We start from the raw sequence: 144,179 nt of genomic DNA on the forward strand, positions 1-144,179 counted from the left end.
GTAGTCACACCCCTCCAAACTTTAGATGGGAGTGCTTAGGGTCTGTTTTGGTAAAAGAGAAATCACCATGGCTCATCATGGATGAAACAAGATGATATCCTGTGACAACATTGACAGGCAGCCTGGGAGTGATGAACTACTGGGATTGAAGCTGAAAAATAAGGGGAGGGGACAGCTAAGAAGGAAAAAAAGATACAATCCAAAAATTTTGAACTGTTTTCCCATGAAATAATAATAACCTTGTGCTAAGTCAAGTCTGATTTATGGCAACCCTTTTTTTCAAGGGGTTTCCAAGTAGAGAATACACAGAAGTATTTACCATTCCTTTCTTCTAGGAACATCTTGGAGCTGGCTCTGCTTACAGGAGGCAGTGGGGAACTGAACTCCCAACTTCTGGTTCCGCAGCCAGATACCTAAACCACTGAGCTATCCAGCTGCTTTTTCATATAATGGAACTAAACTTGTCAAGTGTAAAAGTGACAAACGTTTGGACAGAATTAGAAGCATGAAACTGCAATGTGAAAAATCTGGATCATGGACACATTGTATAATGAGCAAGATCAATGAAATGTATTTAAAGAATCTGGATGAGCATTCAAAGAAGTAGCCATGCTAGTCTGTCCAAGCATATCAGACAAAACAAACATAAAATAAAAACAAAAAAACATTGTAGTACCTTAGGAGTGAGAACAGAGTCAACCTCCGTACAATGTAAAATTTCAGTGTTTTGCTGTAAATTGGATTTCCAATTCTCATTAAACACAACATACTCAATCTGTTTCTCTAATTGGGAACTGTTAGTTTAATTTGTCTAATATTGATTCAACATCTTCTAAAGTGCATCAACTTCACCTACGTGTCCTGCATGAGTCCTTGATTAGATTTCATTAGCATACATGCTGAAAGAAATATCCATATTATGCATATTTCTGGAATCAAGGGGAAATTGATTTTTATAAAAAGATGCTTGACCGTATTAAAAATGAATTAAAATGTACACTATTCCCTGTAGAATTTCTAGCCAATGTACTATTTTCTCCCATGTCTTTTTCCTTATGCTTGTTCAGTTTGGCATCCTAAAGTAGAGGCTCCTGTTTTCAACAGTTGAAACTAGCAACCTGCCTCCAAATTTGTCTTCAATTATATTTCAGGCTTATTAAGTCACCTATGTGGCCATGCAATACAGTGCCTTGTTTCCCACTAAAACAGGGACAGCAAAATCTCTGCTCTGTTTTCTTTCCTTGCCTTTCTGGCTTTAGCTGATTTCTCCTGATCTCCAACTGAGAGATGTTAGAAACAACAAAGGAAACCAGGCATAGCATGCAGGAAGTGCTTTATTCACACTGGCATAAATAGCAGTGAGGTACTGTACTATGAGGAAGGTGAGAGAGAAATAGCAGTCGGCAATGTTTGTGGGGCAAGGATTGGCCCTGGAGTGGGAATTCCTGAGAGTAAGACCTGCAGTGGATTAGAACGGGAGCACAACAAAACCGAGGTACATGATTATACACTGTTCCTTCCATACATGAAGTGGCAAGATAGTTTGAAAAAGTCAATTACCAGCATCTACTCAGTTTCAGTTCCTGTAAAAAGTGCACTCCTTTGATTCTGTGATGGCCAAGTGTTTCCTCCAAGGCTGGATGCAAATACACTGCAGATCAGGAATGAAGAAAGGGACTTCAACACCACAGAGGATCAAGACCGCTCCATCATCCATAGCAATCCTACTTACCATGTTTTCTTCAAAAGCTACTGTATGTGTACTTTGACTGAAGAACAGCTATGAATCCAAACTAGTGGACAGGACACAATAATTTAGCACAATCAAGCAATCTTGCAGCTGAACTTTTATCCAAATGATAATAAAGAGTCTGTTTGCAACATAGTCTTTGCAAAATCATAAGGAACTAGGGATGTAAAGAAAAACATTTATTTGAAGACTATCAAGATTTCACAGATCCAGTAGGAAATACATTTGCAATTAACAAAGTATTAAAAAAATAAACATCACTTTATTTGCCAACACATTTTGAATTTGGTTAGCAATTAATTGACTTTGATGTGTTTTTAAAGCGGAGTGTTAGCACACGGCACACCTCAGCATGATAACGTAGCAGTCCAACAGACCAGGATTTTTACATGACAGAAGCTGAACAAGCTTGGTTAAGTCAGAAATGAGCACCATTAGCAAGTTCCATTGAAAGCACAGATAAAAATCAGCTAGGAAAAAAAATCTTTTACTCAAGTTTACTTCATTTATACTAATTTTTTTTAATGAATGGGAAACTATTTCTGATTTACAGCCACACTTGGACACTGAAGTTGGTTCATCATGTACTGGAAAAGGAATATTCAACAATAAAAATGAAATAAAGAAAAACATTTAACTATAGTCAATTCCATCTTGAGCTACTATGAATATGGTAATTTGTAGCACTTTTAGTAGACAGGTGCCTTGGATTGACAGATGAGAAAATAGAAGCTAAAGTGCTCCTCTGCTAGGTCAAAAGTTAAGGGCACAAAAGGTTGATAAATCACATCCTAATCAACTACAGTATATGATGGTATCAGTCCAGATTAGAACCAAAAGATATGGTGTGTATGCATTCCTCTTACTTGCTCCCTATATCTGCTGTCAGATGCTCCACAGCTGTAGTTCCCTGCATACATACACAGTGTCAGACAGTGCCACATATAGTTTCAGTCAGGCAATTGGCATGGCCAGTCCCCACCACCTGTTCTGGAGTGTGGGAGAGCTGAACTGAGCTTCCTCCCAGCCTCCTGGTGAAAGCACTGACTGCTTACACATACACAACACATACAACAGACAAGAATGGATTCTGAGGTGCAATTCTATACATTCTCTAGGTGCCAGTGAAAAGGGCTTACTTTTGAGTGGTCATGTATATGATTGCAGTGCAATTTATTTTAAATACTGTACATTTTATGTGCATGGGGGCATGGTAAAAAGAAAACCTTTTAAAAAACTATTAAAATAATGTTTAAAATGTCAGCATTCGTTTTATACACAGAATCAAAAGCTTCTATGATTCTGGCACATACTCAGAATATATATATGTATATATAAAATCTGTTTGCGATGGGAAGAGTCTGCTTTAAGCATTGATCCTGAAAAGCAGAAAGACAGCCAATGTTTTTCAAAATATGAGTATAGTTGTGGGAGCTCAGTTGCAGAAGAAGTGCCAGGCAGATGAGAGAGAGAGATAGAAAAAATCAAAGGAAGATCAAACAAACAAATGGATAGTGCACAAGGTTAAAAAAACAAAGCTAAGAGAAGTGTTAGACAGTTACTGGGCCTCTGACATTTGTAAAGCTCATCAAGATACAAATAGGTATCTACAGTGATGTTCTTGGCAAATGTTATCTGTTTCAAACAAGTTTTTGGATATTACAAGGCACAAGAATCTTGTACATGCATTTATCAAAACTAATGAACGGAAAGTAGAACACAGTAATAACAATTCTAGAAGGCTAGTACATCTGTTCAGAAGGCTGCTAGGAAGCAAAAACTGTGCCATAGTTACATCAGCTTTAATTCTCCTGATTTTAATGAGATATCACTTGTACATTTGTGGTCTTAAGATGAATCAGACGGAAACACTTGTTAATATGCAAGTTACAGTATAGATAGACAAAATACAATAGATCGGTAATTAATACTATGAAGTTAAATAACTGATAAACGCTCAAATGAGAATTGAACAGAAATATGGAGCTGAAGGTGCAATCCCAATGTTTTACATCAGTATCAGTAGGAGAGCTGTCAAATTTCAGATACACTAAACTACCCGCTGTTCCCAGCTATGCATAATAGCATACCAGGGGTGCTTGTTTTTGCTTGAGGCTTCAACAATGTAGTCAACTGTATTCTGGACGTCATAGCTGACGTAGTTTAGCTTTCTGCAACAGAAGCTAAGATCCTGGCACACACTCAGGACTTGCTTAGTTTTCCTGAAACAGGAACTTAAAGTTTTAGAGTTTAATTCTAAAACAACACAACAGCTTCATCCTATTGGGTACAAAATTTATGAGTAGAGAGGAGATAATCACAACAAACATAGTTTTGCTGCAATATCCATTTTAGTTGGACTTAGAAAACGGCAATGCAGCTGTACACTGTTTTATCTGTGCTTGTGCCCAATCTGCATATCTCTATTTTTTTTTTTAAAAAGTGATTCCAAACCATTAAATAGGTATAGTTTGGAAAGCTTGAAAAGAATAACAACCTGTAAGTTAGTTAACAGTCTGATTTGAGTTTTACAGTATGGGCATTTCTGTGCCAGGAGGAAAATACTCACACAGAACTCTGATGCTGTTGGACTTTGGGTGCCCTATAAACTACTTTGCTTTGCAAACACTGCAGCTGGTTACAGACAAAATGTTGCGATAATAATTTAAATATGAAAGACAAATACTTCATTCTTCATTTAAATTCATAAGAACACTTGTAAACAAGCAGCAGAGTGTTTTATTCTTAATTATGAATAGGATTTTTTTTGCTGCATAGGTAGACTTTTTTGATGATTGCAATGCATCTTTGGCATACTGACACACACACTATAATCTATTTTACCTTACTTAGACATGTGCTTCTGCAATAAAATGAAGCTATTTTAGTACACAAAATTATGGTGTTTTAGGTAAACATATTTAGAAAGCAAAACAGAACCCAGGCAATTTTAGATGCTGAAAAAGGTTTCATTAAACAAAACAAATCTGAAAAATGTTACATTTATTAATCACTGTGGTCCAGAGCAGAAAATGTATACTGCATTCCGGATTTCATGCTCTATAACTCTATGTACTGTATTGTGTATGGATTTCCTAACTACAGCAGGTGGAAAGGGGACTAGGGAGGATGGGGCAGAAATGGAAGAAGCAACAAAATTACAATTACAAGATATCCTATCCTATAGCTCAAGACAGAGCTTATAAAAGCTCCCAAATATGCCTCTACATGGGATGGACTTGTTTGGCATCAAAAGGAATAAAACAGAGCTTGATATATCCCATACCTGAGGTGGAACTTTTTTCTCAAGAGAATACCTTCTCTCTGATGGTAACCTTGCCTCTAGGTATAGAATTAAGTTCACTTCATAGACAACTGGGCAACACACCTCAGACTATGCAGTAAATATCTTTGGGGGTCTGGATGCTCAACAGTCCTATACAATATAGCATCTGCACACATTTTTGATTGCTATGATATATATAATCCCCTCCCACTACAGGCAGACACTATATGTCATGGTGCCCAAGGATCTAAAGCTTGCCTCTCCACCCACAATATGAATACTATTTCTCTGACAAAAAATGTTGTTGGCTGGGATAGTTTACAGTAGTGTTTAAAAGGGGATAATTTGCTTTTATATCACAAAAGCTGTGACCTGAAATCTGAAAGCATATATAATGTGCTATTTGAATGACACAGCCTGGGAGTTTTGCTTTAATATTTAACAGCCGAGCACAATTTTCAATTGCAAGTATTTCAATAGCATGGAATATGATGTCCACTATGTTTTATTCTGAGTGAAAAAATTCAGCAAATGCCTTTATTCTTTCAGTTGGCATTCAGTGAATTTGCACTGAACAAGCCAACTCAGAAGGCTCAACACTCCTGACCTGCCCAGCCACTACTGTATGTGGCTGAGTAAGAAGGTTAATGCTTTCATGATACCTGTGGATTCACTTACAAGACACATTATGCTACATAACTTATAGAACCAGCATTTTCACACACCTTTTCCTCCTGATGTGCATATATAAGCAAGGCACTAAGCAGTGTTGGGTAGTCATGGCTATTAAAAATGTAATAAAATCTCAAAAATACTTGTAGATACTTGACATTACATAATAAAACAAAGATACTGCCAGTATAATGTTTTTGGCTAGATCTTGTACACAAAATGGATGCCATAAATGTGCATACCTAAGTCTTCAAAACTGCCTCACAATTTCACCCACTCCCATGTTCCTCTCTGGCAGTATTTTTTTAAAAAATCAGTAAGGTTGGGATTTGGCTTGTCATGCTATTTCATTCCCTAAATATTAAGACTATAGATTATTTATTGTTACAGATAGATCTATTATTAAGGCAGATCCTCAACAAATGTCTTTGTTTACAGCCCTATGGGTGGCTTGGCCAGGAATTTTGAAAACGTGAAACTATTTCAACAAGATTGCAGGCATAAGGACTCAATTATACAGAGGCCAAATGGCCAATGGCCTTTTACAAATATGATTCTGGCTCAAACACAGGAATAGCCTTGTCTTCTTTAAAATGCCTGCCTCATTCTAATAATGGTGGATATTTTAAAAAGAAAACATATGAATGCTAAGGCAAAATAGCAAAACAGCCCTGTGTTTGCTCTGGAGACTTGTGGTACTAAACACCTTCCTCACACATCCAGGTTAATGATATAGATTAATGTTTTAGTTATCAGTGGCCGCACCCCACCCACCCCCAGTTTGGAAAAAGGAAATATGAATGAGAAATAATGCCATTACTATACCTCCCACACACAAAAAAGAGAAATAAAAACAAAACAAAAACAAATAAAAAAGATACAAAATCCCTTTCAGCCCTTACGTCAAAAAGTGAGAAATGGGGGGGATTATCAGACCCTTGGTCTTACATGCATGTGCATATATATAAAATCCAGGCCAGGCTGACTCTGCCATGCCAACTGCCTGAACGTCTTCAGGGAGGCATTCTTCACAATAATACAGTGCCTTTAAGCCCCCACTGAAAGTATGGAACTTTGAGGGCTAATCACTATATTAATTCAGGGCTATTCACACTTAGTTCCAAAAGCACAGAAAGGCAAGGCAGTAGAAGGGACATTGCCAGACCTGAAGCTCCTTTTTCTAGGTTACATAGCAGCAAAGCTACAGGACTGAAACTCGACTTGCTGACACCCTCGTAGCCCATCCAGATTGTTTCTTTCCAATTATTCTGGTAATATGTTTATGTCCAGAAAGAAACTGAATAAAAATACTGGACAGCTTTCACAATATGCTGAGCGGCTGGTTCAGCATGTATTCTGAATGATCAAATTTCACAGGCTGAAGTTCCAGGTACACAGTCTCTTCTTATGTTACATAATTTCTGACAATTCCACTCTCCCTTCAGTGGCCAAGACTTCCTTTTCCATGCTGGCGTAGGTCCTGCCTTCACACAGCTTTTGCTTAAGTTTATAAAGTTCATACTCATGGAGTATTTTTTGTGTTAAGTATTTCTCACGCTTTACTTTAGCTTTCACTTCATCCGGGACATCAGGGATCATCCAAGCCACAAAGAATTTGACAATGAAAACAACATGCTGTAAGACAGGAAGATAAAATACAGTAAAACTGAAAATGAACAACTGTCATGAATGAAAAATTAGAGCAAGTGACCCTAAGAGAGTCAAGCTGAGTTAACGCAGTTAGAATGCATATGTTTGGCTTGCTTAAGAAGCCATGAGAGATGGGAAGTAGAAGTTTAGCTCTTTCTTCACCTGCCACAATCCTGTTAAAAATCTTCTCGGCAGGCAAGCTCCCAATACGGTTCATTCGAAAACGGCAGCTTCAGAGAAGGAATTTTGTCAAGATCATGGCAGGAAGAAAAAGTAGTATCTTCTCCATAACCTGTCAGCTTTACTCAATTTTCTTCATGACTGCTATATACATAGCTACAGGGCAGTCATATTCAATATAAATTAATTGTGTGCATATATATTGCATATAAATTGCACCCAATTAATATAAAATCTTGTTTAGGCATAACATAGTACTTAAATCATAGAAATGCTAGCATGTTGATATGCCTGCCAGGAACATAAACATGTACAGACCCAGCCTATTGCACACCTTATTTCTATTTCTTATTTTCAATAGATCATGGACATCAACTAAACTGATGACATGCCTTGATTTTAAAAACATAATAGATCATAAACTGGAATAGTGTAAAATGCCTCAGCCACCTATCAAAGGCATTCCAGGCTATATTTACATGATGGGTAGAATCCTACTTGTATTGGATAAAGTTTTCATAACTTGCCATCACTAACTGTGGTTGACTGATGATGTGCCAGGTTGTATCTTGGTTGCATTATTAGGCACATGGTTGCACAATCAGCCACTAGAGCAAAATGGCTTGTGTCACCCTGCAAATTAGCGGAAATTAACTATAACAAGTTATATAAATGTGATCACCAATAGAACAATTACTCTCTCTCTCTTTTTTTAATCAGCAAAGTACTTTTTACTACTATAACACACTTTTGGGAGGTAAAACAATGACAAAATGTGCAGTTAACTTAATATAATATCTGGCATAAGCAATGTGTGTTAAATGAGTGTTATCCCTACTTTCCAGTTACTTCTTGGTACTTTGCTTTCCCCCTCTTTCCCCCCCTTTTTTTCTTTTTGTAAAAAGCTACTTGTATTATGTGCTAAAAATCACTGTACGCCACCAAGAATGCCTTTTGCACTGATGCTCTATATTACTGATTTGAGGACATAAAGAGAGAACCTACCTCCATAATAATGATAAAAGCCATTTTGGCAGCCAGAATGTGCCAGAACTGCATTGTATGTGCATATTTTTTCTCATGGTCTGGTGGATAGCGATAGTCCCTGTACCTGTTGAATGCAAACATGTAAAGGTGAAGGGCCATATTTAAACACAGACAGATGACAAGCTCTGTGGCATTTACATTCAAGTACAGCTGTCACTTAAGAAGACTTTCAATCTTGATTCTAATGTTTTTATTTATTTATTTATGTTAAGGACAAGGAACTTGTAACTGGTTCATGTCTCTTGTTTGCTCATTCACAGACAAAACAGATTGTGAGGGCATGTTAGCAGACCTCTGTACGCAAAGCTTACAGCTGTCAGAAGGTGATGTTTGGATAGCTCTTGCACAGCAAGATTATCTGGGAGTAGCATAACTCAATGCACAGAACTGTAATGCAAGATGGGAAGTAGGATGGTTATTTAAAACAAACCAGCGTTGCAAATGGGAGCCTTGGAATTTATGCAGACAAACTGCGTATCTCCAGAATAGATTTCTAAGACAGGCAATGCTAGAAAACCATTAGAGACACATACTGGGGTGGGAATGAAATCCTGTTAACTGGTATCCCTATGATACAAGATGAATCCGATGGGTCACATATTTAATTGCCATACTGAAGAGCTAGGAAAGTTGAGGCTAATTTTTTTTTTCGAGAGTAGTTTACACATGGATTATCTTTACTGGAAAAATCCCCTTATGTGGCAGCATTTAATAAGATTTTGCCAGATCTAGATGGACTGCCACTGAAGTGTGCAAATCTATAAAATGGAAAGCGTGCTTTCCGCTCCCAATGATGTATAGCCAAAGGAACATGTGACATGACATCACTGAGTGCTTCTCTTCCCGATATGAGTGACTGCAATATAGGAGAAGACTATGCCATGACACAAGCTCTCTTCCCCCTGTACATTACTAGATGGTGTTGTAGAAGGGGTTTAATCTGAGGCTGCTGCTTTCATCAGTAACTCCATGATTGATGCTGCAGGTATTTCCAGCCTCCATTACTTTAGAACAGTGGTTCCAAACCTTGGGTAACCCAGGTGTTCTTGGACTGCAACTCCTAGAAAGCCTGACCAGCATAGCTGGTGGTAAAGGCTTTGAAGAACTGCAGTCCAAGAACACCTCAGTTACTCAAAGCTGGGAACCACTGATTTAGATGCATGTAAGAAAAAGGCAATGGAAGGATGTAATTAGACTTCTTTACTCCTATAGTTTCAGCTACCTTTGTGCTTTTCTGCTTTCATATTACTTGATATATATTTCTAAAAACGATACCAAATTCCTTTCCCTCACAGTTGGAAAAGAGAATATAATTTTTATTTGGATGCCTGAAACGGTGAATTTTATAGCACACATTAAAGGACTGAATTTGACAATTAAAATTAATACAATTGCAGATGGATGTATTACAGAAACATACATAGACAATGTAGATTACCACTAACCGGCAGTTGGTGAAGTTGTTTGGATTTGAATTAGGTCTATTTTGCTCTTGAAAATCTGATATTTGGAATACAGAGAGGCTATCATTAATGTATCCAGTCATGGGTGAATCAGGATCTTCGAAGTATGCATAGTAGTAAACTAGTCGAGGGATCATATCAGATGTAAAAGCTACAATGAATGCCTGTAGGAGAGAAAGCACACTAAATATTATATAAACCCTTTCTTTGCATTTCCTGCAAATGTCATTTCCAGTTACTTTTTGGATAACTAAAAACAAAGTTATAGAACTGGACATACTGCATTTTATATACAGGTAAATGCACACCAAAAAAATCCCCTTCACGGATTGCTGCCTTGTTGTGGTGAAGGGGCTTGAGTAATTCAGAGAAGCTATGGGCTATGCCGTGCAGGGACACCCAAGACGGACAGGTCATAGTGGAGAGTTCTGACTAAACGCGATCCACCTGGAGCAGGAACTGGCAAGCCACTCCAATATCTTTGCCAAGAAAACTCCATGAACAGAAACAGAAGGCTAAAAGATATGACACTGGAAGATGAGCCCCTCAGGTTGGAAGGTGCCCAACATGCTACTGAGGAAGAGCGGAGGAGAAGTACGAGTAGCTCCAGAGCTAATGAAGTGGTTGGACCAAAGCGGAAAGGATGCTTAGCTGCGGATGCACCTGCAAGTGAAAGGAAAGTCCGATGCTGCAAAGAAAAATACTGCATAGGAACCTGGAAAGTAAGACCTATGAACCTTGGTAAGCTGGATGTGGTCAAACAGGATATGGCAAGAATCAACATTGATATCCTGGGTGTCGGTGAACTAAAATGGATGGGAATGGACAGATTCAATTCAGATGATTACCATATCTACTACTGTGGGAAAGAAGCCCGTAGAAGAAATGGAGTAGCCCTCATAGTCAACAAAAGAGTGGGAAAAGTTGTAATGGGATACAATCTCAAAAATGATAGAATGATTTCAATACAAATCCAAGGCAGACCTTTCAACATCACAGTAATCCAGGTTTATGCACCAACCACCAATGCTGAAGAGGCTAAAATTGACCAATTCTATGAAGATTTACAACACCTTCTAGAACTGGCACTAAAGAAAGATGTTCTTCTCATTTTAGGGGACTGGAATGCTAAAGTAGGGAGTCAAGAGATAAAAGGAACAACAGGTCGGTTTGGTATGGAGTTCAAAATGAAGCAGGGCAAAGGATAATTGAGTTTTGTCAAGAGAAGAAGCCAGTCATCACAAACATTATTTTCCAACAACACAAGAGGCGATTCTACAGAGGGACATCACTAGATGGGCAATACCGAAATCAGATTGATTATGTTCTCTGTAGCCAAAGATGGAGAAGGTCTACAGTCAGCAAAAACAAGACCTGGAGCTGATTGTAGCTCTGATCATCAGCTTCTTATAAAAAAACTCAAGCTTAAATTGAAGAAAGTAGGAAAAACCACTGGGCTAGTCAGGTATAATCTAAACCATATTCCTTATGAATACACAGTGGAAGTGAAGACCAAATTTAAGGAACTAGATTTGGTGGACAGAGTGCCTGAAGAACTATGGAGGAAGCCTTGTAACATTGTACAGGAGGCAACAACAAAAACCACCCCAAAGAAAAGGAAATGCAAGAATGTGAAGTGGCTGTTCAACGAGACCTTACAAACAGCAGAGAAGAGAAGGAAAACAAAATGCAAGGGAGATAGGGAAAGATACAGAAAATGGAATACATACTTCCAATAAATAGCAAGGAGAGACAACAGGGCCTTTTTAAATGAACAGTGCAAAAAATAGAAAATAATAGAAAGGGAAAAACCAGAGATCTGTTCAAGAAAATATGAGATATTAAAGGAAGATTTTGTCCAAAGATGGATATTATAAAGGACAAAAATGGCATGGACCTCACAGAAGCAGAAGAGGTGGCAAAAATACACAGAGGAATTATACCAGAAAGATTTGGATATCCCGGACAACCCAGATAGTGTGGTTCCGACCTTGAGCCGGATATCTTGGAGAGTGAAGTCAAGTCGGTCTTAGAAAGCTTGGCTAACAACAAGGCCAGTGGAGGTGATGGCATTCCAGTTGAACTATTTAAAATGTTAAAAAACGACGCTGTTAAGGTGCTACACTCAATATGCCAGCAAGTTTGGAAAAAGCAGTGGCCAGATGACTGGAAAAGATCAGTCTACATCCCAGTCCCAAAGAAGGGCAGTGCCAAAGAATGCTCCAACTACTGTACAACTGCACTCTTTATGCTCAAAATCCTCCAAGATAGGCTTCAGCAGTATGTGGACCTAGAATTCACAGAAGTACAATTTGGATTTTGAAGGGGCAGTTGAACTAGAGACCAAATTGCTAACATGCACTGGATTATGGAGATAGCCAGAAAGTTCCAGAAAAACATCTACTTCTGCCTCACAAAAGCCTTTGACTGTGTGGACAAGTTCTTAAAGAAATGGGAGTGCCTGACCACCTTATCTGTCCCGAGAAATCTATATGTAGGACAGGAAGCAACATGTAGAACTGGATATGGAACAACTGATTGGTTCAAAATCGGGAAAGGAGTATGACAAGGCTGTCTCCCTGCTTATTTAACTTATATGCACAATACATCATATGAAAGGCAGGACTGGATGAATCCCAAACCGGAATTAAGATTGCCAGAAGAAATATCAACAATATCAGATATGTAGATGATACCACTCTGATGGGAGAAAGTGGGGAGGAATTAAAGAACCTCTTAATGAGGGTGAAAGAGGAGAGCACCAAAAAATGCTCTGAAGCTCAGCATCAAAAAACCTTGACTTTCTTGGGTTCCATGATCACTGCAGATGGTGACAACAGCCACAAAATTAAAAGGTGCCTGCTTCTTGGGAGGAAAGCAATGACAAACCTCGACAGCATCTAAAAAAGCAGAGACCTCACCTTGCCGACAAAGGTCCTCATAGCCAAAGCTATGGTTTTTCCAGTAGTGATGTGTGGAAGTGAGAGCTGGACCATAAAGAAGGCTGACCGCTGAAGAATTGATGCTTTTGAATTGTGATGCTGGAGGAGACTCTTGAGAGTCTCCTGAACTGCAAGGAGATCAAACCTATCCATTTGAGTGCTCACTGGAAGGACAGATCCTGAAGCTGAGGCTCCAATACTTTGGCCATCTCATGAGAAGAGAAGACTCCCTAGAAAAGGCCCTGATGTTAGGAAAGTGTGAGGGCAAGAGGAGAGAGGGACGAGAGAGGACAAGATGGTTGGACAGTGTCATCAAAGCTACCAACATGAATTTGACACAACTCCGGGAGGCGGTGGAAGATAGGAGGGCCTGGCGTGCTCTGGTCCATGGGGTTCCTAAGATTCGGACATGACTTAACTATTAAACAACAACAAAAATGCACAGAAGATGCTGGCCCACTAGCAATTCTACCATCTTGTTTCCTCAAAGACATCAATCACAGCCACGAATGGGATAAAATCGTTTTCTGTTTTCTTCTTTAAAAACAATGCTGAAGGATTTACACTAAATTCCTAGGGATTACACAATATTCTTTTAAAAACACACCAGAAATTCTCCAGATGCTGTACAAAACTCCCTAACAGAACAAAACAAGTAAAAAAACCACCCTTGAAAAATATCCCTCCCCTCAAATAAAATATCTACAGCATAGTAAGATCAAAAGGGATAGTAGGGGGGAAAAAAACACCACCAAGACGAACAGATCAAATACAATTAAAATGCTTGGAAAATTAGAAAATTTGTCAATGATGTAACAGCAGATACTAGTTGAGCCTCCTTTAGTGAAGCACCAACATGAGACGGCTTTGTCGCAGACACTCCTTGCTGGCAGAGGAACATAGTGAATGTTCAGCAGTGCTCACCTATATGCCCATGGTCTGAAATAAGCACCCCTGCAGTGATTAAGGGTGGAGGAAGGCTGACTGCAACCCTTACAGTGGAATCTAAAGTAACTAAAGCAGACACTAGGTGTGATCTGATTTAGATAAAAGTAATTTATTTTCCATTGTTCTTAGTAGAACTTCTAGGTCGAAGATGAGCTTTAACCTGATTGGGGTCCTACATTATACACGTGCCACTATTACTCTTAGAAAGACTGATCTAGTTGCTCAGTGGTCAGGGTTGATAGACACGGATGCCCTGCAGGATATGGAGAGCTACAGGCTGTCCACCCCCGGAATGAATGCTTCCTATAATAATCATATAATTTCCTGAGAACAAACATGATTTTATAGTTTAGGGGTCTTCTAAACTACCCTTTAAATATATATAAATATATATATACTTACATTTGTGACAACAGACAAGACTGCAATCCCATTTAGGATTTGTTGCCAAACCCCTATGCTGTGGGCTTTGGCTGCCACTGGCCTTCTAAACTGAGTTGTAAGCTTCCAAGAATCAACTCGAATTTCCAAGATATTGTTCATAAGAGCAAGTAATGGAGCCAAGGGAAAAGAGGCCACAAACAGAGTAATAAATCCAAACTGAATAACTACAGGGAGAAAAATAAAATATATAAATGAAAGGGAAATAACAGAATGAAACCTAACTGGTAGTTGTCCACTTACTGAATGCACCCCTGCACATATAAAGTTCATGGATAGAAAAAAGTTCCTGAAAAAGGTAAAACAGAAGCACCCATTGCAATCAGTATTTTTCCACCCATTACAACTATGAATATTAATCAACTATCATGTAGCTAAACTCTGGGTGTCATGATTAGAAGCTAGATTTTAAATTTGTAACACACTTGCTTGTACTGCTCTTATTTCTGTTGTTTCTGAGGTTCTGATTACTGCTTCTTAAAGAATCAGAAAGCAAGGCTCAATGCAGTAGCCATGTCAGCTTTACTGTAGAAACAGCATACTTTTCAGCTATTATGTGCCATCTGTTGGCCACTCTGTGCAATCAAAATAGAATCGGGTGTTAGGATATCTTCTATTTTGCCCACTGTGATCTCTGGCAGCATGTTTTTTAGCTCAGAATTCTGCTACATACAGGTGAGATCTGAGTGTACATGGAGTATTTGTTGAATCCTCATTAAAACTTTTACCTGAGATAGAAAAATTCTGGTAACTTTACTATCAAGATTGTAGGAAACATTTTTTTTTTCTACAGGGACTAGTAAGTAGACTACATGACATCAAGTCATTTCTGACTTACGAAACCTCACGAAGTTTTTCAGTGTTTGAGAGATGTACATAGAGTGGCTTACCATTGCCACCCCGTGAGATTTCATGGCTGAGCAGGGATTTGAACCCAGGTCTACCAAGTCTATTTCAACACTCCATCCGCTATAACTAGAGATAGGAACAAACTGCCAGTTCGGTGGTTTGTCAGTTCCTTTGGATGAACATGTGTTTGGCAGTTCTCACCCTACCCCCAAAGCAGGCACTCAGAGGCAGTCCACCAGCTTCCCTGCCCCACCTCCTCCGGACAATGCCTCTGAGTGGTCAAACACCTCCGGGAGGCGGGCCAGGGAAGTACCAGACACTTGTTCATCTAAAGGAGAAACTGGCAGTGCTTCATGCCCATATCTAACAAGCTCCCATGGACTCTCATTACTATGGATATAATGCCCTATAATTGCACATTGCTTTGCACTGAACAGATCTGACAAGTCCCCACTGTGAGGAGTGCAATACTGCAGTTGCTTGTAAAAGGCGGACTATTGACTGTTCACATGGTGCACGACCCAAAAGACATGAGCTTGCATAGGCGTTCCATGTTACTACACAGAGAAATGTGAATGCTTTCTATTTGATAGGCACCCTTTTGTGCTTACCCATTTCTAAGTATTCATAGAACAGGCCCAAAGGTCCAAAGTTCTGTAGATCATTATCCTGCTCCCATCGACTATACAAATTTTCTGGATGGTTCCTGGCTTTTCGTCTGCCCCACCAGTTCCAGACCCACCTGGATGTTGTAAATACAGAAATAACAGGATGGGGAAAATGGTACCAAAGACCTAATGCTGGAGAATAGAACTACAGTATATGTCTTACACTGTGACACCCTTAAGGAAGACCATGCAGGACCCCTTCTGAAGTGAAAAGCTTACAGATTACAGGGTCGCTCTAGTTCAGCATTCCAAATAACAAGATTAAAATCACATAAAGCAGAAGAACAGGGTGTTTCTCAGCTGACCCTGATTACATTATCAATGTATTGCTGGAGGCATGCCTAAATAGGAAAGATCACTCTCTTCAGACATAAAGACAGGCATCATGTCTCAATAGTACTCAGACACTTGCAGTGTATAAGCCTACAGTGTTTCCCTGAACCGCCTGGACATGAAGGAACTATTCTGTGAACATCCTATCCATTCTAGCTATCTTTTAGAAATTCAAGTAACTAAATATAAATGCATGACTTACGGTAAAAAGGCCTCTTGGATGTTACCCCAGATCTGTTTGCCAGCCATGATGATGGTAAGCTGGGTCGTGAGTTCTATCAAGCATCCTGCAGGATCACACTGATGAAAGAAACAGGAAGGAAGAGGACTGAAATTTGTCACTTAAAAGACACAGCCGCCTAGAGTGGTCCATCGGTCCAGATAGGCGGGGTATAAATAAAATAAAATAAAATAAAAAAATAAATAAAGACATTCTGTTAAAAATAAACACTGGGGCAAAAGAGCAGATTCTGTTTTTCATAAATCTTCCCTGATTGAAGATGCTAAGAAGAAGACAAAGAATGCCACATAGCATGGGCCAGAATGCCACATAGCATGGGCCCTAAATTTGCTTAACTAGATAGTGACTGTGTAACTGATGTCAGGCAGGTGCAGTATCAGTCCCAAATTCACCACCGACTTGAAAAGCCTGCCATCAGAGTTTCTGGTCCTATCCATGAGGTCAGGGAAAACACAGACGCAGGGCCTAATATTTCAAAGTGGGGGTGGGGGAGGGAAGGCATAATATTTTTTCTGGGAGCCAGGGATGAGGCTGAATTGTTTACCAGTCATATATACACAGCATCTGCTTCAAACATTAGATATTTGTGATCCAAAGTTAGATTGCTAATTTCAAATCAAGTAGTGATTTTCCATCTCTGCCTCACAGAACATGGATACTGCTCTTTTCTGCTCAATCTGTCTCCAAGTTGTCCAATCCACTTCAGGTGCCCTTCTGTGTGTTTCTCCACATCATCAGAGGCACTCCATGTCATCAGTACTACCAAATCCCTTACTGCATTCAAATTTTCTATCATAATGAAGGCAAGAAAAGGAGAGCAAATCCTTAGAACTCAAGTCAAAGATGTGCCTGCTTATGTCTTCAGAACATCAGAATATTTCTAATGCAGCAGATGAGTCCTTCTTCATGGCCACTAGATCACAGCCAATAAGCTACAAATTAAGATTCTATTATATATTTCCTTTTTTTTTTGGTTAATATCTTAAACATATGTGATCTTTCTCTCTCCAGAAAATAACAGGTGTTTTAACTTATTACATTATGGTTTTCCAGGCATTTCCTACTTAATTCCCCTTAAAAAAAGAAATAAAAGAAATAAAAGAAAATCACGCACCTCTTCATTCCTCCAACGATTAAACATGTATGTATAATTACCAGGGAACCCCACAAATTTCCCTTTGAAGAAAGCCACATAGAAACATGATGAATAGTAGTTGACAAACTGAAACAGGAACATCTTCATAGTGAGTCTGTTCTCATATTCAAGGTGAGTTCTTGGGATTTCTGCAAGATCATCAAAATAAAGGAGATGTCATTAACATTTTTTTCCTGTCCAGAACTCTCTAGGAAAGGCTGGAAAAACAGAATTTCATGTCAACATTGAATAATAGATTGTGTTGGCTAAGAGAACATGTATTCCATGTTTACCAGCAGAGAGCACATGCTAGAGAGCAGCTAAGACAGATCATTGCTTTTTTAAACAACAGAACTCCAGACTATGGAATGCTCTCCCAACTGAGATTTGTCTGGTACTGACGCTGATGACATTTCGGCACCAGGTCAAAACCTTCCTGTTCCAGAAGGCTTTTAACTGAAATAACATCAACTGTGGGTCCTGATGGCAATTTTTAGAGTATCTATTTTAATTGTATTTAAACTGTTTTATCTTTTATTGTATTTTAATTGTATTTTAATTGTTGTAAGCCGCCCAGAGATCTTTGGGTAGAGTGGGCAGCATATAAGTTAAATAAATAAATAAAATAAATGAATAAACTCCTACAGAATAATTCTTTCAGGTGAATGGTGTTTGCTACCAGGAAACTGGTTTACAAATGAAACACATACTTTATAATTGTTATTTTAACATTTATCCACTGTGGGAAAATGAATACAAATTACAATATTACCAGTTGATAATTTTAATTGGGGATCATTTCAGAAAATACTTATTTCAGAATTACTCTGATTGCTTTTGTTATGTAATTACTTCTTCATCAACAAACATGTATGAGAAATAAAAATCACTCTACTGGGAAAATGAGCAACATAAAAGGTTCCAACTTAGAAGCTAGTATAAATATAATCTGCAGAATTATCACATCATAATACAGTGTGGAACTGTAGTTTTTAAAGCGTAAATTCAACAAAAAGCAAAATGTGCAGCTTATTTAACACCCCATAGCGCTTAAAGCACTACCTGGGTGGTTTACTATTTAATTATGCAGGCTACACATCCCCCTCTCCTAGTGAGTTCGATACTCAAGTTACCAACCTTAAAAGGCTGGGGCAACCTTGAGCCAGCTACCTGAGCCCATTAGGATCAAACTCAGATCATGTGCAGAGTCTTCACTGCAGTACTGCAGTTTAACCACTGTGCCACAAAGCTCCTTACAAGATTACAATAAATATTGTACAAATCTCCTGATGTCAGCAATGCCAAATCAGGGGAAGAAACTTACCTCCTGCTTTTCTACACAGAGTAGAAAAAATGGAAAAGAGTAGATGGTCAACTTGTTGGATGTTAAATGTCTAGTATCACAACAGCAGTGCAACCAAGCCAGCTGCTATAACATATGTATAAGATTTTATTCCTAAAATCACAGAGCTGTAATAGCAGCCATGGATACTCTGGGACCAAAGCCAAATGATATGAAGGAAAACTTCCCCAAGTCTTTTCTGTGGGACAGTAGCCATGAACTATACACCAGATGGAAAACTGCATATGCATTCTGCTTCTCACCACCAGTATAGATTCCATGTGCACCACAAAGAGGAATGAGGAGATATACCTTGTCAGTTCAGACTTAATGCAATATACGTACCCATATCTGTGATCCAGATGGCTATCCTTTCATATAAGAAATTCAGTATCATAATGATGACAAAATTCAGGAATGACGCAGTGACTGACGTTGCTAGCTGAGGCGTCAACAAACCTTGGATGGGTTGCAGGGTTTGTGTGTTCTTCATGAGGCTGGCAAAAGCAGCATAAACTGCGAGGCGGTAAACGATCACAGCAATCATACTTGCTATGATCAAGGAGATCTGAATAAAACCAGAGAGATTTCAGGACATTGGCATTTTCTCACTTACCCAGTGGTCATTCAAAGGAACAGACCTAACTGTTTCTCACTATACACATCTCTAAAAGCCAAATCACTCACTGTGAATAACTGTGTAATATGTCCCTGCCAAAATGGCAGATTATAAGAAATGGGGACTGTATTTATTTATTTAACTTATATGCCGCCCACACTACCCAAAGGTTTCTGTATGTTTGAATCTACTTACGTGCACATGCCTATAACCTTCCTAACAGACCACCAGCATATCAGAAAGAGATAGCTAGGCTAACCAACCCCTAGAATTCTAGTTTTCCAAGTGAAAGAAGCTTATTACTTTATATTAGCACATGTAAACTTTTAAACATACAGTCCCCCACAATTCCACAGCCTGAAGAGATTAAAGAAAAAAGTGGTTCTAACTAAACTGTAACACTGCTTTATTCTAAATATTTACACTGAGTAAAAATACAACATGCAAATTCATGCAAAGTACAACAGAAGGATGTTAGCACAAAATGCACCAGTATTCTGCTAGATACAGGAGCAGTAAAGTTCATTTGTAGATCATACAGACCATGTTCTTTCTCATTTTCTAAACACTTCTTGAAATACAGAATGGACACCCACAGACCTGAAGGCTGCATTGTGTCAGATGCTGCATAGGTATGCAATCCAAAACCCAATTGTCCAGAGCATTAACCTGGATGAGACTTGTCTTCTGCTAAATGACTACTTCATGTGGTGGTAAATTTTATATTCAGTTTCTGGGCAGCTCAAAATATTGTGGCAAAATTAGCCTCAACAACCACATTTCTGAAGAGCTAAACACCACCTAGAAAATAGGCTAATTCATAAAGAAGGTCCAGAAGTGGTCTGTAGACTGCATATAAATACTATATATGTACTTTGCATGACAGCAGGAAAAGAGAAATAAAAACATACGTTCATAATCTTTGCAGCAAGCAGTATACAGTGGACCCTTGACTTACAGACGGCTTGACTTACAGACTTTTTGAGTTACAGACTTCTCTGGCCACAAAATTTAGGTTTGACTTGCAGCCTGAGAATTGACTTACAGACCAGAAAAAAACCAAAATGGAACAAAAACGGCCTGTTACGGGATTAATCGGTTTTCAATGCACTGTAGGTCAATGGAGACTTGACCTACAGACTTTTTGACTTGAGAACCGTCTTCCAATACGGATTAAGTTCTCAAGTCAAGACCCCACTGTACCAAGAAAAAAGGCCTGAAGCAGGAGCATTACTGTTATGTTAAAAGTCAAGCTTAAAAGGTGATCAGTTACTTGTTATGTGTGTTAAAGCAATGATTCAAAAGGACGCTCACCCAGAACAACACTGTCGTTCCTGAGACACAGAACCGCAGAGCCTGGCTAGTTAGAGGCATATAAGGCTCCAATTCCTGAAACAGTCAAGCAAGCATCAGCACATGTCACCACCCATCTTACAAGGAGCACTGCTGCAGAAAGCAAACTTGACCATGAGAAGAAAGCAAACACACCCCAAGGACATCGTTTTCATTCTTTCCAAAAGACTGCCTTATATGGCTCATTTCCTCTCATGGGAAAGAGACAGGAGTGGAAGACTCAATAAACAATACAAAGAGAGAGAGAGCCAAAAATTAAGAACTTTTTTAGATTCTGCCCAGGTGAAGAAAGGCCCATTTTGTTTTCCCTCTTTGTGAAGAGAGCTGCAGGTGTTGAACTCAGCTCCTCATCAGAAACACATTTGAGTTGATGGAACTAGAATTTTCCCATTCAACACTGTCCTCTGGAGTTCATATAACTTTTTTAAAAACTTTCCCACTCGAAGAAATGGCTTAATTCATTAGTTGTTACTCTAAGCTGCAGGAGTCATGCAGCCTGTCTTACCCAAAACAATATTCCAAAGTACAACAAGCTCAGTTTCCCATAGTCATGCATGCTCTTCCTCTTAATCAATTCTAATTCCTAAAATATCAAACCAAACAATTGAAAAAGGAATAATTAAAGCAACAGAAAACATTGTATTTGTCAACCACCACCTTTCCCTTTCAGTTTGTTTTAAAGACTAGCTTCAATGTGAAAATGGGTTAAGGTCCTCTCTAGTCATTCATGGTTTACCCCTACTCACTTTGCTCCACTCTGAATCACTAAACCATCTCTAGTGATAAAGCTAAAGAGTGAATAGTTTAAGATGGACTGCAGTGTTGATAAACCTGTGGCTGAAGGACACATCACTTTCCTGGTGATATCAGTGCATGCAATTGCACAGTTGGTTAACAAAGGTTTGAATTCACTGCAAGTAATGTACCCCACAATATAGGGAAGTATCTGTTTGGGGCATATAGTTTAATAAATTTGCTTTACCAATGCTTTAGTCTCCTGGTGATTTCTAAAGGACTGAGTCCTGCATATTTCCACTATCTAATGTCATGGAAAGAATTCTTGTATTTACAAGCAAATGCAACCATAAAACTTGGTTAAACAATAGCTTCTATTATTGTTGAATCAATAACTCTGGTATCAATTTCTAAAGCACAGAAACTTGACACTCTGTAAAGATAACAGGTGCTTTAAGATTTTTTAAAAGTGTTTTTGTCAGGATTAGAGAATAAGTACCTGATAGTCTATTAGATTAAACAGGTAGAGGTTGTTTCCGTTGGTTCATTTTACTTATGTCTCTTACCTGCTTTGCTTTATTTTATTTATTTCTGTTTTATTTACAGAACTGATTATGGCTTTAACTGATTATTTCTATATTTATTACTTTACATTGCATTTTACTGCTTTTGTCACCTTGAGCAATATATGATGAAAAAGCATGATACAAATGTAACAAATAAATGAGTATGTAACAGATCCCGGAACCCAATTTAATCACAAATCTTGAAAATCTAAATCACAATTGCAATAGAACTATAAATTACATTAAAATCATAATATCACAATGTAACCACAGCTCCTGGCAATTTAGTCATGTTAGCTCCCTGCCCTAGATTGTAACATAACCCCGTAAAGCACCAGGACAGGATTATAAAGATCAGACTTTACCAGGGAGACCTCTTTTCCACCTAAAGTACGTTCTTAGACATTCAAGTTTGCTATTTTCCCCTTTCAGATTTAGCAGCTTAGAGACCAGAGGCTTATAAACAAAATTTTAGAGACAATTCAGACATTCAGGAAAAAGTATGTAGCATACTGCTGTGAGAACAGTTTTATTGCAGAATATATGTGAGTGAGCCATATGCTTGAATGACTGCTGTTACATACAGCACTGATGGTACCTGTCTGTCATGGGTTTGGAGGGAAAGTTCCATCCTATGGGGAGTGGAAGGCGGGACATCAGGGGGAGGAGCTGTACTGTATATATATTTGGAGCTGATGTGAAGAGGGAGGAGTGGGAGTCTGTGTGTCAGACTGAGTACAACTGTGTGTCAGTTAGTACATACCTGATAGGTTCAGGTTTCTTTATAGGTAGCCAGAACTGATAGGTTCAGGGTCTGTGCTTTACTTTAAAGTGTTCTGTGTGAACCAAACTGTTGTATGTATGATTGAGACTAAGCCACGTTACAGTATCTTATTTACTTGATCTTTTTATTTACCCTGTTTGTTATGTAAATAAACCTTGTTCTTTTGTTTGTTAAAAATCCATTCCTGGTCTGTGTGACTCCTTATAGGGAATGGTTGGTGGCAGCTTAACTATAGTGTGGCATACTCCAGTAGGTCTGGGGTTGTCACAACTGCCTCCATTACACAAATCAGTCAATGAATGTGTGTGGGTGCACACATTCACACACATACTCCCCACAGTTGGAAAGCCAGCATGTTGGGGGAAAAGTCTAGATAGAAATCTACCATGTCAGGGCCAGGAAGTATTCTATGTAGACTTTTTTTCTGTGCATGGGTTTGAGGTGCACGCAGAGAAGCATTTCAGCATGGAACTCGCAATCTGCATCTGGGAGCAATAGGAAAATGTCCAGGAGAGCTATGACACATGCTTCTTTCTGAAGGCTGCACCAACTCCTACAGAAGAAAATCAGAGTTTTCCTCTTCAGCCACTGCCATCTACTACTGGAAAGATATGCAATTGTTTTAAAATTCTTGTTACTGAAGTCACCAGAAACTCTGGTGTCAGTCTTATGTACTGCTGCTTGAGTTGAACAGCTTGAAAAGGCTAGGGTTTTCCCCTCCCCCAAACTACAACTCAGAGCATTCCCCAACTCTTGTGGACACTTTACTAAGCTCTACTGAATTGCACCTGGTTCTTAAACATTTGCACAGCCATTGCCCGCCCAGCCCGGAATAAAGAGTTGAGACATAGGAGTTGGATAAAAACTAGGGCCACAACTTTATTAAACTATTTAAACTTTTAATTCCCCTTTCACAAGGGGGCTTACCATAGTGTGAATTCCTCTGACTCCGGTGTACCATTTTCACTGGATCAGGCCAACAAGGGTGAGTTCCTATTACCAAAGCACGCCAACCTCTGTCCAGTGAGTCTTCAGCTGCTCAAAACCAGGAATCACCCCACTGCTTCAGTCACCAAGTCTCTTGACCCTAGGTGCACTGCTGCTCAGTCGATTCCCTTAATCCATCCCCCTTTCGTATAACTCCTTTTCCACCAATCAGGGAAATGGCTTAATTGTCACCTTCCTCGGGTGCCCCGATGGAACTCACCCACACTTTTTATTTTTGCACTACCCACAGTTGTGATCTATTGAACATGTCCTCCCATCATTGCCTAATTGTACCATGAAGTAAGAATGGGATGGGCGAAAATACACCAGCTTCCTGTCATGTGCCAATTGTGGAAGCAAATCAAAAATTCTGATCTGGCCCGGAAACGACCAGCTACTCTCATTCTTAGTTCTCAACAGTGGGCGGATGGGCTGATGCCACGAAAAAGGCCGAGCTAGGGGGAGCCAGCCTGATAAAAGGCTCTCCACCCAAACCTCACTTCTCTTGGCCCTCATGTCAAATGCCTGACCTCAGCAGTTCCGAGCCAGCAGGCAAAGCACTACCATGGCAGCAGCTCTGCGCTGCATGCCACGTCCACTGTCTTTTGATAATAGCAGCAGATCACCATACTTCTTTACTACTGTTCTGGTATACTTCCATCCTACTCTCTTAAGACCAAATGGTCTTTGTACCATGCTATGAAAAGAGTTTCACTCAGCAGACAGCTACTTCCAAATTCTGTTTGACTTCTCATATTCAAGTTAGCTTCCCCCAAATTACCTGAGTGATTGGGTTCTTTCGCTTTTGGGTACACTTTGCTTCATATTCTGGCCTCAGTTGAAGCTGCTGTTGTTCCTCCTCAAAATCAACTAAATCCCACTCGTATTCAAGTCGAGCTTGGCGGCGCTTCCAGAACTCCAGGAAAAGTGTAACTGCAGTTGGAGAATTATTGAAACAACAAGAACTAATAATGGTAAGAAATGTTTTTCTTGAAACAGCACAGTAAAAACACTGTCCCATATTTTCTCCATTACCTTTATAACTAATTAGGTGCTTATATAGAGCTTCAGTTGCTTTAAAAATATTATTGATTTTAGTTCCTTCAAAGAAATTATTGCTTATTTCTTCACTCAGAATTTCTGAACAAAGTTAGATTTGTTATGGCACATCTACATACTTAATTTTGTATAAGTACAACTGAACCATAGCATTTGCTTAAGAAGCATAAGGAAGAACTGTTTAGACCCACCAAACTCAACAGAAACAAAGCTAGCCATGACTGAAGAATCCCATTTCTGAATTAGTTATATATTTTACAGAAACAAGCAAACATACTCACCCCAAATACCCATAAATATTGCAAAAAAGAGGGTTGCCACATTGTCAAATAAATGGGAGTACTAAAACAGAAAAAGAAATAATTGTTTGAATAAAACAATACTTGGAAAGCTATCTGCAAGAAAATAAAATTGCAAGAATTGTTACAAACCTGTGAAGACTCGCACGTAGAATTCAGCCACCAATATTCACAATTTCTATCACACAGTGGGCACATGGGGATTTCTCCCCCAATACTGGGGTCACATATTTCTTTGCTAAAAAGGATGAATTAGAATGTCTTAGGCAGTATTACACTAAATGGTGTACCTGAGCAAAAAAACAGTACTTGACTTCACACAGGAATACAATGAACCTCTCTCTCTGTCTGTTTGTCAAAATTATAGACATAATTGTGAACATAATTATGGATCAAAATCATATGCTTCCTCATATGCTTCAGCTAGTGTGTTCACAAAGCACCTCACAAAGTCAGGCTGCAGCTTTTCACAGTGTGCAACATTACACAAGAAGAAGAAGAAATAGTCTGAACACAAACCCCCATGGGGCAAGAAGTAGAGGTAACAGGCTATTGTTCAGGGGGATATCATCTGTCTTGTATGTTATACTCACCTACTCATATTTTCATTCATTGTAAATGCTCCATACAGAAAACATATTAAACCAACAAGTGCTGCAAAGAATAGCATCTCAGTGTAGAAGCCCAGCCAGGCAAAGTAGATACCAATCCTCTCTCCATAATATTTCCTGTAAGAAAATTATTTAATGAGATGAATAAATACAAGACACACTCAGCATCTCTCCTGAGAAAGCACAGGAACAAAACCAAAACAGACTAATTGCATCCAAAGACAGATGGCTACATTTGGATGTATTGTTATTAGCTGAAAGCCAAAGACATGCTGTTAAGTTTATATTGTAGTCAAAAAACTATAGTTTTTGAACTAGATTTTTACAATAAATAGACAATGCATTTTTCCCTGTAACTGCAACATAACTGATTTCTTTCACATCTTATCTAGTTGGACCCAATAATGCTGCACTTGAGAAGTTTCAACAGTACAGCAGGAGGTGTGTGATATCCCCTCTTTCTCTAAGACTACTACTGCTCTGTAGAACTTCAAAAGTCACTCCATAAGGCTAGGAAACCCTATGACAAAGAGATATGGGGATGGGAGAAGACAAAGAGAAAAGTCCTGTGGTAATAGCAGATATATGCTGATGCAATGTTGGATTCAGCTTGTTATCACATGCTTTAAAAAATCTCCTTATTTTTGATCACTTCAGTGGTGGGCTGGGTTGAAATTGTTTGAATTGAAGTGCACCCATCCATAGTCAGGCCTTTTACATTATATGAGGTTTTCTTGCATTTTCATTTACAATGGTAATTATGATTCTTGTAATGTCTCTATGAATATAGACGTATAGTTTTAATGTAATGCAAAAGCCAGAGACATGGTTCCTATATCAGTATCAAGTACTCACCTGATAAGATCTAAGGGCTGCTCCTTGAAAAACCTAGGAAACCTTGCCCATTCTCTGTACAGTGTGTATCTTTCATTTTCACACTTTGGGTCATTTGCCTTCCTCCAGTACTGGCACTGCATCAATGGACAAATAAATAAAAGAAAAACAGAAGAGATGACGTCCATCATGTAGAACAAGCTGTGCACAGAAGGGAGAATACATTCAGCTCTAGGTTCATAATATAAAATGTAGTTCCTATGAAAAATACTGTGTAAAATAAATGAAAGAAAAAAATCCAAAAAGTTGAAGCATTTGCTGTCTGCCACTGGAGGGCACTCTTACATTAGACTTTAATCCTACACGGGCACACGCATTCCAGTTCTACAGCAGTAGTAACAAACCTCTTCCTGCTGCCATCACTGCTCTTGAGGCTTTCAAAGGTGTCGCCCAGCTCCATTAGTGACCCCATCTCTCTCTTTCTCTTTCTCTGAGCAATGAGATATAGATATTTATATCTGCGAGTAGGGCCAGCCTGTGCAAGCTTTGCTGCACAGTTCCAGGATGCCCCCAGAAGAAGGGAATGGTAGACTACTTCTGTGTATTCTCAATCTGAAGAACCCTGAAAGGGTCGCCATAACTCAGAATTGGTTTGATGGCACCTATGTGCCTGCATGCACACATGTGTGTCACAGGGAGAGCAAGAGAGAGACTGCAAGAGAGAGCTTACATATAAAACTTGTGGAATAGATAGAAAGACATAAATGTTACAAATTATTTTCACAGTGTGTTATGTCCTGTGCCGTAAAGCTGTATTCAACTTACAGAAACCCGAAAAGGCTTTCCAAGCTATTTAAAATATGTAAGGAATGTTTTACCAGTGAGCTTCCATGGCCAAGTGGAGATTTGAATCAGGTTTCCTAACCACTTCTCCATTGCTCTAGCTACTTCGCCACACTGGTTCTATATTTATTTCCACAGTAATGATCACAATTACACAAAATTATACATATTATGTCTGCTACAAGGCAATGAAGTTTAAATACTGCAAAGATTCTGTGGGGGACAGTCGTAGGAAATAAACAATTGAAAGAAAAAATGATTAAAATACCTACATCGTGAAGAGGGTAAGCTGCAGCATAGGTGCCGTTGTTTAACAGTCTTTTGATGCCAAATTTTTTCTTCCCTTCCTCTGTTCCATATGGGCACCTTGTTAAAATATAGAAAACCTAAAAGGGGGGAATCCATCACCGGTTTAAAATTACTCCTTTTCTTGAGCACTTAAGAATATTTCACTACATTATGTGCAAACAGAATATTCTTATTCTCTTCTCCATAGTCTGTCAGATTAGAGACATTTTAGCTGAATTTTCAGTGGATTATCTACTGATTTATATACTGAAATATTTCACTGTAAATCAGCCTAATCTTCTCATGTTATGTAGAATTTTCTCCACATAAACCAATCATGTCTTGCTTGACATATATAGCCTTGCATAGATACAGAAAAACAGACGTATATCTTCTCATATAGTATATATACCTACCCTTTCAACTGTATGTGCATACAAATGGGTATTATATTAAAACAAATACAAAAAGGTACTTACAATTCTGTTTCTGACAGAAGGGGAGAAAAATGTATTCTCATCATCAATGAGGTAGAGTTCTTGCTTTTCCTTGCTAAATGGGGCAGTAAAGTAATCTGGTTCTGGGTGCATCACAATCTCAGGTAGCCTAAAAGGCGAAAATAAGCACTCGAAGGGGTTTTCAGTGGTACAAGGAATATCATTTTCCTTGATGGGCATTTTGATATTTAGCACTTCAGCATATGTGGTGAGGACCTCCCAAGGAGCATGAATCTTCACAAAGTAAGTTTTGCCATTATCGGATTCCTGCAAGTGAGAAAGGGAAAGCTGATGTTAAACAAAGTAATTTCAAGGGAGAACTCCATCTATTTCTCCCTGGACAACTGTAAGAATACCATGTGAGAGAACTGCCAGTCATTTTCTCCGTGGCACATATGCACAGTGTATCCATGGTATTTCTGTCTCAAATGTCATAAATGTCTGCAGTGATAGACAAAACAGGAACATAAAGACAAACAACAACTTAAAATGTGCCGCAGTGAAGTCTAAAAGAAAATATTAAAGGCAGTAAGAAAGTCCTGCTCAGGTAGTTCACACAAGATGGTATTGCTTGCACAAGTCCTGATGTCATATGGCCAGCAGGTTTTCTGCCTAGCAATCACAGCTTGTACAACAGCAATGCTCGAGTAAGTTTCACCACCCCACATTACTACAATAGCAAAGCCTTCTGCTCATTGGAAGTTCAAGGGGAGTCTGGATCAAACAAAGTAAAATGTAGTCTTAATAAAGGAAAAATGAATGACTGCAGCTGAAGATTAACAAAGGCTCAATGCTATATCTCATGCTGGACACCTGTTAGCAAAATACAGGAATATAAGGACATGTACATGCAATGATCCCCCCCCACTGCAACCTTCCCCTCTACCATGTGAAAAATCTACTCCAGAGGGATGGTTTTCAGGGACTGCAGGTAGGAGGGGAAGGTGACACACACCATATTCACAGCAGATACAGAATGAGATCTGCATAATGACGTTTCTCAGATATACTGCAGGCTATGTTCTAAAGCTCAAGGGAAAGACAGGGGATTGCAACTGGGACCTGGGATGGGTTTCTTCTGACTTTTTCTGCAGCCTGCAAAGGAGTCTACAGTCAGTTATTTGGGACCTCTTTCTAATTATCAGACAATGAATTCTAACCACCTTCACTTTTAAACAAAATAGCTCTTTTAAATTGGCAGCAAGGTAACAAAACAAAACAAAAAAACCCACAAAAAACCCCAAAACAGCAGCTGGCTGATATTAAAAAATGATAAACTACTTAGTATGCAAAGCCTTGAGAAAAATAACTCTGTATTAAGTCGTTTAGCCTTTTTTCATATCAGCAACAGCCTGTTCTTCTAAACACCCTGAATATTTCCCCGAACTTCACATCCACCTGTCATATTAATTAATTCCTTCTCAGAAGTCCATGTTAATCTTAAACAGCTTTTTTTAAAATTACAATGGACCCACGGCTTACGAAGCTCCCTACTTTTGGAAATTTCAAGGTACGAAAAGCTCCGGCCACAAAATTTTAGTTCGACTTGTGGCCAGAGCTTCGACCTACAAAATGCAGGGGGAAAGGGCGGGAAATTCAAAACAGCCCCCGCTGCCCTCTTGTCTCCTGTCCCCAGTGCCCTCTGCCTCCTGTGGACAGGAGGCAGAGGGCACCAGGGACAGGAGACAAGAGGGCAGTGAGTGCAGCTTTCTAAGCCCCGAAAGCGGAAAGCTGGCAGCGGGTGCAGAGCGGCTTTTGGCTTCCCAGGTTTCCAAAGCTAAACCCACTGCCCTCTGTCTCCTGTCCCTGGTGCCTTCTGCCTCCTGTCCCTGCTGGGACGGGAGACAGAGGGTAGTGGGGACAGAAGGCAGAGGGCACCGGGTGCAGCTTTGGAAGCCCGGGATTTTTTTTCTTTGGCTCGAACGGATTAAATGGTTTTCAATCCATTCCTATGGGAAATGGACCCTCGACCTACGGAATTTTTGACTTGCACCCACCATTCCAATACGGATTAATTCCGTAAGTCGAGGGTCCACTGTAGGAGGTGAGCATTCCTGTTGGTTATTCCTGTTTTGATTTTTTTAAGGCCCTTCAAGGGCTGAAATAGGCCAGTGGAAGAAAATGCCTATTAAGTAACCCACAGAAACTTCTGAGGGATGGAATGTATGATTCTGGAACCTCAACTTCAGATTCAGATGTTTCAGGGCTAGGTGGACTTGGTGAAACCTTGAAAGTCACATGCAACTTGCAGGCCACACTTTGCCTACTCTTGGTTAATACTGATCCTATGTCTGCTTAGGGCTTGCTAAGGGCAGGCCAGAGAATAGCAGGGACATCAGTATGGAATATCATAGTGCCATAATGCACAGCTATCATATTTTTCCATGTATAAGACACTACTTTTTCCTAAAATCATTACACTAAAAATTAAGGGGCGTCTTTTACACAGAAGTAAGCTGAGATAGCCGAGAAGCGAACAAAATGGCACATACCTTCCCTCTGTAAACTTGCATTCATATAGTGAGGAGACTTAGCTTCCTCCAATCACGAGCCTTAAGGAACTGATGTCAGCTGATGCTGAACAAACCAACTGGAACACACCTCATTGGAAGTGGAGCCTGTAGGCTCAGATTCAATAGGGATTCAAAATGTCTGACCATCCTGAGCCCAGAGGCTGAAATCTCAAAGCTAAGTTTTCTTAATTTTTGGGTTAGAAAAGTGGGAGGTGGGGTGTCTTATAAGTGGGGATGTGTTATAAACGGAAAAATATGGTGAGTTGTGGACCCCAGTTGCAGACTGCAACCGCTCTAGTAAGATACTGTATCAGTATATTATTTTCCAATTGGTTTCCATGTTGTTGATATCAAACAAATGTCAAAAATTTACAGGAGAGCAAACAGCATACTGACATTGAAAATATGTACTGTTGTTAGGAAATAGCAAATTCTTTATCACCATCTTTTTTTCTGACCATATACTTTTAAAGGCAAAGCTTTTTTACCTTCTTGTCTTCCGTTTCTAGTTCCAAGCCTGCCTTAGCTAGATTGTTCTCAAATTCTCTTCTCCTTTCCTGCAGAAAAATATACAGTACAGCTCTTCACTTTTCGATCAAATAATAGCAGCATACAGTATAACATTTAAAAAATCCTTCTAAAATTAAGGAAAATTGATTTGCCTTTTAACATTAATTAGACTTGCTAATTGAGTGAGTTACTACAGTCAAAAATGTTACACAACCCATGGAAAATACACCTCTTCAACCATCAAAGAAACCAAAAATCTCTTTGATGGTTGAAGAAACATCTTGATTTGTTACGTGTCACAGCTTTTCTAATGACAAAGCTGCAGGCAGATTTTAGTGATTAATTTCTAAACAGGGACTCTACGAGCTTCATGTCATGCTTTCTACTACAGGACAAAACACACACATAGACACACACACTGAGAGAGAGAGGGGTGGGGTGGGAGGGAGGAGCTGGGAAAAGCAAAAAGAACACAGACTGCCATAAAAAGAAAAACAGGGGAAGGGGGGAAAAAGAGAAGAGAAAAAAAAAAGAATTAGGGTAGGTATGTGGGAACGAATTAAGAGAATTTCTAAACCATGTACAGCCAGTACTTCCAACAATACATCATCATTACCAAACTTCAGACAACTGTAAGAATTAAACTCTACTTATAGCCTGCTGTTCTCATATTCATTTACAGGGTGGCAATTGTCTCTAACCTGTCTTAGTGACAAAGCTACAGCTAAACCTGAGGTAGTTATTATTTCTACAAGTCCTCTAAGCAGATGCAAGTGGTGCTTTCCTGTGGAGGGTTCCTGGACTCTTCAAACTGTCAACAAGAAGACAAGAGGTAGTGAAGGGGAGAGGCAATAAATACTGTTGCCTGTTAAGGTGAGGTGGAATGTTAGCATAGAATGAGGATGAGTACAGGTATGGGTGGAGGTACAGAAAAGCCACCAAGAAAGAAAACAAGGGGCAATTAGAAGAGAAATAGCACAGCACAGGAGAAAAAGCAAGAGTTTTGAAGACTATCAAGAACTTTCTAACACTTTAAAAAAATATTCTACATTTTAAACACATCTGAACACCAGGTTGGAAAAACTGCATTGAAGAAATATGACACTCCATGCAAGAGAGCAGGCAAAGTATGTCCCACCATCCCATTTGCAATCAAAACACAAGTTGTGACATAAATAGCAATCAGAAGATGTAATAAATGTCTACTAGTATTAATTTACAATGACCCACAATTTTCTTAAGAATTTCCTCTGTTGTGGATCTACCAGCTTCATCTCAAGATAATAAATGAGAGCAGACTGAAGTTCTGAAATTCCAAAGTTCAGTGGCTAAAGTTCTGAGGAAGGTTAATTACATGTTATATAAAAAAGGTAATACATGTTAATTTATGTTATCAGAAGTTCACGGAACAGATAAGACTGTTGACTGTTGCTAGCACTAAAATGATTAATAAAGAGACACTGTTTTTTACAGCCTGTTCATTACATCATGGGTCTCACACAAAACTACTGTTTCAAACTTTTCTGAAAAACCCACAAATTACATTTCTCATGAATTCTACACTGCCATAGTCACTCTGAAGTTCAGTTTATTTTTAAACTATCCCACCTTCCAATTTAATGGGCAGAACCAGAATAAAGAAGCAAGCAGCAGACTAGATTTCCTGGGTCCAGCTAACTGGTCCCCAGTTTATTGCCACTGAACCATGAAACTATACAACTCTCTGAGTTCCTGGAATTTAGGAGCTACTCCCTATCTTGCTATTATCCTGCAGGAACAAACATTGTGTCTACTGAGTTAGTACTTGGGCTTTCCTACAGAGTGGCACAGTCCACACACACCCTTACATTTTGAGGTGATGATTACTACCGGTTTGATTCTGCAGTGAAACAACATTGGACATTTTGTTATTTCAGCACAGGTTAAGTCAACACCAAAAACACAAAATCTCACACTTTGAAATAATTTGGATTTTTAACTTCTAAGGTAATGGTAGTGATGCAGTGCTTAATATCAGCACACACTATTTTACAGATTGATTGAAGGAAATCAGGACGTCACCCCACAAAACATTTGCTCATTGTGGTATTATGTAGCTGAGGAAATTAAAGAATGAACAATTTATGGATAACGGGATTCAAACGAGGGGAAAAAGTTAACTGGAAAAAAAGTTTGTTTATATCTTTGTTTCCCGCCTTTCTCCTTAAAAAAGATCCAAGGTGGCTTGCATCATTAAAAAGACAATATTTAAAGCAAAAGCAGTAAATATACAAATATTTTTTAAAAAGAATTTAACAAATATTACTTTAAAATGGTAAATAAAATCAATACTAAAAACACATTTAAATGCAACAAGGCACAACAATTGTTTAAAAAAATCCCTCTCAGACTACCAGTCACTAAGGAAAAGCCTGCCTGAAGAGGAAAGTCTCCATCTGCTTGTAGAGCAGTAGGTTTTAAGCAAGCAAACAAACCCTGGCTCAAAATGTTAACTGCAACACAGAATAGCAGTAAATCTCCCTTTTTTCAAAGAAAGTTGCCATGCGGAGGGGCAGAGGGAAGAAGTGGGGCTATCACAAACTGCTTGCTCTTGTGAGCCAAGCTGCTATTGACATCAGCAGCAGCTTCCCTTGTCTCACTTCACAGCAGCTGTCAAGATTTTTATTATTTACTTATTTATACATTCATTATATTTCTTCCCATCAGTAAAGACAACCTACATAGTTTCCCTCCTTGCCCCTTCATCCTCACAACAGCACTGTGAGGTAGGTCACACTGTCAACCAGTGGAAGACAAAATTTCATATATCTGATGAAGAAGATAGGGCAAATCTGTTCATCTTGAAAACACTGAAATGTTCTTTATACCTGTCTCTCATTGTCCTTCTTTTTAGTTTGCAGCAAGGAACATCCAAAATAAATCAAATGTTCACTATTTTGGGCTCATACTATCTGAACTGCCCTCTTGTGACAACCGGGAACCTGCCAGTTTTCCTTTCCAAGCCTTTTTCTCAGGAGGCAGCTGCTGCGATTTCATAATAGGATTGTGCAAGCATTAACATTTCAAAAATGCACATATGAATTATCACTAAATTCAGCAGAACTCCATGGGAGTTGCATCCTACTAAATGGGTTTAGGACTAAAGCATTAGTGTTCCACATTTAACAAGCTCTTTGCATTTCAAAATACAACAGTAGTTTTCTTGCTTTCAAAATGTTTTTTCCCCTAATCCAACAAACTTTTGGATTGCATCCCAGTTCCTCATGTAATTATTCATGCTGAAACCAGAGGACTGGCAAACTTATGGTTTTGATGGTGGCTTTTCTTTGTATGAGTGTTGAAGTGGCCCATTAACACATCTGGGCAAAACAAAGCAAGCACAGAGACTTCCTAAATGTGCAGCAGTCAGATGCTTCCCCAAGAATGCTTCTATTCTTAGCCAGCAAAACTTTGCCAAGTCACTGCGCTTACAAAAGCAGGAACATATGAGTCTTCCCTAGGAATCATTGCACAGCTTTATACAGCTTGTACTGTATGTGCTTTTTCTCAACAGAGCAGCAAAATAAAGCCCATCCTGAAATGAATCTATGATTACAGGTCCATGCTTGGCTGTATGACAGATGCGTAAGCAAGTTACCTGACAAAAAAGAGGTTACTTACCTGTAACTCTGTTTCTTCGAGTGGTCATCTGTGAATTCACACTATAGGATTTAATCTGTGCCTGCACAGAGGTTTCCGGACTATTCTAGAGCTTTAGCACGCGTTCACCAGGACCGCCCCCCAGTACACGTGGTCTGCCTGTCCTGGCGATTGCCTCATTTCCTAAGAACAACCCACCGCTGCATCAAAGTGAGACAGACGTGATGGGCAGAGGGGAAGATGGGCAGGAAGTGTGAATTCACAGATGACCACTCAAAGAACCAGAGTTACAGGTAAATAACCTCTCTTTCTTCTTCATGGTCTCTGTGAATGCACACTATAGGGTGATTAACAAGTTGACTTACCGGAGGAGGGACATCATGGAAGAACAGAAAAGAGAGTAGCTCTGCCAAATGCTGCATCTTTCTTAGCCTGAAGGTCTAAGGCAGTAGTGAGCAGCAAACATAGAGGGGGTTGCCCAAGAAGCCGCCTTGCAGATGTCTAGGAGAAGTACTACTCAATGGAAAGCTGTGGAAGTAGCAACAGCTCTCATGGAATGAGCCTTAATACAGATAGGCAGTGGCTTTTTGGTAAATTGCTATGCCAAAAATATAGTGCTGATATTTTTGGCATACCAAAAATAGGAGATGGTCTGAGAAGAGACATGGGGGCCCCTGCGAGGAAGATGCGGTGTAACAAGGAGCTTTTTGGATTTGCAAAAGGAAGAGGTTCGTGCCACATAGAATGCAAGAGCTCATCTGACATCTAGTGTGTGGAAAGATTGTTCAAAGTCAGTTGTCAGAAACGTAAAAAAGGTAGGTAAAAAGATAGGTTTTTTGAGGTGGGAATCCAATACAATATTTGGAAAAAAAAGAAACATCTGGGTAAAGCGTAACTTTATCGGGTGAAATTTCAGGAAAAGAGGATCAACTCGAAGAGCAGCAAGTTCTGAGGCCCTTTGGGCTGAAGTAATAGCTACAAAGAAAAGAGTCTTAAAGGAGAGGGAGCATTCAGATGTGGTAGCCAGCGATTCAAACAAAGGAAGCATAAGGCATTGAATAACAGTATGTAAAGACCATTTTGGAGGAGGAAGGGATTTAGGATGTTGCATATTGGAGAAACCTTGAGGAACTGTTTCATTGTAGGGTGATGGAAGAGTTGTGCTGCATCTGAATCCTGGTTTGTGTGCAACTACAGCAGAAATGTAAAACTTGAGGGTAGAAAGGGAAAGCTGCTGTTGAAATAGATAAGAAAGGAATGTGAAAACTGCTTGGAGGGTTGTCGGGTTAAATGGGAGGCCACGCTGATTAGCAAATTTTTGAAAAGTGGCCCATTTGTAAGTGTAAAGCTGAGTTGTGGAGGCCTTCCGGGCATTAGCCAAGATGGCCTTTACTAAAAGTAGATCCTCCATGCTGTGAGGTGGAGACTGTGGAGGTCCAGATGATAAGCACTTCCTTGGTGCTGTCTAAGCAAGTGAGGAATGGGAGGCAGGTGCATGAAGATCATGGGATTGATCAGAACATGGTGAACCAAGACTGTCTGGGCCACCTCAGAGCGATGAGAATGGCATTTGAGCAGTTGTGTCAGAATTTGACAATGGTCCTAAGAAGAAGAGGTAGTGGTGTGAAGAGGTAAATCAGCTGATTGGTCCACTGAAACATCAATGTGTCCCCAGGGCAGTGGTTCTTAACCTTTTTGAAAGAAACACCCCCACGGCAGGGAGGGGCAATGATAACTTCCTCAATGGCAGCAGCGGTGCACCGGCGCTGACTGCACCACATCCACTGCCAGCACCACCTGCTCTGGATCTGGCAGTGGTGGCATGCCACCACCGTGGGGAGGGGAACAATGAGAACTTCCTCAATGGCAGCGGCAGTGCTGGTGGCACCACATCCTCTGCCAGCACCAGCTGCTCTGGATCCGGTGGCATGGGGAGGAGGGTGATGATTACTTGCTCAATGGCAGCGGCGGCATGGTGGCTTCATCGCCCCTTATCGCCCCTTCTGTTCCTTCACCCTGCATCATCCCTTTTCATTCCATCACCCCCCGAAAAATGATATTGCCCCCTGGGGGGCGATATCGCCCAGGTTAAGAACCACTGCCCTAGGGAACTGGGACCTATGCCGGCTCTGGAGCAGTATAGGGGGCACTTTGATTTCAGGGAATTTGTAAAGATATCTATGTGAGGAGTGCCCCAAAGTTCGCAAAGGTCAAGAAAGACTGACAGGTCTAGGGTCCATTCATGCATCTGTGTTCAAGTCCTGCTGACAGAATCTGCTACCTGATTGTCTTGTGATGCGATGTGAACTGCAATGGGGAAAATGTGATGCTCAAGGCACCATTCCCATAGTTGGATGGCAAGGTACAGTAAGGGGAGCGAGTGAGTGTTCCCTTGTTTGTTTATATAGAAGAGTGCTGTGGTATTTTCCATAGTGACTTGAACAGCTGTGCTTGTAATGAGGGGCTCAAATGTGTGTAGAGCCTTGAAAATGGCCAGTTATGAACAGTCTTTTCCGTTTGGGGCCGGGGGCGTGGATATGTAAATCGTTGCAATGTGCTCCCCACCTGGTGGGGCTGGAGTCCATAGTAACTTGAGTTGTTAGCTGTAGGGGTGTAAATGGTCTGCCAATGAAAAGGTTTGCTGCTGTGTCCCACCAGAGAAGCTGGGCTGATAGCTCTGGATTGACTCGTAGGAGCTTTGAAGGTGGATCTGACATGGGATTGAAGAGGGTACCATGCCCGTATAGAACATATATTTAGTCTGGCATGTTGAATTACGGATGTAGTGGAGGCAATGAGTCTGAGTAGATGCTAGGCGTGATGTGTGGTGACCAGAGCATGAAGTAAGAAAGGTTGAATAAGAGCATGGAGTTTTGCTGCTCGCTCTTGGGGTAAGAAAACTCATGCTCATTGAGAATCCAGAATGGCACCAATGTAGTCTACTCTTTGCGATGGAGTCAGAATAGATTTTTCTTTGTTGACTTTCAGGCCCAGATCCGTGAGAAGAGAGAGGGTCACCTGTATGACTTTCAGTGCTAGAGCCATGGCCTCTTGATGGAAAGCGAGGCCACAAGCCCTATAGTTACCAGGAGCTGACTGGAGAGACAGCAGAGCCTTATTCCAGAGGAAATGGTATATTCCCATGGCTGCAAGATAGTTATCGGCTTAGAGGGTAAATGATGCAAGAGAATAAACCCTGCATCCATTTATATGTAGTTTTCTACCCTCTATTGTTAGGGGTAGTATTGGAGTGATTGCACACTCTGTTCTGGGTAGCATCCACAATGACAGAATTTGAAGGCAGGTGCTTAGAAAGGAAGGTGGTATTATCGCCATGAATTTTGTATAGATTCTCAACTCTTCGAGACATTTGTGGTACAGAAGAAGGTTTAGACCTTTATTGTTGGATTAATTTTATAAGTGATGGAATGAAATTCATACAGAGTGGTGGTGTTTGGTCCTCATTAATGTCTTCGTAAACTTTATTAGACTTCGACTGGGTTGGTTGTTGGACGTCTAGGTTCATAACCTTGGCAATGCGGCAAACAAGCTGCAAATAGGATGAAAAATCCTCAGAGGGAGAGGGGATGGTGGCATCTACTACATCAGTCTGGTGTCGGTAAATTTGGAGGCGAATATTGTGGCAGTAAAGAGTCAGAGGTGTCTGAATCAGAAGACTGTGGAGATGATGGTGGAGAAGGTTGCTGATATGGGGAGGCAGAGATGGTAGAATGAAGCTCTGGCTGATACCGAATAGGTTTGTCTGCAATATGTTGAGGCAGTAAGGAACGAGATGTAGGTTGCCAAAGTTTATGACGTTTTGTCTGGTGAGGCTGATTAGTGTCCAGAGGTGGAGGTGGAGGTCCAGCACAGGTAGTTGTTACTTGAACAGAAGATGTGTGGACCTGTGATAACATGGCAGCCTCAGTAGATGGTGGGTGAACCTGAGAAGATGGTTGGGATTGCTTTGTATCAATGGCTGTTGCCCTATCAGGGGCTGTGCGGAATGACTCCTATTCCGAGAGGATTTGTAGAGCTTCAGTACCGGAGGTGGAGGTACGGTATCATCATCAGATGAAGGTTGGTAATATTCATGGGACTATAGGCAGTACTGAGGAGGGGACGCCGAGCCTGATTCATCTGATGGGTAAAGGTATGCATACCGGGAGCGATGAGGCTTGATGTAGGGACCGGTATTGGGATGCTGGTATTGATACGCTCGATATCAATGGCATTTAGGTGGAGGTTCGTAATACGTCTCGTATTATCATGACTCATTTTGGGTGATGATACCGAGTCAGAGAATCATGTGATGCCTGCAACCCCGTAGAGATTGGAGGTTGTGCAAGGTCGACATCGGATCAGCAAGCCTCTGGTGTTTCTAGAACGCTTTCTCAGAAGAGACAGTGAAGCTAAAATAGATGGTGACTCCAAATCACACACAGTGGAAGAGCAACCCATTGACTTGGGGCTCAAATGTGCTGAGTGCGATATGACTGTCACTTCTGCGTAGGTGTTGGCCCAAGATGGAGATTGGGCAAGAAGTGGAGAAGATGGTTGACCCGATGGTGGTGGTATGAAGTCATCATCAGAAACATTGAGACAGACGGTTGGTCGGTCCTGGAGAGGAATTGCCAGTGTTGATTTCCCCGCTGATGCTCTTGGAGGCTTGAGAATCTAAAGAAGATTTCTTAGACTTCTTAGGGTTACAGTGGTCCAATATCAAAGGAGGCTTCAGTATTGGTGTGGACTTAGTTGACGGTCCTGAAGACTTAGATTTAGCCATGGTCTTGGACTTCGATTTAGAAGGCACAGACTTCTGTGTCAGAGAGGAAGTAGGCACTTTGATGGGTACGTCTTGGGAATGGATGGTTTGAGAGATGTCCATGGCGTTCTGTGATGGGAGAAGTGACTGTTCCCAAAGAAGGGATCTCAGGCATTGTAGTCATAGTTTGAGAGTCTGTTTTGTAAAGTATTTGCAGATCAGACACGAAGATGGTTGTTGTGATTCCCCAAGGCACAAGTCATGTCCATCTGAATGGGGAATTTTCTTTGGGTATGAAGCGCAGCATTTAAATGGGGCTATGGGTGCCATAAAAGGTGGAAGGAAAAGGGAAGGGAAAGTGGTCAGGAGAGGAAGAAACAGCTCAAAAAGTCTCTTACTGTATTCTCTCTGTATTTTACTCTTTAGGAAGAAATGAAAGCAAGTAGCAAACAGAGAGCTCGTCGTGAGATGGAACCTCAGTGGAAGTTTTGAGGCAAAAAGGAACTGAAGCAATCGCCAGGACAGGTGGGCCACATGTACTGGGGGGTGCGGTCCTGGTGAATGCATGCTAAAGCTCTAGAATAGTCCAGAAACCTCTGTGCAGGTGCAGATTAAACCCTATAGTGTGCATTCACAGAGACCACAAAGAAGAACCTCAATATTTTCAGCTTTACTGGACCCATCCATACACAGCTGAACTGAAAGTTCTTTCAGTATAGATCGGCAGAGGCAGAGAGTGCCTTTGCATCTGGCAGAACGGAGGCAATGACTTTTTACATTAGCCCAGACTGTGGCCTAATTTGGTAAACTGTCCTCAAAATTCATGAAGCCTCTTTCTACAGATAGGGGCTTTAAAAGAATGATTGGAAGGATGTGAATTAGGTACAAAAATCACTGCAGTTCTATCAGATGTGGCATAGGTGGTCGGTCTGTGGTCCAAAGAGGGGAGGATACCTCATCCCTAAGTTTTTGAGAGCACCATCACCACCCCAAATTAAGTCATGAGCTGCCTCTGATGTTTATCCTTTATTAAAAGTCATGCTTGGTTTGTTACAATTGGAACAGGAGAGCAGTTATCTCCATAGCACTTCTCTTGGGCCTCACATTTTAGACTGTAAGCCTGCGGGCTCTCTTACTACCTTAATTGTAAGCCATTGGGAGCACAGAAGACATTTGCTTGGAATGGGGCCTGGGGTAAAACCTTCTTTGAATATGATGGACCTGCATGGTATTCATATGGAAAGCAACAGCTGGTGCTTTCCATCAACCTCTTTTCCAACCACAAAGCTGACCGTGACAGTCCTGATACTGCCCTTGTCCTTCTCTGGCACACCAGCTCTTTGGGAGAAAAGTGCCTTTTTTGGTCCCTTGCCCTGGCAAAGATATCACCGGAATATGTCTGAGGGTGACTCCTAACTGTCCCACTTTCAACCAGAGGCTCCTCTGCCACCTCTCTGGAAGAAACACATATACATCCTGTAGTGCTGCCTGCTGCCCTTTCACAGAGTCAGTGCTGAACAGCAGCTGAGTTGGTTCCCACAGAAGTAGTTCTCTTTTCATCTCCCTCTCATCTCCCTCTCCCACTTCTTTCAGCAGAAGCTGCTGCAGTGGGTTCAGGTAGCATTTCTGCTGCCCTCCCCAAGTGCCTACCTCCTCAGCCTCACTCATATTTCATACTGCCTGCAGACTCCGCCCAAACAAGAATGATCTGATTCTTCTATAGCAGAACACAAACCATTGCAATAAAAGTCACACACAGAGACAGAGAGAGAGACACACAAAATCTATTAACTTAATGTATTTGTCTATATAGGAGGAAAAAATCATATTTCCCTGAAAATGGAACGCCTATGATATCACTGGGAGGCAATGTGGATGCTTTAAAAGAGGGCCTAAACCTAACAGAATATTTCCCAGTTGATTTGTAACATATTAATCTAGGAATCTATTAATACTAAATCTTATTCCTTACTATATTATTGAATTTGGATTCGGATATATTTGGAAATATCTGAATATGACATTATTCAGAGAATTCCAAACATTTCTGAATCCTAATGTGTATGCCTACTTAAAAGGATGACAAATTCCTGTTAACTGAGTATGCTATGCTGTTGTTCAAGAGAACTAGTGACAGCACTAAGTTGAGAGAAAATTCTATGAATTTCATATCCTGTGTCAAAAGCTAGATATTATTCCTTTTGGTATTATGAGTAATTTTAAAAGATATATTCCAGCTTTATCCAGCCAGGCTTATAATTCAATCTCAAAAAAAAACTAAGAGGAACTGCAACCAAATGCCATCTTATTTAATCTTGATGCGGTTACCTTCCCTATTTCCATTTCAGAATCTATATTTAAAAGGCAATAAAACAATTCTAATGTACTTTCCAGCCTCACAGAACAGTACAATCAATGATATAGTAACATCATGTGGGAAGTAGAGGAGGTTTGCAATAATTTGTTTGAGAGTAAATAATTATTATTGTGACTAAACTAGCAACAGTGGGCACATCTTAATTTTAAAAAGTTCATTACAATTATATGACACATAGAAACACATACAGTGGGGTCTTGACTTAAGAACGGCTCGAGTTAAGAACATTTTGATTTACAAACCACTCTCATAGGAAAATACTGACTTGACTTACATACTTAGATTTGAGTTACGAACTGAAAAAAACCCACGGGGGAGGCAGAGAAAGTGCAAAATTTGAACTTTCAGTTAATTGTTGGCCAGTGAAAAGGGTGCCTGTCTGCTTCCTCACTCCTCCCAGCGTTTAGAGAGTGGATTGGGAGACAGTCTTCAGACTGCCTGGTACTGCCTGGACTGTATTTTCCCTGCCTTCCCTGAACCTTTCTTGACCTAAGAAAAAAAGAAACAAAATATCTCTCTCTAGTGGTCGAAGGCAGAATAGCAGCTTCCCATTAGTTTCTATGGACGGAAAAGAGCAGATACAGATCAAATGGTTCTCAATGCATTCCTATGGGAAATGCAGATTTGACCTGAGAACTTTTTGACTTGAGAACCGTCTTCCAATACGGATTAAGTTCTCAAGTCAAGACCCCACTGTATACAGGCACTAGCAGATAACATAGATAACATTAAAATAGATAAAGTAACGTTCTTTCCACTTGCAGTGAAAAGTGCTACAATTAAAGGGGCATGGTATCAACTTACAAGGCAGGAGATTGTTAGTGTTGGAGAAAGTTGCTTCCCCATGCGCTTGGAGGGGAATTCCTGCTCTTGTTTCCAGTAAGTAATTTCCTTTCGCAGACAGTCTTTCTTTAGAACTAGGAAAGGTAACTCCATTCTTATCACTGAAAAATTGATTCTCAGCTCTAGAAGAAACTCCCTTTTTTCAATGCAACCATCATTCCATATCTTTCTTTCCACTGAAAATGGGATCCCTATGATATTAAGGGACAGATCACTGGGAGACAATGCCGATCTCCTCCTGATGTGGGGAGGGCAGAGTACAATCAGTCACCAGGCATTCTCTGTTCTGGGTTGACTTATTTCCCAAGTTGTTCTTTCATAAGCTCTAATGTAATAAGACACTTACTGCTTTTTTTTCACTTTCTGCTTTTGGATCATCCACATACGAAAGTATGAAGTCTATTCGCCGGATACCATCTCTGAAGAAAACTGAGTCCTTGCTTTCATGCCGCTTGTCAATCTAGAGAACATACATTGTAATTAATTTGCAGCTGCTCATAAATTTTGTAAAAAGACCCCAACCTGTATGCCTTTCAATTGTTTCAGATACTCCATCTTCCAGTTCTGAAGAAGTTTATGGCCATAATGAATTTTCTTTTCATTATGAAAAAAATGTGGAAAAACATTAATTACAATTTCATTTTTTGTAATGTATTAGTACTCTTCTCCCTTCTGCTTTACACGTCCTCGTATTTGCACTCCTCTATCAGTCTTCCATCTAATATAAATCCAGTCACTGAGCCCACTGAGCCCTCCATGCATGAGCACACTTAAAGCACACTTAATTTGTACCTAAACCACTGTCAAGACATGTGCTTCTTTGAATGAAATTCATGAAACAACAGCATCTAAAACCAGTTGCAACTGAATCTTACATATGCAGGACACATTATACAACACTGATTAGAACAACAATGACAAATGCTATCTGTCTCTAAACCACTTGTAGTTTTTGCCTGAACGTTGGTTTTTAGAAACCACTGTAAATATTGCAGAAGCAGATAATGCAGTCCTGGTGTATTTTGTATTGTAAAACAGTAACATTTTGTTGTAAAAATGGCAGAGATGCAAAATGTGAAAGCAGGAAGCACAGCAGGGTGATGGAAAGTAAAATAAACCTTTCATATCAAGGTTTAGGAAAGCAACAGATGCTCAGCAACATCTAGCTGACAGGTTATGTGAGAACACAAGTGGGAACAACTTTGGTAAAATGTGTAGTTTTGCATGGATTTGCATGGAAAGCTGTGTGTTTGACATATTTAGAAGAACATTACTATGACATGGCATAAGATGTAAATGCTCATTTCCTGCTTGGTCTGGTTTTTCTTAGCTTCCTCAGAGAAATCTCTGTTTTCTTTGAAAAACCAAGAAGGTTCCTTACAAGGCTTTGGGACTACCAATCCTCAGCCGCTGGTGGTCTTTCAAGGCTTCTTAGACTTACTGTATGAATAGATGGACAGTTACAATACTCGGATTTCCTTGACACAATTGATGTCTTAACCTGGAGGTTTGTACTACTGCAAGACCTCACATGCAGTGTTGCTGTGATGAAAAAGGTGTGGCAACTGATTTAAGGTTGTTATGAGTAAAGCTAGGTTTCCACTTTTAATCTGATTTCAACATGGTTTTATTGCATGATTGTTTCTTGTGTTTGTGGATTGGTTAATCTACATTTTAGATTTTCATGCTGTTATTTCCTTGGGGTATTTATGGATTGGTGGGTATTCCAAACAAATTCCTAAATTTGTTATTCTGAGATTCCTGAGAGTTAATGCCATCTGCAACAGTAGGCCTTGCCACAAAAAACAGTGTATGTTCTAGTGCAAAAAGCTATTATTATTACTGCTTCTTATTCACAGTGAAAAATTCAACAAGATAGTTTACAATCTCCATGTCGCCACAATGTCTGCAGTGAGACAGACAGATCTAGGTTGCTGCCTCCATGTATAACATCTGCTCCTAGTTGAAACATTTTGGGGTAGCAGGGTCAAATATTAACAATTTCAGAAGCCTGCCTAACAAGAATGTGAGAGAGGGCCTTCTCCTGTGTGGCTCACAGACTACTGAATGCAATCCCTTCTGAGTTGCAGACTTTTCCCATTCTGATTGATATGAAGAAGGGAATAAAAGCACATAATTTTAGATTGGCATATGAAACCAGCCCTTCTGTGCTTTTTTTAAAATCATGATCCACTGCTGTTTTTAAGGATCTGTAATGTATTCACTTAATTTTAATGGTTTTACAGTGGCACTTGTTTTTAGGACTCTATTACTTTTTTAGTTAAACACAGTTTTATCTGTTTTTATTCTTTAGAAAAGTCAATAAGCTACCTAGAGCACTATCTCTTATGAAAAATGGGGTATAGATGTAGTAAATAAAGGAGGCAACATAATCTATTATGAATTGGTTTAGAATTGTTTGTATCATCACAGCTAAATTGGTTGAAATCCAGTTGGTAGAGTGAACCAGAATCAACTGCTGGGGAGTCAACACATAATTTAATAGCTGGATGTTCTAGCTGGTGAGTTGGATTCATGACATTTTTAATTTGGTTTTTGATATATTTATATATGTATCTTTGAACACTTTTATTTCTGTGCAGAAGAGGGACAGAAATATTTTGAATAAATCGATTTGCAAGATAATCCCTCAGGGTCAAACAATTCAGTTCCACACCTATTATTTCTAAAGGCTTTCCCTTAGTACACAGGGACACAGTACTGAAGTTCTGTTCAGAATATGTTTACATATTATGATGAGATGTCCATAGACTAAACATTGGGGGAAAATAGGGTTATTGTATGTATCATCTGTGCACATGGTCACCACACAAATATTGACCTAATGCATAGAAATAGTTGTAAGCAGGGACTAGGCCTGTTATGGCAACTGCAAACACTCATTCTATTCATACAAATAAACATCTGTAAAGTTCTAGCCTTCCTTAGTATTTGAATAGCTTTTTTTTCCCTAGAAGTAAAATAGTCTAGCATCCTGTAGCAAGTCCACCCTAATCCAAATTTTTCAGAATACAGTGGTGCCTCGCAAGACGATTTTAATTCATTCCACAAAAATTGTCGTCTTGTGAAAAAATCATCTTGCGAAGTTCCTTATGCATCGGTCTCAAAAAAAAAAAACAGTATTGCGAAGCAGCAGTCTAAAAAAAAAAGTCTTGTAAAGCATCAGTCTAAAAAAAAGTCTTGCGAAGCACGGTCATAGAAAAAAAACATTTTGCGAGGCACCATAGTGATCACAAAAACCAATCATCTTGTGGGTTTTTCATCCACAAGGCAATCGTCTAACGAGGCACCACTGTAAAACTGTCAGATTTAACAATCACATACTGAGTCTTCACGGTCATGTAATTTGGTAACGATCGATATGTAGGCAGAGCCTGCTTCTGGTCACCAAGTTCAACAAGAATAGGATAGCCTTTCCAGTCTGGTGTCTTCCAGCTCTTATAATTCTCAGCCAGCATGGCTGACCTGAAGGATACTAGTGTGGGAACAGCTGCTGGGTGGGGACAATCATAGGTGTGTGTGTGTGTTTTTTTAAGGAAGGAAGACTAATAGTTCTCTCTTCCTTTCTGGATCAAATTCTGCCTAGTTTAAACTTTGCCATTGTTTATAAACTACCAGAGAAGAATGAAGAAATATAAGCTGTTTGAGTATGTGTCAGCTTGCAAATCTTGTTCCCAATTAACTAGAGACATCACATGGTGAAGCTTGTTATCACTGCAGCCATCCAAGCTGTTAGCGCTATTGCGTTATCAATGGTTTACCCTGAGACGTCGCTTCAGGAACAGATTGAATCTCCTTCCAGTTTTCTGGAACAATCAACAGGGAGTTAGCACATAAGCACACTTTCCAAAAATCCTAGATTTCCAATTGCCGAAACTTAGAGGATAGAAACATGTTTTTTTTAAAAAATAATAATAATAAAATCTGAAGGCTTTTTGCCAAAATTATGCCAAGAACATGATATGCCCATGATGATCTTCATCTCCTTTGAGGTCTGATTCACACATCCTAAATTCACACATCCTGGACCGCCCACTCATGCATTCGGCAGCGGTGCCCTCGCTTATCCTTCCAATCACTTCCAGAGTGCCACTCTCTTCCAGCTTGGCTGGCCACTTGGCAGGGAGACTCATCTTCCCTCCCCTTGCCTGGAGTGTATACATGAGTGGACAGTCCAGCCCCGGGGCGGGACCCTCATTAACTCCAGCTGCGTGAGGATATTTATATTCGTATATGAACACCTCCATCTCTAATTATGAACAATTCTCAGAGCAGCATTTCAGGATTCCTGCTATGAACAAGAGGACAATCTTAGGGGGTATTCTAAGATTAAAAAAAGGAAAAAAGCTAAAGGACTTCCTTTCTCTGTGGCAGCTTCTCGTGTTTCTAATAATGTGCTACAAGCAAAACTGATTTGGTGTGTCTTTCTTTTTATAAGCTAAGAACAACTGTAAGGCTCAACTTTTATTTAAAATGGATTTATCATAGAATTATTTTATCAGTGCACATTTTAGACTGTTTTTGTTTTTGTTTGGTGCATGGAAAACTATTACACCATACTTTAGTTCTAGGATGTGGGATGTGTGAGTGAAAAGATAGACTAAGTATATCTGATGGAGGAAAACAAAGTATTGGAGATAGCAAGTAGTTATACCTTACCATGGCAAACTTAATTTACTATAGCAAATACAAAATAATATGTTTAAATTGAGGCTTTGCTAAAATCAAGCTAATAATAAAGCTTCTTAGAGCAGAAATAGTCAAGATAATTACTAGTTAAAACAAAGGACAATTTCATTAAAGCACTTTAAGAGTGTAAACTGTATGTCTACTCTGAAGGAAATCCCATAGAGCTCAATGAAATTTACTCTCATGTAGGTTTGAACAGGACTGTAGCCTAAAGAATTATAATAAGTCCTGACATTATTTTCAGGGATCTATTGATTACACAAGTGCAAATAAGACCAGTGTCTCATTAGTCAATGCCATAATTCACTGCATCAAGTTATAAACTTCTGTACACATAAGTCACTGGAAGAATTCTAGCCAGTGCAAAATTCATCATTTTAAGAATTTCAGCTTCTCTTGTATATATCTCTTAATGCAAATTTTAAATCTTAAAGCTGTGAAGACAGCCTCTAAACTGGGGCAAATAGTGAATGGAGGAGGAGAGGTGGTTGTCTTGCCAACATTTCAGGGACATACCTCATATTCCTGTCCAGTGGTTCCCAATCTTGGGCCCCCAGATGTTCTTGGACAAAAACTTTCAGAAACTTTCACCACTAGTTGTGCTAGTGCTCAGGATTTCTGTGAGGATTTCTGAGGAACCAAGGTTGGGAACTACTGCTAGCCACAAACTTCCTATGGTAGTAGTTTCAGGTAGTACCTAAAATTATCTCAAGAAGCAGAAGAGGATTCCTTCAGTATCCCTCCAGTAAGTTGCACTAATTTTCTCCTTCCTCATAACAAACAGAAATACAATAAATAGCCATTTAAATTATCCCACTTTCACTGATACAAAATTTGAGTACTCTGGGTAAATGTTTCTGATCCACCCTTGAATCTCAATTTAAGGACAGAGGACATGCATGACACTGGTTATGATTTTTGAACAACCCTGATTGCTCAAAATAAATAAGCAGAGTAAGAAAGTAAATGAAAAACATGATTCAACCTAAGTAAAGCAGTCATAAAACCCAGTGATTTGAATTGGAGATTCAAAATAAACTTTGCCTGGGTTAACACGAATATTTTTGAAGCTGGTATTTATAGGAAGACAAATTCTACAATGATCTGGCAGCTACTATCAAAAAATCCCCGAGAGAGAACCCCTGTTCATTCTCAGAGACTTTAACGCTAGAATTGGTGCTGATCAAAATTCTTGGCCCACTTGTCTAGGCCATTTTGGCATTGGGAAGATGAACAAAAATGGCCAACACTTGCTGGAGTTTTGCTGTTATTATGGTCTTTGTGTTAGCAATACGTTCTTTAATACGAAGCATCAACACAAAGTTTCCTGGAGACATCCAAGATCGAAGCATTTGGCATCAGCTCGATTTGATCCTCACTAGATGTTCTAGCCTTCCTAGCATTACAATTACACACAGTTACCAGAGTACTGATTGTGATACTGATTACTCCCTGGTGTGTAGTAAAGTAAAACTGCGAGCAAAGAAATTGTATCACATGAAAAAGGAAGGAAGACCATGTATTGACATCAGGAAGACTCATAATAAAAGAAAAGTGGAGGAATTTGCCCAAGCACTTGAGGAAACACTTCCAGGCCCGGCTGATGCAAATGCACCCGAAGGATGGGAACATTTCAAGAACGCTGTTTATAATACTGCCTTGTCCACATTTGGCAAGAAGATCAAAAAGACCACAGACTGGTTTGAAGCCATTTTGGAGGAGTTGATGCCAGCCATCGAGGAGAAGAGGAGAGCTCTAGCAGCATACAAAATCTGTCCTAGTGAGTACAACTTGCAGGCTCTTCGACTTGCTCATAGCAAAGTCCAACAGGCTGCCAGGAGATGTTCCAACAATTATTGGCTTCAGCTCTGCTCTGATACAGATAGCAGTGGACACAGATAACATCAAGGGAATGTATGACGGTATCAAGCAGGCTTTAAGTCCAATACAGAAGAAATATGCTCCCTTGAAATCTGCTACAGGTGGGATCATCCAGGGCCGAGCACAGCAGATGGACCGTTGGGTGCACCACTACTCTGAGCTATATTTCAGAGAGAATGTAATAACCGAAGAGGCACTAAATAACATTGAGTGCCTGCCTGTCTTGGAAGAGTTGGACAATGAACCAACTTTAGCAGAAATAAAAGTGGCATTGGATTCCCTCGCCTCCAGCAAGGCACCTGGGAAGGATAATATCCCTGCTGAAGTGTTGTAAAGAGATAATCACCACCAAGCTGGATGAAATATTTTGTCTTTGCTGGAGGGAAGGTGGAGTACCATAGGACATTAAGGATGCAAAAATCATCACATTGTATATGAACAAAGGAGACAGGGGCGACTGCAAAAACTACTGTGGCCTCTCTCTTCTCAGCATTGTAGGGAAGCTGCTTGCCCGTGTTTTGCTGAAGAGGCTCCAGATGCTTGCAGACAGAGTCTATCCAGAACCACAGTGTGGATTTCGAGCTAATAGATCCATCACTGACATGGTATTCTCCCTCAGACAGTTGCAGGAGAAATGTAGGGAACAACAACAGTCACTCTTTGTGGCCTTCATAAATCTCACAAAGGCCTTTGATTTGGTTAGCAGGGACAGCCTTTTCAAAATACTTCCCAAGATTGGATGTCCACCTCGACTCCTTAACATCATCAGGTCCTTTCATGAGGAAATGAAGGGCACTGTAGTTTTTTGATGTTTCAACATCAGATCCCTGTGACATCCGAAGTGGAGTGAAACAGGGCTGTGTCCTTGTGCCGACCCTGTTTGGGATGTTTCTTGCTGTCATGCTGAAGCACACCTTTGGAACTGCAACAGAAGGTGTCTATCTCCGGACTAGATCAGATGGAAAGCTCTTTAATCTCTCTAGATTGAGAGCAAAGACCAAAGTCCAACTGAAATGCATGTGGGACTTCCTCTTTGCCAATGATGCACCTGTTGTTGTCCACTCTGCTGAATACCTCCAACAACTCATGAATCGCTTTAGCAAGCCCTGCCAGGACTTTGGATTAACAATCAACACAAAGAAAACACAAGTCATGAGCCAGGGCGTGGACTCATCTCCATTACCAACTCCACACAAGAATTGGAGGTTGTTCATAACTTTGTGTACCTTGGCTCAATTATCTCTGACACTCTCTCCCTAGATGTCAAGCTAGATAAATGCATTGGCAAAGCATCTACCAAGTTCTCTAGACTCACAAAGAGAGTATGGCTTAATAAGAAGCTGAGGGCATATACCAAGATTCAGGTCTATATAGCCTGTGTCCTGAGCACACTCCTGTACTGCAGTGAGTCCTGGACCCTTCGTGCACAGCAGGAGAGGAAGCTGAACGCATTCTATATGTGTTGCCTCTGAAAAATATTTTTAATATCTAAAACATGGTTTGATCACTGCCATTCAAAAGTGAGTTTTAATGGCCAAGCAGAAATCTGAATCCATATCTCCTAAGTCCCACTCAGACACTAACTGCTACATGGTATGCTGGTTCCACTGCTCTGTAGTGCACCACATTTCAACTAGGCGAGGAAGCTTAAGGCTTCAAGTTTAAGATAATCACTCTTGTCTAGAAGATATGGGACTTGTGTTTTAGGGGGAAAGTGCAAGGAGAGAAAGGCACTTTGGATTTCCTTGCTTCAAGTGTAGAAACACAAAATAATATATAAACATTTCCAAACATAAAACAGTAGTTATGGAACTGTGTGATCCTTCACACGGGAAGCCTTCATGATAAATTTACTTTTAAAACAACACAAATCTAAACATAACTTTGGGGGGGAGCCCCTTCCAAAAAGGAAGAATGGAAAAAGCAAAAATGTCACATACAGACATTTATTCCAAATATAATTACGAAAGTATTTAGGTACATCTGGAAGTTGAGTCAAGACAACTGGACGTCTAGGTTCCTTAGAAGGAGAAAGGACTGTAGGGGTCCTGCTCCACTTATTGCCATGGATCGTTAACAGTCGTCTTTCTGGTGGGTGTGTGGTCCTAATCTTCCTGGGGATGGATGAAAAGGCACCATAGTAAATAGAAGATTGTATCTAAGGCTGGCACCCCTGTTGAGTGAGGGATTTTTTCTATTTCAGCTTAACAAGAAAGAAGTCCAGTTGCTATGACTCAACTTTCAGATAACGTCACCTGGATAACTGAGAATCTTCACAAATATTTAGTTACATGTTAACTATTGGGCAGAGGTGAGGAACACCACTTGATCTATGTAGCTCCAAAAGTTTTCCTCTCCACCCCATGTGCTTTGTCTCTTGGACAAAGCAGAAGAACTTCTCAAATCACCAATGAGAGCATTTTAGAAAGAAGATTACTGTATTCAGGGCCTCTATAGCAAATCCAACAAGTGGGGAAAATCCTTTCCAATTGCCAACAATATGTGAATGCATGTTGGCTTTTACTTTACATTCTGTTTGTCAGATGTCTGCAGCTGTCCAATTTAATAATCCTGTGGAAAGTTATCAAACTGAACACATTCAGGTTCCGGCAAAGCAATGTCTAATTTCTGGATAGAGAGAACCACCACTAAGAGAAATGATGTAATAATAAATTTTGAAGTGCAGGAATTAATTAAGCCAGCTTCTATAGCTATGCCCCCAAGGAAAAATCTACAGCCATGCAAATAGGAGAGATAACTCTTGCTTTTCTGTTAACCATAAGAGCCAACACATTGGTTAAAACTGAGATCATGACAGAGACATGTAAACTAAACAAATAAAAACTGACACAATGTTACAGTGAAGTTTATATACCAGAATAGCAATCCTCTTCATAATTAATTTGGAGACAGCTCTGTTCAACTCAACAATACTTGTTTCTGATGCCCTAAATTCACCATTGGAATACAAAAAGCAACAACAAATCCAAATAAAAGACTGCCAGCTGGGTGAAATTCCTCCAGCCAGTGAAATACAATTTTTAGCTTAAAATGCAGACCATCCTGTATTTTAGTTATTTATTTCCTGCACTTCTATGCTGCCTTTCTCTGGACAATGGGGCTTAGGGTGGCTCGCAAATCATTAGAAGACCAAGAATTGAAAACAACATAAAAACATTTTTAAAAGAATCATTAAAATAATAATATATTATACATTAAGAAATATAAACATATTTAAAAACAGAGCTTCAGAAAAAGGCAGGGAAAAGGGCAGGGAATTCAAATGAGAGGGCTAACCATTGGTTGGGGAAGAGCTTCTCTTTAGCTCTTTCGCTCCAATGGTTAGAGTGAATGCGTCAGAGGATTCAGGGCTGCCTGGAGCTGCTTTCTGTTCCTGACTAAGTACATTTACTTTGTTTTGCAGGGTGGGTTTAGTTTGGGGGGGGGGTATGTTTCTGCGCTGTGATGTTTTTTGTGTTTTGGTGTGTGTTTTTCCCAGCCCCATAGTGTTCTGCTGGGGCTGGCTATGTGTGTGTGTGGGGGGGAGAGTTTTTGATGTTCTATGAGCCCCATGGCATTCAGCTGGGGTTGGCTGTGTGTGGGGGGGGGTACCTTTTTTTTACCAGCTTCACGGCATTCCACTGGGGCTGGCTGTGTATGTGTGGGGGAGTGGCATTTGACTTTTGTTTTGTTGTGGTGTGTTTGTTTTACGGTCCCAGCACGTTCCTATGGGGCTTGCAGTGTTTTATTTTTTATTTATTTTTATTTTTTTTTTGGTATTTTTTTCCGGCTGGAACGGATTAGTGGGTTTCAATGTATTCCTATGGAAAATGGTGCTTCGACTTGCAACCATTTTGAGTTACACCCATCTTCTGGAAGGGATTGTGGTCGTAAGTCGAGGCACCACTGTATTCCATAACTCTTGAAAAGTAGTATTACAAGTTAAATATGTACTGGTAGGAACAAATCAAAGAAAAAGAGATCCAGCTTCTGCTTCATTGTTTCCATCACTCTCTAACTTACTGCATGCATGCCACCCTCATCAGCAGCTTACCCACTTAACAAAACAAAGGTGGTCCTTCAAATATCCTGGCAATCCGGGAAATGACTCATCACTCTCACTCACAAGTCTCCCACCAGTAATCGACCAACTGGGAAAGACTCCTATGGCAGAAAAATGCTTTTGCAATATAGGGGTCCTCTCTTCTCACTGACCACCATAACATTTTGTCAGTGTTAAATAAATCTAGTATTCAATAAGATGTTTCCAAATCAATACACTGCTAAAATTACACCCCTTCAATTTATTTTTTATTATTTAGAATACTTTGTCTCCCCTTTCTCCTTAAAAAGGACTCAAGGCAGTTTACATCAGTAAACAGTAAGTATACACATATTTTAAAATAATTAAACCAATATCTATGGTAAATAAAGTCAATACTAAAACACATTTAAAACAACAGACTGCAACACTCCATTTAAAAACCCCTCTCAGACCACCAGTCATTAAGGATAGCCTGCCTGAAGAGAAAGGTCTTTGCCTGCTTGCAGATGGACAGCAAAGACAGGGCCAACCTAGCTTCCCATTGGAAGGAGTTCCAGAGTCTGGGAGTAGCAACAGAGAAGGCCCTCTTCCATGTCCCCACCAAGTGTACCTGTGAGGGTGGTCGAAGAAAAAAAAAGGTATTCCCTGGTTATCTTAATACCGGGGCAGGCTCATAGAGGGAGGTTTTTTTTGAATAGCCTGAACCCAAGCCATTTAGGGTTTTATAGGTTAAAACCAGTACTTTGAATTGTGTGTGGAAATGGATTGGCAGTCAATGGAGGTGCTGTAACGGGGGAGTTATATTTTCCCTATAACCAGCCCAAGTTAGCAACTTGGCTGCGGCATTTTGGACCCTCTGGAGTTTTCAAACACTTTCCAAAGGCAGCTCCACATAGTGTGTTACAGTAATCCAACCAAGATACTGGGGCATGTCTGTGCACTCTAAACAATTTGTGTCCATTACCTGTCAAATGACTTCAATAAAATTATTATTACTCCTTTTTTATAAATCATACTGTTTGAAACAAAGAAGTTGTATAATGTTTTAACTATTTCAGAACAAAAACTACTGCAGAAACCTACTGCACATTTCTACTACTGAGAAATGCAGGCATATCACCATTTCACATACTTATACAGAAAGCACAAACTGAATTAAAATGTTACATTCATTTTACAGCCTTTTAGGATTTCCTGAGCAATTCCTGCATCCTGCATTTTTCACATTTAAAACATTTCCTGATGTAATCAAAATTATCAATTATATAACAAGAGACATAAAGAATCTAAAACACCCATGACAGCAGAAAAGCATGTTAGTAACACCAATACCCAATGCAAGAAAGAGTGGTCACCTCCTATAATTTCACAGCTTAACTTAGCAGCCTCGACAGCCTCGAAGAGTACCTAGAGGAAACGCTCTCTCAGAATTCCATTAAGTTATTTGGAAGAAAGTTAGAATAAACATTGAACTAGGTGTGTTTCAAGAATCTTCTCAGAGCATTTGCAAGGGAAGAAGATATGTGTAGACACAATTTTATCCTTCTTTTATTAACTGCGGATTGTTATAGTGCTAAATGAACATAAAGTAAGATGTATCACATTTGCAATTCACCAATGATCACTTTTAATGACTCTTCTTCCACATCATTTAGGTTTGCTCCTCTAGTGTAACATCTAGGGTAGTGGCCTATCAATAGTACATTCATATATCAAGAAATAACATGCAGACTCCCACTGACCATGAGATGAGCAAGATGACAGGAAATAAGTAAAAGTTTCTGTTAAAAATAGCAGAGTAAGCCTGCCCAAATACATAATATGAACTCATTCCACAGCAAATCCAACAAGAAGGGGGGGAATCCTTTCCAGTTTTCAATACAAAATGAAAGTCCTTTAAGCTTTTGACTTTATATACCACACAGTATACCTATGCAACTGTACAACTGAATAATTTTACAAAAAGCTAAGTGAGTAAATTAATCAAAGTTTTGTCAAATAAATATTTAATTCTGGAACACAGAAAAGTTTCATGTAAAAGACAATCACTCTGGCCAAAGTAATTATTCCAGAACTACAAAAGCCAGCACTACAAATCAGATATCCTTATTCTATAATTCTAAGTATCTGAGGAAAACTGGAAAAAACTTTTGGGGTGGGGTTGGGGGACAGATTTTAGCATAAAGTAAAAGACACCATTCATGCATGGGTACATAACCACTGCCACTGATGCTGCTTACCCCTTGGAGGCCAGAGATGAGTAAGGTAGTCTCGGTGGTGCTTAGGCCCTGCCAGTGGCATCATGGGAAAGATACAGTGCTGTTAGTGTTGATGCAAAAGCAGGAAGATGATTTCAAAAATTTCAGCGGCAACCTGAAGCTTTGTGTACTTTTTTTTATTTAAAACTGGTGAATAACTTCCAGTTTAATTTGCACAGAAACAATAGATCAAGAAACCTTTCTGTCATCTGTACTTTCGTTGAAAATATACAGAATTTAGACCAAAAGAATTTATGTTTTACATGGCTGTTACATTTTTCCAAACATTTCAGAATACAACTTTTCAAAGTTCCTATGCAATACTTTTTCTATTTTACTATTGTAATAAAACAATAAAAGGCAGGCCAATATATTTTTTGGATTTCAATTTGAAAATTGTTCTAGGTCATTTATTGAATGGATGGTGAAACACAGCTTTCTGTAAAAAATTTATAATAATATATTCCACTTAAGGCAGTAAAAACTTGCAAAATGTGTATGATATAGCAGACTTTTCAATAAAACCCTTGTGGCCATGTAAATCATAAATCTGGTGTGTACATAGGGTTTATCTGATATGAAAAATGAACTAACATTTAACTTATCAGCAAAAAGATATGTAGGATGAGGTGTACTATGGTAGTTACATTTCAGAAAACATGGTTTCAAACAGATATTTTATGGAAGTATAGTGGTGCCACATGAAGAAATAAAGGCAAATGTGTGATATCTATATGGTATGTTATACGAACTAAGACTGAATGCTATGATATAAGGAGCATCTCACAATCTTCTTGATACACAAATTAAACTGGATTTATGTTTGTGATAGAGCTTCCAATATAAACATTCAAAGAAATCATCATCTTTGTACTTAAAAAGGTAAGATGTGTCATTAAGGCAAAGATGTACAACATAGTTGATACAATAAAAAAGGATTTGTAATAGCAAGCAATGCAGATGAGTGTAATACACGTTGCAATCTAGGAGAACTAATTTTGCGCAAAGCATGCTACTTACATCATAATAAATATTAATCAAATGTGCATTTTGGCAATGGATTATCCGTAATTCATCCTCTATACAATGTAACCTGTTGTCAATACACTGGAATGAAAAACTTCAAACTGCACATTTCAGCATTTTCTTCAAATCTCTATATTTTTAATTATTATCTTACAAATTTCACAAATATATGTTTTCCTTTTTACCGCTATGAAATTTCACATTGACTATTGCTTAGCACAGTTACTCACACCAGAATATGTACACTGAATGAGTGGGGATTTAAGGCATCAACTCCTCTGAAAGCTCCATTGAGTCAAATGGGTTTACTGACTTACTTCAGCACAGTAAATTGCAACTTGTAGGCCAGTGGTGTCGAACTGTGGCCCTCCAGATGTTCTTGGACTTCAACTCCCAGAAGCCTTCACCACCACCTCTGCTGGCCAGGATTTCTGGGAGTTGAAGGCCAAGAACATCTGGAGGGCCACAGTTCGACACCACTGTTGTAGGCCTATTTGAACCAACATAATGTACAGTGTTGCCTCATCAAATGCCCACTGATTCAATGGGCCTACACTACTCTAGTATGACTTAACTATGCTAAGCAACAGAATTTCAGCCATCATTTTGAAACTTCAAGTTGAGTAAAACACTATGACTTTCAGATCAGACATGAGATAATTTAGTAGGATCTCTGAGGTTGACTTGCTATGTACTCAAAAGGCAAAAATTCTGCTGCACACACTGAAACTTCATCTGACTAGATGCAAAAATACACTTGCCTTTAAAGAATACCTTTAAAGATCACTGCATTCTCCTTGAACTGCCTCTATCCTGTTTCGTTTTTACATGTTTTGGGACATCTACACTCAGAGTAAAAGAGAATCTATGGTACGCCACTCAGAATCAAAACAATTCAAACTGTTGATCACCAGTAGATAAGCACTCATGGGGACTTTGTATTTCTGCAATAGTCCTGGCCCATGCTCTTAAAACTGAGAAGGTTTCTAAACAATTTGTAACAGGGCATTGAGTTCTGTTTTTCAGCAGAGGGACAGAAAGAAAAGTGAGCACAGAAGTTCTTGGGAGCACTTTAAATAGCATATCTAATGTCAGTCTGTGACTAGAAAATGATACACATTTACATTATGAACTATATTTCAAATTATTTAGATTTTAACATAATCAAATCATTTCAAAGTCTGAAAGGACCTACATATGTATGTATACTATTTTAAATGTTCTAACTGAATTATGAACATAGCAAACCTCACTTTGTTTTAGCTCTTTTTAAAGTTGAAACAGTTAAGACAATATGTGGAGCATTTTTCCTTCCACAAAAAGTAATTTGTGTTGGATGGGAGAGTTACATGGTTTCCTCTCTCAAAATTCCCTAAGAATAACAAAAACTACCATATAAGAGACAAACCAAGATTACAATAATGGTCTCTGACATTCTGGTTTTCTGTGGGCATGTCACATATGGCCCAATACAACTATCCTCCATGAGCCATCCGAAAGCACAAAAAAGCAGTGATGTGTTCCAGCTCCTATTCACTCTGATTTTCTAAACCCACTACCCTACTCTATCATGTTATCACCACTCCATCATCAAACTGGCCATGACTTGTTATAGAGGAGGAACTGCTATTTTGCTCCACTCTACTCACTTTGGAGTAATGCATCTTTCCTAACCTCTTTTGATCTTGGCAATGGCAACATTTTGCTGGTAAAGGGGTGGCATATCTCTCTCCCTGGTGTACTGGAGGACAAGACTCTTTTGTTTGTGTCATATACACCACTCCAGTGACTTTATACCTATCTTTAATGCTTCAATTAATGCATAATTTCATTGAACTACTGAAAGAAACAGAACAGGATCCAAAACAGGCCCAGAAGTGATCTGTTGACGTCTAGCTTTTTAAAATATGAATGTATTTTATATCTTTGTTTAAGGCAAAACACTGCAGCATTTATGTAATCAAGAAGTATTTACTGGTTGCTGTTTTGTTGTGTGGTTTCTTCCGTTTGGCAGCAACCTCTGAGGCAAAAATTATTTTCCATCACTTCCTATCTGATGCCAAAGGTGAGACTGGGGTTATACTTTCAATAAAAATTACGCTTTCATTTAAACAAATTGCTTTATGGAAAAGGATGTACTTATTTTCTATCATAGTGCATGAATCCTGTACAATGAGATGAGTACTTTTCATTGAACTTAACAGAGAATTCTCAATTAACAGTGTATAATTACATAAGACTACAAAGAACAGATGGCTTTCATGGATCCAAAGCACAATATCTCACCTGATATGTCCCATCACATAACAACATGATAATTAAGATGTCCTTGTACATGACCAGCCTTCTAGTTGTATAGCACTGTCTGAATTATGAAGCAGTTGTTTAAATCTGAATTAGATCTTCTTAGTTCAGTTTTATTTTTCTTCTTTAACAATACTTCTGGCTCTCTTTGAGATTTCTATAATTAACTTCAGAATTTGTTCATCCATTGAGAGTTACTACCAGTCCATATTTTCTGTAAGTCACAAACATTGGCTATTCTGCACATGAAAATTAGACTAGTAATGAGCCAATGGAAAACGCAGCACTTAATTTTAAGCTCCTTTGCTGTTACTGAAAAGTCTGTGGTAAGAAAAAAAATATATGGCTAAAACAGAATGCCTGGACAATGCTGTAATTAGTGTCAAAAAGCCAGGCCTTCTCAGTCCCAGATATAATGTTCCTGTTATTTTTCATAGAATCTGTTTATGTACTTAATCTTGTACAAAGAAACAATCCAGGGCACATGGCAGAAATATATTAAATGCAGAAAAATGACAAGACATTTTCCACTCTGTTATATATCATGCAGTGGTGTGCACCCTCACATCAGCATTCCTTGGAGGTTCTGTCTGGCAGATATTAACAATATTCAGCGTGGTACTCTAGAACAATCATTCTCTGTTTGGGGGGGTGTCTCTGGGGAGCCCTGACACATTTGAGGAAGGCCACAGATTAGAAACATCTTTTCACACACTACCTTATAAAGCTTGTTATGTCACATCTACAATCTTGATTCAGACTACCATATTTTTCCGTGTATGAGACTTTTTTACTTAAATAATTGGACCAAAAACTGAAGGTCGTCTTATACAGGGCAGGCAGCCGCTTTCCCTGCCTTTTGCGAAGCTACAGAGTAAAGCAGCCATGAAAGGGCAGCACACTTGCACCCCTTTGATCCTGAAGCAGTGATGAAAGGGCATCAGGATCAAAGGGGCACGTGTGTGCCACCCTTTCATGGTTACATTACCACTTCCTAAGCTCCACAGAGGTTAGAAAGTGGGAAAGGCAGCCGGGAAAGGGTGCGAGGATCAAAGGGGCACGCGTGCGCACGCTGCCCTCAAGTTTTCTAATTTGGGTGTTAGAAAAGGGGGGGTCGTCTTATACTGTGGGTCATCTTGTAAATGGAAAAATATGGTATATTTCTTTCATATTTTGTTTATGACCATGGCCAAAGTTGAGAATGGCTGCTCTAGAGTATGGTAGTACTGCAAGAAAAATTAACGACCAAACTACACATAGCTAAAGGGATAAAGCATTTGGATTCTTTCACAAGTGACTGGCATCTTTTTATTATACATATGGACGGAAGAGCTAAAAGAGACTCCCAGAATCATACAATATGTATTAATCTCTACAATAGGCTTGAAAGATTATCATAATTTTCCTAAGAAAGCCTCTTAAGAATTTGCATATTTTTCTGCTGTGAGAATGGGAAAGGGAAGGTGAGAGGAAAAAAGGTGTAGAAGTATATGAATGTTTATATTTATAATAATTTTAAAAAGTAAAAAGTTATATATATATATATATATATATATATATATATATATATATATATATATATATATATATATATATATATATATATATATATATATATATATATATATATATATATATATATATATATATATATATATATATATATATATATATAATATTGAGTTAACCAATATCATGTTCTCTACAACAGTTACAATAGAGTTTTATTTAGAAACCAATCCTGACCCTCTCCTTATATTGTGTTGATAGCAGGCGCAGGTTAGAATATCAAAAACTTCACCCTTACTGGCCTCTATCTGCAATGAGGAGCAGCAGCAGCACATGATAGAGGGGCACACTATGCTTGTAAAGTTAGTAAGCTCCTGCCAACAGCAATGCCTTCAGAAGCTAAAAAATGGAAGAGTTCCAAATTATAGGGCATTCTTTGGAAGGATTTTAGCCAGCTTTGGATCCATAGGCCAAGGGCACTCTGTTCAACCAAGGGAGCCCACCTACACCAAACCAGCATAAGGGAATTCCTTTATGTTGCAACCAACCAAAAGGATTTTTTTTAAAAAAATGCTCTCCTGTGAACAGCTAAGCCCCCCCGCCATGTCATGGTCAACTCTGTCTGTATGATCCAGTAGAGCTGTATATGAGGTGACAAATCTGGTTTTCCACTCCTATTTTTCCACCTCAACTTTTCTAATAATAAGAGAGGCAGCTCTACGTGGCTGCTACTCTTTCTGATATCCTTTTAAAATATAATAATATGCAGAACCTGTTTGGGTGGCCTAAAAGCAAGGGAAAGAATTAATGAAATGGATTCTTGTCTTCATAGATTCAAGAAATCCACATACAGAATTTTTGAAAACTACCTAATGGACTTACTTAGCTCTGTAAGTACAAGGTAACTGTGGATTTCAAAGTCTAAAAGTTCAAAGAATGCTAAGCATCAATAAATGAAATATGCCAAACCAAACCACTGATGCTGCCTACCATCTTCAATTGGTCAGATATGCATCTAATAGTTCATCACTATTCTGGCAAAAATAGTCGCAGGAAATTATCTCTAAAAGCATGGATAAAACTGGATTACAAGCTGCTACAATATTTTTGCTTATAAGAGAACAAGTCCATTGAACTTGTCTGTCATGTCAGTGTTAGACAAAGAAAACAAACTATAATCACAGTATACAAAACTATACACTCAAATTGCATTTTCTCATACCAAAACTACTTTAAAAGCATATATAATTGATTAGATGAAAAGAAGCAATTAAATTGTATTTAATTTTTTTTATTTCCCCGAGAGACTTATGGTTATATAACTAGTTTTTAATTGTCACAGTATTATTGCTATTTCTGTACATGTTAAATTACAGTTTTAGACAGCAAATTATACACATAGTTAGATCTTACCTCAGAGTTGACAGGAATTTCTGAATCTCCACTTGATACATTTTCAAATATGGGTCCATTGGTTTCTTCACCTATGCAACAGAAGAAATAAGAACATATTTATGTCCAGTTCATAATCCTCCTTTATAAATATTTTTTACTTAAAACAATTCAGAGTTTTATGACATCTGAAAAGCCCACAAATTTTTATGAGCTTTTTAAATTGCATTCCATTTCATCAGATACATTTGAAGAAGTGTGCTGCTGTTCTTGAAAGCTTATGTCATGTAAAGTTTGTTATTCTTTAAGGTGTCAGAAGACTCTCTCTTCCTGTTACAGAATGCAAGCACTTCCTAGAAAATGTATTAGTTAGCTATGTACCATCATGTTGGAACTGATTTACAGCAACCCTAACAGGGTTTTCATGGTAAGTGAGACACTTAAAGAGTGGCTTTACTATTGGCCATAGTATACAATAATAAAATTTTCTGGGGACTTCACACAATTTTTAACAAACAGAACCCTATTTTATCTAAAAATATTTATTATTAGCTAATGATAAGCAGACAACGGATCAAAATTCACTCTTAGAACCACAAGGCCTAGAAGAACGAAAAGCTCACCCAAACATACATAAAGTGCAAAGCTGGCCTTTCCGGAATGCCATTCCTCAGCTGAAGAAGCACTGAGATTGGCCTCTCCTCAGTAGATTCCCACTTTATCTCACTGGTATGTCTGAAACCAGCACCATCAAAAAGTTACAGAACAATACAATACTGATGCCCCTAGCAAAGCAGTTCTGACCACACTTTTGGTAAATTGGCTTCTAATTGTAGGACCTACATCCTTCAAGGCAATGAAAACCCATAATAAGCAGTTTGCAAATATGCAGAAGCTGATCAGAAAAAGAAGTGTGCATGAATTACAGCAAAAGGGGAGCCCACCCATTGGTCCAAGTTGCTCAAAATTACGACTTGCAATAGCTCATCAGATGTTAAAACTGGGATATTTCTCAGGTTCAGCTATAGTTGCCTGAAGGTGGTGGGGCTTTGTGCATACAAAATGTGTCTATAATATACTCCTGAGATCTCTGGAAATGTATTGTTCTGTTTTCTCTGGAAATACAGCCTGGAAATGAAACCTATTTTGCACTGCTAAGGAACCATCTGGAAATGCTTCTCATGGTAATGAATTCTGCTTGTCTCATGTGAAGGAACAGGCTTCAAAGATTACCATATATTGTATCATGACTGTCTTTGTCAATCTTTAAGATGTCAGAAGACTGTTTATGCTCCTCTAAGAATCATTTTTAGTGTAAATTAAATAAGGCATTTCTATTGGCCATAATAGGTATAATGTACATCTCTGATTACCGAAAAGAGGAATAAAAGCTTTTTTCAGCTGACCATGTTACAAAAATTAACAGCAAAAAATAGATGTTTATAATTTATTTAGTTCACTTCCATACAGAACTCAATATGTACTAAAGTTCTTTAGCTCCTATCATTTGACTTATTAAATTTTGTAAAATTCAATTTATTTCTACAATTTTAATATTCATAAATTTGTACATTTATATATTTCTGTATTCTTCTTCCTTCTCACTCCCCCTTTCTCATTCCTCATGGCAGAGTCATAGCCAAAAATCTTATAATGCTTTCCTGAGAAAGTTTTAGTCATATTTCAAGTATGTTATAAAGACCTACACATCCTTTATGATTCTGGGAGTCTCTTATCAGCTATTCCATTCATATAAACAATAAAAAGGTGCCAGTACATTGCAAAAGAATCCACATGTTTTATCCCTTTATATACAGTTTGGTGATTTACTTTTTCTGCAGTGCTATCTGGCATACTAACCACTATGCTGCGATTCACTGTAGATACTCTTCCACCCTTTGGCTATTATAATCTGTTTTGAAGTTACTAAAAGATGACCTACCAAGGATTTATATAAAATTGATTCATTCTCCCTAAGGAAGGATAAGAAGTGCTAATTCTTGAGATTTATTAATCAACTACCTTTGTTTATTTAATTAAACAGCTCACAAAATCACCAGTGATGTTGAAATGAGCCCTAATACTTACAGCCTCTCAACACATAGATCCCATTGATATGTGAGAGCTAAAGTGGGTCAAACACCATTTTTGGAGTATTTTTAATATAGTCTCCCTAGCAATAGCAGAACCCCTTTATACAGAATTTTTGTAAATATCTCCTAGCACTTCTCTTCATTAATTTAAATATTCTAGCATTTTCCCACATCTCACACAGCACCAGTGAACCTAGAACTGTCTCAATCAACAACAAACCCGCAATTTAGAAGAGGTAATCATGTTAATCTGTGCTAGCATATCAGACAAAAACAAAAGCAAAATAAAAAATAAAGAGGAACATTTGAGAAAATGGAGTTATCAACAAAAGCTGGTATAAAATATACCAGTTAGTTTTTAAGGAGACACTTTTTTTCTTATTTTTTTTATTTTGACTGAAATAAAGTATGTATGCATGTACTGTATGCATGTATGCATGCATGCATGCATGCATGCATGTATGTATGTATGTATGTGTGTATGTATGTATGTATTTATTTATTTATTTATTTATTTATTTATTTATTTATATTAGATTTATAGCCCATCTAGACCAATGGTTTACTCTGGGCGGCATTACAAAATTTTAAAACAATAGAACCTATAGATATGCAAAAATCCAAGATGTTAAAATGTAAATATTAAGATAGAGCCGAAGGGAAAGCCTGCCTAAATAGCCATGTCGTAATTTTACTTCTGAAGACACCCAGAGAGGGAGCCAGGCAGATCTCTACGGGCAAGTTGTTCCAGAGGTGAGGGGCCACTGACAAGAAGGCCCAGTTCCTCGTTCTTTCCTTCCAGGCTTCTCTCGGCATTAGGCCCCTCAGTCGCCCTGCCTGGCTAGAACGAATGTCTCTGGCAGAACTGGGTGGGAGAAAGCACTCTGCCAGATATCGAGGTCCTGAATCATTTAGGGCTTTATAAGTAGTCATAAGAACTTTGAAATCAATGCAGAAATGAATGGGCAACCAATGCAAGATATTTTGACACTGTTCCTTTATTTATGTCAGCTAGAGAACAGAGAAGATCTTCACAAAGGGTAAGGCATCTTGCTGGCTTCATGATATCAGCTTGTCTAATAAATTACTTACTTGATACCAAGTTAGCCACAAGATGCCCCAGTCTCTGAAGTGATTTCTCCAACAATTGCTTGCAGGAACTTGTTGACTGATGTAGAACTTCACAAACCTAATCACAGCAATCTTTTAAAAAACTATTAGGATTATTTAACCCCTAAAGTTTTTGAAAAGTATTAACCCTTAGTTAGATGCCATCGGCTCAGTGACTTATTTTAAAATCTTCATTTTATCAATCAGGTCTAAAACATACTCTCTTTTAGCCTGTATCTGGTTTAATTAGTCTGGAGGGGACATTCAGGAAGAGGAAGCTGCCCAAGGTCTTCTGTCATGAAGACAGATGCAAAGAACTCATTTAATTTCTCTGCAATCTCCAAGTCCCCCTCTACCTCCCCTTTTCCTCCCTCACCATCCAGAGGGCCAGCCACTTTTCTGGAGAATATTTTCTCATGAAAATATTTTCTACAACTTGTGGTTATTTTATTCAACTCTCTGCTAACAAGTGCTACAGAAACAATGTATTCTCAAAGGCTACAGAAACATTTCAGTGAGGGACTGAACATCTTCTAACATCCTAGTTTCAAACACTGATCACAAACAATTCACCCAATTTTTCTTATGATCAAAAGTTCCAGTACACACAGCTCCTAGGCCTTCCCTATTCACTTCAATGAGCTAGAACCCTCACATTCTTTGACACAAATGCAGAAACGCACTGACAAGAGAGTGCACAACGGAGGAATCAAAGGACTCTGAATTACGTACTTCCAGCCCCAATACTTAAATCAGGATATTTACCCGCACAAAGTATGTTATGATAGCATCATCTGTATTCAGGAGTACTTAAAAATCAGATGAAATCAACAGAACTGAAAGTTCCACTGTTTAAATGTTCAAAATTATTAGCAAGCCTAGTTGAGCCAATGTATACTGTGATTAACTGGGAAAATGTTTTGTTTTTCTTCTATATTTAATCAAATAATGTTAAATTGATAACAGATGAACATCCATGCAATTCCATCAACATCACATCTTTGGATGAGTGATCACATTCAACAGGAACTGTGAACAGCCTTCATGGAAAATGTTTCATGAATAGGTTCATCTGAAGATTCAGTTTACATTTTCTAACCAATTAGATTAAATTGCATGGCCTGCACTTAGTGCTGCCATCACTAAATCCTAATTATGCACATGTGAACTCATACTGAATTATAATAACTATTCAAGTCAATTCTGGTTTCATCAGTTCTTTCTTCTAAGATCTTACTCAAGGCTTCATTTTTTTCTAGTTCTTTTTCTAGAAGGCACACAAGGGAATAAAACTGCCAATCTGGCTGCATGCAGTCCTGGATTCACTCATGGGGCCACATTTTGGTGTGGCAGCAGTGGCTCTGGGCCTGGGCAAAACGCTGGCCAGTGCCATCTTGGGGAGGCGTCCTTCTTCCAGGAGCCTCAATACCAAGTGAGGTTTTCCCACAGCAAAAGTTCTAATCCAGACAGTCAGGCAGCTGGTGTGAAGGGAGTGGTTTCTCAGTCCACTTTACCTGAGAATCTTAAAACAATTGCCGGCCAGAAAACATGAAGTGTGTGTTTGAGCTTCTTCCGCTCACCATCCCTGTTATCGTAAGTTGTGTTTAATTGGTTCCATTTAGTCTAACTGGAGTTAAAATTTGATGCAGATTCATTGGTGCAATTTGGTTCAACTGGAAATAATAGTTTATATCTGATTCATATGGCCAATTTGGCTTAACTGGAGTTGAATTTACTTCGGATAATATATCTCTCAGAACCTTGGTTGTGTTGGGGTTAAAGCATGAGAATGGATCCAGGTGGGACACACCCTCCAGGATGTGCCCTTTCATGGGACAGGAGTGAGAAGATCATGGACACACTCAGCTTGGGAGCTACTGCACAACTCCCATTCTTGACTGGGACAGATAGGGTCACTCAGTGGCCTATGCCTGCATGGTTACCCAGGTCTGTTACCATAGGTTGTTGTCAATCACCAGATAGGGTGCTCGATGTGTGGATCTGTCCTCTGTGTTAGCACCAAGGGCTATTGGCAGCTATAAAGTTTTATTCCAACCGTGTGTGTGTGTGTGTGTGTGTGTGTGTGTGTGTGTGTGTGTGTGTGTGAGAGAGAGAGAGAGAGAGAGAGAGAGAGAGAGAGAGAGAGATCAAGCTCACAACAAACCATATGTAATGGAAGGTGGTTTGTGGCAGTAGTGGACTTCAGCTTGTGATAAACTCAAAATATGTTAAAGTTGTTTCCAAGGGAAGAATAAAGTCATTTTTAAAAAAATATTTACATGCAAAAAGTACCTCCCATTAGATAGAAAAGAAATGGTAACTCATTTGAAATGGATTAGAATCATAATGGATTATACATACAACAAGCCTTCCAACTGTTGGCAGAGTAGTGTGTTCACACAGAAGCTACATATTAACCCAGCTGCTTTTCAACAGGGCTTCCATTCTGCAACATATTTACTGTGGTGTAGGAACTTAAATGATTTATGTTTCTAAACAAAGTGAAATTTACCTTAGGCAAATAAATTATATTAGCCTTGAGAGAATACACAATAATACATCTGAGTCAAACTAGCTCTAGCCAGTTTTTTCAGACTGTTTTTCACTAGCTGTCAACAAGTAATTCTGTGCCTGTAGAATGTAAAAAATAATGGGCTTGGTGTAGATGTAACACATCACTTAACATCAAACACTGGCCTTTGTGTTAACGCACAATTTCGAACCATGTATAGTGGGTCGCCCTCTTCTCAGCCAGCACGGTGGAGCCTGGAAGTTTTTACTTATATTTTATATTAACCACAGCTTGCGATGTCATCTTAACCAGGACAAACCATATTTCATTCCAACCCATATTTTATGTCTCTAGCTTGTTTTAACTAAACACAGTTAAGGTTAACTACTTTTTAAGACTCAAATGACATATAAATAGTGGTTTATTGGGAAAAGAAGCAGAAATGTCAAACTATGTTGCAGTTGTGCTAGAGGAGATCTTGAAAATCTGAGTGTTATTGTCAGATGGACTGGATATAGATATATAAGACTACACTAAACCTTTACTTTGGAATTGCTGGACTCACTTTTCACAGAGAAGCCACATACAGTAAAGCTGTTGTCAACCTGATTAAAAACAGCATTTTTTTAATTTAAACTTTTCTTCTGGCATAATTGAAACAGATAAAAATTGTGCAACCTTCATGTTTATATGTCTGTTTTATTTATATAGTATTAGTATTATTAGTAACAACAAACACAATTTAATTAGCACTCACTCAATGTCGCCCACATAATATACCCTAAGAATGCTACAGAGAGGACAGCAAATAATAAGGTTCATATGCAATCCTAAGAGAACACTCAGACTCATGAAAAATCATCTTTAGCCATAAATTCATCATTATTTTATAGGCTACTTCCTGATTTTTTTGCAATAGCCAATTCTATTGTATAGTGAATGCTAAATATAAAAAGCATTACCAGTGTCCCCTAAAATCTGCTCTGTAGGACCTCCAAATAATTTAAACATCTAGTGGTCCACACCTTTCTTCCATACAGATCCAGTGCTAGGACTACCATATATTCACCTCTAAATTCAGCTGAATTTCAAAGTCACCAGCACTATTTAGGTTTGCATGAAAAGCTAATTTTCAAAAATTATTGTCTCATTTCTGAAATACAGCAATGATTATAAAACACTGTGAAAACAAAAGACAGTATCTTCACTGAGGAAGGTGGGCTGGAGTTACGACATGCACTGGAGAATCAGGGCATTAGAAAATTCTAGAAATACATCAATTACATTGAAGCCTATCATTCTCAACAGGTGGATTATCACTTTACAAAACGTACATAAAAGGTCATTTCATACAATTGTTTGAAAATTTTGTAGTGAACACTGCATCTTTTAGAATGCAAGATCTGTTTACTGAATGACCTTCTGTCACTTCTCATAAGATCAAGATATTAATCAATTTAGTCCAGTTTAAAACTGTATGTGGATTTTTTTTTTAAAATTCACCCAATCTACAGAAGGGTTTCAATGACTGGTGAGCCCCACTATCAGCTTTGTTCTTCACTTTCACCAACACACAGGACAAATGACAAATGGATGGAAGAAAGTATTACTGCTCCCAGCATACTAGAAGGGTAGAAAGAAAAAGCAGGCTAATTATAGACTCACTGGCTTACTGAACGCAATTGAGAAAAATGTGCGCTAGATTTATCACAATTAAGTTAGAAGACTGAATTACAGCCAATTATATTTTGGCATATGAGCAGGCAAGATTCACAACTGACCATCTCCGAGTTCTGTCTGATACAAAAATGCATTGCAAACCAAAATCAATCTTCATCACAGAATCATCATAGGGTTGGAAGGGACCTTCGAGGTCTTCTAGTCCAACCCCATGCCCAAAACAGAAGACCTCACACCATCCCGGACAGATTTCTTGAAAACCTCCACAACATCAGGAGGTAAGCTGTTCCACTGCTTAATGGTCCTCACCGTCAGGAAATTCCTCATTTCCAGGTTGGATCTTCCTCTGAGGATTTTCTACCCATTGATTCTTGTCCTACTCTCAAGTGCAATGGAGAATAAATCAATTGCCTCTTTCCTGTGGCAACCCTTCAGATATTGGAAGACTGCTATCAGGTCTCCTCTTAGTGTTCTCTTTGTTAAACATACCTAGTTCTTTTATTCATTCTTCATAGGATTTAGCCTCCAATCCCCTTATCATCTTTGTTGCTTTTCTCTGCATGCCTTCCAGGGCCTCAGCATCTTTTTTGTATTGTGGTAACCAGAACTGGACACAGCACTCCGAGTGCAGCCTCACCAGTGGGGTATAGAGTGATATTATCATTTCCCGTGACCTTGATTCTATTCCTGTTGATAGACTATGTTGGCTTTCTTGGCAGCTGCAGTACACTGTTGACCAGACCTGGGCAAAGTGTGGCCCAAGGGCCACATACGGCCCTCGAGCCGCTCCTGTCCAGCCCCTGGACAGTGTTGAACATCAAAACCATTTATAGCTTTTGTCTAAAGTTGATCAGTTGCTTATCTTTAACATACCACAAAAAAACCTCTTTTGTATTTGTGAAGATAAACATGTTTAAAATAAGAATAATCATAACATCACTGTTTCATTTCATTTTTAAGTAAAGTTAGTTCGGCCCCCAGACACAGTTCAGATTTTTCATGTGGCCCCCTTATAGGAATTAATTGCCCACCCGTGCTGTTGACTCATCCTTAGGTCCACCAGGACAGACAGTAGTCCAACAGGATGGTTGAAAGCAGCTCAGGCTGCTTTCAAAACTGTACCATGAAAATGGTCCTGGAAAACATCCTGAGGAGCTGCAAACAAATCAACATCCTTCATATTGCATACAGTGTCTCTATACAAATACCAACCTTGGGATGAGTGAACTCTCTGACTCTATTAAATCAACAATGAGAGTTCCTCAGAGGTATATCTCAGCTCCACTGCTCAATCTCTCTCTCTCTCTCTCTCTCTCTCTCTCTCTCTCTCTCTCTCTCTGTGTGTGTGTGTGTGTGTGTGTGTGAATGTGAATAAACTGCTTATGCTTTGTAGTTATATTGGGGGGGGGAATATGTATCCACAAAAATATTTTGGGGGACATAAAAGTTATACATGGATTTTGAACTAGGGTTAGGTGCCCCCAACCCCAGGGAGTTATTGAAGCGAGACATGTATTTTGGTTACTATATACTACATTTATTTTGTCCCCTAGCAAGAGGATAGTCATGCTGAATTACTGATGTCTATTTTACTAATCTTTTTTTTTCTCTTACAGCAAAAAGTGACAAAAGAGACAAATCTTGATATTTCCAGCTGAGCAGGAAAGCAATAAAAGGTATTAAACTTCCAAACAGGAAGTGTTCAATTAATTGCCAGAGAACCATTGCTGAATGCACCATTACTAGTTAATAGTGGCTATAGGCCCACATGAATAGAAAGGTATTTTTATAGCCTGGGAGTAAGTTTTCTTGATGCTTATCAAGTTTTTCCCAGGCTTTGGAATCTTCCACTGAGAGAGAAGCTAAGGCAACTCTTTCCCTATTGTCTTTCTACAACCTAGAAAATACCCTTTAATTCACATAGGACTTTGACAACTGCTCTTGCTTGCTGCAAAGGGGCTTTTAACTGGAAAAGAGCTGTACCTTCTTTCACTATTGTTTTTGCACTGTTTTAAATTTGCTGTGGTCCAATTTATGTAACATTTTTAATACATTTGTGCTATTTTAGTACACACTGCCTTGAATTCCACAACACAAAACTGAACTAAAAGCAAATGAAATGTGTATGGATAAATAGCTCTGCTCTTAGAAGTACAGGAAGCCTGACATATGAGGCAAGAGTATTTCACACAGCTCTGCTTTGACAGAAATATTGCCATCTGGATGTGGTTTTAATGGACTGTAGCTCTACATTATTTCCCCACTTCTGATTTAGTTTCTGATTTGTTTGCTCTGGTCTCCAAGTTCCTCATTTGGTTCCCAATTTCCTTATTCAAGCAAATCTCTTCACTTCCTCACCTAGCCCAATCAATAAAAATCAATTGCTCAGGAATACATGTTTGCAGAAACACTTTATCCTCTCCAAATTCTCATTCTTAAAAAAACAGCAAGGCACAAAATTATGCCACAGCCCCATATGTGGGCTCATTTCTGCCTTTTTAATTCAAACAGAACACCAAAAAAAATTGTGAAATTGGACTTTCTTCCAACTTCTTTTGCCTTGGCGTCTGCTGTCTTGATACACTGGATAATGAAAAACATTACATGAATATCCTAGATGACCCAGGAAACAGAGATTGCATCATTGTATCAAATGTGATCATAGTTTTGAAACTTATTGTCCCGATCAGCCAAAATTTCTTTACTAACATACAACTGAAAGTTACATTTATAACAAAATAAGTATGAGTTGCTAATGTTACTGTGGCACTCTAGTGGTCTCTCTTCTGAATACACGTTTACAATTTCTAGTCGGTATGATACATGTCAGACATGTTCCAAATCTGCTAACTCTAGGCTTTCAGATCCTCTAATTTATAGTTAAGACAACCTCTTTGAACAACAAACCACATGTCACTATGTAATTTTGAAGTCCAACTATAGAAAAACCAAAGAAGTTAAATTTAACTTTCCTAAATTACAAGTATATGCCCAACAACAGTTTTCAAGCTCTGGGGGTTTCTTTCATCTTGCCACATTCTTGAAGGTTCCTAAATTTCCCTATCAAAACCCTGTTGATAAAAGCCAACTGAAAAAGTGCACCACACGTAAAGATACTATGGTTTCTCAAGAATGCACTCTTTGGAATGCTTATAAGCAGTAGATATTGTAGATAAAACAACAGATAATATCAAGGACTTCAAATAACATAGCCAGTAATGTGATATGATGTGATCCTTTTTTTAAAAAAAAAATTGTTATTAAGACTGGACACTGCTTCTATTAACAAAGCAGGGACAGCTGTGTTAAGCTGGCACACAATAAATTCCAAAATCCATACTGACATGGTGCCTTTACTAGCTCACAAGTGTGTAATGTTTCAAGGAAAAAGCAAAATGCTAAAAGTGAGATGTCCATTGAGCAGGATTTCTTGTGGGTAGCTTTGCAGAAAATGAATTTAGAAAGATTCTGTATAACATGGCTTAATTGAGAGCATAGGTAAACAACTGCCCATCAACGTCCATTAAAATCCAGAAAATAATTTGATAAAGACAGCCAGTGCCTTGCCTTTTATCTGTGGATTTCATTATGACATTTTATAATGTACTGAATGCCTACAACAATATCTCTAGCTATAATATCAATAAATAATTAACATCTTACATCTTGTTTGTTTGTTTTGAAGGCTGCCCATTCTGGGGTTAACAAATAAGCATTTTATTATTATTGTATCTCACTCCATGCACCGCTTTTATTCCCATTGCTTCTTCCACAACGCAGCAATTGTATTTAGTTTCAATACAACTTAATTATTGTAACGTCTTGCACATGAATACTTGTGTAACTTTATGTATCTGAATGTATCTGTATCCGAATGGGTCTGTATTAGAAACTGCTTTTACTGTAGACTGACCCTGACTTAGATCTCTTCTGACTCTTGCCACAATCACACCAGGGTGCTAACTTTACAAACACACCCTTGCATATCAAAACACATAGTGCCTCAATGGCCTTCCATCTGCTAGCTGAGAGATATCGCCCCAAGGAACAGAACACAGTACTTTCACTTCCCAAAACAACAGGCCTGCTCAGAGGGCAATTAAGGAGATAATTGGCACCCTTGGTATGCGTAGGGAGGAAGCTAAGGCACTTCCATCTTGACACCAAGGGAAAAGCTGTTACTTGAAGGCCACCATATACAATGCAACAATAAACAAAACGACAGAGATAAAACGAATATCTGGGTACTGTCAAATCAGACACATAGTCGCCATCTGAGTAATTCATAACCTTAAGGCCAAGGGGGCATGCGTATCATATGCACATTCAGGTGTAGCCAATAAGTCAGACCCACAGAACATTTAGGGCCAATGGGCATAGAGATCCAAAGTTTCGGGTTCAGGACACCAATCAGAATCTAACTGTTTACGGCCCTTTGTGTGTATCCCTATAAAACATCCATGCACCCGTGTTTCGGGGCTCTTCTCTGCTTTTAAGAGATTGGGCCCTAGCTGTGTAATTTAATAAATAATTGGCATTCTATACAGCTGGTTGTCTCGTGTCTTAGTCTGCTGCCTCTGCCGGAGAATCAACCCGATTTTCAGGGTTAACAGTTTGTTTGGGCTTGTTTGATATTTTTTTTTACAAAAACAAAACAAAACAACTCCCACAATTTCTTATGTGGAATTCTGGAATTTCCAGCCCACGAACTCACACTCATACAGATGCCTATATTTCACTCACATGGAAATGTGATGTCTAGGTGCAGCCTTGCTTCCTGTTGTTGTAAGTACAAAAAAAGAAGCTGTTCCAACACTTCCAGAGTGGTCATTTACTGGGAACTGACTTCTACAGAGCTTAAAGGCCAGTAAGATTATCACTTCTAGGAAGCAGGAGAGCAGCTTCCTTTTTTGGGGGTGAGGTGTACATTAATTGCAGGAAGCAAATCTTAAAGAACATTTTCACAAATCAACCTATCAATAGTTCCTTATCCCCAAAAAATGACTAAATTTTATATATCACACAGAACTACTTTATTAGAGATGAAAAAATTCCAAGGGTACTCGTCTCTGCATTTTGAGGCAATGCATGAAAGAAAATTGAGTTTAGTGTCATTGACAACAAATGATCTTACAGAGTATATAACATGACAAGAAATGCAGAAGTTCTATTACTATCCATTCTGGAATCTATGGTAGAGAACTCCAATATACAAATGATTGGTATCCTGCCTATAATTACTGCAGTATGTTTTGCTAAGTTTTGGTAGAATAAAAATAGCCCAGTAATAGTCAAATGGCTAAGGAATACTCTAAAGTTTAAATGCAGTGCAGTAACTTTCCAGTTCTTTTTAAAATACAATGCCTATTACATAAATGGCAGCTATTCAATCTGAAATATTATTATGAATCTAGTGCTTCAAAAGCCTCTTTATTCAGACAATTATTCACTACCTGTCACTGGAGCTTTCTCACAAATATTGCTCACAAGAAAACTATTGGCAGTAGCTTTCCACCCATCAAAGGACAGCAGGGATCTCTACCATCCTGGGGTTCCTTGCTCAATGAGTCACCAAGACCTCATCCTAAACCCTGCCTCTTCACCCACCACTGAAATTGTGCCCTACGCTATAAACCAGTTCAAATATCCTCCTGTTACGAACTTTAAGCCAAGCCACTATCTCTCAGATTCAGTATACCATCTCAAATGTGGGGACAATATTATAAGTCTACACTACAGGTAAGTTGTAAGGCATACTGAGATAGCACATGTGAAATGCTTTCATTATACTGAAGCAGTACATAATAACTGCTAATTACTGTTTTGCATATTGTTCACTCCGGGTTGCAGATACATGTGTTGAATATATCTGCTATAGACATCTGCTATTAGCATGGGGATATATTCCTAACAGTCACACAATGCTCAAATGACAAATACATTTGAGCAATGTCACAAATGTTTAGCTAGCTATTATATCTTGTAAATGAACCATATGAAAAAGCTTCCTATCACAGTAAATGAAAAACTTTAAAACAAAACAAAAAACAAACCACTAGTAAATGGATATTTCCTCTCTCCAATTTGCTGTTTAAAAACAAAAACGTTCAAGTCTATTTAAAAAAAAAACCTCAGAGTAGGGTGGGAACAATCTTCTTTTTCTTTTGCTACAATGTAACAATGTTGTGAAATGAATGTGCAATGGCAACACAGATCACTGGTGCCTACCATACAGTAATTCTTTTTTCTTGTTTGGTTTTTTGAACAGCTGCATTAATCTTTCCTTACTCATCATTTTAAATATGTAAATGTAGAGCCTCCTGCTGTGAAATAGAGACACAAGGGCCATGAAGAACCAAAGTCATGTTCCTTAGTCATAATCCCAAGAGAAGACCAATTATTCAACAAGAGATGCACAACAAACCAAAAGTACATTTTCCTAACTACTAGCCTGGGAATACACATCCTACCTTATCTCTTTGTGTCATTTGAAAAATTGTTGGAACACATGCTACCTGCTAATAATACTGTTGAGTCTAATTAAGCCAAGCTATACTAACTGCACCTCTATTTGCAATGGGAAGAGCATATAAATATATTAGAAAAAGGTCCTTTGCCTATATATCTCTGAAGATTTCCAACTGGCATGAGTCTTCTAGTTCTTTCCAGCTTATGGTAACAGTACGATGCTTTCAAGGTCCTACCGTTAAAAGCCCTGGAGTTTAGGAATATTTGCTCATTGTAGTTTGGGTGGCGGATATCCAATTTGGATGCAAGCCAACGGAACACAAAACTCCTTCTCAAATGAGTGCTGTATTTGGGTAGGGAAGAGAAAATAATTTGGGGGCACTGGTATTGGCTGAGAGGAATAGGATTTTTTTCCCCTGGGAATCTAAACCAACCTGAGGTTCATCTCAAATCTGTAATATTAACTGTGGACTCTGCAGCAGGAATGCATAAGCTATTGTCTCTCTGCATAACCCTCCAACCAGTAACAAGAATATGTCAGTATATTACACTACAGAGTAGTCTTGAGCACAAGGGAACATTTGCAGCCCCACAGCCTACCCCTTCTCCCTTCCCACTGCTTCCTGTCACATCCCAACCTGGTCCTGCCACCTCCTCCTCATCCTGCACCATCCTTCCAGCTGTAAATGCATGATCCAGAGTAGTGCAGTGCCGGATTGCCCATTTGCAGCCCCACAGGCTGCCCCACTTCCCACTGCCCCTTTCACCTTCCTACCTGATCTTGCATCATCATCATCCATCACCCTTCTGGCTGCAGGTAACATTGATCCCAATGGATCTCCCTGATCAACTGTGACCCCAGTGCATGTGCAGAGAGAGCAGGCCTGGCTCATGGATGAAAGGACTCTGTCTCTGTGTATTCCCATGCCTGTCAGCTGATAGGTGGAGCATGTACAGAGACAGCAGCCCCAGCCCCTGGAATGGAGGCCAGGCCACTATCTCTCAAGATAGCAGCAGTGGAAGAGGCAGCAGCACCAGAAGGTAGGGAGGCAGTGGGAGCAGTGGGAAGGGTGCAGGGCAAGCTGTGGGAGCTGGGCGAAAATGAACCAGGAATTTTGTTAAATCAATTTTAAAAGTTCATTGGTGCAGTTTGTTTTGTTTCGTCTGTTTTGACAAACCTGAACCAACCCAAATCAATGAACCAGTGATTTTCTTTATGAACTTTCTGGTTTGTTTTTTGGTTTGTTCCCCTCTCTTCTCACAAGCCAATTCTTCCCCCAGTTTTAACTGTTTCAAATCTTCAATATGGAAACAAGGCAAATAGTGCCTTTTTGGCTTTATAGGGTTTAAACCTTAAATGTCACACATCAAAGAAGCGATGTTCATTCACTATCCCACAAATGGAAAATTCACAGCTCACACATTCCCACGGATAGTTTAAGACTAGGAAGGCAGGCAAAATTAAATGTTCTCAATTTTAAGCAAAATGCTAATCATGAAAACTCTACTGGTTCATCTCTGCACAAACAGTACTCGTATAAATGAGTAAAGTAGAAACTAATGAAATAATAGCTAAAGTCCAGTTGCTTAGTGTTGTAATTTTCATCAGAGTAAACCCATCTGTATCACTGAATTTTAAGGAGGAACTGACCCACCAAATCCTTACGGGTTCAATGGCTGTACTCTAGCATGACTTGGTAAACTAACCAAGAGGATTTCAGCCAGAAACAGGCAAAAGAAACAACAGTAAGGCTGAAGCAGACATTGCTTTGGCACATGGGTTTCCACAGCTGCATGTGACAAGTTAATCAGAATGCAAGAGTAAAGGTAGAAGCACCTGCAGAGGGAAGTCAAAATGAGGAAATCACTCTCATACCCACACCTTATCTGAGGGTCCCCATCGTCTGATCCAGTATTTTTCCACACAACTAGTTTCTACCATTTTCTGAGCCTGCCATGGAGTCAAGTAAAACAGACTAGGAAATCCATGGGAAGGGAAGGATTAAACTCCTCTGGCCAAGAGGCCCACTACTTCCTACATCACTGTCTGTACAGGAAGGGAGTAACATGCAAGTCCAGGGCTCATAATAGTCTTCCTTTGTAATACTATATTTCAGGGTTCTTCTTGCAATGGCTTTGGTTTCCTCTTAGCTTAACTGAGGCTTTGTGCCATAGTTTGCTCAATAAAGAATTATAACCAATCCCCAATGAATCTGAGCATCTCTCCTGCACAATTTAAAAGGTACGTGGGAAACTGCAGTGGTTTGGAGCAAAATTTCCTGCCCTCATTGTTCTTCTACCAGCCATATATATCTATTCACTGGATTCCAAACCATGTGCAGAAATCATATATACATGGACAGTTTTAAAAATCACAACTAATGTTTTGGATCGGTATTGGCATCTTAAGATTGCCATGTACCATTAGCCGAAGATGCACAGTTGGGAAAATCTCCCTAAATCATTCACTGCAACTGAAAATCTTGTCTAAGAGGCTATGAAGGGTTTATAAAAAATACTGTATGAGCATGTGCATAACATTTCTACTTGATATGACTCAGCACTTCAACAAGGCTATATTTGGTCAGAATTAGCAGCAAAGGTTTCCCCTCCCTTTTCCCTGTAGGAAGTTGCTGCTGTTCTGTATCTAGTGGATACGCAATTATTTTATTTTAGTATTCTTTTTCTGGACTCTTAATTGCTGCATATTCATGTTCAGCGCCACCACGTCCCCATGTTCAGATTTCCAATAGCAGGGTAAAGCAGAGGTCAAAACATGAAACTGCTAATGCCAAACACTTGTTTCCATTTGTAGATGATGGCAAACAAAATTATCCTGAACACAAAGCTATTTCCTTTGGACTGGTACATCAACAGAATAAAACACTTTGTCTCTGATTTTAATTCAGTTCTACAATTCAATAATTCACTGCAAAGGCTAGTATGAAAAAAGACCAAGCCTTATGATACTGGACATTTTGTCTCTTTGTGTGTTTTCCTGTAATGCCCACGGTCTGGTAAGCTCAGGGTAGTATGTAGGAAAGTTAGCTTCTTGGCTTGCTGAAGACTAGCACCATAGCTCTTAAAGAAGAATTCTAAGGCTGAGCAAGTTTTATAATGAGTATATTATAAGCCATATAAATATATATGGAAATCAACCCTGAGTGCTCACTGGAAGGACAGATCCTGAAGCTGAGGCTTCAATACTCTGACCATCTCATGAGAAGAGAACTCTCCCTAGAAAAGACCCTAATGTTGGGAAAGTGTGAAGGCAAGAGGAAAAGGGGACGACAGATGACGAGATGGTTGGACAGTGTCATCAAAGCTACCAACATGAATCTGACCAAACTCCAGGAAGCAGTGGAAGACAGGAGGGCCTGGCGTGCTCTGGTCCATGAGAGAGGGAGGGAGGGAGAGAATATAAAATTGACAAGCCGGGGAAAGATTTCAAGAAGTGAGCACATAGTTAGTAAACTGTATGGTTTCCACACAATTTTATATTACAATTACTACAAAAGAAGGTGTGACACAGCTAAACCTAAAGAGAGGAATGTTTACTGAGCAAATTGTGGAAAAAATAAGCAGAAAGCCATAACAAGAAGTCCTGTGAGACTGAGCCCCAGAAAAGCAGAAAAGAACCTCTGCTAGAAGGAGGTTGGAATTTACTGAAGTACATCAGGAGAGCCCAATTCCCTTATCCTATATAAAAAACACAAACACTTACAGCATTCTGCTTGATCTCAACAAACACCAATTCTCACATGTAGTCTGTGCATGCAATAATTTTTACATGTGCTAGCTTTTACATATATTCATGGGTCCATGTAGGGGTCAACAACAGGATTCTCAAATTCATACCTGCCCCAAGTCCCATATACCTTCTGGGTGGCCCAAAAAGATTTCTCTAAAATGTTGGCAGCTTCCTGACTTGAGAAGGCAAGAAAAACTACTGGAAAATGCAGCCTCCTATTGTAGCCTGAAAAGGATATGTGATACAGGTGTAATCTCATTCCAGAAATCCACTGGGGAGATAAATTTATTGGGAAAGTAGAATAGAAGTTGGGAATGCATGAAAGAGTAGATTGAGCAAGGAAAAGCAGGCAATGTTTAGTTACATATTTGAAAGGCTTAAGACTCTTACTCTGCTGTGTCTCCTCCCATTGTCATCTCACAGAAATGGATTCCTTTTTAAAATGATGATAATATGGCTGAGATACAGATTACAAAAAGTCCCTCAAACCAGCCTGGTTCCAGAAAAAGAAGAGAGGCTTCTCTGCTTCATTCTATCACTGCTTCATGAAGGTATGCTTACATTTCTGTACAACTATGTCAGTGAGAACATATCCACTGATATGTGCACAAATCTTGTGGGACTGCATGTTCACACGCCTGACGGGGGTATGGCTCCAAGACTTGTATGCAGTATGTCAGTCTGGAAATTATGATTTACGTATGTTTGAGTATAAAAATGATGTAGCACTCCTCTAGCATATAAAAGGTACAGGAACATAAAATACACAACATCAAAACTAACACTTCAACCTATAGGTTATTCATATATGATGCCTTTCAGTGATTGGCTACTTTCTATGATGTCAGGGAACGCTTTGGAAAAGTAATCCATTAGATCAAAAAACACAAACAGATCAGTTTGCTATTGATGAGAAGGGAACCATGATCCATGGAGAATCACAATTTTAGAAATAAAGAAAGAAAATGCAAGTCAAAAAGCAATGCTTTTTTTCTGTTTTACAAAAGTGGCTTAGTAACTGCTTTCCAAATAACATTAACCATGTACTGTGTAAATATGAGCCTTTCCCTTAGTCATGGAAATAACTGTATCACAAATTCCTACAGGGAAAAATACTTTCACTTGGAAGATGTTATGATGGTACTTTGTTAAGTCAATTGTAGGTAGTAACAGAAAAAGTAGTGGATTTAATTATCAATCTCCCCTCCCCAAAACTGCTTGCTAGGATCATGGTATCAAGTCAGTAAACTCTGGCTTTCATATGATAGAAGTCATTCATCCAACAAATGTAGAATGATTATTTTAAGTTGACTAGAGGCATATACCAGAAAAGCAGAAGTGCACACACAAAAACACCATTCACAATCCCTCCTCTGCACCACCACCAGCACTGTTTCTATAGCTACCTCCAAACAACAACAAAACCACCTGGCTGGCTTGTCTAAGTCAATTTCTTTCCTCCTCCCCCCCCCCACACCTCATCGCTCACTCGCTTTCTCCCCCCCCCCTCAATGCCACAGTTTCCTCCTGCATACACAGGCCCAATTAAAAAAAGCATAACTGACAAACTGTTATTCAGCAGCATCTCTTCTAATTTCAGTACTTTATTACTTCTTCATATTATACACCTATGAACATGATGCTAGATCCAGTTTGGAAGGGGCAAAAAAGGACGAATGCTAGAGTTGTGAATGCCTATTTACAGAAGTAAACAGCCTATTCCTTTGATGTTTTTGTCTGCTTATGTGCAGAGCTAAAAGGGTGATGGGGATGTGTGTACACCCTTAAACCCAGCTCCTCAAACCTCCTATGCATCTGGCATTGTCCTCAGCCTTTGCATCTGCAGCCACACTCACCTGAAGGCAGTGAGGGGTCTCATGATGAGCAGCACTGAGAAAGTGGCTTCCCAATCATTTTAGCTTTATAACCTTGCCTAGTCTAATGAAATTACAAAGTCCTCTTCAGACCTTGGTGCTCAATGCACGAAGATCCATGAAGGTGCCAGGTGTAGCACTTTCAGGAGGCAGGACTATATGTTTGCTCCTGTTCCCACCAATCACACAGCTCCACATCTGAGCAAGCAAACAACTGTATAGCATTCATTGCCAGGCTTCACAACAACAGATAAAACAATGACAACAGCAACAGATATGATAAAATGTAATAAAAGGAAATAAAAATCTTAGATAACTGCAGGTATTTATAGTGAGAAAGTTATAAACCCAAGTCTCCAAAGGACAAGGTCTTCCAAATTATCAATTATTATCATTGTTGTTGTTATTTCATAGCCTCAAGAAGATTCTGTCTTATGCCTTGTAATGGTTTCCTAGGCATAAAGTACTCAGAACCAGTTTGCCAATCCCTTCTTCTGGTAGCACTATGCAGTTTGCTCAGGGCTACACAGTATTGATGTAACTTGGCTGTAAATTCAGGTATACCAACTCACTCAGCTGTCCAGCTATCCTCAAACTGAAAGATACTAATACTGTGGTGGAAAGTCAACAGTGAGAGAACAAGACGAACCTCCTAAAACAGAGGTTTCCTAAGCTTGGTTTCAATAGGGAAGAAGGCCCTTCACCTCATACCAACCAAAATGTGTTTCCTACTGAGAAGCGGGCGTATGGAGACAAGTGTGCAGGATTATATAGGTGAAGGCAGTCTATCATACACCCTGGTTCTACACTGTTTAAGACTTTAAGGATAGTAAACTATTATTTTCATGGTGCATGGAAACAAACAGAAAACCAATGAATATATTTCAGAACAATTGGTTCAACTTGTTAGGTTTGAACAAATTGAAACTTCTGCGAACTCCACAAAAATCATACTGGAGAAGACACACTGTAAGACCTACATTACCACAACCAGGGGTTGAAAAAACTTGCATAGCTGACAACAAACACTTGACTTCCCTCAGTCAATTTCTCTTTCTCCACTTCTGTTCTCTCTCTGACCATCACCAGTAAACCACGTTTCAATTTGTTAGTTCTCATTCAGACCATTACCATATCCATACACTGAGGCAGAACTTCAAATTTTCCTAGAACTAGTTTAAAAGAATGAAACGGAGGTGATATGCATTATCAGTGTGGCACTAAATTCAAAATCCCTGTATGACCATGCCCAAACTATGTATTTTATCTACTGTAAACTTCTTCAGTGATGAATGTGCCCCAAACCAAATGGGAAATTATAAGTAAAATGTCACAGACTGCTTGAGTGTAAGAAGAATTTACTTTGTGAACCAGCCCATCATTTCGAGCGATCGAAGGTCTCTTCAACCCTACCAGAGACTAGAACCTAAATGCCATTATAGTCCACAGAAGGAGAACCAAACCTTCATATTAGGAAGATTTTGTTGGCAAAGTATTTTTACAGTTGTCTGAAATGAGGTCAAAACTACAACATTAAACAAGTTCAAGAACTACACATTTATTTGTTGTTATATCTCTATCACAACGTATCTATGTTGTTTCTTCCAGCACAGGGAAGATGCACACAGTCATCTATACCGGTTAGCCTGGTAAAGTTAATAGTTCCTTTGATTAAGAATACAATCTCGTGCACACCTATATGGGTGTAAGCTTGATTAAGCGTATTGGCCAGGATTCTACTTTAACTTTGCATGCCAGTTTAACTGTTTCAGTGTAAATTTCAATAGTGAATTGTAACCAGGAAAGAAGCTTATGCTGGTTTTCTTGTCACATGGCAGCTGCATGACTTCACACTAACAAAAAAAAAATGTGCTCACTTTCTAGCTGCTCTGAACTGGTCATTGAAGTTTAAGATCAGGGAGTTATAACAGCAAAAATATGTAATAGGATTCCAGCCAGTGGGACTGAATCCTAAGTGATTCTGCTGCAATAAAAGACCTTTATTATTACCATTCATTAAAGTTAATACCACATGCACTGAACTTCAATTGCAAACAATAAAACATTTTCTCTACCTCTGGGACTGAGACACTGAATCTTGACTTTGCCAATGAACATGAGTACTGCAAACTGTCGGCTGGGATTTTAGATAATGTTCTCACTAAACGTTTATTGCTATCATGATGCAAGCAGGATGGTAACACAAAGGTCAGTGAGTCCAACAGGAGATCAGTGTGCATCCTCTGGATGTGAAGGCAGGAAGAAATAGACAAAAGCCACTTAATACAGGCCATTACATCTGCTTTTTTCTCCTTATCGTCATCTGCTTCTCAAAAGCATAAGCATGCTGCTCTCTTCCCCTCGTTTGTCGTGCAAAACAGCAGTTGTTCAGTAATGCATTCAGCATTACTGAGCACCAGCACCCATCATGATGGCACCAATGCCAGGACCAAGAGATCTTGAAGAGTCCACCAAACCTTTGACTACTTTAGCTAAAGCATCCTTGCAAATCATGAATCAATGCAGTCTTGCCTTTTAATTGGATACTGCCCCAGCAAATATTGGCTCAATGACAAAACCATTCATATCTTGTCCGCATGTAATGGAGGCAGCTTCTAATGCAGAGAGAGAATAAACTTACAGGAAGCAGAAGGGAAAGCAGCCATGCTGCTATTTAGTCATTTACTGGGAATAATAGTTGAGAAGGCCAGTTCTCAACCTGAAAATGCAGAGGTTAAACCCAACTAATCTCAAAGGCAAATCCAGCCAAAGTCTAATTTAGTCCTTGGCTTTCCTAGAGAAACAGCAATGTTAATCTGTTTCAGGAAGAATAATATACAGTGGTGCCTCGCTTAACGAGCGCAACTTATAACGATGAATTCGCATAGCGATCCGTTTTTTGAATCACTAATGCGAAGGCATACCGACGGTTCAAATGGGCAAAACTCGCATTGCGAAGATCGGTAAGCGTTTCACTTACCTATCTTCGCATTGCGATGTCAGGGAATCAGCTGTTTGGCGGTTCCAAAATGGCCGCCGGACGACCCCAAATGGCCGCGCGCAGCGTTTTCACGCCCTGTCCTCATTTATCGAGGGTGCGAAAATGGCTGCCGCTATGGGGAAACATCGCAGAACGGTGAGTTTTATGCCCATTTGGAACTTCGTTTAATGCGTTCCAATGGGTTTCCCCGTTCTGTATAGCGATGTTTCCCCATAGCGAAGGTTAATCCGGAACGGATTAACCTCGCTATGCAGGGCACCACTTGTATTGTCTTTTTCCATCTTAAAGAGTAACAATAGCTTTTACGGACTACCACCTAGTCCCACCAGCAGAAAGACCACCTGAAGTGGCACCTTCTCCTTTATGCACCTACTGTAAGACTGACTATGTTCCCACCCACCCACCCAAGAAACAATCTATTCCAAACCTCAAAAGCTTTTTGAGCCAACTGAAAACCTCCTTATTCATCCAGACTTTCAGCTGAGTTTGTCACTGTACTATGTAAACAATCTTCAGGTATGCATATGCTCTTGTCATTTTTAGTACTTTGTCTGCTGTAAGTTGGATGATTCTATTGTCTTTTACTGGTACCAAACACAGCTTTGGTATTCTTTTACAACAAAATGCAACAGTTACTACTACTAACTGCCATTCTTATTGATAAGAATATTCAATTACTGGTGCAATACTTTTTGCATTTCAGTGCCATTTAATTCTAATCTTTACATTTTTCTCCTTTACACACTTTTATACATAGATATACCTGAAAACGGGGTGTTACATTCCATGTTTCTTTATGTTTAGTGTAGTTTAGGAAAACATACAACATTCCTGCTGTTAGAGATACAATTGAAACAACCTTGCTTCAGGCAGGACTTCATAGGGTTGTTTTGCATTCCTCGCATATACTGTATAAGGCAGTGGTCCCCAACCTTGGGCCTCTAGATGTTCTTGGACTACAACTCCCAGAAGCTTTCATCACCAACTCTGATAGCCAGGATTTCTGGGAGTTGAAGTCCAAGAACATCTGGAGGGCCAAGGTTGGGGACCAATGGTATAAGGCAGAGATGAAACTCATGCCACTTACCTTCAACTGTTTCATTTCAAATTACCAACAATTGCAACAAAAAGGCTTATAAGCAAGTTCTGACCAAAGAACTACAGCATGAGGCAGAACCAGAAAGCCTCACCCTCTTTAGCTGCTGGACCTCAATTTCCACCTCACTCTTTCATCCTGTTGAACTAGGCTTTCCCAGCTTTTTTTAACATCTTGTGTGAAAATGTCTTTTACTTTTATATATTCATTTCATCTCCTGTGAAAACCCGCTTTTCACATATTACGTATGCTACAAAGGTGACTCCCTGTAAAGCAGGTGAGGTTTTGAAGACAAAGTCTTCATCTTTTTTATTCCTTTTGAAGTAAGTCAAATGCTTCTGACCCTTAGGAAACTAAAGAACAGTTATTTTAATCTTAACATAAACAAAGTTGAAGACCATACAGACTATTGGAATAGATCATTACTGTAACCATTATTTTCTAGGATGAGGCTTAGTATCTGAACATGTTAAAATGTTGCTCAGACTAAGTTCTGTCTTAAGGTACCCACTCAAGAACACCTGAAGAATTTTGGGCATTGCCACTTTTTCCCTTACAGTGTCTCCCTGTATATTTTGATCACCTTCAGAATCATTGTTATGGATTCCTTTGAATTATTTACTCAATGCATAGAAGGCACTTTTGTCAATTACTAAAGTGTCCATCCCAGGTGGGCAAATTGTGTCCCTCCTTTTTTTCCAACCCCTCTGTTTTTTCTGCAAAATAAGACCAAAACCTCTTCAATTTGACTGTGTGGGAGGCCCTAGCTGAATAGCTCAGTGGTTTAGGTATCTAGCTGAAGAGCCAGAGGTTGAGAGCTCAATCCTCCACTGTGCCCCCCCCCAGGAGAGCCAACCTGCAAGCTGTACAGTCCCAGGGAGTCCCCAGAAGAAGGGAATAGTAAACCACTTCTGAGTATTGTTTACTTAGAAAACCCTTTTATTTACAGGGATCAACAAGTCCTACCCCTGTCAAGAATGCACAAGGAGGAACTGACCTCCCAGCCTCTGACTCTGCAGCTAGATACCTAAACCACTAAGTTCTCCAGCAGTTTTTATTTTCCTTTCCTCACGAACCTAGAAAAAGGTCACTATAAGTCAGACAGCACACTGTAAGTATCATTATTGTTGTTGTTATGTGGCTTCTGGAGAATTTGTGGGTTGAGAACTGGGTCCCCCCAGACCCACCAACTTTGCCCAAGCCCTGGCCTAGACTCTAACGTTGTCGATCTACCTGTGGTCGGATTTCAGCGGCACGTGATTTCTGACCCCCCCACACACCCAGTACTCATCCACACGCGTCTATTGCCCCGGGTTAGCGCGTTTCGTACACAAATGTGGCACCTTCTGAAAAGGCCGCTGGAGCTCAGATCCCTTCCCACGCCTGGCCAAAAGCCGGCCACTCGGGAGGGAGCCGCCCTCCTTCCAGGGCAGCCGGGGAAGCCCCAACCACCAGAGGCTGACCTGCCAGCCCTCCCTGCCCTCCAACCACACCGCAGGGACACCGGCTGGAAAAAGTGAGACTGCCAGGCCACCTTTTCCCAACCAACCCCGGACGACAGAAATAAGAGCGGCCGGTCCCGCCCGGGCCCCACCAGGCCGGATGGCGCCCAGCCCCGCAGCCGCACCCGGGCCCGGCCTGCCGGCACCGTTAGGTCCATTCCCTTTCAGCACCGGGAAAGGGAGAGCGAGCCGAGGCGGCCGGAGAGTCCGAGGGACTCTCGGCCACTTGGACTGCGACCCCGGGAGCAGCCGAGCCTCTCTTTCCGGGCCACTCGCGTGCCCACCAGGGCGCCCTTGCCTTGCTTACCCTCGTTGGCTTGCCCCATCTCGATGAGGGTCTCCTCGTTCTCCTTTCTCCCGAGTCGGGCCATGGCTGCTGGAGGGAGGCGGGCGGCGAGCCGACCGAAGCAGCCTGGCGAGCCGCGGGAGAGAGCCAGGCTGAGGAAAGGAGGGAAGGCGGGACTGGCAGGCAGGCAGGCCGGCAGACAGGCAGGCAGAGCTGGAGCGCGCGCCCCCGCCCTTTCCTCTCCTCCTCCTCCTCCTCCTCTTGGCTTATCTCGGTCCCCTGGAATCCCCGGGAGAGGGACGGGATCAGTTGCCGTCGGCCCAATCGAAGGGACCCGGGGGGGGGGGGCGAGGAGGAGGAGGAGGGGAGCGCCGGGGTCGGGGAGAGAACGGCTCGAGTCCTTAAAGGGAGACGCCTCGGCTGGAGAGGCTGGGCCGGGAAAGAAGGGAAAGGAGGGGGCGGCGGCACAGCGGGTGGGTGGGTGAGTCAGGGTCTGCGCGCGCTGCCAAGGTTTTGCTCTCCGGTTACTCGCGCGGATTGCGTCACGGAGAACGAGGGCGCGCCGGGGGTGGGTGGGGGCTGCCTGGCGAAAGTGGCGCCAAGGCTTCTCGTTCGCTCGCGCGCTCGGGTTGTTTCCCCCACCTTTTTCCTTTCTGACTGAAACTTCGGGTGCTGATGCTGCTCGTTGGTTGGTTGGGGGGGGGGCAGTTTCTGAGTTGGTGCACGCCCAAGTCTTGGAGCACAAGAGGCATCTCCAGAGTGGAGAAGCTGCTGGTTCCTTAAATCAGCCTGCCCTCTTTCCTTAAGAAACAGAAACCCTTCAGCTTTCAATAGCTATCGTCCCCGTCGGCATCGCCGTCATCATCGTGATCATCATCCTTGCTGCCGCTGAGTGCCGGGGAGATAAAGAGACACTTTGAGACAGCCAGTCTTTTCTAAGTTTTCTTTTTCCAAAACTTTTTCTGGCTGACTTTTATGTCACAGGGTTGTCAGAAGAGCAGCACAGCGCGGCAGCCCTGGGTGCTGCCCAGAGCCCTGGAGTAAGGAAGAACTTTAAATAGAAAAAAAAGGAGTTGTTTTTATTATTTTTTAAATTTTCCCCAACAGTTTTCTCCATTCCAAATTGTCCAGTCATTGAATCACTTCAGAAGTGAGGCAGAGTGAGGGGGCAGAGGGGGGAAAGAAGTTTTAATTTTACGAAATAACTGCAAGCCATTTCATTTGCAAAAGAGGCAGAATGATATCTGCATAATCTCCACATAGATTATCTAATGGAAAAAATCAGGGGGTGTGGTTGAGGAAGTATTGTCTCAGCCACTTCAAAAACAGATGGGGCTTCAGTCAGAGGAACTTCACCAGTCTGTAAATTTGAGTTCAGGATGTTGAGTTCACGGTGTAATGATGATGGGCCTTGCAACTGCCACACATGTGGGCACCGCAGTATAGATACCTATAGGATTGTCACAAGTAGACTATAATGTGTTTAACTCTCTGTCACGATGCTTACTTGTTCATGTACTTATTTTTGTTTTTAAAATATTAAGAATTTGCAGTTGAGAAAGTGTCAGTTAATAGGACTTCTCAAGTAAAACACATTGTTAAATTTGCCAGTGAGAAATTTATTATTTATTTATTATTTTATTGACTTTCTACCCCGTCCATCTAAACCAAAGGTCTACTCTGGGCGGCAGAGAAAGCCAGAGTTTCAAAGCTATTCACAGATGAATTGTTCAAGGATAGATCACAACATTTCTGAGCACCGTACAGTGTTCTGAGCTTTGAAATAATTGTGCCTACAGAGAACATTCCCTCAGGAGCACACACAAAAAAATTGTTTGTGACATTTTTACAATTATGCCTGTGCTTGTTTTGTTAGTGTTTTGGGTATTTTGAGGAATTAGGAAAACCTCCTCTAACCATCTGTGAGTAGTTATGCACAACACTCTTTCTTGAGGCAAGTGGGGGTGGGTACCCCCATCATGAGGATTAACTACTGGGAGAATCTGCAGTGAGTAAATAGGTCAGGCATTGTGGTTAGCCATGTTTGCATTTCCTAGAGATCAATATCAGATCTATTTAACCTGAAACAAAGGAAAAGCCATGAAGTTTGTCAGCTTCACTTCAAATGAGTTGAAATGTGGCTGATCCCACAATAAATTATCAAGTGAAATAAAAGCAATGCTGGTCTTTGTAAGTGCCACACAAGTGCTACCAAAGATAGTTTATAACACTGTCTGAATGCTGTAGCAGAGTTGTATAATAACTTTCTCAGTCTTGCTTCCAGTTGAATGCATAAGTATGCAACTGTGAGAGCACATCACAAGTTCAGACACAACAAGGAGAAGATAATGATCAAATCACTTGGAAGGTTTGAGAGAAAACATTTCCCAAGTTGTGGCTGCTCATTTCTTACAAGACTATGCTTAATATCTAGAACCAATTCAGTTTAAGATAATTAGTGTATAATTAATATACAAGATTATAACAGCCTAATCACTGCACTCATAGATGTTACACAATGTGTAATCATAAAGTAGCTTTCTTAAATCAAACCCAAGTTGTTCTTGTTCAGCTTGATATACCTTCCAAGCTTTTTGAACTACAAATCCCATACTTCTCAGCAGTGCTGACAAAGAATTATGGGAATTGGCCAATACATCTGGAAGGCAGTAGGTAAAGGAAATCTGTTCTATCCTTGCCATTCTGTTTCCAAATGTGAACACATTTTATGGCAGGATATAATCACTTTGTCTCTTACGTGGTACTCAGTTATACTCATACATCAATGTTACTGGTTGTATCTGTGGACAGAATCATCCTCCATCCCTTTCTGCCATTTTGTGGCTGATCATGTATTGTATTCAGAACTAGTTTCTTTTGACAAACACTGTGTGCATAAGGCATTATCATTTTATCATATTATTTAGGAATTGTATGTTTATTGGATTCAGAGTGTGCCCTTTCCCCAATAAAGTTTTTAAAGTGTTTTTAGGAATAGTTTTGATATTGTTAAGTGTTTAATTTAAAAAATATATATATCTTATGGTGTTTTGAACAGTGACCTCTGTGCTGTTTTAACTAACTACGAGCCACCTTAAGTCCCCTGTGGAGAGAAAAGCAGCATAGAAAATAAATCACACTTATGTACCTACATGATTTGGTTTTAAAATTCATAAGAATGTGACATAATTGAAGGATCCCATGAAGAAAGCAATTCCCCAGTATGGATTATGAGTATAATTGCCTGACATGATTATTGTTCCCAAAATGGTGGGCAGTGTGGTGAACATGTACAACAGGAAGACATTCAAGCAAATGGAAATAACACCTTTCACACTGTCTTTTAGAAGCTCTGCTGGCTGGTTTTGGGTTAGAATCTCTGATTAGTAGTAGCTGAGATGTGGGTTTGGTTATGCTATACAAAACATCCTAGCATACAGCTCATAGGACTCAGTAAACCATTGGCTTTATCCTCTGAACTATCATTCTGACTGGCTTCATTTATTTTATTTATTTATTTATTGGATTTCTATCCCATCCATTTAGACCAAAGGTCTACTCTGGTTCACCTACAAAACATTATGTTTACCTTCACTCTGACGTAGGACCCACATTTCTGATTTAAAAAACAAGAATAAAACCCATTAAGACTGAAGTTTTCACATTTGCTGTGGAAATTTGAATGAATTAATCTGGTTTTCTTGAGAACGGGAGGAGAAGGAAAGCAGCATTTGTTGTTTATATATTTAAAGGCTTGGACTGAGCCTGTAATACAGTTAGAATCTGATGGTACTTTATTTTATTTTTTTTTAAAAAAGATATAGTCATATACTTGTATGTTTTTATACATTTCTTTGAAACAACAACAGGCAACAAAGCTGGATACAGGAAAAGGACTAGGTTCACTATTTGCAATTCTGTATGCCAGTTTTGATAAACTGTAATTTATTTAAAATGCATATCAAGTGTTATATAGATCAGTACCTTTATGTTGTTTTTGTTGAGAGACTAATTAGAAGGTTAAGACCTCCCCAAAAAAGCAGACCAATAATGCTAATAACTGTGTCTCAATTCCTTGCCTACTAGTTACAGGTTGCTCACTCTTGATTAAACCCAGTACATTTAGAAAAAGAGATGAATTGTCTGTTTGTCTGTTTATTTAATTTCTATACTGCCCATCTGGCTACAAGGCCATTCTGGGCAGTTTATGCTGAATGAGACAGTAACACATACAATATAAAGCATAATCAAACAAATCAGAACAAAAATACAACATTCAATTACTAATATAAAATATACAAAGTCAAATGCAAAATCAAAATAACAAATGTACAGAGTAAATAAATAGTTCTTCTGCAGATTAAAGGTATCTGGAATACAAACAATGCTTTTCCATTCTTCACTAACCAATTCACAAATGTGACAAGTGGATGGATTCTCCCCAGCCAAAGACAAGGGTGGGTAAGGCCGCAGGTTTCAAATTTCACTTCCAGGATGTACAGTCAGTCAGAATGCCCCTCCCAGTCTTCAGAAGATCAGTCTATGCTTTATAGCAGGGGTCTCAGCATGTGGGCCATATCATATATTTTACACATTTTCGAAGGCCGAACGAACACACAAGCAAAACATCTCTGAAAATTACTGGTGTTGTCCAGGACACTGGTGGTGTTATGGGCTTTTCTGTAACACTTGCAAAATGATATGCATTCATGAGAGAATGAAACAATGAGTATTCCCTGCACTACTTTCTAAACAAGTAAAATAGGACCCCTATATCTGCAGGAGATTGTTTCCACAATCTACAGAGGATGCTTGAAACCATGGATACAAGGTAACCCTATATACAAAGATACATGGGGATAGGACAAAGGACTCTAGGGGTAGACAAAGGCCACAAGGGGTAACCCTTGTGTATTGTACATAGGGCTGTGGCAAACCATGGATAAATGAAACTGCACATATGGGGGTTCTACTGCATTACCCAAAATCCTATTGCAAAAGAAATCACAGAAGCTGCTACAGCTAATTCACAGGGTGCCAGGTCTGTGCAAATTCCCAGTTTGGTGCAGGACTGAAACCAGCCTCTCGTCAATCAGCCACAGCAACCTCTATTGTTCCTCTTGCACATGAATGAACTGCTCGCCTTCTTTGTTTTTCATAGGCATCTTAAATAGTTTTCTTGTTTTCATATAGCATCTGTGTCTTGCATTTTTAAGCATCCTTTTGTTTCACTGACTGCTACTCATTCATGGAGCCAGTTTTGATTTTCTTGGCCTTTCTGTTTGTTTGTTTGCTTGGGGCCTCTTCCTTCTTAAATTTAACCCAATTGGCTGTTGCTGTGATCAGCACCAGTGCTGGCAATCCAACAATGAGTTTTGATGATTAAAAGATCGTCCCCATGCTTTAGTTCCGAAAGATCTGTCGAGGGTAAAAAGGAGCCTCAGAAAGCCTTGGAACCAAAAACAGGGGCATTGGAAGCTTTTAAATCATTTAAATTAAGTTTTATTGGCAATGGCTAATGATTTCACCAGCTTCCACAATATAAACATATGCCAACAGGTTTTTGGCCAGTACCTCCAAGTTCTGGGAATGACGGCATGATATTGATGATATCACAGATACCCACAACCAATGTAGACTGCTGGCTTCAACATCGCAGCAGTGGTGAATGTGCTCTGTTTTTAAGTCCAAACTTTGATGGAGCTATCCTAAGTTGCTAAACCTCATTTGGGGACAGGACTCAGTACTTTGACTAGCCCCAGTAGATTAAAATTAAACTTGGAATGGATTTGCTGCTACCATAAGCACAAAGTCATGCAGCCCCCCCCCCCCCGAATAGGAAGGACAGTAAAGAGGTTGCAGAGAGTGAGGGCACGAGATAAGAAAGAAAATGGCAAAGGGAAGAAAGAATAACCCGAGAGACAAAGGGACACTGAAAAATAGCATATGTTCTGTAAGGTGAGTACTGACCTGGGTCACTGGTTGAATCTTGTTGAACAGGCTAATTTCAAAGCAAATATCAAAATTAATGAATATTTAAGACTCTATTCTGAGGTTCTTTTAAGGATGATGAAGGAACACACACATGTATGCATGCATGCACACACATGCACAGATTGAAGGGAACGGATCTGAGCCTGCAGCATTCGCTGGGCTGGATAAAAATGCAAGGCGGGCCAGATGTGGCCCACGGGACATAGTTTCGAGACCCCTGCTTTATAGACTACAGCCTTTAACTGTGTAGATCATGAGAAAATATGGAATGTTCTGATATAAATGGGTGTGCCTCAGTACTTAATTATCCTTATGTGTAAGCTGTATTGTGGACAAGAAGTTACTGTTAGGACAGAATATGTAGAGACTGAATGGTTTCGTATAGGCAAAGGTGTCAGACAAGGGTGCATTTTATCACCTTAACTTTTCAATCTGTATGCAGAACATAAAGAAAGCCAGACTAGATTCAGATGAAGAAGAAATGAAAATTGGTGGAAGAAACATCAATAATATAAAATACTGTATGCAGATGACACCATTTTACTAGCAAAAAACAGCAATGATTTGAAAAAAAGTGTCAGGGAAAGTAAAAGAAGAAAGTGGCAAAGCATGATTGCAGCTGAACATTAAAAAGACAAAAATACAACAGAAGAACTGTAAAACTTTAGAAATTGTAATAGTAGATATTTTGTAGAGCTCCAAATGGAGACTGCAGCTAAAAAATCAGAAAAAGACTGAGAGTAGGATTCTCTTAGCCTGCCTTATGGAAATCCAGGCTGCCCTTTGCAAAAATGGCAGCTGCAGCTTCCCTACCCTAAATGATGCCACAGACACCATCTTTGCAAAGGGCAGACAATCTCCCTTTTTACATGCTGTGGTTACAGAGGCCAGATGGAGACCTTGGCGGCAGCGATTACGGTAAGAGTGTCAGCAGGGGTGGGGGGGCTAAAGTAGGGAGAGGAAGGGGTGGGGTTAGACAGTGGGGGTGGGTGGCTGTGGGGGTGGGTGACTGCTTATTGGCCCACCGATCAGTTAATCGGAGGCCAGTAGGCAGAAAGGTTTTTTTAAAAAAAAATTACGAAGGATGAATAAAAACGGGAAAATATTCGTTGATCTGTATTTGTTGGGACTTAAAATTTGATGCGCATAGTCAAAACTATGGTTTTTCCAGTAGCAATGTATGGAAGTGAGAGCTGGACCATAAAGAAGGCTGGCCGCCAAAGAATTGATGCTTTTTGAATTGTGGTGATGGAGGAGACTCTTAAGAGTCCCCTGGACTGCAAGGAGAACAAACCTATCCATTCTGAAGGAAATCAACCCTGAGTGCTCACTGGAAGGACAGATCCTGAAGCTGAGGCTCCAATACATTGGCCATCTCATGAGAAGTGAAGACTCCCTGGAAAAGATCCTGATGCTGGGAAAGTGTGAAGGCAAGAGGAGAAGGGGACGACCGAGGATGAGATGGTTGGACAGTGTCATGAAAACTACTAACATGAATTTGACCCAACTCCGGGAGGCAGTGGAAGACAGGAGGGCCTGATGTGCTCCGGTCCATGGGGTCACGAAGAGTCAGACACGACTTAACGACTAAACAACAACAACAAAATTTTGACGAATACAGATTAATGAATGTATTTAACGAATTGGCTATTTTAGTCTAAAAAGCCAATCGTTTTTATATTCATCCCCATCTCTACTCACAACCTGTTAGATAGTGGTAATACCATTGAAAGTGTTTCATTAATCAAATTATTTTTCAACACCTAGGTGCTAATTTCCTTTTTTCTTTTTCTTTTTTGCATTGGGGCTGCTTTTGACTATTTCACTATTGACTAGCTACTTATTGTTAATTCTCCAGCCAGTACCAACAGTTCATAATAAGAAGGCAAGAAACTTTTAATTGACATTATAGATACATTTTAGTTGAGGGAATTGCACTACAATATAATAAAGTGAATAAAACATCTCATACAATGCTAATCAAACACCCTTTTCAACTCCACTTCCAGCAAATGAGAGCAATGCTTTGGCAACTGTAAATGGCATTTTGTGTGGAAGCAACGTACATTAGAATAAGGTGCAGCTGTTTTCAATAAAATATTGTCATAAAATTTCAACAAAACATTTGCATAAAATGTATCATATCAGAGAGTGTGTATCCCACTTTGGGGCATTATATAAGTTCAATGAATAAAAGAATAAACAAATTACAGAATTTTCTATGTATCTCAACATTGTTACTGGCAATGTACTAAGCAATTAAAGTTTTGCATTTCCTTTTCCCTCTTAGGATTGGCTCAGAGAGCCTAATAAAAATAGACTCTTAAGCAAAGTACCAACACACTTAATTACAGAAATGTTTCCGTTATGCTACTTTCTGTCATATTGGTGTGGTGTGGAGGTTAAAGTGGATCTGAAACTAGGGAGACCTGGGTTCAAGTTGAATAAAACTCATTACATGATGTTGGGTCCATCATTCTTTCTTAGTTAATCAGCCTCGCCAGCTTTCTATTAAGAGAAATGTACAGTATCCTGAAACACTTGGAGGAAAGATGGGATATGCATGTCATGAACAAACAAAAGAAACTTTCCTCAGAATAGGTTCACTTGGAAATGAAGGTTTTAATTGGTTTTATATTTACTCTCTACATTTATATGCTGTTTTCATTTTTTAAATAAACTTGTTTGACTTTTTCTTTTGTGCTACCAGAATGTTATAAGAAAATAAATTAAAAAATATTCTTCACGATAAATACAGAAGTAATGGTGATGACTTTAATGTGTACCAAGAGCTCCTTGCACAGAGGAGCAACTGCTGTTCTTCTTTGGAAAAGAGTTGATTAACTGCTAGTATTAGTTATTTCTTGAGCTCCAGTTGTCATGCCACCGTGTGGTTAAGATTTCCTGTATAAACTGATGACAAGATACTAATAAACAAAGAAAATACACATTCAACACATTTCTGCAGTTTTTAGTCATTTCAAAATCATACCAAACTCTTGTTAATTTCTACAGTTAGGCAGTTTCAGGTTATCATCTGCGCAACTGGAAAAATAAAAAGTCCGTTTGATTTGAGAAATCTAGCATACTATTTGTTTGTTTGTTTTGCTCTCTTTCTCCCCAGAATAGACTCAAGACAGCTCATTGAAAATTAAAATAACACAGTACACAGAATTTTAAACATAACAATATATAAAATGAAAAACCAATTACATAGCAATATTAAAAATTCACTTTTACAACCACTAAAAATAATTTTAAACACACACACACACACACACACACCTGTGAGTTTAAAAAAAGTAGCATTTCTAAAGCTCATACTTGTCCAAATGAAAAAGGAAGATCTTTGCCTCCTTGAAAGCTACTGAAAGGCCCAGTAGAACCAACAGGACTACACTCCCCTGTCCAGTTCTTGATCATCCATCGAAGTGACCAAAGTCATCTCCATCCATATGCATGTCTGAAACCAGAGTGAAGAGGGTCCAGATAATTTCCTTCATCCAGGAACCCCTAGAGCCAAGGAGCCACCACACACTCCAATACATTGTCCAAAAATGAAATATTGGAGAATGGCTGATAATTATATTATAGAATTCAGTGAGGGCTTATTTAAAGTAGTCCTACTTTTACCTCCTTTAGGTATGCTGGTGCCGTGCCTCAAGGAGACATCCACCATTCCCCTTATCCACTCATATAAGCCCTCCCTAGCTATTCTTATAAGCCTGGTAGGACAAGGATCCATTACTGCACAAACTGAAACATAGCCTTTCTCATGGAATAAGAAGAAGCCAGATCTGGAGCCCCAGGACCTGTTTCAAATACTGCATGTAAGTCAGAATGGATATGAACCATTTTTTCTGCATACGATCATGCAAATATTTCACAGAAGGCTATTGAGTGGCCAGCATCCTTTCTTGTGGGCTTGTGTGCTAAACAATTCTGCACAGAGTAAATAATGGTAGAAAATAAAAATTTTCATAAACATCACTCTCATCATTGAACTGAAGAGCTGGATGGGACCCTATGGATCATCAAGTCCAGCTTCTTAAAGCCTTTGCTGCCACCACTGCTGCAGGATTAGGTTTTTCAATGAGTAGTAGGCCATGATTGATCAGATTTGCTCCAGTTTTACACATTGTTACTCTAATCTCCATCACAATCATTTCATCACCCCAAGTTGTCCATTAAATCCATGAGCTAATTTTGTTGAGATTTTGATAAGAAAATGTATTAAATATTAATGTTGTATAGTTAAATGTAAAATGGCTGATTTTACCTGAGTCACTGTAACGACTGCATTCAGGTGTGGGTATCAAGGCTTAAGACCTAATGTTGTACAGCTGTGGTACATGATGAAACTTTGTGTAATAGAAAATGAAGTAATGTATTTTCTGATTGGTCACAGAACTGTACATAAGTCATGTGTAAAATGAACGTTTTTATCTGCTGTAAGTCAGATCACTTTTTCCTATGCTGTGTGTTGCTTCATGTCATGGTATGCTCCCAGAAGAATGTCTATTCTCTATGTATAAGAAGAATGTCTATTCTCTATGTATATACTGTATATAAATAGACTAAGTTATTGGTTTTACCCCCTCAATGTCATAGTGTCATAAGTATCTCTGCTAACCAATATCTCCTTACTCTGCTGATGTTATGAGAATATACATTATAATCAAGATTCTCAACAAATCTGACTCAACTCTGTGAAATGGGGTGCTTAGGAGCAATCTTGTCTACTGCCCTGGCTGTCAACTCAGAGAGCATCTGCCAAAGCAGCAGGAAACTCTGCAACTGTAATTTGTAAAGAGTTAGGCTTTGTAAGCCTCCTAGGGCAAGACCATCTTAATCATGACTTCTCGCTGCAGAAGCTCCAGATTCCAGTGAGTCTAAGCTCCACCAGGTAGTGATCTGTCCATGACGATGGAAACAGAGTTTTGGCAGACCCAGACCATAACCATTCTGTCCAATAAAGAAAGCTAGGTACAGAATGTGGCCTGCAACATGATCAGAGACAGATGCCACCTGGGAGAGCCCCATGGTCATCATGGTGGACATGAAGTTCTCAGCTACTCCTGATAAGGTGGATTCAGTAGAGATGCTGAAGTTCCCCAGCCCAGCAATCCAAAGCACCTCCAGCCCAAACCTCAAAGTCCAGTTCAGCCAGCTCACAAGGGGGATGTTTGTACAGCTCAGTGAAGAGGAAACCAACAGAATCCCAATTCTGTCGCAGGCATCCTCTGTCAGGAATACACTTTCAAACTCACCAGGTGGGACAGTGCACCTTGTGAGGGTGAGAGGGTTTCAGAAGACTATTGGAAATGTGCTTCCCTGCCCTCCAGGTCTTGCCTGCTACACTACAGCACAAGGAGTCCAGGTGAACAGAGCTGAAGAAAAACTCTCCTCTCCCAGCTTCATCCGGCCAAATATCTGTAATTTCTCTTGCCTTTTACCTGTCCCACTTTTCTGACATTTAAGAGAAGATTCAGCTCTAAATCAAGGCATATTTCTGGATACCTAGGTACTTTCTATGAATGCTTTATATTAACCATGGCTAGCCCATCAGCTATGCCCTTGCATTAAGAAGCTAGGTGAGGACATGCACCTTCATGACCTGGCCAGAATTCTGTGGGAATAGCATTGATAATTGTTCAAGTGACCTCTCCCTTTTACCAGAGAACTGGTTATAGTATTAATCATGGATTTGTGGGACCAGCTGTATGGTCACCTGTGTGATGGACACTCCAGCAAAGGGGAAAAATCACTTGTGTGAATATCATTGTAAATGTTGTTTTTTCCCTAACAAGATTCTAGTCTTGATCACTTATTATCATGCTTTTTCACTCAAAATGATTTTGAAAATGCTTTGGAAATTGCAGGTTCCAAAATATAGTACCAGAATATTTGTTGATTCTTGCAGAGCAAAGTGTATCATTCCAGCATTAGAACATCTCTGTTAGTTACCAAAGTAATTTGTCACTTCAATTGACAACTGAAGCTGTAAAGAGTCTGGGGTCATAACAGTTTAATTAGGAACTAATTATCTCCATTCTTATGAATCTGCCTGACCTTTCGGGATCTGCTACTGAGAATCTGCTTTGTGACCTCTGACTATTTGAGGTATAATGTGTGGGGAGAAAAGAGGGGCCTTTTTTGTGATGGTTCCAACAAGGTGGAACACTGGATGTTGGCTGCCCTATTGCTGTTTGCCTTTCTGCAAGTAAATGGAACACTTGTTTCTGAACAGGCCTTTTAGATAATGGATTTGAAGACCTTCCAGCATGGAAGGCTTGTATTTGTTCTCAATAGACTTTGTGTATTTTCATCAATCTAACATTCTTATCTTTATGAATTAAGATGCTGATCTTTTTATGTAATTTGTTAATCAATTTGTGCATTACTAGCCATTTTGAGCAAAGTGTTTCCCTGTATTCTTGAAGGCCTTCACGGCCGGGATCTGATGGTTGTTGTGGGTTTTTCGGGCTCTTTGGCCATGTTCTGAAGGTTGTTCTTCCTGACATTTCTCCAGTCTCTGTGGCTGGCATCTTCAGAGGACAGAAAGTGTTTCCCTATTTTGTATTTTTTTAAAAAAGATACTATCTACATTCTGAAAATAAATATATACTGTATTTATCTTAAACTTCCTAGTAACATACATCCTAGTTGCATTGATCCTGAACTGTTTCAGGAGCAACACACTGTAGGGTTAGAAGGATGGGATTTTATTAGTATCTGCTGTGAGAGTGTGTTTTTTTAATACATGGTGCCCTCTGCTGGGCAAAACACACCTAACTTTTTATAAAAGCAGAGATAGCCAGGTTTGTGCAGATCAAATTCCAAAATCCATATGAAATGGATGTTTGCATCAGGCCACTAAAAGGCTACAAAACTGTGAGCTTTCAAGAGAATGCTCTTTTTGTGAGGGAAGAGATAAAAAAGTAAGCAGGGTGAAAATGAAGAATGGGAAACAGGGGAGGAGGAATGTCTGGATCTTAAGTCAATGTCTGCATTTTGTCTTGGTGTTTAATGGAGAAGGGCTACTGCAAACAAGTAAATGAGTTTCATCAGGTGATGTTAGATTTTCCCTGGTGTAACCCACAGACCTGCCCACCAGTGGAAATTTAGAAACTTTTGGCCCTCCATCTTACACTGAATGGCCGAAATCCTCTGCCTGTGCAATGAGAATGACATCATTGCCAGCAGCAGACTGATACAAAATATTGGCTTCCCCCCCCCGCCACTATTTTGAGGTGCACACAACTGAGATGCAGTGAGCCAAACCTGCATGCACTCCAAAATTAAAAAAATAAGTCTTTAATCAGCAATAGTCTGCCACTTTGATAATGTCATTCCAGTTGCACAGATGGAACTGGCACAACAATATTCTGGCCTGTGAGTCCCTACATCATCATCATCATTATTATACATTATACTACACAATTTAAACTTAAACTTGCATCCATTTTGTCAAGGCCAGAGATGGGGAAATTAGCAGTAATGAGTGAATAGTTCTCAGTTAGCGTTCTGTTGTTTTATTTGCTGTGTGCTCTTTTTATTTTGTTTAAAGACAAGGCACAGAAGTGAAGAGTTCAAGTCAGTTTTTGCAGATTTTTTCTGCCTTTAAATATATGTCTATATTAATCTCAATATCCATAACATGTATTTGGAAAATCTCAACTCAAACATGTTTCATTAGCGTAAACTTTAGCCTCTCCTTTCCCATTCAGCTCTTTCCTTCACAATACTAAATTTTGAGTACGACAAGGCTGTATATTGTCTCCCTGCTTATTTAACTTATATGCAGAATACATCGTGCAAAAGGCTGGACTGGAGGAATCCCAAGCCGGAATTAAGATTGCCGTAAGAAATATCAGCAATCTCAGATATGCAGATGATACCACTCTGATGGGAGAAAGAGAGAAGGAATTAAAGAACTTCTTAATGAGGCTAAAAGAGGAGAGCGCAAAAATGGTCTGAAGCTCAATGTCAAAAAAACTAAGATCATGGCCACTGGCCCCATCACCTCCTGGCAAACAGAAGGGGAAGAGGTGGAGGCAGTGACAGATTTTACTTTCTTGGGCTCCATGATCACTGCACATGGTGATAGCAGCCACGAAATTAAAAGATGCCTGCTTCTTGGGAGGAAAGCGATGACAACCCTAGACAAAGCTATGGTTTTTCCAGTAGCGATGTAGGGAAATGAGAGCTGGACCATAAAGAAAGCTGAACGCCGAAGAATTGATGCTTTTGAATTGTAGTGCTGCAGAAGCCTCTTGAGAATTCCCCTGGACTGCAAGGAAAACAAACCTATCAATTCTAAAGGAAATCAACCCTGAGTGCTCACTGGAAGGGCAAATCCTGAAGCTGAGGCTCCAGTACTTTGGCCATCTCATGAGAAGAGAAGACTCCCTGGAACAGACCCTGATGTTGGGAAAATGGGAAGACAAGAGGAGAAGGGGACAACAGAGGACGAGATGGCTGGACAGTGTGACCGAAGCTGCCAACATGAATTTGACCCAAATCCGGGAGGCAGTGGAAGACAGGAGGGCCTGGCGTGCTCTGGTCCATGGGGTCATGAAGAGTTGGACACGACTTAATGACTGAACAACAACAACAATGGGCTTTCGGGGTGTCTACATCCCCTGCAAAAACACTGGGAGAGAAAGAGAAGTAGCTGTCCAGGTATTTATGTTTACTTAAAAAAAAGTTTACTTTTTTAAAAATGAAAACATGACTGAGAACATCAATTTTGGAGCTTTGCATGGCCTGTGGAGGAAGCTGGGGACACACATTTGACCCAATCACTCTAAGCATGTCTAACTCAAGGACAGACAGTGTTTTTTCTGTCAAGAGCTTGACTCTTTCAAGAGTAAATTTTTTCCACCTTTCTCTTCTCGGAGCCTTCTGTTCTATACCTTTCCATTTCCTCCATTTTCTCAGATGGAATTTAGGCCCCTGGTCCTCTCAGGATGCTGTCTGGACAAATCAGCTTGCTGTGAAATGATTGGAGTCTAAACTGTAGTGGCATCAGAAGTGGGAATAGGAACATGGGAGGTAAAATACAATAGTGCTGGAATGGAAGGAGATGGCTGCTGTAGTTCTGATTATAATGCAAAATACAACTACCACCAAGATGGAAATGCTAATTCATAAAAAGGGACACTGTATAATAGTTTTTTTTTCTTGCTGCTTTAACTGCAGTATGGGAGGTAATCACCCCGTTGATCTTGATGTTTATTATGTGTGAACAAGATGTGTATCATTTTGATAGCACAGCTTTCAGTGACATATCTGGTTTCGTTGTGAAACCTGGGAGCTTGATATGACCCCTGTCTGGCTTCTCTCTTCATCTGTTTTTCTGAGCTACTCATCACTAATAGGCTGTCAGGAAAAGGAGAGATTGCTCTTCCAAACTATCACTTGCAGATGAATTTTCAAATTATACTGAAGATCACATGGGCTTAAGGTGAGGGACATGTCTGATCCTATGGCTGCAAACTTTTCACCTTTGAGCTGATTCAGTATTGTTGGCTTTGATGGCTGCAACTGTCTAGCATTCCAGATAGGTTGTCCCTACCTGAAGATGTATCGGGTTGACGCTGGGATCTTCGACATGCAGAGTGTGTGCTCTGTTAGTAGAGGAGAGATTTGCAGTGGCACAGAAGATATATCTATGCCTTGTAAAATACAAGCAATAGTGATATATGCGTCTTTCAAAGTAGACAGACATTGGCAGAAATTTGCAAACACAGATCCATTTACAGATTTCACATACATTTTTAACATAATGAATGCCCGTTGAAAGAAAATAAAAATGAAATGCAATTGTACTATGGTCAAGCAGCTCAGAGCAATAAAAGCCATATTGGGGAAGACTACATTGGCCATTTGCCCTACAATTTTCATAGGACTGGGCACAGATGAATTCAGGTTAAAACCCAGCGATTACATGATGTAAAGTTCAATGTGGGGAAGCCCATAGCGGAATTATCATTTTGATAGGGAACTGTCTTCTTGTTGTTGTTGTTCAGCTGGGTATGATGGTTTAAATTTGCTTCAGTTTGGGTGACATTGCTTTTGTCTGCTTTCTGCCCAGTGTGATCATCTGGTTGGTTGCAAACGGGCACTCACTCACAGGAGTATCAGTTCCTCTCAACCGAGTGCCCCTTGTCTCCAAATAGTTTCTTTCTTGTTTTACAAAAGCTTTCAAGTCACCACTGGAACTGGAATATTGCTAGGGTACTTTGGAAAATTAAACAAAAAGAGAGGAGTATATTGCCAATTATCACCTTGTTAGTACCTTGTCAAAGGCAGCTTTTGCTGCTGGAGCTCCATGTAAATACAGACTCTGCAAATCGTTTGTCATCTGGATGGCTATTTCACCTGCAGAAACCTGATCATAGGGGATCAAACCATTGCCCAATTTTTCCAAAGAGAAAGATGTAAGGCATAACATGAGTCTGTAAAATATTGTTTCTTGATTCCCTAGAGAATTCAGGATGTACACAATCAATTCTTTGTTTGATATTTTACTTCCTGTACCTGTTCCCACTACTGAAGTTCAGTTTTAAAAGTGTCTCATCTTTCCACACTGTTGTCTTCTATTGCCATTCCAATAGATGTGACCTTGAAGCAATTACTTGAGAATTCAGGTACTTTTAGTTTTGTATACACATGACCCATTGTGGTCTTTTCTTTGAATGGCTGTCTTTGGTCCTCTGTTTGAACAACTCTTCCATGTTCTGCAATGTTTGTCCAGCTCATTTGTGCTAGTGTCAGGAGTATGACAGCAAGCTCTTCCAAAGAAAGACCAAAAACCAGAGGGAAATGTCTGTAGCATTTGTTTTTTTACAGCCAAAAAGAAAAAGCCATTATCTTGCCTTGAATTGGTGCATTAATTTGGAAGGAGGAAAGACTGATCATGTCACATAAATAATGCATGTCACTAAAGCAGACAGTTCAGTGACATATGACCCCAAATTACTTACTGTTCAGAAGGACGTCCAAGTAGTTCAGGCTGAAGTTCAATAAATGGATGTCACTGTTCAAACACAGCTAAAACAAGTGGTTTGCTCTTGCTAATCTTTCATAAAGTTTCAGATTTAATTCAGCTCAGATTACATTAGCATTCAAATATTGGGATTCAGCTATCTGTATGTTACAGTGAACTTCAGCCTTAAAAACATGGAAACTTGCAAAGTAGTCTTAAATTCAGTGAAACTGTTGCCCCATCCCTCTCAGTTTTGTTGACAATGCCCAGCAGCAACTTGCCAAGATTGCAGGTACTTTTCTTTGGACTACCTGAAAAACATATCATATGGAGTGTAATCATTCAGAAAGATGGACTAGATTTGAGTGATGGTGCAGTGAATAGTCACGGCAAAATATCAATAATTTAAAATATGCAGATGACACAATTTTACTGCCAGAAGGCACCAATGACTTGAAACAACTGATGAAGGTAAAAGGGGGTAGGGGTGGGAATGCAAACAGAGCACCACAGCTGAACATTAAAAATCAACTATAATTCATGACTACAAAACAACTCCATAATTTTAATGCTGACAGTGAAAAAAATTGAAATGATTAAAGACTTTGCAGAGCTTGGTTTAGTCATCAATCCAAATAGAAATTGCAACCAAGAAATTAGAAGATTGAGAACTGGATGGGTAGCAAAGAAGGAAATCAAAAAGATCATTAATTGTAAGGACATGTCACTGGAGATCAAGCCAAGATCATATACACTCTTGTATTCCCAATTATTGTGTACGGATGTGAAAGATGGACAATGAGTAAAGAAAATGGGGGGAAAATCTGTTCAAAATGGGATGCTGGAAGAAAGATTTATGGACACCGTTCACTGACAGAAAAATAAAAAAGCAGGTTCTAGATCAAATCATGCTTGAATTCTCTCTGGAAATAAAAGTGATGAAACTGAGCCTGTCATACTTTGACACATCATGACAAAAGAAAAGTCACTGGAAAAGACAGGAAAGACAGGAAAAGGTGAAGGTAGTAGGAAAGGAGGAAGGCCAAATATGAGATGGATTGACTCCACAATAGAAGCCACAGCCTTGAGTTTGCAAGAGCTTAGCAAATTTGTTAATGACACACATTTTGGAGGTCACTCATTCATGGGGGGGGTCACCCGTCATCAGAGGTGACAACACCACACAAAGTCAAGGCCAAAAATACTGTACTGGCACTCTTGCAATTCTGTAAGAAAATGCAACCCTTCTCTCAGAAAATTGTTGCAATTGCAAATGTTTTTGTACTCACATGTTCATTTCTTTGGTTTGCATTGGAACAACACAAAAAACAGAGAAGAAAAGTCAAATCTGATACAATCCAACACAGGGGGTTCACAATTGAAAAGGTCTGTCTCCTAGTGGAAACCTTCTTCACCTCTCTTGGTAGCCCATAAATCAGTGGGCTGCAAGGACAGGCCGGATGAGCAGAAGTTCTAGTCAGACAATACTTTCTTTATATGTTCTGGAATGTTCTGAGGAAGAGCCAATAGTTGTCTCTCTTTCAGGAGAAAACACAATGAGGGGCAGAGAAAGAGTGAGACTCAAAGTCAGAGATTTATAAGCAATTTTGGGATGCTGGCTATCTTTCTTTGGAGCTCTGATATGGGAACAGTGACCAACTTTAGCTGTTTATTGGAGTGTTTAGTTTGTGCCTCTCTTTAAGTTCTATCTGCATATCTGGAAACTTTAAAATTGTAATTATTTGCATTTATGAATGTAAGTGCAAATTCTGTTGGTTTATATATTGCTGTGTGGACGATTCTGACATTAAAGACAGGAGCCCTTCCTGATCCCTCTTGGGATTTTTTCCATGCAAAGCATGTGTTCTACTAATAAGCTGGGATCCTTTCCCATACCCCACTGAAATCAATAGAGCAGATGGGTCTTAATGAAAGTACTGTTGATTTTCAGAGGCCATAAGCTTGACTAACTTTTTCTGAAACTGGTTCTGTATTTTAATTAATTGCTTAATTAATTAATTGAGCATCCTATGTATAATTCTCCAAAGTTCAGATGCTAATCAGCTAGGAATTTAACTCCTTGTTTCTCTCATTCTCATATGCCAGGATGGGGAACAGTGAAATTTTTGTCCTTGCTAGTGAAATGGTAGTTTGTTTGTTTGTTTGTTTTTTGCTGGCACTTTCAATGATATAAATGATTTTTGTGCAAATTGTTTAATTATTCAAAACTAAGATTGCTCCTGCTTCATTGCATGGATTTTTAGAAGTATTAGATCTTCCTGAATAAATCAGCCTGTCTTTCTCTGTGTGCTTTGTGTACACTCTTTACTTGAAATGAAAGGGATATTACATTTGCACAGAAACATTTTGTGTAGGTTGTGGAGATCTCCATGGAAAAATGGAAGAAGCTCCTTGTCTTACTCTTACAATGGAAGTGAGAAGTGTCAGGAAGCTTAAACATTCCCTGCTGAAGTGTTTCACTGTGTCAAGGCAGCTTGAATGTCAAAGAATGACAGATTTCACAAGTATTTTTCAATCCTTAGCATCCCAAATACTGTCCTGTTGGAGAAGACAAGATGAAACAAGATCCCTAAGCTCACCCGACTGTTGAGCTGTTTGTCAGCTACTGGTTCAGGCTGCTTACTACACACACTGCTGCTTTGACACACACATACCTTCAATCTTTTCATCATACTACCACCCTGAGCTGATACTTTTCAATGGTGCGGCTCTCTTCCTCTAGATGACTATATTCTATTTTTGTTTCTAATAGTGGAGCAATAGTTTCTCTGGCATGTATTTGGTGCTGTAACACACACAAGATGAACCAGGCAGGAAGCATCATTTTATGCTTCCCAAATAATGTAACATTCACTTCGCACAAGAACTGTGAGTAGGGCCACTTGAACACAGACAGAGGAGCAACTTACCATCAGGTGCCCTGGCATGCAATGCCTTGCAGCTCTGTTCAGTACTCCCGACACTGCTTTGGTGAATTTAAGAGACAGGCAGCAAATCCTTCATGAAAGGCATCTGACAAACAAGCTGGAGAGGAGCGCAATTCTTGGGATTAGAGCAAATCAAAACAATGTGTTCAGAAACCTGTCTGGAGGTGAGTGAACCTTTTCAATTGGACATCTGTACTGAAGAAACATTTACTCATTATATGGGTATCAGAAAAGCACGAAGCAGCCTGAAATCAAGGAGCTGCAGCTGAGTCCGGGTTTATTGAAAAGATTTATTGAAAGAATGATTGATTGATTGATGGCAGAGCAGTAACAAATTGCACGGTGCGGCTCTTTCTGTGAACAGCTCTCTTGCTTCTGCTTTTATTTCCCAGCCAAAAGGATGTTATGAAATACTAGTTGCAAGAAATAAATAAAAAACCCATCGGTTTTTGATATATACAAATCCTACACTTATGATTTTCAAAAAGTCTTTCTGTCAAACATCGGATTTTCTAAATTATACTGATACTGTTGGCTTACACTGTATAGTTATGAGGCATTTATTTTTCACTGAAAAATGTAGACCAGTACTTTTATACAGTCTGAATTTCACTAATGCTGAGAAAAGACCATGTCTTGTTACTGTTCATTCTGTTACAAACAGAATCAGCAGGTACATGGGATATTGTCCATACGTGGGCTGAAATAGAAAAGATTTCAGGAGCAAGTTAGTGTAAACAAGAGTGTGAAATCATATATCCCCAGTCATTTACTGAAACATGCCCAGACTGTGATATTCTACTTCTCAACTTGCTTTCAAATGCCATAATAGTTTATTTTATTTATTATGACAATTTAATTTATACTCTACTAATACATATAACTCCTTCATGGATTGCTGCCTTGTCGTGGCGAAGGGGCTTGAGTAACTCAGAGAAGCTATGGGCTATGCCGTGCAGGGACACCCAAGACGGACAGGACATAGTGGAGAGTTCCGACTAAACGCAATCCACCTGGAGTAGGAAATGGCAAGCCACTCCAGTATCTTTGCCAAGAATGCCCCATGATCAGAAACAAAAGGCTAAAAGATATGACGCTGGAAGATGGGCCCCTCAGGTCAGAAGGCGTCCAACATGCTACTGAGGAAGAGCGGAGGACAAGTACAAGTAGCTCCAGAGCTAATGAAGTGGTTGGGCCAAAGCCGAAAGGACGCTCAGCTGTGGACGTGCCTGGAAGTGAAAGGAAAATCCAATGCTGCAAAGAAAAATACTGCATAGGAACCTGGAATGTAAGATCTATGAACGTTGGGAAGCTGGAGGTGGTCAAACAGGAGATGGCAAGAATAAACATCGACATCCTGGGCATCAGTGAACTAAAATGGACAGGAATGGGCGAATTCAGCTCAGATGATTATCATATCTACTATTGTGGGCAAGAATCCCGTAGAAGGAATGGAGTAGCCCTCATAGTCAACAAAAGAGTGGGAAAAGCTATAATGGGATACAATCTCAAAAATGATAGAATGATGTCAATACGAATCCAAGGCAGACCATTCAACATCACAATAATCCAAGTTTATGCACCAACCAGCATTGCTGAGGAGACTGAAATTGAACAATTCTATGAAGATTTACAACACCTTCTAGAACTGACACCAAAGAAAGATGTTCTTCTCATTCTAGGGGACTGGAATGCTAAAGTAGGGAGCCAAGAGATAAAAGGAACAACAGGGAAGTTTGGCATTGGAGTTCAGAATGAAGCAGGACAAAGGCTGATAGAGTTTTGTCAAGAGAATAAGCTGGTCATCACAAACACTCTTTTCCAACAACAGAAGAGGCGACTCTATACATGGAAATCACCAGATGGGCAATATCGAAATCAGATTGATTATATTCTCTGCAGCCAAAGATGGAGAAGCTCTATACAGTCAGCAAAAACAAGACCTGGAGCTGACTGCGGTTCTGATCATCAGCTTCTCATAGCAAAATTCAAGCTTAGACTGAAGAGATTAGGAAAAACCACTGGGCCACTCAGGTATAATCTAAAAAAAATCCCTTATGAATACACAGTGGAAGTAAAGAACAGATTTAAGGAACTAGATTTGGTGGACAGAGTGCCTGAAGAACTTTGGATAGAGGCTCGTAACATTGTCCAGGAGGCAGCAACGAAAACCATCCCAAAGAAAAGGAAATGCAAGAAAGCAAAGTGGCTGTCCAACGAGGCCTTAGAAATAGCAGAGAGGAGAAGGGAAGCAAAATGCAAGGGAGATAGGGAAAGTTACAGAAACTTGAATTCAGACTTCCAAAGAATAGCAAGGAGAGACAAGAGGGCCTTCTTAAATGAACAATGCAAAGAAATAGAGGAAGATAACAGAAAAGGAAAGACCAGAGATCTGTTCAGGAAAATTGGAGATATTAGAGGAACATTTTGCGCAAAGATGAACATGATAAAAGACAAAAATGGGAGGGACCTAACAGAAGCAGAAGACGTCAAGAAGAGGTGGCAAGAGTACACAGAGGAATTATATCAGAAAGATTTGGATATCCTGGACAACCCAGACAATGTAGTTGCTGACCTTGAGCCAGACATCCTGGAGAGCGAAGTCAAGTGGGCCTTAGAAAGCCTGGCTAACAACAAGGCCAGTGGAGGTGATGGCATTCCAGTTGAACTATTTAAAATCTTGAAAGATGATGCTGTTAAGGTGCTACATTCAATATACCAGCAAGTTTGGAAAACTCAACAGTGGCCAGAGGATTGGAAAAGATCAGTCTACATCCCAATCCCAAAGAAAGGCAGTGCCAAAGAATGCTCCAACTACCGTACAATTGCACTCATTTCACACGCTAGCAAGGTTATGCTCAAAATCCTACAAGGTAGGCTTCAGCAGTATGTGGACCGAGAACTACCAGAAGTACAAGCTGGATTCCAAAGAGGCAGAGGAACTAGAGACCAAATTGCTAACTTGCGCTGGATTATGGAGAAAGCCAGAGAGTTCCAGAAAAATATCTACTTCTGCTTCATTGACTATGCGAAAGCCTTTGACTGTGTGGACCACAGCAAACTATGGCAAGTTCTTAAAGAAATGGGAGTGCCTGACCACTTTATCTGTCTCCTGAGAAACCTATATGTGGGACAGGAAGCAACAGTTAGAACTGGTCATGGAACAACTGAGTGGTTCAAAATTGGGAAAGGAGTACGGCAAGGCTGTATATTGTCCCCCAGCTTATTTAACTTATATGCAGAATACATCATGCGGAAGGCTGGACTGGAAGAAACCCAAGCCGGAATTAAGATTGCCGGAAGAAATATCAACAACCTCCGATATGCAGATGATACCACTCTGATGGCAGAAAGTGAGGAGGAATTAAAGAACCTTGTAATGAGAGTGAAAGAGGAGAGTGCAAAAAACGGTCTGAAACTCAACATCAAAAAAACTAAGATCATGGCCACTGGTCCCATCACCTCCTGGGAAATAGAAGGGGAAAATATGGAGGCAGTGTCAAATTTTATCTTCCTGGGCTCCATGATCACTGCAGATGGAGACAGCAGCCCTGAAATTAAAAGGCGCCTTCTTCTTGGGAGGAAAGCGATGACAAATCTTGACAGCATCTTGAAAAGCAGAGACATCACCTTGCCAACAAAAGTCCGAATAGTCAAAGCTATGGTTTTTCCTGTCATGATGTATGGAAGTGAGAGCTGGACCATAAAGAAAGCAGACCGCCGAAGAATTGATGCCTTTGAATTGTGGTGCTGGAGGAGGCTCTTGAGAATCCCCTGGACTGCAAGGAGAACAAACCTATCAGTTCTAAAGGAAATCAACCCTGAATGCTCACTTGAAGGACAGATCCTGAAGCTGAGGCTCCAGTACTTTGGCCATCTCATGAGAAGAAAAGAGTCCTTGGAAAAAACCTTGATGTTAGGAAGGTGTGATGGCAAGAGGAGAAGGGGACGACCGAGGATGAGATGGCTGGACAGTGTCTGCGAAGCAACCAACATGAACCTGACACAACTCCGGGAGGCAGTAGAAGACAGGAGGGCCTGGCGTGCTCTGGTCCATGGGGTCACGAAGAGTCGGACATGACTAAACGACTAAACACACAATACATATAAGGTGACACCAACTGAAAACAACATCATATAACAATAGCAGAAATAAACCCAATAAATATGGCCGATAAATGTTTTTTAGAAATTTAGATTCATCATATAAGCAGGTCAAGAGTCTAGTCCTGCTCCTTCTGCTCCCAGTTATATAATCCTCTTACACCTGAAGGAGAGATCTTTTGCTACTCACACACATACACTTGTTTGAATCAAAGCCTGATATCTGGATGTTCAGATGCAAAGTCAGACCCAGTCATGTCCTGAAAGAATTACCTTGATTTTCAAGAGAAATGCTATCCCATCCAAACAGGTTGAGCCCCTCAAACCACTAACACACCACTAAGCTGAGGAGGTGAGATGGGGATTCTCCCTGTGCTTTTGATTCCTGACTCTGGGCAGAGCACAGCTGACAAATAAAGCTCAAGGCAGACCCAGGGAGCTCATGACCAGAACCCGCAAACAGGGAGATTGCCACAGGAGTTCCCCAGGGGAGGCCAAGGGGGAGGCCCCTAACAATTTTTTTTTCCTTCCTTGGGTATATGTACAACTATATTTAAACTAACAAAACAGGAGGGTCAGGTATCCTAAACAAACAGTTGAAAGTGAAAAAGCTAGAAGGGGTTATGGAGGGTGGAGACAACTCAGCTGTGGTTACCTGCAAAGTTTCTGCTATGTTTTGTCTTTCTTCCTGAGTACAAAATGCTATATACATGTAACAAGTGTAGACTGATGGCACTGTTAGAAGAGAAAGTCGGAGACCTGGAGCAGCAAGTAGCCACACTCGAGTCTATAAGATGAAGCCTACATTGATAGAACTCTTGAGCAGCAGCAGCTGTCAGAGGGGGCACTGCTGAGGGAAGAAAATCTAAACATTGAAGTGGAGGAAAATGCTGTAGAGGCTACAAACATAGTGGAGGAACCACCATGGAAAAGAATCACAGTTAGGAGTAAAAGAAGGAGAAGACATTCTTTCCTGGTGTAACTACAAAACCACTTTCAGTTACTTGAAGAAGAGTCTGTTGGATAGGATGCAGAGGATTCCCCACTGGAGGACATGAGTTGAGCTGAAACACAGCAGAATACAGTCACTGAACCCACACCCTTCAAAAAGAAGAAGAGGAGAGCAGTTGTAGTAGGGGAACTCCCTGCTATGTGGAATTGAGACTGAAATTTGGACTCGCCAGGTATGCTGTCTCCCTGGAAGATGGATAAGGAATATGATGGAAGGATTGCCATCACTTGTAAAATCTACAAATACATATCCCTTTCTTCTTCTCCACATGGGAAAAAAATGACACAGCCAAGAGGAGCTACCGATAAATTACATCATTACATCAGACTTTGAAGCTCTGGGAAGGAAACTCAAGGACTTTGGGCCCAGATAATTTTTTCTTCCATCCTACTGGTGCTCAGAAGAGGAATTAAAAGAGAAAGGAAGATCCTCTGGGTGAATGACCGGCTATGAAGGCAGTGCCAATGAGAGGGATTTGGTTTTTGGGGCCACAGGTTAAGTTTCCTGGAAGAAGGACTGCAAGCAAGAGACGGCTTGCATCTAACAAGGACTGAGAAGAATGTGTTTGCCCACAGCATGAAGAACTTCATCAGGAGGGCTTTAAACTGAATTGGAAGGGGGAGGGAGACACAAGCACAGAGTTAAGGGTAGGTGAAGCCTTACACACAATAAGAGGAATGGACCGAACTGATCAAAAGGGCAGCAATAATAACATGACAATTATAATCATAACAATAAACATAATAATAATAAACATAATAAACATAATAACATAATAATAAACATAATAAACACAATAAACACAACAACAATCATAATAATCATAATAATCATAATAATTATAATAATAATCATAAAGATATACAAAGACAGGCCACAAATTACACAACTTATTAAAGACCTGAAACTAGCTAGAAATGATCCAGATTGATGGGAGGGATCCAAAAATGTTTTCACCCCACTTGTGGTTGAGGTATTCACAGGCGTAAGTACTACCTTACACTAGTGTACACTCTTTAGAATTGGTATCCAGGTTAATAATAAAACACATAGCAAGAGAAGCAAGCCTTCTGTGCCTGCTGTTCCATGAGTTGAGGACATACTGTATGACCTCAGTGACCTATGAAGGTTTTGGACTAGTGATTGGAAAAGATGAGGAAAAGAAGACAAGGGATGAAATAACCTGTAATACTTCTGAGACCCAATCTGCTGTGAAAGGCATCTTCCTCCCATTTGTCTCCATTCATTGATCTCACAGTATGCACCTGAGCCTTCTTCCCCAAAGACAATCATTTTCCATGCAAGAACTCAATTTACTCATCTCATATTCTGGCATTTCCAGAAAATCATAGTATTTCTCTCTCAGGAAGGGAAAAATGTTGAGCATGCAAATTAGGCTATAGTAAATGTCAGAAAAGTTTTGAAAGTGAGCAGCCAAGATAGAGAAAATTTTTAGAAATCATAATAACATATAAAGAAATGCCACCAAAATCAGATTTCTGTAAAGTATTAGGCAAAGCATTGAGACTATATCTGACCTTTGCTCCATTGCAAATGGCTTAGGGCTATTTCTTAAGCATGGCTGGCAACTGGGTTTTTAACTTCTTTAAAATTCTGCATGGAACAGAAGCTGCCTCTTGTTCTCTGATCACCGCCGAACATCCATGTGTATGTTCTGTGCTGTCAAATGAGAAGCAACTTAATAGGGCTTTCAAGGTGAGTGAGATATTTAAGGAGTGCTTTTACCAGTTCCACCTGCCCAGGTGAGTTTCCACTGTCAAGTGGGGATTCAAACCCTTTCTTCAGAGTCCTAGTTCATCACTCTCTCCACTATACCACACTGGGAATCAAACATCCATGAGGCACACACATTTCTCACATATGCAGTTAACTTATTTTAGGCGTGCATTGATTAAGAACCCAGGAAAAAACATTGAAACATGCAAGCTTTTGTTTATACTTATTGAATTAACATGCAAAATATGCTCTAGATACAACGATTTCTCCGTCAGTGTTAGAAAGACTGTCCTAGATTACTTTCTCTTTTTCCAGGCCACTATTTCAGGTTTCATTAAGTGGAGATAAATATTTAATTAAATGAAATGAAGATTCTGTCAAGATTTGAAAGCCAATGTTCAGATTCTTTGTCCCACCACTAAAAACAATTTATTATCTGGAGACATGGCGGGGGGGGGGGGTATTCTGCCGTCACACCTGTGATACTCAGTGTGATGTAGTGGAGAGAGTGAGAGACTAAGATCAGGGTTTGAATCCCTCTTCAACCATTGAAACTCACTGGGTCAGTGGAACTGGTGAAAACACTCCTTAAATTTCTCACCTTGAAAGCCCTATTAGAGTTTCTATAAGTTGGTTCTGTCTTGACAACATGACACACATACACATACCTCAGCTGTAGAATGCCCTCCCCTTGGAGGCTCGATTGGTGATGACATCATTCAGCACCCCATCAAGACATAGCTCTATATTTGAGCCTTTGAGGGTTGAGGATTATGGCCTGTACAGGTTTTAGTACAATGTTAACATTTTTAATGTTTTATTTTTGTGTTGTTTAATTTTAAATTATTTTAAATAACTAATGTTGTAAAATTGTTTTAGACAGCTTTCTCACCTTCCCTGAGATCCTATGATATGAGATGAGCTATAAATGAATGAATGAATGAATGAATGAATGAATGAATGAATGAATGAATGAATGAATGAATGAATGAATGAATGAATGAATGAATGGCAACATGTTAGCATAACATGTTTAATATTTCACACTTTCACTTCCATTTATATTGAATGTCTGTTATAGCTGTTCATTTATAAGACCAGTGCAGTATACAGAAATACAGGAAAAATATTCTGGAGGAACAGTTATATATGATTTGACCTTGACCAGTGACAGATGGTGATGAGATAGGTCACTAGAAGAAACTGTTTTTCTAGTGAGGTGACAGAAGAGAGAGGTACCTTCCTGCCATGGAGGTGCCAGGAAGTCAAGGTGAAGATGTGGAGCTCAACAGGCGCATAGTAGCTGCTGTGCTAACTATTGTCCTGCATTAACTACATATTAACAGAGCTTCAAATGCTGCCTCCTAGTGCTGGGAATAAGCACAAAAAGGCCCTTTCTGACCCAAGGTGCACATTATAGCAACTGAACTTTTCCTCCTATCTCACCAGCTAGGATTACTCTGATCCCTAAAGGACACCCCGGATTATCTTTCAAGTCTTTCACCATTTTAATGTTGGGTCCATTAGAACAAGCATTAAAAATACACATTTATCATGGGAATCATGCTTGCCACCCACACCAGCCTCCTGGTGGTGCCTATGCATATGTCTCTGTCCCGTTCTCTGGCTACAAGATATCATACATCATGTGAGCTTCCTTTGCCTCTCCTAGCAAAAATGTCCGGTGGGGATAAGAAATGAAAATCAAATTAATTTTATCCATAAAAGTGACTAGAAGTCTCCTGAAGACTTCCTCTCAAATATTTTATTCTTTAGATGTGAAAAAGCAAGCTGCCTGGCACCAGAATAATAGTTCAACTTAATAAAAGAGCAATAAATAAAATGTCTGCATTAGCCTGGGGAACTTTTTGAAGAAAGACTTAAGACTAAAATATCTTGCAGCCCCTTCATAGTTCACATGTTGATTTATGTGCCCTATGTTGCATGCCTTTTGGAAGTATGGGGGGGTGGGAGGGGAGAAGGTGAGGATCTGAGCTGCTATGAGGCATTCTGGCTGATGACCACACATATCAGTGAACTACGCCTAGAGTGACAGTTTCTAACATGTCCGAAAATTGACGTACAAAAGCTGCTTCCCTTTTTTCCATTTCCTTTTCACAAGTCAGAGCTTTTCAAGTATAACAACACTCTTACATAAAAGTGAGGCCAACAATTGGGAGGTAGAGTTCAGCTACCAATGACTATGCATGAGCAGGATACGTCTACCTAAACAATTCCCATTGGAATGTTAGGTGACCTGGCACACAAAAGCAAGCCAGAATTAGTGACAATAACTGTACTCAGTGAATAAGAGGAAATTTTGTTGCTCTTATTTCATGCAGATCTGTCTGGTGAGGACAGCTCTGGAGTAAATTATATGGTTCCCTTTTACCAGATGTATAAATTCCTTCCTACTAGTTTTGGAGCTAGATTGCTTGTTTTTGTTGCCTCTCCACACTGTTCTATTTATTATCTCCCCTTTTCTCACACGCAGAAAATGAAAACATATAGACGTTAAGCACTTGTTTATTTACGCCTTTCAATCCTGTAGGAAACATTGATCTCCCATATCTCAGACAGGCCAGAGTTCTGAATCTTACGTCTTATCAAAGACACCATATCAGCAGCTGAGTGCCTTGGAGGAATTATTTCAGATAAATCTGAAGTTTTTTAATGGACTATAATCATGGTAGATCTGATGGTTTCATTCCCTTCATCACCATAAAAGAAACAGAGAACCACTATTAACTGTGGCTGGGCAGACCTTTCTGCCTCATTTTCAGCAGAGAGATAAAAGCGATACGGGGTTATGTGGACTAAATATTAATTTCTGGTGGCTGGTTTCCTGCCAGCATGGAGTCTCTTTTTCTGTACCTTATGCCAGCAGTCAAATTTGCTGCTTTGATCCCAGTCTTCTTCACAGCTGCAACTGGTCCTGCTGCCAATGATGTCTGCAAGATGATTTTCACTGACAGATCGCTCCAAGGTGTGCAGGAGCTTTTTTTTCCAAACGTACACAAGGCTCAGTTTGAGCCTGTCCTCAGCAGGGCATGGTTGTGCAGCAGGTTTCTGGTGCCATGACTCAGACAAAGGACATGTGAAATAATAACAACAAAGAGAAATAAAATAGTAATAATGAACGAACGAACAAACGAACAAACGAACAAACGAACAAACGAACGAATGAATGAATGAGTCCCTGTGAGGATGTGCAGAACACCTTCTGAGAGGAGTTCACACATATTAATGGACTGAAGCAGAGGGATTTCCCAGGTCAGGATGAGTAACTATGAGAAACTCTTGGGTCTTGGCAAGCTACATTTCAAAACTTCTGCAAAAAAACTTTTACACCATCTTGGACAGCTCCCATGTATTCCAAACTACCTAGTTTGAAATACCGATAGATAATGCCACCTCATGTAATTTCAATAGATCAGTCCCCACTTAGGAGTAATTTTAGGGTTATTGAACTTCTGTTGTCCTTGCAGCTCATCTCTACCATATCAGAATTATGGTCAGTCATTGCTGGAAAGCTGCTCTATAGCTTAAAACTATAGTCCAAAGCATATGTGGTGTCTGGTGCAAACCGGGGTGCCATAACCCAGTATTTTGGAAGGAAGTGTTCTCTCAACTCTAGCCAAAGGTCACTTCTGGTTCCAAGTCTCCCCCCACCCAAAGTAGCCAATTAACTGGTACATCAGAGTTTTCTAAATTGATTTCATGTTTCTCAAACTAAGTAGTGAATGCTGCAAGCCACTGGCCAGGGATACAAAAAAATCTTCTGTTGCCTCAACACTTGCAAGAAAGCATGAGGGAACAGCTGCAGTAGCACAGAGTTCTACAGTTTATTGCCCCCTGCTGGCAAGAAATAAGGAAACCTATTAATTTTGTCCTTGAAACAAAACTGGCCTTCTATGAGTGCAAGTTGACTGCTGGGATGCTATCCAGTGGAATGGAGCATGAGAAGTGAACAGCCTTAGCAGTTCAGACCTGTTATTTTATATAAAGGAAGTCCTCCCACTATACCACCAGACCAATGATCTCACATTTCTGGACATGAAAGACCATGTAACGTGAGAGAAATCTCCCTTCAATAATATCTGATGTGTAGCCTACCTTCTTAGAGCTGTTTGGTGCTTGACCTTGATGGATAAGAGCACATGAAACCACTAGACAAATGCCACCCTCTCTGATCCCTCCTCCACATTATCTTCTAATCCTCTATGTTATCTCTCTGTCTTGTCTGTCTGTGTGCCCATGAGCATGAATGATCTATCAAGAGGTAGTTGCACACACAGACCTCCTTATTCATGAGATCAGTATCTGCGGATTCACTTATCCATGGTCTGAAAATAAAAGTATTAAAAACATTACGTGGAAAAAAACTGGAAATACAATATGGATTTTCAAGATGTAGTTATCAGAACTGGGCACTAGAGGGAATCAGACACTATTTATATAGGTAAACTACCTCCATTTTGCCTGGTCCCCTGCCAGCTTGAGGCAGCTTCCTTTGCGTTTCAGAGCAGAGTCATTACAAAACTCATTGCTGGGCTGGTTGTCAAGGCAAAAGGAGGCAAAGCCGTACTGTCTCCTGGGATAGGTTACTCAGCTCCTACCCTTCCTGCCTTCAAGGCAGCCTGTTCCTCAACACCCTCAGGCAAGAAAATGCATTCTTAATTGTCAGTTAATGTAAAGCTCAGCAGTGAGTTCCCACAAGTTAAGAAGTGCTACATTCAATATGTCAGCAAGTTTGGAAAACTCAACAGTGGCCGGAGGATTGGAAAAGATCAGTCTACATCCCAATCCCAAAGAAGGGCAGTGCCAAAGAATGCTCCAACTACCATACAATTGCTCTCATTTCACATGCTAGCAAGGTTATGCTCAAAAACCTACAAGGTAGGCTTCAGCAGTATGTGGACCGAGAACTCCCCGAAGTACAAGATGGATTCCGAAGGGGCAGAGGAACCCAAGACCAAATTGCTAACATGCGCTGGATCATGGAGAAAGCCAGAGAGTTCCAGAAAAATATCTACTTCTGCGTCATTGACTATGCAAAAGCCTTTGACTGTGTGGACCACAGCAAACTATGGCAAGTTCTTAAAGAAATGGGAGTGCCTGACCACCTTATCTATCTCCTGAGAAACCTATATGTGGGACAGGAAGCAACAGTTAGAACTGGATATGGAACAACTGATTGGTTCAAAATTGGGAAAGGAGTACGACAAGGCTGTATATTGTCCCCCTGCTTATTCAACTTATATGCAGAATACATCATGCAGAAGGCTGGACTGGAGGAATCCCAAGCCAGAATTAAGATTGCCGGAAGAAATATAAACAATCTCAGATATGCAGATGATACCACTCTGATGGCAGAAAGTGAGGAGGAATTAAAGAACCTTGTAATGAGAGTGAAAAAGGAGAGTGCAAAAAACGGCCTGAAACTCAACATCAAAAGAACTAAGATAATGGCCACTGGTCCCATCACTTCCTGGGAAATAGAAGGGGAAGACATGGAGGCAGTGACAGATTTTATTTTCCTGGGCTCCATGATCACTGCAGATGGAGACAGCAGCCCCGAAATTAAAAGACGCCTGCTTCTTGGGAGGAAAGCGATGACAAACCTTGACAGCATCTTAGAAAGCAGAGACATCACCTTGCCAACAAAAGTCCGGATAGTCAAAGCTATGGTTTTTCCTGTTGTGATGTATGGATGTGAGAGCTGGACCATAAAGAAAGCAGATCGCCGAAGAATTGAAGCCTTTGAAACCTATCCATTCTAAAAGAAATCAACCCTGAGTGCTCACTGGAAGGACAGATCCTGAAGCTGAGGCTCCAGTACTTTGGCCATCTCATGAGAAGAGAAGACTCCTTGGAAAAGACCTTGATGTTAGGAAAGTGTGACGGCAAAAGGAGAAGGGGACGACCGAGGATGAGATGGCTGGACAGTGTCTGCGAAGCAACCAACATGAAATTGACAGAACTCCGGGAGGCAGTGGAAGATAGGAGGGCCTGGCATGCTCTGGTCCATGGGGTCACAAAGAGTCGGACACGACTAAACGACTAAACTAAATGAAAGAAGGCAAATCAGGCATAAGCTGTTGCGCAGTGAGACACATTCAGGGCATAACAGCAAATGCTAAAACTGACTTATTAACTTGTAGTAATTTGGCCACAAAATGTATGCTGATTATATTACACTGGTGTAAAATTGCAATAGGATTCCAGCTAGCAACATATTGTATCATACGTTATCTTATATCGTAGACTGAAAATACGATCTGGGTAAGATGGCTACATGTAGATATAGAAATATACCATATACAAGCTGACAAATAATAAGATCTTACAAAGTGCATTTTGGATCATGCACAGTGAAATAGTGTGTTGCCTGTCACTGATCTGTGTTTCTAATAAGTCCTCAATAGTTTAAAATGCTTGTTTAGCCTTTCTATGAGGAAAGGCTTTTTAAATTATTCACGTAGTTTTGGATAAAAAACAATGTACAGGGGAAATACTATGACAAAGCCAGCAGAGGGTGCTCACAGATTGTTGTGCCTCTTTGATAAAAGATTAGCTCAATAAGAATTATGGAAGTGTGGGGAAAAACCCTCAGAACTCTGTTTATCCCATAGAAATATTGCTCAGTATATCACAGCCATTTTAAAGAAGGTCAGAGCAGGAGAAAGAATCTACTCGCCACACCTCCCACCCACTCTCATAATGTCTTGCCGTACTTGTCTCCAAGGGTGGATATAAGGTTTATTTGCTAATATATTGCTTGAAACCATGTACTTGGTAATAACTGTAGGGTCAACATAACGTTCTTCTGTAATTTTAAAAGCAAGAACTTAGGCTCCTGTGCCTGCTTAGGCTTTTAGCCCTCTGAGTTACAGGCTGACTACATGGGCTGTCTAGTCTGTTGTTTGCAGCACTGCAGGGACAGGCTGGTGCACTGTTAAAGAAGCCAATCAGACACCAGCTCATCCCCAGAGCATTCCTGCCTGCACCTTTCTGCCCTCTGTCAAGGGGGCTTCTAATTTTCTGGTGCCGTTAGGATCACTCTGCTTTGGATTGGTTCCAGCATGTGAGATTGCTAGAACCAATAAGCAAGCTATTTCGAGGATATTGGCAAATTAATCACTTCCCGTGTTGGGCAGATGGCAAATTAACTGAAAATAATAATAATAATAATTTTTTGGACTGTCACTCTGGCTTTGACTGTAGGCAGACTCTCTACTAACCCTTTAAGTAAAGGCAAAAAAGAGGACTTTTTAAATAACTGGTCCAGGGCATCAGCAATAGTCTATATACAGTCAAAATGATTTGTTTCTACTTCCGCTGGTTTCTGCCAAGCAGGGGATGGGATTAATTTGCCAATATTCTGAAGTGGCTCACTCATTAAGGCACTTCACAATGTTAGCAGTAGCCATTTCTGTGTGAACAGTCAGGCTTGATTAGGTTGTTGTAATTAAGCCTGACCGTTCCCAAGAGGCCCAAACTAGCTTGCTCCCTGCTGCTACGGTAGCTTTTCCCCAAATTCTGTCATTGTGCTGCCTATTATTAGCAGTTGTGAAATCAATTTTGCCCTCCCCCTCCCTTTACAGGGCAGGGTTTTGTCTACCTGACCCTCTGTTCCCTCACTCTGCATATATCCTGCATATATCCTAAAGAACTTTGGATGTTATGGAAGGGTCATTGCTATCCTTACTCCGTGCCTTATTTGCTCTGGGAGTTTGTCACTGTTCGACACCAAACTATTTTGCACAGCATCCCCCTTAGGCAATAATTTGCTCTTTACCAGCAACGATAGAAGACAGTTTGGTTGTACTTGCTCTTTTATGGCCGCACAGTTTTTAGTGCTAGATGTTTACTTTATGGCACACTGAGAACGTAGAAAAAACAAAACAAATTCCTTTGTCTAAATTGAGAAAAAGCAAGCTCATTTTAGCAAGAAAAAGAGTTTCACTGAAACCAGGGCTCTGTAGATTGGGGGACCAGGATTTTTGGGTAGTGCAATATGAGACCATGTGCTGCACCACCACCATGGCCTCCCTCGATCCTCCGAGCTTGGCTGTAATCCTTGTAGTAGTTGAGAGGAAGCAGATGTTCATAGCAGCAACAATTTGTTGTAAGTTTTGTCTCTTATTAGGCAAAGTAATTGGAGGTGGGATGGTCTTGAATGGACAAGTCAAGACTCATTAGCTTTACAAAAGACTTGCTCCTTTATAGACATTAGAACTGCAAGACCTGCTTTATTGATACAGCTTGACACAGCTGCCTAAAGCTTTGAATTCTCCTTTAGAGTTGGATATGGAGATGAACGAGCACTTGCACCGCTCGCTCTCTATATGAGAGCTGGAGGGAGAAGGAGGGAAGGAGGGGAGAGAAACACACCAGCCTTTGTGGAATAACTGGTAACCAGATGGGTGTCCAGAATACTACATTCTGTACTTTCTATGGCAAAAACTTTAGGAGCAGGTAAAATGCCGTGAATAGATAGATAGGAGAAATGCTACTTGTATAAATATAGCTAATTCCCGTTTTTAAAATTTAATTATTGAAGACAGGACAAATATCTAACAAGGACATAGCCAAGGAAACAGCAACAAGTTCTGTCAGTTTTCTAACTTCTAATTACTTCTGTTTCCCAGGGACATAAACAAATCCATTCAGTTCCAGGTTAATTGGACTTGCCAATACAGACACTTTTGCATTTGGGGAGCTCAGTGGGAGAAGTGAGGCCTTTTGTCGGTTGTTAATTAGATCCCCCTCCCCATGTATCTGTGTGACTGCAGGAAACTAACTCCACTTGTAGAAGTGTTGGTGTGTTCAGTAAATGTGAGTAATAGCATCTCAAATGCACCTGCTACTTTCTGGCCACTTATCGGTTGTCATTTTGGAGGTCACTCATTCTGGGGCTGCCATGGGATTCTAGGTAACATAACAGCAAACAATTGCCTGCAGTTTGTCAGACAGCACTATCACCCTTTAGTGGGCATCCTGTTTGTGAAAGCACAAACCTATCCATGTTCTCCAGCACTGCTGCATGTGTCAATGGATCATCACTGGGGGACAAGGGTCTTGCCCGAGGAGAAGAGGTGAATTGACCTCTGGATCTACAGATTGCGTCCAGCAACTAAAGCTCCCTTGTTAACACCAATGTCATCACAGCGGAAAGATGAGCATATATATAACAAGTCAATGGGGAAGTTGTGAGGGGGTGGTGAACAAGAAGCACAATTTTGAAAAAGGTACTTATTTGGACTAAATCTCCCACGATCCTTCAGCCAATATGCCAATAGCCATTATGGCTAGAGAATTCTGGGACTTGCAGACCAAATAAGTCATTCTCCTAGTGCAGTGGTTCCCTACCTTGGGTCCCCAAATGTTCTTGGATTACAACTCCCAGAACTCCCAGCACAGTTAATGGCAAAGGCTTCTGGGAGTTTTAATCTAAGAACATCTGGGGACCAAGATTAGGAACCCTTGTGCTCGTACTAGCGAAACTACCCAAATGACCACTCAGGGTGCATTTGCCAGCTGGTAAATTTTCCTTTCCCCTTCAAACAACTCCAGTGAACTACCGTCAACAAGAATCTCCAGGCTGTATAAAGGCAGTGTAGGTATCATTATTTACTCTTAAAAATTTATAGGTTGCTAAAACTTGGCAGAGTACTCCATCATGGAATGCAAGTGACCTCTGGGCTCATGAAGACTATGCTAGTGGAACACAAGCTCTGGCAAATTTCGATATAATTGCAAAGTATGGTCCCTGGGGGTAGACTATGTATACAAAAAAGCTTATCTGACTACAGGCAAGTTGAGCACTGGAAGGATGGCCTCCAGGTGAGAAGCTTGCCTTTGCAACTAGACACAGAATAGCCAACAGGACATAGAAATGGAGGAACTTCCAGTATATTAGAAATCACACTTGCAGATTCCCAAAATATAGACAGGGAGGGAGGGAGGGAGGGAGGAAGATCCTACTGGTGCTCATAAGCTCTCTCTCTTTTTTTTCCCTGTCAATTTTTTTGGGGAGAAGCATGATTTGCAAAAAATGAAATACAATGAGATTAAATGTTATTTTATTGCAAGTATGAGGATCTTTCCCCCACCCCCATCCTCCCTCTGGACTCATCTTTGTTTTCAGAGCATCTGTACCACCTTCACAAGTGAAGGTGCAACAAAAGTAAGTATCAACCTTAGTAACTATCAAAAGTAAGTATCAACCACTGAGCAGACATCAGAAAAGTTTCTGTTTTAGACTAAAACTCTCGCGTCCCTTTAGCCAGCAAGGAGAATTCCTGAATTTCTCAATGGCTGTTCTTCGTGAGGGGTTCTGGGGATTAAAGCTCAGATTTCCTATTTCTTGATTTTTTAAAAAATCAATTCAGCAGCTTCCGTGGAGCTATTACTGAATCATGCTAACAAATGCAGGTGGAAAATCAAATCAAACATTTCTCATTGAGGTCTTTGGAGGGAAAAAAAGTGTACAATTAATGTCCTAAAAATTGGAATGGGAAGACTGCAGGTTTTGTAGGGCTTTCTTTACCAACCAAAGCCAGGTACCAAACAGTGGCTGGAGAAAATTATGGGGACTTTTTCCTATGATGAATGAACAAGTGTGCTTTTGAGCACATGCAAAATGCATATGTTTGTTTATAGAACCAGAAGGGGACTCACAGTCTGCTTTAGAAATTTGAAAGGTATTTCCTGGAACACGTCTCTTAATACTTCCCAGTGGCCATTCTGATAGGGATTGTGAGTTTGATAGTGCTAAAAGAGTGACTTCCCAGGTTCTACATCTACAATAAAATAAAATAACATCCAGTCCTGGAGTACCTCTGCAGGATACAGTTGCAGCAATTTGATAGCACTTCAAGTGTCATGTCTCCATTTGTCAGGAACCTGTGGCTTTGTGAGGCTCTTGCAATTATCTACTGAAGAACTCTAGCACTGTAGCTCAGGCAAGCAGGCTAGAGCATTCTAGCACAGAATTGCGTGTACTCCCCCAGAGAACAAATTGCAGAATTCTGTAGAACAGAGTCAAGATGTGGCATTATTCTATTATACAGTAACTGTGCAGTGTAGATACGCTTCTGTTCCCAACCACCTGGCAAGCTTTCCTAATTTCAGTGGCTTATTTTAAAGGATCGGGTGTGGTGGGGATCTTAATTTTGCTGCTGTTATATATTCGGGAATCAGAAAACCTTGATAATCTACTACAGTTGCACAAGATCTTCTAGTAGTCAATCTAGCTTTTACCCACCCCTCTTTATCAGCTGGATTGCTTTGCAGAATAGTAGCCGAATGCCTTTTATTTATGGGAAATATAGGACGTAACTCCAAACAGAGGTTGACAAATCTGTTTTTCACTGTGTACTGATATGTCAAAGGATGTTTATAGCCCAGAGGATTTCCGGTCTTGGTTTGTGCTGTGCGTAATGAGTCACGTGAAGCATTTTTAATGGTAAAAGATTACTCTGTAAAGTTTATGGTCATGGTCCTGCTGATACAAGCAAATGTCTTTCATTACATTAACATCCCACTTAAATAACATTGGCAACAATTGACTTTATGCAGAATTGTGAGAGGAAGGGTGGGTGGGATTTACATTCCAGCAACCCACAAACCATTAATAAAAGGTCGTCCAAGATTTCAGGCTCACAACTCTGCACAAGCTCCTTTTATAAGCCATGTTTATCAAGTGCCTTTCAGTGCAGTAATAAAGTCAGAAATTACATGGGGTGAGGTTGAATGCTCTGGCGAATCAAAGAGAAGGCAAAATTAAAGTGAATTAAAGTGAGGAAGCCTTTCAAGGCATCTTGCAGAAATGCAGTGTGCCAGCGTGACATTTCCTCCCAGGCGACCTCCCTGAATTTATCAGCTGAGTTGATGCTGCAAATGTTTCTGCTGCTGAAAAACGCAGGTGCAGAACTACACAAATTCCCTTCCAAGCTGGTCACCTCATCACAATCTGTTTGACAAAATGCCTAATCAAGAGCCCTGCTTTCCCATGATTCCGGGGGGTGGGTGGGGGAAAATAAAAATAATTATGCAAAGAGAAATTGGTTGTCAGGATTATGCATGCTGTGTCATGGTGTGATGCAGAAACCACCTGTATGACTGCCTTTATCCTGGAATTTCAGGCTAGCAAATATCTCCATTCCCTTTCTCCATCGCAGACTTTGGGGAATGAGAAAAGAGGCAAAATTATAGTCAGATGAGCACATTAACCACCCAATTATAAAAATCAGAAAACAAACAAACAAAAGAGAGAAGAATGTGTCTGTTTTCACTGTTGTAGCGAAAAGTTTCCAGAGCTCAGTTTTAAGCAATGTCTTAGAATCACAGAATATCCAAATTGGAAGGGACCTATAAGGTCATTGAGTCCAACCCCCTGCTCAATGCAGGAATCCAAATTGAAACAGATCTGACAGATGGTTGTCCAATATCATCTTGAATGCCCTCAACATTGGAGTGCTCACCCCTCCCAAGGTAATTGGCTCCATTGTTGTACTGCTCTAATTGTTAAGATGCTTCCTGTAGCTTGAGCCCATTATTATGTGTCCTGCATTCTGGGAGGATTGAAAACAGATGCTGCCTTTCCTTTGTGTGACTACTTTTCAGGTACAGTATTTGAAAAATGCTGTTATATCCCCCCTCATTCTTTTTTTCTCAAGGCTAAACATGCCCAGTTCTTTCAGCCTTTCCTTATAGGGCTTGGTTTCCAATCATCCTTATTGCCCTCCTCTAATCTTGCTTCAGTTTGTTGGCATCCTTCTTAAAACGTGGTGTCCCGAAATGGACACAGTACGCTCAGTGTGGTACAGCCAGTGCCAAATAGAGGGAGACTAGTACCTCACCAGATCTGGAAACTATAGTTCTGTTAATACATCCGAATGTCACATTGACCTTTTTCACAACCAGTCTAGTCTTCCTAGGAAGCAAAGCCTAGGTCATTTCCATGCGCTGCAACTATTTCCTAGGCATGAAAAAGGAACAGCTTGCAGGCTAGATGGAAAACCCTCCCCCCCGGCCCAAGGAGTCAAGTCTAGTCCATGGGCCTGTGGTATCCAATCTGCTATTTATTTGTTGTCCAGTTCCATAGTGCTAGTTCAGTTTAAACAGAGTACAAAGGACAACACCCATTTCCGCATTAAGCTGTATTGTGTTGAAGTAGTACCAGCAGTCTTAAAATCAGGTCTCATGTTCCAGCATAGGGAGAACTTACTAGCTACTGTACCAGTGATTTTCCTGAGATTAATATTGGGTTCTTGCCATCCTAGTGATGAAGGGGATTACACCCCACCCCCATTTTTCACTCCATATGTGAATCTTCTCACTCATTTCCAAGGATGGGCAAGAATTTGGACCAGTACATTCATTGATAAGAATCTTTCTAAATTTCACAAATGTCTCCATAAATGGGACAAAGAGAACTTTAAAAGGGTGGCTGCCAGTGTTCAGCACATCGTCGTCGTCGTCGTCAGCTCCTGATGTATAATAATAAATGAATAAATAATAAAAGTTTGTTTCATAACGCTTTTACTGAATACATTATGGCTTCAAACAATGACACTCACATTTTTCTGCCGGAGGCAATTCAATAATCTTTATTTACAGAGGAAAGAAAAATTCTAGAGAGCGTTCTGCTACTTTTCTTAAGAAGTTCTACTTATAAGGGTCTCCTACAGGACCACTCTAATGTGATGTTGTTAGTGTACACATTACCCATATCCTCAAGAAGTGAAAAGCTCCTGAGGTACTGAGACAAGACTTAGTTTTCTTTTGATAGAATAGAAATAAAGACTTAAGGGATCTTTATACTTCCATGTAATAATATCAAGTATGTATTTTTATGTCTTTCCTCATAAAAGCATCCCTATTTCAGATTCAAGGAATTTTCCATTTATTTTTTTTATTTTTCATTTTCATTATTTTGTCTTTGAAATTCAAAGACAACAGCAAGATCCAAACAGTTTCTCTGCCCCACTATGAGATGATGGTTGGTACTTTCTCAGTCTCTGGTGATGCTCCCCTGCCCAGACTAAACTTAGATGAATAACTGCCAAATCTCTACAGACATTTCTCTATTAAATTTCCAACTTCCATTATGGGACATTTTTGGCAGATTCACAGCATGAGATACATATAGAGAGACAATACTGAACCAATTGTTTTTCTGCTATGTTTTCTATGTTAGGAGATTGTCATAATGGCTGCCTTAGAGAAGAATGGCTTTTAAAAATGTCTGCCATGCTTTCCCAACCATATTTAAGGCTAGATCATGTGACATACAGTAGGTGGGACACTTGTCCTACTGTCCTGTTATATGCAACAGATTTACCTATGGGAAATGTTCTATAGTAAAGGTGTACAAATACCATTTAATCCAATTGGTGTCCAATATTTGCTGTACAAAATCTGGATCAATCCAACCTGAGGTGATTGGGATTGGATGTGCAGTTTGATCTCTGATTACTTCACATATTTGCATGTATTTGTATGTTTCATCATGGTGGGGAGCCTAAAACTAAAAAAAAAGCTGTTTCCAACAGTGATGGTGGTGGGTTAAAGCAGCGGTTCTTAGCCTTTGTTACTCAGGTGTTTTTGAACTGCAACTCCCAGAAACCCCAGCCAGCAGAGCTGATGGTGAAGGCTTCTGGGAGTTGCAGTCCAAAAACATCTGAGTAACAAAGGTTAAGAACCAGTGGGTTAAAGCAGCCCCATCAACTCTCGGAGAGTGGCAGCCTTTCAGGTAAGCCTACCAGTTTCCTTCCTTCCTTCCTTCCTTCCTTCCTTCCTTCCTTCCTTCCTTCCTTCCTTCCTTCCTTCCTTCCTTCCCTCCCTCAGTCAGTAGCCTGTTTTACAATGCTTAATATAACATTCTTATAAATACCTCTACATCTATATGCTTGCATATTCTGTGTCAGTTTGCTATAGACCAGTACAGTAAGATATTATACTTACAACATCATTACCCAGATTTCTAGTTCTGTGTTGTCTATCATCCTAGTCTGGTTCCTATTCATGTACACAACTCTAGAAATGGAAGAGACGATAAGGAAAAATGACATTTTCTTCCAAAATACAACACTGAGTAAACTGAGGGTAACCTACCATGCAGTTATAATGAAAATATAGACCAGAAAAAAGACAATATTGCTTGGAAAGAGGAGGGGCAGTAGGCAGACAGGAAAATGTAACATGAGATAGTTTGTCTGACTAAAGGAAGTCATAGCTGTTGTTTGTAAGATCTGGGCAGAACTTATTGGAAAAGACAATATTGCCAGAAAGGAGGGGATAGTAGGAAGACAGAACAACCAAACATGAGATGTTGGTTTGCAAGAGCTAAGCAGAGCTGGCAATAATAGACCTTTTGAGAACCCTGCCATTTCCCCATTCCAGAGTTCAAGCCATCAGCCTCCTGGGGTGGAACATCTTAATTAATCATCCATCCCTGCCTCAGCTTCAGGATCTGTTCTTCCAGTGAGCACTCAAGGTCAATTTTCTTAAGAACAGATAGGTTTGTTCTCTTTGCAGTCCAGGGGACTCTCAAGAGTCTCATCCAGTACCACAATTCAAAAGGATCAATTCTTCAGCAGTCATGTCCGAATCTTCGGGACCCCATGGACCAGAGCGTGCCAGGCCCTCCTATCTTCCACCGCCTCCCAGAGTTGGATAAAATGCATGTGGGTAGCTTTGATGACACTGTCCAACTATCTTGTCCTCTATCATCCCCCTCTCCTCTTGCCTTCACACTTTCCGAACATCAGGGGCTTTTCCAGGGTCTTTTCCTGTCCCACATATAGGTTTCTCAGGAGATATACAGTATAACGTGGTCTGGCACTCACATTTCTTTAAGGACTTGCCATAGTTTGCTGTGGTCCACACAGTTAAAGGCTTTTGTGTTGTCAATGAAGCAGATGTTTTTCTGGAACGCTCTGGCTTTCTCCATAATCCAGCGCATGTTAGCAATTTGGTTTCTATGTATTCGTGAAGGCTTTCATGGCTGGGATCCAATGGTTGTTGTGGGTTTTTTCAGGCTCTTTGGCCGTGTTCTGAAGGTTGTTCTTCCTAACATTTCACCAGTCTCTGTGGTCGGCATCTTCACAGGACAGAGTGCTGTCCTCTGAAGATGCTAGCCACAGAGACTGGAGAAACGTTAGGAAGAACAACAGAACACGGCCAAAGAGCCTGAAAAACCCACAACAACCAATTTGGTTTCTAGTTCCTCTCTATTTCGAAATCCAGCTTGTACTTCTGGGAGTTCTCAGTCCACATACTGCTGAAGCCTACCTAGGATTTTGAGAATTACCTTGCTAGTGTGTGAAATGAGTGCAATTGTACGGTAGTTGGAGCATTCTTTGGCACTGCCCTTCCTTGGGATTGGGATGTAGACTAATCTTTTCCGGTCCTCTCACCACTGCTGAGTTTTCCAAGCTTGCTGGCATAATGAGTGCAGCACCATAACAGCATCATCTTTTAAGATTTTAAGTAGTTCAACTGGAATGCCATCACCTCCACTGGCCTTGTTGTTAGCCAGGCTTTCTAAGGCACACTTGACTTCACTCTCCAGCATGTCTGGCTCAAGGTCGGCAACCACACTATCTGGGTTGTCTGGGACATCCAGATCTTTCTGGTATAATTCCTCTGTGTATTCTTGCCACCTCTTCTTGATGTCTTCTGCTTCTGTCAGGTCCCTACCATTTTTGTCCTTTATCATGTCCATCTTTGCACAAAATGTTCCTTTAATATTTCCAGTTTTCTTGAATTTTTTTTTCTATTATTTTCCTCTATATCTTTGCATTGTTCATTTAAGAAGGTCCTCTTGTCTCTCCTTGCTATTCTTTAGAAATCTGCATCCAATTTTCCTTCCCTATCTCCCTTAAATTCTGTTTCCCTTCTCTTTGCTATTTGTAAGGACTTGTTGAACAGCCACTTTGCTTTCTTGCATTTCTTTTTCTTTGGGATAGTTTTTGTTGCCGCCTCCTGTACAATGTTGCAAGCCTCCATCCATAGTTCTTCAGGCACTCTGTCCACCAAATCTAGTTCCTTAAATCTGTTATTCATTTCCACTGTGTATTCATAAGGGTTTTGGTTTAGATTATACCTGGGTAGCCCAGTGGTTTTTCCTACTTTCTTCAGTTTAAGCTTGAATTTTGCTATAAGAAGCTGATGATCAGAGCCACAATCAGCTCTAGGTCTTGTTTTTCCTGACTGTATAGAGTTTCTCCATCTTTGGCTGCAGAGAATATAATCAATCTGATTTTGGTATTGCCCATCTGGTGATTTCCATGTGTAGAGTCGCCTCTTGTGTTGTTGGAAAAGAGTGTTTGTGATGACCAGCTTGTTCTCTTGACAAAATGCTAATAGCCTTTGCCCTCCAAGGCCAAACTTCCCTGTTGTTCCTTTTATCTCTTGACTCCCTACTTTAGCAGTCTAATCCCCTATAATGAGAAGAACATCTTTTTTTTGTTTCAGTTCTAGAAAGTTTTGTAAGTCTTCATAGAATTGGTCAGTTTCAGCCTCTTCAGCATCAGTGGTTGGTGCATAAACTTGGATTATTATGATGTTGAAAGGTCTGCCTTGGATTCGTATTGAAATCATTCTATCATTTTTGAGATTGTATCCCATACAGCTTTCCCCATTCTTTTGTTGACTATGAGAGCTAATCCATTTCTTCTACAGGATTCTTGCCCAGAATAGTAGATATGATAATCATCTGAATTGAATTCCCCCATTCCTGTCCATTTTAGTTCACTGATGCCCCGGATGTCAATGTTTATTCTTGCCATCTCCTTTTTTTTACCACATCTAGCTTACCAAAGTTCATAGATCTTACATTCCAGGTTCCTATGCAGTATTTTTCTTTGCAGTATTGGACTTTTCTTTCACTTCCAGGCACATCCACAGCTGAGTGTCCTTTCAACTTTGGCCCAACCAGTTCATTAGCTCTGAAGCTACTCGTACTTGTCCTCCGCTCTTCTGCAGTAGCATGTTGGACACCTTCCAACCTAAGGGGCTCATCTTCCAGCATCATATCTTTTAGCCTTTTGTTTCTGTCCATGGGGTTTTCTTGGCAAAGATACTGGAGTGACTTGCCAGTTCCTGCTCCAGGTGAATCACATTTAGTCAGAACTCTCCTCTATGACCTGCCCATCTTGGCTGTCCTTACACAGCATAGCCCATAGCGTCTCTGAATTACTCAAGCCCCTTCACTATGACAAGGCAGCAATCCATGAAGAGATCACCATTGCACCTCTAGACTTAATGAGGCACTGTTGCTTGATAATAACTCTACAAAGTCAATCTGTATCATCATTCTCAGTAATTCAGTTCTTAAAACACATGCATGTCCATGCATGCATGCACACACATGAATGTGGGATACTGTGCTTCTGTATTTACGATTCAAAATGCTAGGAATTTGCCTGATATTGCTGCAAAATATTGCATCTGTGTTGTCAACAGGAAAAAGGATGGCAAGTTTTGCACAGCAAAGGTTAGCCTGAATGTTAACAATACTAATGGCAGCAGTCAAGATGATCTACAGCAGAGGTGTCAAACTCAATTTCATCTTGGGCCATATCAGCATTATGGCTGCCCTCAAAGGGCCGGTTGTATCTGTAAGATTATATAACTGTATCTACTTTTTATCATATTAAATATAATCCTCCTCATTCAATTATTACTGCAATTTCCCACTCTTCACTGCTTGGAATGCTGGGATTAGAAGTCCCACTGGGTGGATTCCCAGCAATATGGAAGAACATTATGGGTCCCCAAGTAAGCGTCTGCATATTTTATACTGCACCATAGCATGCAACACCGCGAGGGCCACATGAAGCAGTCTGGCAGGCCAGATTAGGCCCATGGGCCTTGAGTTTGACACATGTGGTCTATAGAATACCATTTTGTGCTCAATATCAGTCACAAAGGGAGACCAAGCAAGGGAAAATCCCAGAAGCTGGTTCCTTTTTTAAAATCAGACAAACACTTCTCATCCAAACAGAAAGCAACCGTCATGTCTGTTTTTCTACAAGTGAGAATGGTAGTAAGCTGAAGAGGATATCCTGTAGACCATCTTGATTGCGGCCTTTGGCATTGTCTACATTTGGGCTGCCCTTTGCCATGTAAAGCTTGGCATCCTTTTTCTTGGTGGCAGTGCAGACACAATATTGTGCAGCAGTATCGGGTTATTTCTTTTCTGAATTGTGGATACAGAAGCACAATATCCTACACTCATAAACCTGAGGTTTTGGGGTTTTTTTTTTAAAAATTAATCACTTGGCTTTTTTAAATGAGAATTTATTATCATTATTATTATCATTATCATCATCATCATCATCATCATCATCATCATCATCATCATCATCATCATCATCATCATCATCATCATCATCATTATTATTATTATTATTATTATTATTATTATTATTATTATTATTATTATTATTATTATTATTATTATTATTATTAAGTATCACAAAACAACTAAGCAACAACAGGAAAGGGGAAAAGGGGATTAACAGCAAAACAAAAACATATAGAGAGGGGGATATTTGCTTTCATACAATATCTAAAAAGCTATTGACTTCATAACTGCGATATAGTAATCTCTAATACATTCTCTACTCATATCTGTTCCTGGGCCCAATCATAAAACATTTTCCAACTTTCCTTAATATATATTCTCAGGTTCTCATGTAGTGTCTTTGATAAACTATCCATTTCTGCAATATCTAATATTTTATTTATTTAGAATTTTTTTTTACCCTGCCTTTCTCCTCAAAAGTACTGACGGTGGCTTACAACAATTAAAAGACAATATTTAAAAGCTAAAAACAAGGATTATGCAAATATTTAAGAAGAATTAAACAAGTATTATATTAAAAATGATCAATACTAAAAATGCATTAAAAACAACAGAGCCCAACAATCCATTAAAAAAAAACCCTGCACTCAGGCTGCCAGTCACTAAGGAAAAAAATCCACCTGAAGAAGAAGGTCTTTGCCTGCTTGAGGAAGGGCAGAAAAGATGGGGCCAGCCTAGCTTCCTGTGGGTCTGGGAGCAATGACAAAGAAGGCCTCCTCCTTTGTCCCCACCAAGTACACCTGTGAGGGTGGTGGGACCAAGAGAAAGGCCTCCCCTGATGATCTTAATTCCCAGACAGGCTCATAGAGGGAGATGTGGTCTTTTAGATACATTGAACCTAAGCAATTTAGGGCTTTATAGGTCACACAAATTTCAACAGTGCTAGAGGATCCCATAAGATGAACACATGATCTGCACTTTAGTTACTGGGAGAAGACAGAAATGATAATTGCTTAGATGTGGCTATAATCCCTCTGTGCCAAAATACTTTGAAGGGCTGTTTAGGACTTAATGAAATGATGAAGCAAATGTATGAGTAGATACAACACATAAAATAGAGAAACATGGACACCTTTTGACTTCTCGGATAAATTAGTGCAGTCATGCCTGCTCCATAAATGCAGACTAGAAATCTATGTTCTGACTTCCAAACCTTTCCCTTGGAGTAGGTGACCTAAGGAAGAAAAGCTACATCAGACAAAATTAGCAGTTGGAGAAATGACTGAGTTCTCTGCAGTGCTGGCTCCTTTGCTAAAAATGCTTCAGGAAAAGCTTTTGTTTTCCAAGATTGCATTTAGCACTGTCCATCCCACCCTCTGTTACCAGCTCTACCTATTGACCAAAATCTTCCAAATGAGAAAAAATCACTGCAAGCAGCAATCTGCCTTTTCTGTAAGAAATCCCCTTGAAGGAATATTCACATCCATATGTGCTATCATCTGAACATGCAGACATCTGTTTCATGGAGGATTTGGTTTGCCCTTCTATTTAAGGACCAAAAAAGGAAATCTTAAATATGGCCTCTGGAGTAATCCTGGTGTTAATCAATACAACTTGCTTTTCTAATAAGACCCATTCTCCTTGACAAGAGAATGGCTGATTGCCCCCTTTAGGATTTTAGTCAAGAATTTATTTAACTTATTGGCGGCTAAAAGAGGACAATGGGTAATTGCTGCTTTACTAGCCTGGAAGACTCGTATTTAATGAGCCACTTAGATAAAGCCATAAAGATTTATCATTAGAGCAACATACATTTTGTATTTGTCCATTGCAGCTGGAATCCTGTGTCCATTTACTTGGACACAAGACTCACTGAACTCAATGAAACTTTTTTTCAGAATAGACATAGTATATCAGACTACTCTCAGGCAGTACTTAGCTGAAATGTTTTGTTCTGTAGTCCAAGATACTTTTCTATGCCCTGGTAATCAAGGGCTCCTCTTTCTTTTTTTGTATATGTACTGCTGGAGGTGAGTGGCATGGCCAAAGTTTATTTCTTCTGCATACTCTCCAGCACCTATCCAAAACAGTCTGCATAAAGGGTAAGAAAACAAAACAAAAGTACTGGGGCCCTCTAAAACTTAGAAAAATACATCAGCATCAGCTTTCATGGCTTATAGTTGACTCCTTCAGACACATGGAATGAGCCATATGTTCTTAGAAAATATGTATGGTGTGAGAATAGGACCAAGTAAAATAATAATTTCGTATCAGCAGAGGCAGTGAACATTCAAAGTGTTAATAACATTAGCATTGTGGCAATAGGAAGATACAAGTGAATTTTCCAAACATGAATTTTAGGACAAGTTTGCCGGGAGAGGAGACTGTGTTTAACTCTGGATTCTGCCCAAAACAAATGTCTATCCATATACAAGACACAACAAAAAGACAGATTATTACTATATTGTTGGAGCTGCGTCCAGGCCACACTTCAGTGGAATGGCTTGTCTTTGCCTCTGTCCCCAGAAATCATGAGAACTCTCAAGTCCCGCGACAGCATTTCCTGGGAGAGGGGGGAACGGCAGGTTATTTAAGGGCCGATTCCCCCTCTCCTCTTCCTCTTCCTTCACTGGCATCAGTTGTAGCAGGAGTGTGGCTAGTGTTTTTTCCTCAAGCTGCATAGTTGGTGTGACGTTCCACCCAGTGTTCCCTGTTTGTTTTCCCCAAACCAAAGTTCACTCTGGCGACGTTTTCTCTTTCATTTGCTGCCACCAGTGGATATCCCTTATCCACACTTACACAGAATATTTGAATCAGACACTTGCTGCCAACATAATTTGTTGATTGAATTTGAATCACAGATGTTCTTTTTAATCATTGTATAGAATCACTCCTTAAAACCTCTTATATTTGGTTATACGTTCACTTATTCATTTGTTTTATTGATTTATACACTTTAACCAACTTATTAGTAATATCAGTTCTCTCTAGTTCTCTGACTATCTTTCCATCTTGACTATTCAATTTCTCTCCTTCACAGTGTCATTCTCTCTTTTTCCTTCTCTCTTCCTCTCTAACTCCCCATATAACTCCCTAACTGATTAACTGACTCCACCCCTCCTGTCCTCTCATAGGCTCCTGCACTTGAGCTTCAGCTATGATTGACAGGAGTGACATGGGCATTCTTCACAGTTGGTGTGAGGTCGGCACTGCTTGGAGTTTGGGATCTGGGGGGGTTACATCAGCTGCCTTCCTCAGTTTGCTTGTCAGTTTATTTAACATTCTTGTTCATTTGCTTGTTTATTGATTTTGATTAGTATTGTTTTGTATACAGTAATTAAATTGGTTGGTAATTAATAGTGAGATAAAGGGGGTGGGTGTATCTGCGCTGCTCGCGTGGCACAACTATTTAGAGGTTGATTTACCAGGCGTTATACAGTTATTTAATAATAATAATAATAATAATAATAATAATAATAATAATAATAATAATAATAATAATAATAATAATAATAATAATAATAATAATAATAATAAAGAGGAAGAAACAGTTTGCAGCTAGGTGCCTTACTGTGGGCGGGCAGCGGGGCTTATAGGCCACTAGATAATTCCGTGTATCGCCCCTCTCCCTAAATTCAGTGCATTGCCCCACTCCCTAAACTCTCTCCACCCCTGTCACCTGGGTTTGTTGTAACTAGAGAAGGTGGGGGGGTATGTGAATTTGAATTGGGCCACGTGTGTGGCAGATACGCCAAGCGTGTTTTGGAGGGCAGCCATCTTTTTCAGTGGGAGTTGTAGGTTTCTTCTTAGCTTCATTTAGTCATTGGGCAGCTCAGAATAATAATAATATTAAATATATATAATATAAAATAATAAAAATAGAAATAATAATAGCAAATAACAATAGTACATAGAAATTAATTACTTTACTCAGTGCTGGTTAAATAAATTAGCATTTTTGCTCAAGATTGTGAACCATTAGTAGATTAGCATACTGACTTGGATTAACTACTATTGAGTAGAGGACAATAATATAATATTGGCTAGCTAGGTGATTGGATTGTTGATTGTCACTATTTAAGGCAATAATTAAATTATACTTTGAATGAGCTAAGTACTTGATTTTGATCATTAATAAAAATTTTGATAGGATCTGAATCAATTAATTATTTGTTACAATAAATGCAGTGATACCTATTTCCTCGCAGCCTTCTTAGCATAGTTAGTTAATAAATAATTTTAGGAATTAATAGTTAAGGGTGCTATAAATTTATATTTCAGTCTTTTAGTTGCACTGGCTGCTAGAATTCTCAAATATTGACAGTGAATTATTAATCAGATGGTTGTGCATGGATCACTGTATTTGCCTACTGTAGCAACATTCCAAGTTGAAGTGCAGGTAAACGTGGTAATTGCGGGATGACATTGCATTGGCATTGAGGCTCATATAGTTCTTAACTGGCACTGAATTTTAAAAGTGGCAATGGCTTCAAGGAAGGGGCAAGGTACTAGGAAGGGAAATCAGCTGACCAAAAAGAGGCCAGTCCCTCAGGTATCACCACCTCAGTCCTCATCAGATGAGGAATCCTGGCCCATTTGGCACCAATTACAGGAGAAAATATCTGCCTTTGAAGCCAAAAAAGCAGTGAGTCGCGCTCCACAGTCCAGCGAGGTGCAGCCACGTTGCTTGGCTAGGGAGGCCAAGAGACATTGCCGGGCTAAGCTCAAAGCTATGGCAGACAATCTAATGTCTCTGCAGGCACAGTTGCTAAAACTAGTTATGCAATAAGTTGTGGAGCTAGTTGCAAAATGAGACACATGGACTGCCTGGGCATAACTCCCCCTGAGCTTCTGCAGGCATAATGTCACACCACAGCAAGTGTAATAGAATTGCAGCCTCTGTGGAATAGTGATTCATAAAAGCTCTACATTCAAGTCCTCACTGAGCCATGAAATTCATTGAATGAACTTGGGACTATCAGTCTCCCTCAAGTAGACATCTTTCTTCTGAGGATAAAATGGAGAAGAGGACAGGTGTGTAAGCAGCCTTGAGCTCACTGGAAAAAAGACAGTGTATAAATGTTGCCAACCAGACAATCAACAATAGTATATACTGTAAATATACCACACCAGATGTTAACATGCATCATATTGCCAAAATCAGATCAAGATTTGGAGTGGTTTGCATAGAGGTCCATCATGAATTGTAGACTGGGGTGAAATTTGAATCTGGTCATGAACCCATGCTTTTACTTTGGTCAATATGCTAACCAACTTCCCAGTGCAACACTATACTTGCCTATTAAAAAAAAATAAATCTCTTCTGAGGTCTGTGGCACTTAATCTTAGGCAAATGCACAGAGGATTTCAGATTTAGTAATGCAAGACCTTTGGGGCTAACCAGTCCTTCTTTCCAGTTTTGCATGACTGAAATGTGAAGTCCTCAAAAGGTGCCAAAAATAGAGGAAAGAAAAATGTCTACGGGGCAGCAAAGTGTGTGTGTGTGTAAAAGAAATCAACAACCCTTCATTTGTAAGATGTGGTATTCACACTGCAGAGTTTAATCCCTAATACCACTTGTAATGTCCATCCTATGGAGAGCAATTAGCTGAGAAGGTTAGAATTCTGAGATCCAGCTCAGGAGAGTAAAGTATGCTGTCGAGCAGAGAGTTCTGATTGCCTCACTTAACTACAAATCCTGAGTCCTTAAGGTGAAGCCACGACCATTAAATGTGGTATCAAACTGATTTAACCATGGAGTGCAGATGCACCTTTAGACTTGAACATAAAGTAACATTTTGTTTGATTTTTTGAATGACATAATGCATGCATGTACAAATGAACACATGCTTCTATTTGATTCTGCTGCTTGCATTAGTTGTAGAGCCTTGTAGTGCAGAGGTTAAACCGCAGTACTGCAGTCAAAACTCTGCTCACAACCTGTGTTTGATCTCAGCATGTTCAGGTACTTGCTCAAGGTTCCCTCAACCTTCCATCCTTCTGAGGTAGGTGAATTGAATACCCAGCTTGCGGGGGGGGCAGGGGCAGTGTGTACCTACATAAGTAAATTGTAAACTGCCCAGTGAGTGCTTTAAGCGGTACATTAGCAGCACACTTGCTTTTGCTTTGATTTGTTCAAAAACCAAAACCTCCCTCAATTTTTTTAAGAAAGCCTGAAAGGAAAATAAATTTCACATAGCTTACAATTAGTCCTTAATATATCTTAACCCTTCTCTTCAAAGAAGTACCATCTATCATAGGCCAAAATAAGCCCTTTAAAGAAGTACAAAGTTGATCTACCACTATCTGCTAGCATGTTTGAATTAGTTCAGTTGATTTGAACTTCTCACATCCTGGCTTGCCTTCCGCAGCATTAAACACTGCCTGCTTAATGAACGCCAGTATTTACTTCTCACCATATCTGAAGCACATATTTAACATTTACCTCTCCTTTGTGTGTGAGAAACCGGTATTTACAACTGGAGAAGTGAAGCAAAACTATAAAGAGCTAGATGGGGGAATTTGCCCTTTCAAAGCTTTTACCTGATTTGACAAGGAAAGCTCCAGAGGAGGATGGAATAGAATTTTCAATCCTTCATGTTCCACTTCACATCACTTGATTGTTTTGATCTGTATACGAAGTAATCTGAGGCAAAAAAATAAAAAACAAAACAAAACAAAACACAAAGAGAGGTCTAAAGTCGACCCAAAATATTTTGTGTTAATTTAGCATTACGTATGTCACCACTATGAATACCTTCTTCTGCTTTCAACCTATTGCTGCCATGTTCTAGCAAAAATTACATTTAATTTTTTAAATTATGTACCACATGCTGCCACTTTTCCAGAAAGTCTTGGCAAGAAAAATAACTGGGGCAACTTGTTTTATTATGCTATTTTTTTCTTTTTCTTTTTTTTCCCATAATGTGAATGGAAACTCTCTGGATTGAAAATTCCACAGCAGATCCAAAGCTTTATTTATAAGCCATCGGTCTCTCCAAAGACACACAACGCTGCCAAGACTGGTTTTGTTACTGTGTAAATGTGACCTTCAATTAAAGTTGTTTGGTCCTTTGGCTCCTTCCATTGCCGACACCACCTCAATTGAACAATGTTTCTCATCCAGGACAAAAAGACCTTATTTGGAAGGTCATTGTACTTTCTAAGAAGTGAAGGTTTTTAGGCCATCCAGCTAAAGCCTGTGTACTATGTGAAGCAAGGCCAGTCATCTCATTAGGGAAAGTGAGGTGGCTGCCTCAGGCCACATTGCACAGATCTAAGTGTCATGAAAGGGCAGTGAAGTCATGACTGCATTTTTACTGCCAGGTAGGAGGGAAGAGGGATCAGTAGGACTTTTTGCCTTATGTATCTGAATAATAGGAGTGGCTTTCTGTACTGTTCAGCAGCTGGACAATTACTCTCTTACACAACCAGCAAAAACAAAACAAAAAAATTTAAAAAACAAATAAGACAAAAATGTATCAGCTTAAAGATAAACTGCTACATTTCAATGTGAGGTTTCATGGACAAGACCACTTCCTCAGATATATGCTGACTAAGGGTTTCTTTGAGTTGTTGTCCAAAACAGGAACCTTTCCAAACTTTGCCATCTACTGTGATGTCGGTCAGTATATCTTCTGTTTGTTATATTTGTAGTAAGACTACCTGTATCTGAAGGATGAATATCCACAGTTTTATTTATTCATAGTTTGCCACAACCCTATATAACATACAAAGGCACCCCTTATGATCTTTGTCCTACACTTTTGTTACCTTTGTCTTGCCCTTGTATGTTGTATATAGGGTTCCTTCGTATCTGTGGTTTCAAGTATCCAAAGTAGATTATGGATCTGATCCCCCAGGGTACAGGGGTCCTTCTGCATATTGAACATTTCTCCATCAAAATCGTTTGTATTGCCCTCATTCTCCTCACATAATAGCATTAACAAGTTGTCCAGACTGATACTGTGTGACTGGCCTGAGCTCACCTAATATGCTTTATGACAGTGGGAATTTGAATCCAGGTTTTATGAGTCCTCTGACCAAAATAATCAAGTTTTTTTAAAATTGCTTGTCAGCTCTGCTTCTACTTGTGAAGCTCCCCATCTTGTCTGCTCTGATCCCTAGTTGCTGCTTTATTTTACTGGTGAGGACAGATAGTGCAGCACGATACCCAAGAGCAGACAGTGACTGCAGCTTTATCCTTGGCAAGAATTTGTCTTACTTACAGCTTGTCCCTCTTTTTTTTTCCCCTTCTATGCGTCTTACAACCTTTTTCTGGAAGTGTGTGGGAGAACAGCACAACTGAATCCCAGGCTGCTTTTTGTCCTGAGAAGACTTCTGCTGCACAAGCTCATTCAACTCTGTTTTCCAGAGTTCTACATGGTGAATTCTCTCTTTGTGTGAGGCCCAAATGTACTTTCCTCCAAGTTCTCCCTGGTGTAAAAGAAGCAGTGCCCTGCATTACACGAGCACAAGAATTCAATTTCTTCCTGTCAAATATAATAAATGCACTGAACTCTGAAGTGGATCTCTCGACTAACACAGGTACACTTTTCTGCGAGCATAAATATATGGGCTTCCCCTGTGCCCAGAGATTTGATCTACACAAATGTCTCTTCTCAAAGAAAACAGGGTCACGACCATCAGGTCTAAAGCTCCATTGATCACGGCAGTTGCTGGATATCTTACTTAAACTTGCTCTTTTCCCCACTGTCTATCATGCACCAGCAATGCTACTTACCTTTGGCCTTGGGCTTTCTGTGCTGAGGTCAAGTCACTTTGCTTCTTACATGTTTTGAATGAAAAAAATCAGTAAAGTTAAAGTGTTCTCCATTCATAGGAGTGTTGCTTCTGCTGGTTTGCTGCCAGCTTCTGAGCAGCTCCAACGGGCTGGAGACGAAACATTTGGCAATAAAACAAAAATAGTCTATGTCTAAAGCTTGTGTAGCATTCAGGCTAGAGGTAAGCCCCCCAAATACAGTAATGTAAAAAAGAAAGCACACCCTATTTGAGTTCTATGGTTTTTCATATCGAAACAAAATAAAAATCATCTGGGTCCTTAACGGGTCTGAACATTAGGTAAATACAACCTCAGATGAACAACAACATATGACTATTTACACCATGTCATGATTTATTTTACAAAAATAAAGCCAAAATGGAGAAGCCCTGTGTGAAAAATTAAGTGCATCTTATGATTCAATAGCTTCTAGAACTACCTTTAGCTGTAATAACTCAAAGTAATCATTTTATATCATGGAAGTGGTGGCACTGCAGGTTAAACCACAGAAGCCTCTGTGCTGCAAGGTCAGAAGACCAGCAGTCGTAAGATCAAATCCACATGACAGAGTGAGCTCCCGTTGCTTGCCCCAGCTCCTGCCAACCTAGCAGTTCAAAAGCATGCAAATGCAAGTAAATAAATAGGTACCAGCTTGGTGGGAAGGTAACAGCATTCTGTGTCTAGTCGCACTGGCCACGTGACCATGGAAACTGTATGTACAAACGCCGGCTCTACGGCTTGGAAACAGGGATGAGCACCACGCCCTAGAGTTGGACACAATTGGACTAAATGTCAAGGGGAACCTTTACCTTTACCTTAATCATTTTATATAAGACTCTGTCATACTTGTTCAGTATTTTTCTAATTGTACTGTCATTCTCAACATTTCATATGCTAACTGAGGCATGTAGAGTTTGAGATGTATCTCATGGATTTTTCTCTGAGCATTGCATAGTCTGACTTTGGGGTGAATTTGTGTGGACATCCACTCCAGGGAAAATAGGCAACTGTCTTTAATGTTTTCCACTTGTGAATAACCTTCCTCACTGTAGAATGTTGGACTTAAAATGGTTTGGAAATGGCCTTATAACCCATCCCAGATTGATGGGCAGCAACAATTGCTTCTCTAAGATCATTGCTTATGTGTTCCCTCCTTGGCATTGTGTTAACACACACCTGAATGCTCCAGACCAGCAAACTGCTAACACTTTGTCTTTTAAAGAGATGGTCACACTTGCTGATGATTGATAACTCAAGGTCATTTGGTTAGCAGCACCTGGCTGCTACTTAGCCACTTAATTCCCATGGAAGCAAAAAGGATGTACTTAGTTTTTCACACATGGCTTCTCCGTTTTGGCTTTATTTTTGTAAAATAAATCATGAAATAGTATAATATGTCATATATTGTTGTTCCTCTGAGGTTATATTTACCTAATTTTCAGACTTGTTAAGGATCAGATTTTTTATGTCCTGATACGTAAAACCATAGAATTCAAAGAGGGTGTACTTTCTTTTTCATATAACTGTATGCTTGGCCTTTGAGAATTACATGAGGAGAATCATAATCATATTTGTAAGTAAATAATAAATGCTGAATATCTGGGCTTGAGAGTCTTTTCAGATCCTGCAGACTCTAGTACAGTTTCCTCTTTCTCATTTGTGGGATTAGGAACACCAAGATGTGGGTAGCATCGGGGTCAAATTTGATAGTATATTTA

General features: G+C 39.9%; 1 protein-coding gene across 6 annotated transcripts; it reads right to left on the reverse strand.

The window, feature by feature from the left end:
• Positions 1 to 1,914: 1,914 nt before the first annotated feature.
• ANO5 (anoctamin 5) lies at positions 1,915 to 88,056 on the reverse strand. 6 transcript variants are annotated; one of them, XM_072985878.2, is made up of 22 exons: positions 87,589 to 88,056; positions 62,216 to 62,286; positions 55,946 to 55,993; positions 46,852 to 46,896; positions 43,416 to 43,529; positions 31,424 to 31,492; positions 28,405 to 28,689; positions 27,910 to 28,023; positions 26,816 to 26,931; positions 25,943 to 26,077; positions 25,482 to 25,587; positions 25,332 to 25,392; positions 24,773 to 24,924; positions 21,425 to 21,502; positions 19,293 to 19,515; positions 17,585 to 17,754; positions 16,432 to 16,529; positions 15,840 to 15,970; positions 14,341 to 14,546; positions 10,031 to 10,212; positions 8,544 to 8,649; positions 1,915 to 7,343 (listed from the first exon to the last, which is right to left on the reverse strand). In XM_072985878.2, exons 1-22 carry the CDS (start codon positions 87,650 to 87,652, stop codon positions 7,119 to 7,121), a joined length of 2,799 nt encoding a protein of 932 aa, XP_072841979.2. In that variant the 5' UTR covers positions 87,653 to 88,056; the 3' UTR covers positions 1,915 to 7,118. The 6 variants fall into 6 exon arrangements, with proteins under 6 accessions (XP_072841979.2, XP_020661234.3, XP_072841981.2 ...); XM_020805575.3 differs by lacking the exon at positions 21,425 to 21,502 and adding an exon at positions 20,881 to 20,955 and having other exon boundaries at positions 87,589 to 88,050; XM_072985880.2 differs by lacking the exon at positions 55,946 to 55,993 and having other exon boundaries at positions 87,589 to 88,055.
• Positions 88,057 to 144,179: the final 56,123 nt, after the last annotated feature.

This window comes from Pogona vitticeps, chromosome 1 (genome assembly GCF_051106095.1).
Source record: "Pogona vitticeps strain Pit_001003342236 chromosome 1, PviZW2.1, whole genome shotgun sequence".
Lineage (NCBI taxonomy): Eukaryota > Metazoa > Chordata > Lepidosauria > Squamata > Agamidae > Pogona > Pogona vitticeps.

Coding starts and splice junctions, on each gene's coding strand:
- ANO5 (XM_072985878.2), bottom strand. CDS start 87,652: ATGGCCCGACTCGGGAGAAAGGAGAACGAGGAGACCCTCATCGAGATG. Junction 43,530..46,851: donor TCCTGAAGCGACGTCTCAGG/GTAAACCATTGA, acceptor TATGTTCTCTAG/ATTGACAAGCGGCATGAAAG. Junction 25,588..25,942: donor ATGAATGAAAATATGAGTAG/GTGAGTATAACA, acceptor CATCCTTTTTAG/CAAAGAAATATGTGACCCCA.